Genomic DNA, 116,987 nt, shown 5'->3' on the forward strand with positions numbered 1-116,987 from the left:
CAGCCCAGTGCTGGTATTCCAGGTGAGGCCACCGAACCTGGCTTGTTGCATTTCTTCAGTAAATTCCAGAGCCGTTTGGAAGTGGGGACTGATGGGTTTTGTTCTTCTCTTCCCTAGCCGGGCCCCTCAGATGAGGGCTGCTCCCAGACAAGCACCTGCAGCTCATCCTCCAGCAGCAGCCGCCCCGTCTGCAGTTGGCTCACCTGCCGCCGCCCCCAGGCAGCCAGGCCTGATGGCCCAGATGGCCACCACTGCAGCTGGTGTGGCTTTGGGCTCCGCAGTGGGGCACACCCTGGGTCATGCCATCACCGGGGGCTTCAGTGGAGGTGGTAATGCTGAGCCCGCAAGGCCTGACATCACTTACCAGGTGAGATTGGGGCAGCTTTCCTCTCTGTGTTTTTCTCTTCTGAGAACACTTCTTTTATGTAGGACCCTGGGTTTAATTTTAGGATCCACAATACTTTAAGTACAAAGTGGTGTGCCTCTCCTCCCCACCTTTTTTTAAGTGTAGGTTGCTGGGGGTATGGCTTAGTGAATAAGCACTTATTATAAGTGAATAAGCTGTGGGGACCTGAGTTCAAATCCCATGAACCCACAAAAAGTCAGGCATAGCCATCCATATCTGTAAGTTCTGCATCGTGGAGGGGAGACAAGCAGATCCCACAGCCTGGCTGGGTGGCAGATGAAATGACCGTTTTCAGTGAGAGGCCCTGTCTCAAGGCAGTAGGATGGAGAGAGGCAGAGAGAAGACACCCCATGTCTTGGTTGGCCTCCCCATGGGCACACCTTCCCACACACTCATGTGTGAGCATCACACACAAAAGCCACATGGCATGGTTTGAGTTAGACCCTTAGGCGAGCATCAGCAAGTAGAACAGACTAGAATTAGAACAGTCTAGCCCAACCTACGATAAGATGGCCATTTTCCCCTTTAGATGATTTTTGTTTTGGAGAGGACCTCACTCAAGCTAGCCTTGAACTCATGGCAATCCTCCTGCCTTGGTTGTTAAAGGTTTTTCTTGACTACACTTATTCTGGATTCCTGTTAGTTCACTTGGAGACAAAGTCTTCAGTGTGGGACCCAAGCTGGCTTCAAGCTTGTAGCCTTCTTCTGGGTTGGCTTCTCAAGTGTTGGAGTTACAGCCATGGAGTTACTCAAAGGCCTGGCCTTTGAGTTCAGTCTCGGTGACATAATCACAAGTCCCTTTCATAGCTCTATGACCCCTTCCCTGCTATTTTTTTGCCCCCCTCCCCATATGTGGATTTTCCCTTCTAAGGAGCATATAATTTCTTGAAATCTGGTGTATCTGAAGTTTTCATCCATCTCTTTCCCATAATAGTCCTATGTTTCTTTAAGAATGGTTCACTTTCTCGTATATCTGTTTGTAGTACTGGGGATCAAACCCAGGGCCAAGTACACAGTCTTATATTGACTCCCTAGCCAGGTTAGTTGTGTTTTGTGTTTGTTTTTTGTTGTTGTTTTCCTGAGACAGGGTTTCTCTGTGTAGCCCTGGCTGTTCTGAAACTCACTCCTTAGACCAGGATGGCCCCAAACTCAGAGACTTGCCTGCCTCTACTTCCTGAGCGCTGGGATTAAAGGTGTGCACCACCACCACCACCACCACCACCACCACCGGCCAGATTTTAATGTTTTGATTTTGTATTTATAGTGTTAGGATCCAGCCCAGAGCCTGTGTTTCCTGAGCAAACACGTCATAGACCCGCCACCCTCCCATTCAGACTCTGGATGACCTTCGTTTGTTCTTTGGTTTTGAGTTGGAGGGTATCTTTCTCCTTAAACCTTAAAGGTTGTTTTGCCTTCTCTCTTTAAATGGTTTTCACTACCGTGTTCCTAGACAGAAAACTAAACGTGTGCCTTTTTCTAGTTGTTTCCCTGGCCTGCAGTCTGTAAATGCTGCCCTTGCTGTATACACCTACACTTTCTCAGGAGTACCTAATGTTATGTCTTGGCAGGAGCCCCAGGGAACCCAGCTGGTGAACCAGCAGTCTTTTGGGCCTTGCTCTCTTGATATCAAACAGTTTCTGGAGTGTGCCCAGAACCAGAGTGACGTCAAGCTCTGCGAGAGCTTCAGTGAGGTTTTGCAGCAGTACAGAATTGCAAATGGTAAGTGACCTGTCCGTCTGCTCAGAGTGATAGTCCTGAACCCCTTAGGGTGGCCGTTCTCAACTTATATGAGTTGTGACCTCTTTGGGGTCGAAAGACCTTTTCACTGGGGTTATCTAAGTTCATTGGAAAACGCATATTTGTGATGGTCTTAGGAACTGAGACTCTGCTTTACCATAGTCTTGGGTGGGTCTGCCTACATGCAGATAAGCCCACCTAGGAATAATCAGGGTGGTGGCATCATTGTGCCCACCCCATCACTTACACCCTGTACAAATACAGGTGTATGTGACAGGGTTGGTGCCAAAATGTAGTTATGCAGAGCAGTCACACATCTGTAGAAAGCAGCTACTGTGTTGAAAGCAGCAGTATTGGAGGTAAAAAATGACACCTCATGAATTATAATTACTGGGTTAATGTAAAATCATGTACCGTAATGTCATCAATTACTGTAGAAAAAAAAATCTGTACTATGGGAACTTAATCTGGATGCTGATTTGTTTGTTTGTTTGTCTGTTCATTTGTTGGGTTTTGGTGGTTTTTTATTTTTTGGTTTATTCAAGACAGGGTTTTTCTGTGTAGCCCTGACTGTTCTGGAACTCACTCTGTAGACCAGGTTGATCTAGGACTCTCAGAGATCCCCCTGCCTCTGCCTCCCAAGTGCTGGGATTAAAGGCATATGTCACCACCGCTCGGCGCCAATTGTTTCTTTATGTTCAGCTGTGGGTGATGTGAATGCTTCCCCCTTGTGATAGTAACAGGTACATTAAAAACAAACAAATAAACAATAACAAAAAAAACAAAGGAAGGGCTGGAGAGATGGCTCAGAGGTTAAGAGCACTGGCTGCTATTCCAAAGGTCCTGAGTTCAATTCCCAGCAACCACATGGTGGCTCACAACCATCTGTAACGAGATCTGGTGCCCTCTTCTGGCCTTCAGGGATACACGCAGACAGAGCATTGTATACATAACTAATAAAATTGTTAAAAAAAAAAAAAACAAAAAAAAAAAAACAAAGGAAAAAAACACACACAGAGAATGGTAAATCATAGGAAACTTTAATGTACTGTATTGCCTGAACTATGCCATCATCTTTTGTATCATTAAAGCTCTTGTTGTGTATTATTTTCATTAGAGGGCCATCCCCCAATAATGGATCGTGTAGAGAAGAAGGTTAAGAAAAGAAGATACAGTGAAGATTTTTTACAGTACGGTTTTACCTCAAAAGTTACAGCAGGGATTGAGAAGCCGCAGTGTGTTATTTGTGGTGATGTTCTCTCAGCGGAATCGATGAAGCCGAACAAATTAAAGCGCCATTTTGACAGCAAGCACCTGAGCTTTGCTGGCAAGGACGTCAGCTATTTTAGAAGCAGAGCTGATGAACTCAAGAGAGCCAGACCTGACACCGGTGGTGCCAAGTACCCCAGACAGAACGTAATAGCCGTCGAAGCTTCCTATTTGGTGGCACTCAGAATCGCCAGGACTATGAAACCTCACACCTTTGCGGAGGATTTACTGTTGCCAGCGGCCAAAGACGGTGTTCGAGTTATGATTGGAGATGAATTTGTTACGCAGCTGAGTACGGTTTCCTTATCTAACGACACTGTCCGCAGAAGAATAGACGACATGTCTGCCGACATCCTCAATCAGGTAATCGAGGAAATTAAAGCTGCTCCACTGCCAATATTTAGTATCCAGCTCGATGAATCGACCGACGTGGCAAACTGTTCACAGTTACTGGTTTACGTGAGGTACATTAATGACGGCGACTTTAAAGACGAGTTCCTCTTTTGCAAACCCCTTGAAACGACAGCTACTGCGCAGGATGTATTTGACAAAGTCGGTTCATTTCTGAAAGAGCACAAGCTCTCCTGGGAAATGATCGGTGGTGTTTGCACAGACGGTGCTCCGGCTCTGCTAGGATGTCAGTCTGGATTTCAACACTTGGTACTGAACGCGTCGCCCAGAGTCATCGGAACTCACTGTATGCTTCATCTGCAAACGTTGGCGGTGAAGACGCTGCCCCAAGAGTTACAGGAAGTCATGAAAAGAGTCGTAAGTTCGGTCAATTTTGTAAAGTCGAGCCCTTTAAACAGTCGACTGTTTTCCCAGCTGTGCTTGGATATGCCAGACAAAGCTCTGCTATTTCACACTGAAGGGAGATGGTTGTCCAGAGGAACCGTTTTAAAACATGTCTTTGAGCTTCGAGACGAACTCAGGATGTTTTTCAGTCAGAAAGCAAGACCACAGTTCGAAGCACTTTTCAGCAATAAAAGTGAATTGCAGAAAATAGCTTACTTGGTGGACATCTTTGCCATCCTCAATGAGCTCAGTTTATCACTGCGAGGCCCAAATGCAACCTGCCTCGATTTGTCCGAAAAGATCCAGTCCTTCCAAATGAAACTTCAGCTATGGCAAAAAAAGCTGGATGAAAATAAGATATACATGCTGCCTACCTTATCTGCTTTCTTTGAGGAGCATGACATTGAACCCCCCAAAAGGATCTCAATGATCATTTCTGTGAAAGAACACTTGCACATGCTTGCAGGAGAAATTTCCTGGTACTTTCCAAACCTACCTGACATCCCGTTTGCCCTTGCCAGGAGCCCATTCACAGTCAGAGTGGAAGATGTTCCCAAGACGGCCCAAGAGGAGTTCATTGACCTTCTGAACAGTGACGCAGCGAGGATTGATTTCTCGACACTTCCAGTTACCCAGTTCTGGATCAAGTGTTTGCAGCCCTACCCTGTTCTGTCCGAGACTGTGTTGCGCCTCCTCCTTCCATTTCCCACTACGCATCTCTGTGAAACGGGGTTTTCCAGCTTGTTAGTGATCAAGTCTAAATACAGAAGTAGACTCGCTGTGGAAAATGATCTTCGCTGTGCTCTGGCAAAGACCATCCCCAGAATTTCTGACCTAGTGAAAAAGAAGCAGTCTCAACCTTCACACTGATAATGGCTTTTATAGATACTGTCGCAAAATGTAGCAACTTGTGGGTTGTTTTTTTGTTTTTTGTTGTTTTGTTTTTTTGATTTTTGGATTTTGTTGTTGTTGTTTGAGACAGGGTTTCTCTGTGTAACCCTGGCTGTCATGGAACTCACTCTGTAGACCAAGCTCAGAGAGATTCACCTGTCTCTACCTCCCAAGTGCTGAGAGTAAAGGCCTTCATCGCCGCCACCACCCAGCTACTATTATTATATTAAGACTTACCCATGCTACACCATGCTTCAAGACAATTTTATTTATTTGTAATTAGAAATATTTCACAATATATACATACTGTTTTTTTTGGGATTAATCACTATGCTTTAATGCTACGCAATTTTTACCAGTGAAAATACATCCTACATATCAGATGTTTACATTACGATTCATAACAGTAGCAAATTTGCAGTTTTGAAGTAGAACGAAATAATTTTATGGTTGGGGGGGTCATCACAATATGAGGAATTGGGTTAAAGGTTCACCTCATTAGGAAGGTTGAGAAGACCTGATCTATAATTAACAGTTTCAGGGGATCCGATGTCCTCTTCTGACCATGCTCAGGCACCAGGTATGCATGTCACACGCAGACAAAACACTGATACACATAAATAACTAAATCTCATTTTTTAAATAAAAAAAAAATAAATGCCCTACGTACAGACTTTCCTACAGGCAATTTGATGGGAGCATTTTTGCAATTGTGTTTTTCTCTTCCAGATAATTCTAGTTTGTGTTAAGTTGACAAAAACTAGCCAGCATATCCTATTAACATTGATTATTTCTTGGGGTTGGGGATTTAGCACAGTGGTAGAGCACTTGCTAGAGGCCCTGGGTTTGGTCCTCAGCTCTGAAAAAAAAAAAAAAAAGACAAAGTAACATTATTTCTTGCATTAGGACAAACTGGGTAAAAGCCATATCCCATCAGGTGTAACCACACTGTTATTTAAACAGCTGGTTTTAAATTTTTTTATTCATTTATTTGGACCAGTTGTGGTGTCCCACAGGTTTAATCCCAGAACTTGGGAGGCTCAGGTAGATGGGCCTCTGAGTTCAAGGCTGGCCAGAGCCATACAGTGAGACCCTCTCTAGAAACAAACTGTATCGGTTGTCAGTTGCTGTGATAAAACACCATGACCAAGGCAACTTAGAGAAGAAAGAGGTTATTTGGACTTAGGGTTCCAGAAGGGTAGGGCGGTCATGGCATGGAAGCAGTAGGCAGAGTGGCTGGCCCAGAATACCATACTGAGAACTCACACCCTTTACTGTGAGCAGGAAGCAGAGACAGTAAGCTGGGAAATGACATGAATCAAGCCCACTGTCAGCACTAAATATGATGATGATACATGCCTTACAGAGTTCCAGACCAGCCAGGGGCTACATAGTGAGACCCTGTCTCAAACAACATATTAAAAACAAAACAAACAAACAAAAACTTCTATTCCAGGCAGTGGTGGCTCATGCCTTTAATCTCAGCACTCGGGAGTCAGAGGCAGGCAGCTCTGAGTTTGAGGCCAGCCAGGTCTAGAGAATGAGTTCCAGGACAGCTGAGGCTACACAGAGAAACCCTATCTTGAAAAAAAAAAAATAAGCCAGTTTCTAGTGATATAATTTCTCCAACAAGGCCATACTTCCTAAACCTCTCTAAGCATTGTTACCAACTATTCAAATACATGAGCCTAAAGAGGAAGAGCACATTCAAATCAAATTACCACTCACAATGAGAGAGTCTGTCCATGTCCATCTGTCCATCCTGCCACCTTGTGGGACTTGGGGATGGAACTCTGGTCATCAGATCTGTGTAGAAATGCTTCTATCTGTCGGGTGGTGGTGGCGAATGCCTTTAATCCCAGCACTTGGGAGGCAGAGCCAGGCGGATCTCTGAGTTGGAGGCCAGCCTGGACTACAGGGTGAGTTCCAGGAAAAGTGCAAAGCTACACAGAGAAACCCTGTCTCAAAAAATGCCATCATTGAGTCATCTTGCTAGCCCTTGAACAGCTACTTTTATTTTTGTTCTTGTTTGGTTCTGTATATATGTGTGTGCTTGAGAGCACATACATGCATGCATGCATGCTCTTATAGCCCATTCGTTCATACAGAGTGATGGAGGGTGTTGAGTGTTTTCCTCTATTGCTCTGCCTGTTCCCTGGAGATAGGGTCTCTCACTGAACCCGTGCTTTGACTAGGCTCAGTGATCCTCTTGTGCCTGCCTCTCTTGGTCCCTCTACAGGGATGAGGGGAAAGGCCTTTGCAGCCACACCTGGCTCTGTTTGTTTGTTTGATTGTTTGTTTTCAAGACAGGGTTTCTCTGTGTAGCTTTGGAGCCTTTCCTGGAACTCGCTCTGTAGTAGACCAGGCTGCCTTCGAACTCACAGAGATCAGTCTGACTCTCCCCTGAGTGCTGGGATTAAAGGCACGCACCACCACCGCCAGGCTCTTAAACTTTTTGTGCATGTTTTCACCTTAGCTCTTTCAGCATTCTTTTTATTTTTATTTTTTGGGTTTTTTTGAGACAGGGTTTCTCTGTGTAGCTTTGGAGCCTGTCCTGGAACTCGCTTTGTAGTCTTTCAGCATTCTTGGGATGTGATTATATGTGTGGAGGATTGTTTATTTTTTGAAACAAGGCCTCACATTGTAGCCCAGGCTAGCCTGGAACTTATGGTAATCCTCCTGTGTCAGCCAGCCATGGACCACCACCCACAGTCTAATCAACATACCATTTGTTTTGAGACATGGTCTCATTACGTAGTCCTTGCTGGTCTGGAGCTCACCATGTAAACAAAGCTGGCCTAGAGCTCACAGAGACCTGCCTGCCTTCGCTTCTGCCTCTGCCTTCGCTTCTGCTTCCTAAGTGTATACCAGTGAGCCTGGCTCGTTTTCATTGGCCTGAAGATTTTAGCAAATGGTAGTGCTTAGTATGTTTGAGACCCTGGGATTAAGCCCCCCAGTGCTTTCTCTCTTAAGTCCGATACCTGTGTTTCTTTAGGGGTGGTGTCTACTAATGATTGTTTTTCTTTAAAATGGTTATACGGCGGCCATTCAGATAGTTCATCAGGTAAAGGTATCTGCTGCCAAGCCTGATAATTTGAGTTCAGTTCCACAGGGTAGGAGGAGAGGAGACTTCCAAAACCTGCTCTCAGACATCCACATACACACACACACACACAAATTTTAAAATTTAGATGCATTTATTATTTGTGTGATTGAGTTTTGCCTGTATGTATTGGTGGCCAGAAGAGGGCTTCAGATCCCCCTGGGACTAGAATTATAGACTGTTGTGGGTTACCATGTGAGTGCTGGGAATAGAACCCAGGTCCTCTGGAAGGGCAGTCTTAATCACTAAGAACTCTATCCAGCCCCTCCATTCTAAAATGCTACTTGGGATGGTCAGTCAGTCAGTCTTTTCAATTTATGAGACACGCTTTTGGGTGTATCATTTGAGGGAGTTTCCAGAGAGTATAGATTGAGGAGGGACAACCCACCCTGAATGTGGGCAGCATTATCCAGTGGGCTGGGGACTTGAATAAAAATGGAGGGGTGGGAGGAAAAAAAAGCAAGCAAGACGCTAGAATTCCCCTTTCTTTGCTTTCCGATTGACCAATGCAGGTATGAACAAGTAGCCTCAGGATCCTGCCCACCGCGCCTTCCCATCTGATTCCTGCCACGTATTTGGTTAAAGCAATGAAAAAGTAAATGTTGAAGAGAATAATCATGTCACACAAAGAAACACAGGAACAAAGCAAAAGTAATTCAACAAGCCTATTTTCTTTTGCAAAAATGAGTTAGCCAATACATTCGGCCCAAAGGGCCTCCATCTTTTATCCCTGTGGTGGGATTACAGGTGTGCACAACCACATCAATGCTGGGGGCGGAACCCAGGGCTTCGTGCATGCTAGCTCAGGACTCTACCCACTGAGCCACGTTCCCTTGCTCGCTCCCTTCAGGTTTGTGACCAACGGAACCAGTAGGTTTACAGTTAACAATGCCCCTCCGCCGGGATACTCAGAATTCCCAATCTGGAACAAAGAAGCCTCGCCTAGAAGCCACGCCTCTCTGTGAGGTCACAGAGGGTTCGCCCGTATAGCGGAGCCAATAGGAACCCTGGGCGGGGCCTTTGGGGCGGAGTAGCCAGCGGCGGCGGCGGCGGCGGGCGCAGCGCAGCGGCGCGATGGACCCGCCAGCTCGTCCTCCCGTCTCCCGCCCACGGGCTCGTGGTCGCCCGCCGCCGCCGGAGACGCTGCCCACTGCGGGCTTCGACGACGAGCTGTACGACTGCCTGGACTACTACTACCTGCGTGACTTCCCGGCCTCTGGAGCTGGCCGCAGCAAGGGCCGGACGCGGCGCGAGCAGCAGCTGCGCACCAACCACACGGTGCCCGGCGGCCACGAGCGCAAGGTGGCGCAGACCCTGATCAACGGGCAGCGCAAGCGGCGCCAGCGCCAGCTGCAACCGCGGCCCCGCACGCGCCTCACCTGAGCGGGTATGGGCAGGCAGAGCCCCTCGTTGGGGGCTAGGAAATAGAAGCTCCTGTATCTCAGGCGGGTCTCGAACTCACTAGGGTAGGATGACCGTGGAACTCCAGATCGTCCTGTGTCCAGCTTCCAAGAGCTGGGATGATAAGACATGGGCCACAATGGCTAGCTCTTTTTCTTTCATTCTTTTTAATAGTTTTATTTTTATTTTTTGGTTTTTCGAGACAGGGTTTCTCTGTGTAGCCTTGGCTGTCTTGGAACTCACTCTGTAGCCCAGGCTGGCCTCGAACTCACAGAGATCCTCCTGCCTCTGCCTCCCGAGTGCTGAGATTAAAGGCGTGCCACGACTGCCGGGCCTTTATTTTTTATTTTTTGACACAGTCTCACGTTGCCTAAACTGACCTCAAACTCTTCATCCTCCAGCGTTCACCTCTAATTTCAAGCAAGGGCCATGATCACATGCTGTGTTGTTTTGTTTTATTGATAGGGCCCAGAGTAGCCCAGGGTGGCATGGAATTTGGAGCAATCCTCAACCTCTCTAGCCTTGAGATTACAGGTCTGTGCCACCATGTTCCCCTCTCACACTCTTCTGAAACTTCCGAGCATTAGTCATAACTGTACTCGACCCTTCCCAGGGGTTTCCTGGCTGCTAATGCAAGTCTATGCTTTGGAAGTTTGCAATTAGATGAGAAAGGCCTAGGTCAGAAGTGCCAGAATATGTCTCAAGAAATACATCCCAGCAGGTCGGTTTACACCTGTAATCCATCTCAGTGCTCTGGAGACTGAGACAGATGTACTGCTTGAGTTTGAGGCCAACCACAGATACAGTGTGTGGCGCTGTCTCAAAACAAAACAATCCCTTATTGTTTGCTTTCTGTCGCTGTGATAAATACCATGACCAAAAGCAACTTGGGTAGGAAAAGGTTTATTTCATTTTTTTTTTTTTTTTTTTTCGGAGACACAGTTTATTTCTTTTTCTTTTTTTTTTTCTTTTCGAGACACAGTTTCGATGTGCAGCTTTGGAGCCTGTCCTGGAACTCTCTGTAGACCAGGCTGGCCTCAAACTCACAGTGATCCTGGCTCCGCCTCCCAAGTGCTGGGATTAAAGGCATGTGCCACCACCACCCCCATCCCCACACCCACCCCACCCCCACCCTCCAGCAGGCTTATTTCATTTTAAAGCTTACAGTCCGTCATGAAGGGAAGTCACAGCAGGAGCCCAGAGGCAGGAACTGAAGCCCAGTCCACAGACTTGATGTTCATTTACCTCTCCTACACCTCCCAGGATGACCTGCCCTGGGTCATTCTGCCCACAGTGGGCTGGGCTCTCCTACATCAATCATTCATTGAGAAAATGGCCCCATAGACTTGTCTACAGGCCAGTCTGCTACCTCTCTCTCTTCTCAGATGACCCTAGTTTGTGTCAAGTTGACAAAATACAAGACAGACAAACAAAATAGGAGACAAAAGCTAGGTATGATGGTGCATACCTATACACCTATAATACACCTATACACCTGTACACCTATAATACACCTATACATCTGTACACCTGTACACCTATAATACACCTATACACCTATAATACACCTATACACCTGTACACCTATAATACACCTATACACCTATAATACACCTATACACCTGTACACCTATAATACACCTATACATCTGTACACCTGTACACCTATAATACATCTATACACCTATAATACACCTATACACCTATAATACACCTATACACCTATAATACACCTATATACCTATAATACACCTATACACCTATAATACATCTATACACATAATACATCTATACACCTATAATATACCTATACACTTATACTACACCTATACACCTATAATACACCTATACATCTATACACCTCTACACCTATAATACACCTCTACACCTATAATACATCTATACACCTATAATACACCTATACACTTATACTACACCTATACACCTATAATACACCTATACATCTATACACCTCTACACCTATAATACACCTCTACACCTATAATACATCTATACACCTATAATACACCTATACACCTATAATACACTTTACACCTATAATATACTTATACACCTATAATACACCTATACACCTATAGTACACTTATACACCTATAGTACACTTATACAACTATAATACACTTATATACCTATAATACATCATACACCTATAATACACCTATACACCTATAATACATCTGTACACCTGTACACCTGTAATACACCTATACACCTCTTAGCCCTAGGAAAGTGAAGGTGGGGTCAGAGGTTCAAGGTCAGAGACTGCAGTTGGCTCAGCTGTTGAAGCACTTGTTCTCGCAGGGGACCTAGGATTGGTTCCCACCCCCCACCTCCATCAGGTGCCTCATTACCATCTGTAGCTCCAGTTCGAGGGGATCCATCACCCTCTTCTGGCCACTGAGGATACTGCATGCATGTCATACACCTATATTTGAGCAAACACGTACACATAATTTTTTTTTTTAATGAAAAAGTTTTTAAAAAAAGGTCAAGATCATTGGCTCCATAGTCAGTTTGAGGCCTCCATGAGACAGAAACAGGGAGGCTGAGAACCAGCTCAGTTGAGAGTTGTTCACTCAGTGTGCGTAAGATTCCAGGATCAATCACCAGCACTGTCTACATGGGACCCATATGAAGGACCTTAGCATTAGGGAGGTAGAGGCAGGAGGACCGAAAGTTTATGTTATCCTTGGTTACACAGTTGGAGGCCAGCCTGGGCTACTTGTGACCCTGTCTAAAACAAATAACAACAACCCACTAGTGGCTCTGATCTGTTACGCTGGCACTCAGGAAGCAGAGGCAGGAGGATCATGAGTTGGAGTCGAGCCCGGGCTTTATTTTGAGTTTCCGATCACCATGGGCTAGAGTAACATCTCATCTCAAAGGAAAAACAAAAAACTAATAACTTCTAATGCTCTTTGTGAGACGTGGGGGAATGACTGACTTTTGTTTCTTTCTTATTTTTTACAGGAAACCTGAAAGACCTGTTAAAAGTATTTTCAACTGTAACTGAGTTCCTCCATGTTGGTCAACAGGACTTTTTTTTGATAGTGTTTAAGTTTCCTGCTTCAGTCTTTTCCTCACTAATTAGTTATTAAGTAAGTAGTTTCCAAGTAGGGATGTCTTTTTAGGGCTTCCAATTAAAAGAGAACAGCAAGAATGCATTTTAACTCTTCTGGGTTTTTCTCCCTCCCCACCCCCATCCCCCCACCCCATTATCATGGTGGTAACTGGTTTCTGGTTCGCAAGTATTTGGTCTCTATAAAGTGTAAAGAAGGAATCACGAGGCTAAAGTGATTGTAGCAACAGCCTAAGGACCTGAGTTTGATCTTTCAAAGTCATGGTTTTGAAAAAGCTGGGTGTAGTGGCCCACACCTAAAATCCCATCATTTGGGAGGTAGAGACAGATTTCTGGGGCTCACCGGCCAGCTAACATAACCTACAATATATGTTCCAGGCCAGCTCACCGGCCAGCTAACATAACCTACAATATATGTTCCAGGCCAATGAGCAACACTGCCTTAAAAAAAAAAAAAGGAAGAATCCTACCTGATATTGAATAATTGCCTCTACATGTACATACCCATGCTCATGCACGCGCACTCACACATACACACATGCACACACACACACCAACAGTGAACTGGGGAGACCCAGGACAGGATATTTTACAAGAAAAAATTCTACCCATATGTCATCTCTGAAAGTTTGGTTTTGGTTTTGATTTTGGGGAGTGATTGAGATGGGGTCTCTCTATGTAGCCTTGGCCGTCCTGGAACTTGCTGTGTAAACCAGGCTAGCCAGGAACTCACAAGTTCTGCCTGCCTCTGCCTCCTGAGTGTTGAAATTAAATACATGCACCACCACTTCAGGCTGAAGGTTTTTGTTTGTTTGTTTTCAAGACAGGGTTTCTCTGTATAGTCCTGGCTGTCCTGGAGCTCCCTCTGAAGACTAGGCTGGCCTAGAACTCAAAAATCTGCCTGCCTCTGCCTCCGGAGTGCTGGGATTAAAAACCTATACCACCACTGTCAGGCATCTGGCTGAAGTTTTTTGTTTGTTTGTTTTAATTTATTTAATTTTATTTTATGTGCATTGGTGTGAGGGTGTCAGATTCCCCTGGAACTGGAGTCACAGACAGTTGTGAGCTGCCATGTGGGTGCTAGGAATTGAACACCGGTCTTCTGGAAGAGCAGCCAGTGCTCTTAACCTCTGAGCCATCTCTCCAGCCCCCAGGCTGAAGGTTTAATGTGCATTAGAGTAGGCTATTGTGGGGACTGGAGATATAGCTCAGTTGGTAGAGTGTTTGCCTAGCATGCATGAAGCTATGGATTTAAGCCATAGAGCCTGCATTAATTGGGTGTGTGGTAGGTAGCACGTGCCTGTAATCCCAGCACTTGGGAGTTACAGGTCCAAAGATCAGAAGTTTGAGGTCATTCTTTGTGAGTTCGGGGCAAGCCTGGGGTTTGTGAGACCCTGTGCCAACAATAACACTAGGCCATATTCAACAGTTCTCATCACTTGTTTCACAACATCTCTTTGACATGGGTGCTGCTGTCCTCATTTTAGAAAAGAGATTCGAATCATGTCCTAGTTAGCTTTTTTAAAAAAATTATGTAGGGGCTAGAGAGATGGCTCAGATGTTAAGAGCACTGGCTGCACTTCCAGAGGTCCCGAATTCAATCCCAGCAACCACATGGTGGCTCATAACCATCTATAATGAGATCTGATGCCTTCTTCTGGCCTGCAGGCATACATTCAGACAGAACACTGTATACATAATAAATAAATAAATACGTCTTTAAAAAATGTTATGTGTCTGTATGTGTGTATGTCATGTGTATTCTGGTAACCCCAGAGGCCAGAAGAGAGTGGGATTCATACAGGCATTTGATACACCATCTGCTGTGGATTCGAGAAAGCAAAGGCAGGTCATCTGGAAGTGCAATCACACACACACCCCTAACCACTATGCTGTCTCTCCAGTCCCATTCTGGTACAGTCTAGAGTCTGAGGACAGCCTCCATTAAGGAATTCCCTAGATAAGATTGTCACACCAACAAGGCAGTAGGGAGTTGTCTGGATAACTGAGTGGGAAGAACCCAGCCCACTATGGGTGGCACCATCCCCTGGGAAGGAGGCATTGGACTGTAGAAACTAGCTGAACCTATTTTGGTGTCTTTAATACCTTTCATCCAGCATCCTCCTCTGGAGGCAGAGGCAGGCAGATTTCTATGGGTTCGAGGCTAGCCTGGTCTACATAGTTCCAGGCCAGCCAATGCTACACAGTGAAACCCTGTCTCAAACATAACAAAAAGGTAGCTGAAGTGATTCAGCAAGCAGCACGTTCCTCTGTGGCTTCTGCCTCACACTCCTGCTTGAGATCTTGCCCTGACTTTCCTCAGTGATGGACTGTGCCCTGTAAGCGTAACCCAAATAAACCCTTTTCTCCCCTCAGTTGCTTTTTTGTCAGACTATTTTCACAACAGAAAGGAAACTGGAACAAATGCAGTGAAGTAAGCGGGGCATAGTTTCACATGCCTTTGGTCCCAGCACTCAGGAGACAGAGGCAGGTGCATCTCTGAGTTCAAGGCCAGGCTGGTCTACAGAGGGAGTTCCGGGACAGCCAGGGCTAGGTAGAGAGGCTCTGCCTCAAAACAAAACAAAAACTCTATTTAGTGAGGCAGTGGTAGTGGTGGTGGTGGTGGCGGCGGCGGCGGCGGCGGCGGCGGCGGCGGCGGCGGCGGCGGCGGCGGCGGCGGCGGCGGCGGCGGCGGCGCACGCCTTTAATCCCAGCACTTGGGAGGCAGAGGCAGGTGGATGTCTGTGAGTTCAAGGCCAGGCTGGTCTACAGAGTGAGTTCCAGGACAGCTAAGGCTACACGGAGAAACTCTGTCTTGAAAAATAAACAACAAAGCCGGGCGGTGGTGGCGCACGCCTTTAATCCCAGCACTCGGGAGGCAGAGCCAGGCGGATCTCTGTGAGTTCGAGGCCAGCCTGGTCTCCAAAGCGAGTTCCAGGAAAGGCGCAAAGCTACACAGAGAAACCCTGTCTCGAAAAACAAAAACAAAAACAAAAAAAAAAAAAGAAAAATAAACAACAAACCAGTGAAGTAACATGCAGAGATTACACAGAAGTAAACCAAGAACTTGGTCCTAGTAAGCATGCTCTTGTTGTATAGCAAGTACAACAGTGACAGTTTCACATTCAGTTATACCTAGGGTTTATCTTTGGGTATGATAATGATTATGCATAAGCCGGTCCATATTTTAATAACCTTTTCTTGTTTTTGTTTTTGTTTTGCGGGGGTGGGGGGGAAGATGTTTCTTTTTGCTTTGTCTCTTCTCTTCTCTCTCTCTCTCTCTCTCTCTCTCTCTCTCTCTCTCTCTCTCTCGTCTTTCACACACACACACACACACACACACACACACATCCCTTTCCTTGGTAAGGCCTATGTAGCCCTGGTCGGCTTCAAAGTTGACTCATAGACCAAGCTGGCCTCAAACTCACAGAGATCCACCTGTCTCTACTGTATATTGGAATTAAAGGCGTGCACCACCAGGCTGGGCTCATTTTCTTCATGCCAACTGATGAGTGGTGTGCCTCTTTTCTTCTTTCCTTCCTTCCTTTCTTTTCTTCTTCGTTCTTCTTTCTTCTTTTTTGTTTGTTTGTTTGTATTTGTTTTTTGAGACAGGGTTTCTCTGTGTAGTCCTGGCTGTCCTGGATCTCACGCTGTAGACCAGGCTGGCCTCAAACTCACAGAGATCTACCTGCCTCTGCCTCTTGAGTGCTGGGATTAAAGGCATGCACCACTACTGCCCTACTGATGTGCCTCTTTTCAATTTTGTTTTTTGTTTGTTTTTTCAAGACAGGGTTTCTCTGTGTAGCTTTGGCGCTTTGCCTGGATCTCACTCTGTAGACCAGGATGGCCTCGAACTCACAGAGATCCGCCTGGCTCTACCTCCCATGTGCTGGTATTAAAGGCGTGTGCCACCACCGCCCGGCTTGCACAGTGCTATTTAATACGTGCATAGTCCCCAATGTTCAATTCCCAACGCCACGAAACCAAAACAAGCATTTCATCCCAATTATCACTAAAGCACAGGCCTTGGAGTCTTTATAACTGCTGCGTTCCCTCCTGAAATGCTCGCACCCTTAATAAAGACATGGCTTGCTTCCCCGATTCATCAATGACTCTATTCCAATGTTCCTGTTCCAGTCCTGCCCTGGGGTGGCAAAGACAGTTCAGTGGGTAAAGGTGCCTGCTTCTAAACCTGATGACCTGAGGTCAATCCCTGGAACCCACATGATCAAAGGAGAGAACTGACTCCCAAAATTTGTCCTCTGACTTCCATAAGCACCACCCACACACACATTTACATCAATGAACATGCACAGACACACAGATAACTTTTTTTTGTTGGTTTGTTTTTTTGAGACAGGATTTCTCTGTGTAGCTTTGCGCCTTTCCTGGAACTTACTCTATAGCCCAGGCTGGCCTCGAACTCACAGAGATCCACCTGCCTTTGCCTCCTGAGTGCTGGGATTAAAGGCATGTGCCACCACTGCCCCGCTCCACAGATAACATTTTAAGAGCCCTGTCTCTCTCTCTCTCTCTCTCTCTCTCTCTCTCTCTCTCTCTCTCTCTCTCTCTCCCTCTCCCCCCTCTCCTCTCCTCTCTCTCCTTTCTCTCCTCTCATTTTTTTTTTTTTTTTGAGACAGGGTTTCTTTGTGTAGCCTTGGCTGTCCTAGAATTAGCTCTGTAGACCAGAGATCTGCCTGCCTCTGGCTCCCGAGTGCTGGGATCAAAGTTGTGTGCCAACAGCACCTGGCTCCATTCTACTTCCAAAATACTTTCTGAGTGAAAACTAAAATGCCTGCCATGTAGAGCAGCCTGCTCTAGAGAGCGAGTTCCAGGACAGCCAAGGCGACACAGAGAAACTCTGTCTCAAAAAACCAAAATAATAAAGTTTTTCATTTATTTTATTTTTAATAATAGCACTCATTCAGCTGTGGCTAATGCTCAGATAGGAGCATTGCATAGAAGGTTTCAGTAATATCCACCCCTTAGGCTTATGCATTCCACATATGTTGTCATTCTCCAATCTCTTTCGAGTCCCCATCCAAAGTTACACTTTGAATAATTTAAACAGAGATAAGAGACTTCAAGTCTGGCTGCTTGGGCAGATGGGAGATTTATACAGCAAAGAAATGGCCAGACTTATCTCTTAAGTATAGCAGAGTTGTTCTTTTTAAATAGTCGTTACCTGGGCTCGCCTTGCACACCTGGCTGAATTATGCCTTTCCTAAGAAGAGCACTGGGGACTTAGTGGCATGCCAGGATCTAGTGGAAGTTGTGACTCTAAGCTCCCCACTTAAGAGGATCTTTATTTAGAGCAGTGGTTCTCAACCTTCCTAATGCTGTGTGTGACCCTTTGATACAGTCTGGGTGCTATGTGGGCATATCAGCATGTGGACAGACCTGCCTGGAGAGAGATAGAGGAGTGGTGTCTCAGTTCCTTAGATCATCAGAAATATGTCGGTTTTTTAAAAAGATTTATTTATTATATATACAGTGTTTTATATGCATGTATATCTGCACACCAGAAGAGGGGACCAGATCTCATTATAGGTGGTTGTGAGCCACCATGTAGTTGCTGGGAATTGAGCTCAGGACCTCTGGAAGAGCAGCCAGTGCTCTTAACCGCTGAGCCATCTCTCCAGCCCCAGAAACATGTGTTTTCTTTTTTTAAACTGTTTTGTTTTGTTTTGTTTTCATGAGACAGGGTTTCTCTGTGTAGCTTTGTGCCTTTCCTGGATCTCGCTCTGTAGACCAGGCTGGCCTTGAACTCACAAAGATCCACCTGCCTCTGCCTCCTGAGTGCTGGGATTAAAGGCGTGCGCCACCACCGCCGGCGAAACGTGTTTTCTGATGGATGTCCTGTGAAAGGGTCGTTTGATCCTCAAGGGATGGTTGAGAACCACTGCTCATACACAAAAAATAAAAATAAGTCTTAAAAAAGAGCCTGGGACCAGGCGGTGGTGGCACATGCCTTTAATCCCACCACTCGGAGGCAAAGGCAGGTGGATCTCTGTGAGTTTGAGGCCAGCCTTGTCTACAAAGCGAGATCCAGGACAGCCAGAGCTATTACACAGAAACCCTGTTTGAAAAAAATAAACAAAACTTAAAAAAAAAAAAAAGTCTGGGAAGCCAGGCGATAGTAAATGCAGGCCTTTAATCTTAGCACTCAGGAGGCAGAGGCAGGCATGCGGATCTTTGTGAGTTCCAGGCTCCAGGACAGCCAGGGCTACACAAAGAAACTCTGTCTTGAAAAAACCAAAACCCAAAAACCAAACAAAATAGTCTGGGAAATGCTATACAAAAGAAGAAAAAAAGAGGTGGGATAGGGGGAGGACGTATGCATGATTAGAGTATGAGGGTGTTCAGTATGCATGATTAGGGTATGGGGGTGCTCAGTATGATGATTAGGGTATGAGGGTGCTCAGTATGATGATTAGGGTATGAGGGTGCTCAGTATGATGATTAGGGTATGAGGGTGTTCAGTATGATGATTAGGGTATGATGGTGCTCAGTATGATGATTAGGGTATGAGGGTGCTCAGTATGCATGATTAGGGTATGAGGGTGCTCAGTATGATGATTAGGGTATGAGGGTGCTCAGTATGCATGATTAGGGTATGAGGGTGCTCAGTATGATGATTAGGGTATGAGGGTGCTCAGTATGCATGATTAGGGTATGATGGTGCTCAGTATGATGATTAGAGTATGAGGGTGCTCAGTATGCATGATTAGGGTATGAGGGTGCTCAGTATGATGATTAGGGTATGAGGGGGTTCAGTATGCATGATTAGGGTATGAGGGTGTTCAGTATGATGATTAGAGTATGAGGGTGCTCAGTATGATGATTAGGGTATGAGGGTGTTCAGTATGCATGATTAGGGTATGAGGGTGCTCAGTATGATGATTAGGGTATGAGGGTGCTCAGTACGCATGATTAGGGTGTGAGGGTGCTCAGTATGCATGATTAGGGTATGATGGTGCTCAGTATGATGATTAGGGTATGGGGGTGCTCAGTATGATGATTAGGGTATGAGGGTGCTCAGTATGCATGATTAGGGTATGAGGGTGCTCAGTATGCATGATTAGGGCATGAGGGTGCTCAGTATGATGATTAGGGTATGATGGTGCTCAGTATGATGATTAGGGTATGAGGGTGCTCAGTATGATGATTAGGGTATGAGGGTGCTCAGTATGATGATTAGGGTATGAGGGTGCTCAGTATGATGATTAGAGTATGAGGGTGCTCAGTATGATGATTAGGGTATGAGGGTGCTCAGTATGATGATTAGGGTATGAGGGTGCTCAGTATGCATGACAAGGGTATGAGGGTGCTCATGTGCAGTCTCAGTACTCTGCTGGTACAAGCAGGAGGACCCAGAGTTCAAGGACATCCTCAGCTACACAGTGATCTGGAGGCCAGCCTGTGCTACAGGAGACCCTGTCTACAGGGAAGATAGAAAAAGGAAGAGTTCTGTTAAAAAAAAAATCATTTCCAAACTGGGCATAATGGCTTGTGTCTATAATCGCAGTATTTAGGAGGCTGAGTGAAGCAGGAGAATTGCCACAAGCTTTAGTCCAGCCTGGGCTACAGAATAAACAAACAAACAAACAGAAAAGAAGGAGAGATGGAAGAAGTAAGGAAGGAGGGAGCTAGGCTCCCTAGATCCCTGACTTTTGCTGGGAGCATGAAAACCTGTAGTCCTGGGACCCATAACAACACAGGCCACGTTCCATATTGTGGAGGTCACCAAGGCATAGCTCTCACACAGGCTCTGCCAAAGTACCAGCGTCCTGCCTCCTTGGTGCATCCCACACGTTTATGGCTCCTGTTGTCTGGGCCGGGGTCTATCCCAGCTTTCCCTTTTATGAGGAGTCCGCTTTCATCTACTGCACATCCGACCTGGGATTCCATCGGGGAAGTTTGTGTTTGAGAAACAGTTGGCAGAGAGGAGATCCAGCCTAGCCTTGACCTCTACAGCAGCCTGAAGATGAGCATTCCTCAGGAGTACATACATACACTGCCTTGGATTTTCAGAGACTGCCTTTGCTCACAGGATTCTTCAAGTGAAATTCAGTTTTCCCAAGGAACCCTCCGAAAACATTCTGGAGTCAATGTTGCCTATGTTTGTTTGGTTTTGTTGGCTTGGGGTTAGTCAGAATGGTATCCCAGGCTACCCTCAAAATCGCAACAATCCTCCTGCCCCAGCCTCTTCAGATGCTACGATTATAAATGTGACCCACCACAAACAGGAGCTCAAGGGTCAAAGGCTCTTTATTTTTTATTTATTTTTATTTAACCTTTTTTTCCCATTTATTTTACATACCAACCACAATGTCCCCTCCCTCCTCTCCTCCCGTTTGTCCCCCCCCCCCCCCCCCCGACTCCCCCACCCCACCCCCAACCCCTCTCATCCCACCTCCCCGGGTCAAAGGTTCTTAAACCCTGTGCTAGTGAAGCCACACTAAGGACCAGGAGGCCCAGTTGGCTACCACAGTCACCGAGAGGTTTTTTTGAGCTACAGTCTATAATATAATCTTTAAAGTGCGTTCACTATAATATATATGACATAATATATATTGCAATACAAGCTATAAAGGCATTCTCCCACCTAGCATCCGACAATTTGCCTTTCAAATCCACCTGCTTCCACTCATGTCCGCGTGCTCTGCTCACAGGACACAGGTTTGGTCTTTTTTTTCCCAGACAGGGTTTCTCTGTGTAGTTTTAGTGCCTGTCCTGGATCTTGCTCTGTAGACCAGGCTGGCCTCGAACTCACAGAGATCAGCCTGGTTCTGCCTCCTGAGTACTGGGAATAAAGGTGTGCGCCACCGCTACCACACTGTTACCGTCTTTTTTCTCTGTGTTTATTTCTCCTCACAAACATTGAGCCCTTACTCTAGCAGCATCAGAAAGTGCTGCATATTTGTAATGTCACTACTAGGCGGGTACAAGCAGGACAGGTGTCCTCCTGTGTAGCCCAGGCTGGCCTCCAGCTCATGATCATCCTGCCTAAGTCTCTCCCAGGGGGTGGGGTTGCAGAAGCACACCCCCCTGGAAGTCCCGCCTATTCTCTCTTGTCTAGCTATTGGCCATCTAGCTCTTCATTAAACCAATCAGAAGGCACCTTAGGCAGAGCTGCATTTTTACAGTGTTAACAAATATTCCGCAACAACCATGGCCAGATACAAATGTGGTTTTTATTCAAATCACAGGCACTTTTTTTTTTAAATGTCTGCACTGCAAATACTGCAAAAGTAGAGGGTTTTTTTTCCTTTTATAGTTTTCATTTTCCTTTTGATTAAAAGTTATGTTGGTCTCAAAAATATAGAAAGGAACTTAAATTTTAAAAATACCGAAAAAAAGGAAAGAATGAAATCAAAGAGCCAGACATATTGTCATAGTGATCTGATGCTACATGACTGTAATCCCAGCACTTCAGAGGTGGAGGCAGGAGGATCAAGAATTCAGCGTTGTTCTTGACTATATAACTAGTTCCAAGCTACCCTGGGCTCTGTGAGATCCTGCCCTCCCCCCAAGTCCCTTGCCAGGTGGTGGTGGCACACACCTTTGATCCCAGCACTAAAGAGGCAGGGGCAGGTAGATCTCTGAGTTCGAGACCAGCCTACAGCGTGAGTTCCAGGGCAGCCAGGGCTACAGAAAGCAACCTCGTCTCAAAAAAACAAAACAAACAAAAAACAAACAAACACAAAAAAACAACTGAAGCTGCAGCCATGGGGGAACCCTGGTTACTGGCTTGCTCTTCGTGGCTTGCTCAATCTGCTTTCTTACAGCACCCACTCATGAGTGGCACTTCCCTCAGTGGGCTGGGCCCTCTCACATCAATCTTTCTCTACTGGGGCTAGACAGATTTCCCAGTGGTTAAGATCACTTGCTGCTCTTACAGAAGACCTGGGTTTGGTTCCCAGCACCCACATAGTGAATCATAGCTATCCATATTAGGCCCTACCTGATCTCAGCTTTCATGTACATGTGTCTGTCTGTCTGTCCTTTCTTTATTCCCTCACCATCCCTATCAGGTCAAGTCCCAAGAAACACAGGATGCGGCATGAACTCTTTGTGAGTGTGTGAGTATGTGTGTGTGTTTCTTGTATGTATGTTTTGGGATCTGTGAGCATGTGAAGGCTAGAGGTCCATGTCAGACGTATTCTATCTTATTTTTTGGAATAGTGGTTTCTCATTGAACATGTGGCTCATCAATTAAGAAGCTGCAAGGATCTTCCTGTCTCTGCCTTTCCAGCTGTGGGATAACAGGCACAAGTTGCCATGCCCAGATTTATTTATTTATTTATTTATATCTATCTATCTATCTATCTATCTATCTATCTATCTAATGCTTTCTTTTTTAAATGTTTTTTGTATTTATTTTTATTTTATCATTGTTCTGTCTACATGTGTGTCTGTATACCATGTGTATTGGACATCCTGGGCCGGAAGTTACAGTTATGAGCTGCCATGTGGGTGCTTGAAATTGAACCCATGTCCTTTGGAAGAGCAACCAGTGCTCTGAACCTTTGAACCATCTCTCCAGCCTCATCCCATCCTCACGCCCAGCTTTTTTTTTTTTTGGTTTTTCGAGACAGGGTTTCTCTGTGTAGCTTTGCGCCTTTCCTGGAACTCACTTGGTAGTCCAGGCTGGCCTCGAACTCACAGAGATCCGCCTGGCTCTGCCTCCCGAGTGCTGGGATTAAAGGTGTGCGCCACCACCGCCCGGCACGCCCAGCTTTTTAATGTAGGTTTTGAAAAATCAAATTCAAGTTCTTTTTTTTTTTTTTTTTTTTTTTTTTTTTTTTTTTGGTTTTTTTGAGACAGGGTTTCTCTGTGTAGCTTTGCGCCTTTCATGGAACTCACTTGGTAGTCCAGGCTGGCCTCGAACTCACAGAGATCCGCCTGGCTCTGCCTCCCGAGTGCTGGGATTAAAGGCGTGCGCCACCACCGCCCGGCATAAATTCAAGTTCTTTAAAAAAAAATTATAATTTATTTATGTGTATGTATGTGTGTCTGTGTATGTGCCCAAGGAGGTGAGAGAGGTCGGCTCCCTGAAGCTGGAGTTCTGGGTAGTTCTGAGCTGCCTGATGTGGGTGCTGGGAATTGAACTTGGGTCCTCTGCAAGAACAACATGTGCTCTTACCATTGAGCCATTTCTCCAGCCCAAACAAATCAGTAGATTTTTGTTTTGTTTTGTTTTAGTTTTTCAAGATGGAGAAAAGACTCTATTGACATATGGTGCCCCATGTAGGGTACCAGACGAAGCACAACCCTAATAGTCTTAATAACAAAAACCAGGAGTCAAAACCGGCCATGGTGGCACATGCCTTTAATCCCGGCACTCAGGAGGCAGAGATAGATGGATCTCTGTGAGTTCAAGGCCAGCTTGGTCTATAGAGTGAGTTCCAGGACAGCCCAGGTACACAGAGAAACCCTGTCTCAAAAAACCAAATATATATTCCCTCATAGGCAAATCCAAAGGCTCTTTCCCCAGAAGATTCTAGAGTTTTTCAAGCTGACAATAAACACTATCACAACTACCCAGCCTCCAACCACGTAAGCCAATTCTATATCTCCCCCCCTCCCCCATCTTAGTTAGGGTTTCTATTGCTGTGATGAAATACCACAACCAAAAGCAATTTGGGAAAAGAAGAGTTATCACTGAGGGAAATCAGGACAGGATCCTGGAAGCAGGAGTTGATGCAGAGGCCATAAAAGTTGAGGGGCTGCTTACTGGCTTGCTCAGCCTGCTTTCTTATAGAACCCAGGACCACCAGCCCAGGGATGGCACCAATCATAATGGCCAGCCCCGCCCCCACCATTAATCACTACTCAAGGAAAATGCCTGGCGGCCAGATCTTATGGAGGAATTTTCTCAGTTGAGGTTCCTTCCTTTCAGATACCTCTAGCTTTCATCAAGTTGATGTAAAGTTAGCCAGCATACTCCTTATATAATATATTACACAAATATCCTATTCTTTCTGTTACTCTCAAGAACCCTGACTAATAAACCACAAGATACATGTAACTAGTAATCTAAGCTAAAATAGAAGACCAAACAGAGGGCATTTTTATTACTACTGTATTTATTATTATTTTATTTGGTTTTTTGAGACAGAGTTTTTCTGTATAACAGCCCTGGCTGTCCTGGAACTCGCTCTGTGGACCAGGCTGGCCTTGAACTCACAGAGATCCACCTGCTTCTGCTTCCTGGCATCACCACTGCCCAGGACAGATTTGTTTTATTTTGTGTATATAGCATTTTGCTTGCATGTACGGCTGTGCATTACATTCATGCAGTGCCTGTGGTGGCCAGAAGAGGGCGTCAGATGCTCCAGGGTTTACAGAGGGTTGTGAGCGACCCTGTGGATGCCGGGCCTTGAACCTAGGTCCTCTAGAAGAGCAGCCAGTGCTCTTAACCGCTCAGCCATCTCTCTAGACCTAAGATTTATTGTTATTTTTAATTCATGTGTATATGTGTGTCTAGTCAAGTGTGTAAGAGTTCCCGAGGAAGTCAGAAGACGGCATTGGCTCCCCCAGAGGTAGAGTTACAGGCCATTATGAGCAACCCAATGTGGATGCTACTATCTGAACTCCCATCCTCTTCAAGAGCAGCAAGTGCTCTGAACGGCTGGGCCATCTCTCCAGCCCTCTCACATGCTCTTGTGAAGACAGGGCAGAGTGGGGATGGTTAAGGCGGTCTTCCCTCTTTGCTATTTAAATAAGCAGCAATACGATCACACTCATCATTCAGGCTATATCCGAAAGCCATCAGGAGCAGATGGCTCAGTGTGTGTGCTGGAGACCTACACCAGGGAATACTCTGGGATTAGGAAAGGCTTTTTAAAGTTAAATGAGAGTGGTTTAAATGCCGGCAAGAAATAACTATGGGGCGGGAGTGATTATGCAGTGCAGATAGGGAGAGAGGAGATCCCCTGGGGGAGGAAGTGTATTCCCCCCAGACTCCCACCCCCACTCTGGTGCTGGCAACAGGTCTTTTTTTTTTTTTTTTTTGGTTTTTCCCGACAGGGTTTCTCTGTGTAGCTTTGCGCCTTTCCTGGAACTCACTCTGTAGCCCAGCCTGGCCTCGAACTCACAGAGATCTGCCTGGCTCTACCAGGCTGAGATTAAAGGCGTGTGCCACCACTGCCCGACCGCAGCAGCAGTCAGTGCTCTTAACCTCTGAGCCATCTCTCCAGCCCCTATTTATTTTTTTAATAACAGAATTCTTTATTGATTCATTGGAAATTTCACATCATGCATCCCAATCCTGCTCACCTCCCAGTCCCTCCATATCTACTCCCTACTCCTGCAGCAGCTCCCTCCAAAAGAACCTCCTCAAATTAAGTAAAAACAAAACAAAACAAAAACCACCTCAGCCCTCCATCTTTCTCGCTTCCCCAGGAACTCGTCATTTGTCCTGGTTTATTTCTTTTCATTTTATGTGTATGAGTGTTTTGCATGTATGTCTGTGCGCCACGTGTGGCCGCGCTTGCAGAGGCCAGAAGAGATTATTGGGTCCCCTTGAACCAGGTGCAGATGATTGGAAGCCACTCAGTGGGTGCTGGGAATCGAACCCAGATCCTTTGGGAGAGCAGCTGGTGCTCTTTATCACTCTCCGGCTACCCAACTCCGTGGGATCTTACTCCCGCCCTTCACACATAGGGCCTTTTCCTCTTTCCTCAGGACCTTCCCTAAAATATTTCTTCTGCGGGTGGCAGCTGTTGTTAAGACTTCGTCCACAGCGGGTATGGGAGAGGTGTGTGAGAACCGGGCTTACCTTTTATGCCGGGCAGGCCCCCTGCCGTGTGTAGGTTGGTAGTCCCTAGCCCCAGCTTTCCAGCACTCATCCGCTCTTCTAGAGACATTCCTTATCGACACAATGTTTCAAATTTACGCTACTTAATCTAGCGTCTTGGGTGGCAGACTTGTGATCAATTCCACAGGGTGGACTTCTAGCATGTTCCACTTAGGGACTCTTCTCTGGCCATTCAATCTTAGGACTGTGACCTCTCCAAGAAGGCGTGGACCTCCTCTTGAAATGAATCTCTTCTTGGGCGTTCTTTCTCAGCCTAGGTAGCTTGCTTCTCATGTCAGTGTATGTATATGCTGGTGTGGTGTTTCTTGTTTTTTTTTTTTTTTTTTTTTTTTTGGTTTTTCGAGACAGGGTTTCTCTGTGTAGCTTTGCGCCTTTCCTGGAACTCACTTGGTAGCCCAGGCTGGCCTCGAACTCACAGAGATCCGCCTGGCTCTGCCTCCCGAGTGCTGGGATTAAAGGCGTGCGCCACCACCGCCCGGCCCGGTGTTTCTTGTTTTGTTTTGGGTTTTTTTGTTTTGTTTTTGCTGATTTATTTTTATTTTTATTTTTTTATTTTTATTTTATTTTTTTTTGTGGTGCTAGGGACTGAATCCAGGGTCTCACGCTTGAGTGCTCTCTCTCAGAGGTACACCCCCAGCCAAACTTTCTCAGCCTCCTAAATGCTGAGATTATAGGCATGTGTTACCATACCTACTTTACAGTTATATACTCTCCCTCCCTCCCTCTCCTCTCCTCCTCCCTCCCTCCCTTTATTCTCTCCCTTCTTCCTCTTTCTCCCTCCCTCCCTCCCTCCCTCCCTCCCTCCCTCCCCCTCTGCCTTCCCATGTAAGCGCTGGCTCTGGCCTGGAGCTCACAATGTAGACCAAGCTAGCCTTAAACTCACAGAGAGCCACCTTCCTGTGCCTCCAGAGCACTAGGACCCCCACACATGCCGTGATGTGTGCATCCCTTACAAAAGTAAATAAGTTAAAATAGAATTTAAAAGAACTGCTGTATCTGAGGAAGATCCAGTTGGGGACAGCAGAGAGCCTGTGTGACTCATGCCCTTGGGAGTTTCCAGAAGGAAAATACAAAAGAGACAGGACCAGTGACATTCCTTTATGATTATGATTGTGTCCTCATTTTTCACTTCTGACCTAGCACTGGCGTTTCTGGAAGACACGGGTTACACCTCTACTATCATTTGATTTTTGCAGATTATTGGTGGCTAAAGCTTTTACTAGTAATAGTGCAAACATGTGCCTCTCTTTATCTTCATTTTGCACCTGTCAGTTGAACTAAAGAGGGATCAAAAATAATCTGGAAAAGGGCCAGAGAGGTGGCTCAATGGTTAAGAGCACTTACTACTCTTGGAGTGGACCAGAGTTCAATTCTCTGCACCTCAAACATACCCTTGCCTCTAGCTCTAGGGTATCCGGTGCCCTCTCCTGGCCTCCTCAGGCACCTACACTGGCACACACACACACACACACACACACACACACACACACACACAGGTAAACAAATAATAAAATTTTACTGATATTTGGGAAGGAGCTGGAGAGGTGGTTCAGCAGTTAAGAGCACTTGCTACTCTTGCAGAGGACCTGGATCTAGTTCCTAGTACCCACCTGGTGGCTCACAGCCGTCTGCGACTTCAGTTACGAAGGATCTTTTTTGTTTGTTTTTCAAGACAGGGTTTCTCTGTGTAGTTTTGGTGCCTTTCCTGGCTCTCGCTCTGTAGATCAGGCTGGCTTCGAACTCACAGAGATCCACCTGGCTCTGCCTCCCCAGTGCTGGGATCAAAGGTGTGTGCCACCACCGCCTGGCTCAGTTCCAAAGGATCTTATGCCCTCTTCTGGCCTCTGCAAGCATACATATGATGTACACACATATATGTAATCAAACACATAGAGAGACTGATACATTTCCTTGGGATTCTGAAATCACCATCAGCAAACATTAAGAACAGACACCCGTGATCTCAGCACTTGGGAGGCTGAGACAGGACTGCAATTAATCTGAGGTCAATCTGGGTTCTATAATGGGTCCCAAGCTGGCCTTGCCAAAAAAAAATAATAATAATAAAGAAAGAAAGAAAACAACCCTCTGAAGAAGTACAAAGTACTGTTACTAATGAAAGTGAGGTTACTGAAGGAAGTCATGAGTCAACAGGACTTTGCTCATTAGTCACCTTCCAGCAGAGCGTGGCAAAGGGCTGGAATGTCTGAACGTCATCATCATATCCCTTCCACCCAGAGCTGGAGGCTTTGCAGTTATTACTTCATTTAAGACCGTCGTCAGCGAAATCAACAGCTATTTCCCAAACACAGAGCTATTGAGTTAACAGCCTTGGTCAGGAAACGGGTATTGTATTTGTTTGGCCAGAAGTAGGTCCTGCCCTGGGCAAATGGCATAGCGTGGATATGTAGGCGAACCACGTGAATGCACAAAGCATACACTTGAGGGTTGAACTTGACAAAGCTGGAAGAAGGTGCAATTGTTTTGGCACCCGGCACAGTTTGAACTCTGCCCCTACTTCCTGTGTGATCAGAGAATTAAGAAATCCTCATGAGCGGCTGGAGGCATGGAACAGCGGTTAAGAGCACTGGCTACTAGTTCAGAGAACCAATTCCCAGCACTCACATGATGGCTTGCAACTGTCTAGAACCCCAATGCTAGAGGGATCCAACACCCTCTTCTGGCTTAAAGGGAGGGCCACTATACACCCAAGGTGCACAGATAAACATGGAGACAAAGCATACACACAAAATAATAAAATAATTTAAAATAATAATAAAATAATAAAATAATTTAAAATTTTAAAAAGAAATACTCGTGAACCCCAGTTTCCTATTCTGGGAAATGATTAGGAGTGCTGCTTACTGGCTTGCTCTCTGTAACTTGCCCAGTTCCTTTGTTTTACACCCAGGACCACCTGCCCAGGGACTGCCCACAAAGGGCAGGACCCTTCCACATCAATCACTAGTCAAGAAAATGCCCCCCAAACTTTTCTAAAACCAATCTGGTGAAGGCATTTCTTCAATTAAGAGTTATTCTTTGGGGTTGGAGAGATGGCTCAGAGGTTAAGAACACTGGCTGCTCTTCCAGAGGTCCTGAGTTCAATTCCCAGCAACCACATGGTGGCTCACAACCATCTGTAATGAGATCTGGTGCCCTCTTCTGGTGTGCAGGCATACATGAAGACAGAACACTATATATATAATAAATAAATGAATCTTTAAAAAAAAGAAGTTTAAAAAAATTATTTATTTACCTTGGTGCTTTGCCTGTATGTCTCTCTGAAGGTGTCAGACCCCTTGGAACTTGAGTTACAGACAGCTATGAGCTTCCAGATGGGTGCTGGAAATTGAACACAGGTCTCCTGGAAGAGCAGACAGTGCTCTTAACCACTGAGTCATCTCCGCAGCCCCTAAAAATAACTTTTTAAACCTCCAAACAATTAATAAAATAAAAATGTTTTAGAACTAGTATAAGCATGATTGGGATGTAGTTCAGTTGACGGAGCGCTTGCCTGGCATGTAGGAAGCCCTGGGTTTGATCCCCAGCATCACATTAAATGAGTATGGCCTTTAATCCCAGCACTCTGGAGGCAGAGGCAGGTGGATCTCTGTGACTTTGAGGCCAGCCCGGTCTACAAAGTGAGATCCAGGACAGTCAGAGCTGTTACACAGAGAAACCCTGTTTCAAAAAAACAAAAAAACAGCAACAACAATATATAATTTAGAATATTATATATATGTATATATGGTTGGGGCTAAAGAGATGGCTCAGTGATTAAGAGCACTTGCTATCCTTTGTTGTTGTTGTTGTTGATGTTGTTGTTGTTTTTCGAGACAGGGTTTCTCTGTGTAGCTTTGGAGCCTGTCCTGGAACTCACTATGTAGCCCAGGCTGGCCTCGAACTCACAGAGATCTGCCTCCAGAGCGCTGGGATTAAAGGCATGCGCCACCACCGCCCGGCGAGCACTTGGTATTCTTGCAGAGGACTAGGATTTGATTACCAGCACCCCAAGATGGCTCAGAGCTGTAATCCAGTTCCAGAGACTCTGACACCCTCTTCTGGCTTCCACAGGAACCAGGCACTCGAGTAGTTCACAGACATGCGTGTGAGTAAAATACCTACGCATATCAAATCAAATCAAATTCCATGATTCTTTTTAATCTACAATTTCTATTTTGGCTCACAGCTGCTGTATTTCTTGACTTGGCACATTTGAGAGTTTCCGTTTAATGATTTTTATACCGCATGACATCTTCATGGAAGATTCTTTTTTTTTTTTTGGAAGAGTTTAAAAAAAAAAAAGATGTATTTTATGCCTGTGTGTGGGTCTGTGCAGATGAATGCTAGTGCCTACAGAGACCAGAGTGTCAGACCCCCCCAGAGCTGGTCACAGACAGTTGTGGACTGTCTAGTGTGGGTGCTGGGAATGGAACTTAGGTCTTCTGGAAGATCACTGGATGTTCTCTTATTTTTGAGACAGGGCCTCACTATGTAGCTCTGGATGTCCTGAAATGCATAGAGAGAGATCCACATGCTTCTGCTTCCCGAGTGCTGGCATTAAAGGCATGTGCCTCCATGCCTGGCATGACTCAGTCACTATCTGTCTGTCTATCTATCTATCTATCTATCTATCTATCTATCTATCTATCTATCTATTTATTTGTTTATGTTTTTGGAGACAGGGTTTCTCTGTGTATCTTTGGCTGTTCTGGAACTTCCTCTGTAGACCAGGCTGGCCTACAATTTAGAGATCCACCTGCCTCTATCTACGAAGTTCTGGGATTAAAGATGTGCCTTGGCTGGGCAGTGGTGGCACATGCCTTTATTCCCAGCACTCGGAAGGCAGAGCCAGGTGGATCTCTGTGAGTTCTAGGCCAGCCTGGTCTACAGAGTGAGATCCAGGACAGGCACCAAAACTACACAGAGAAACCCTGTCTCGAAAAAAACAAAATTAATAAATAAAATAAAATAGAGGTGTGCCCTGTCACTACCCGTACATTCTTTACTGCTGAGCCATTTCTCCAGTCCCCACAGAATATTCCAGATGCCCCTTCCTTAGCTGTTAGCGTAGAATCATCTAGCTGTGGCAGAGACTATGGAAAAGTCTGTGGCTGGCCAAAGGGTCTTGTCATAGGTAGATCATCCTCTCCTGCCCAAAGGTTTGTGGAATGCTACCTTAATTTTTAAGGTTGAAAAACTTAGCAGTCACCGGGCCTAAGCCAATTCTATATTAATTTTTACAGGCATATGATACGTCCTTTGATGAAGGACTGCATACTTTTTTTGTTTTTGTTTTTCCAGACAGGGTATTTCTGTGTAACAGCCCTGGAACTCGCTCTGTAGACCAGGCTGGCCTCGAACTCACAGAGATCCGCCTGGCTCTGCCCCCCGAGTGCTGGGATTAAAGGCGTGCGCCACCAAAAAATAATTTATTTATTTTTGTTTTATGTGCATTGGTGTTTTGCCCACATATATATCTGGTGTTTTGCCTGAATATATGTCTTTATGAAGGTGTCAGATCCCCTGTAACTGGAGTTACAGACAGTAACTCTGAGCCACCATGTGGATGTTGGGAATTGAACCCGGGTCCATCTGGAAGAACAGTCAGTGCTCTTAACCGCTGAGCCATCTCTCCAGCCTCATCATTTTTCTTTTTCATGTTAAATCTGTTCCTCGGACTCTCTCTCTCTTTTTCTGCCTTTTCGAGACAGAATTTCTTTGGGTAGCCCTGGCTGTCCTGGAACGTGCTCTGTAGACCAAGCTGGCCTTGAACTCATAGAGATCCTCCTGCCTCACTGCCTGGCTACCTCTCCTTTTCTTTCTTGTCTCTTCTCCTCTCCCCTTCCTTCTTTTTATTTTATTTTCGAGGCAGGTTCTCAAAAATGTATCCCATCTCAAAAAATGTACCCCACAAAAATGTGTCCGGAAAAAAATGTACCCAGTCTAACTTTGTATTCATAATGTAGCCCAAGCTAGCTATGAATCCATAATAATCCCACCTCTGCCTCTTGGATGCTGAGATGATAGGCATCTGCCACTATGCCTGGCTCTGATATTGGATTCTTCTTCTTCTCCTTCTTCTTCTTTTGGTTTTTCGAGACAGGATTTTTCTGTGTAGTTTTGGTGCCTGTCCTGGCTCTCGCTCTGTAGACCAGGCTGGCCTCGAACTCACAGAGATCTGCCTGCCTCTGCCTCCCGAGTGCTGGCATCAAAGGCATACACCACCATCACCCGGCCGGTTATTGGATTCCTTTTTTTTTTTTTTTAAGATTTATTTATTTATTATGTATACAGAAGAGGGTGCCAGATCTCATTACAGATGGTTGTGAGCCATCATGTGGGTGCTGGGAATTGAACTCAGGACCTCTGGAAGAGTAGTCGGTGCTCTTAACCTCTGAGCCATCTCCAGATGGCTTATTGGATTCTCCAGCCCAGTTATTGGATTCTTAAAGCAAAAGGAAAATAAATTTTGATTTGATTTTTAATTTTTATTCTTTTTTAAAAAAACTCTATTTTTAATTTTTTTAGATTTATTTTTTCTTCTGTGTGTGCGAGTGTTTTGCCTACATGTATGTCTGTGTACCACGTGCGTGATGTATCTGTGGCTGTGAGAAGAGGGCATTATATCCCTTGGAACTGGAATTACAGACGGTTGTGAATTGCCATGTGGGTGCTAGGACCTGAACCCGGGTCCACTGGTAGAGCCCTGGAGGACTTAACTGCTGAGACTTCCCTCCAGCTAGATTTAATTTCTAAATTGTGAAGATAGACAGCAAGTGTGGATGAGTTGTTCAGAATTGGGCAGGAGAACACACTGTGCCTCGGTCTTTGTTACTATGTGTTGACTAGACTGACTGACTGATGGTACACAATACTGTGGAATAATCCTTCTGTACACTATGTGAATATATGTTGCTATGATTGGTTTAATAAACAAGCTGACTGGCCAGTAGCTGAACAGGATAAAGCTAGGTGGGAAAACCGAACTGAGAATGATGGGATGAGGAAGGGCAGAGTCAGAGGAGACGTCAGCCATCCACTGAGGAAGCAGGACATGTAGAAAATGAGGTAACAAGCTACGAGTCACATGGCAAAGCATAGATAAGAAATATGGGTTCATTTAAATGTAAGAGTTAGCTAGTAACAATCCTGAGCAATTGGCCAAGCATTTATAAGTAATATTAAGTCTCCATGTCTGTTATTTGGGAACTGGTGGGCAGGACAGAAACTTGCATCAAAAACACATTCCTCCACCATGTACCAGCTAGGGAATGGGCAATGCTCCTGTACAGTATCCTTCCGTCTTACTTAGAGGTTTCCCTTCACCCTCAACTCTAGTACCACCTGCTCTCCAAGTTCTTCTTGGTTATGCCTCATCTTCTCTCCTGTCTACTTCCTCCTCCTCTGATTCATTCTGTCCCTCCCTCTCCCTTTCCATCCTCTTCCTTCTTCTCTTCCCCTCTTCTTTCTTCCCACTTCCTTCCTTTCTTCTATCTTTTGTTTGTTTGTTTGTTTGTTTGAGGCAAGGTCTCTCATCATAGCCCTGGCTGTCCTGGAACTCGCTCTGTAGACTAGGCTGGCCTCAAACTCACAGAGGTCCACCTGCCTCTGCCTCTCAAGTGCTGGGATTCAAGGCATGTGCCACCGTGTGTAGCCATGCTTAATATTTTTTTTTAATGTTTGTTTTGACACTGAGTCTCACTATGTAGCTTTGAACTGTGAGTGTCCTGCCTCAGCCACGGAAGAACTGTGCTACTACATCCATAAATGTTTGTACCTAAACTGAATGAAAACTAGAAAATCAGGCAACATATTTGTGTCTCCACTAGTGCAATCGTTTTGGGTTACAACTTTTCCTATCTGTCGCCTGTCAGCTGACCATTTGTGTGTTCTTTTTTTTCCCCCCTTTGTGCATACGTGTGTGTATGAGCACACACCACAATGCGTGTGTGGTGGTCAGAGGACAACCTTCAGGAGTCAGTCTAGTTCTCTCCTTCCGCTGTGGAAGGCTTGATTTGGGGTTGACCGCTGAGCCATTTCCCCAGCCCTCCATCTTCTCTTTTTGAGACAGGGTCTCTCACTGAACCTGGAGCTCACTGATTGGCTAGACTGACTAGCCGGTGAGCCCTCCTGTCTCTGTCCCCATAAGCACTGAAGTACAGGCACATCCTTCTGTGCCAGAGTTCTTGCCCTGGCAAGTAGGGATCGGGTGTTTCTGTTTGTGTGGCAAGCATTTTACCAACTGAGCCATCTCCTCACTCCCTATTAGCATATTCTTAATCAATTGCCCCTTCCTGCCCCGCCCCCCCGCCCCCCCCCCCCCCCCCCCCCCCCCCCCCGCCCGAATGTTTCTTAGACATTAAGAGTAAGATAATTTGGAGGTTGGTCATTTAGTTGAATTGGGAGAATGCTTGCCTGGTGTGTATGAAGTCTTGGGTCTCGTCCTCAGCACTGTATATACCGGGCATGATGGTACCCTGCTGTGATCCTAGCATTCAGGAGGTGACACGGGATGATTCAGGGGGGATGATCAAGGTTCAAGGTCATCCTGAGCTATGTAACAAGTCCGAGAGAGAACAGCCTCACTGTATGAAACCCTGTCTCAAAACATCAGAGAGAGAGGGAGGGAGGGACACACACACACACACACACACACACACGCACGCACGCACGCACGCACGCACGCACGCACGCACGCACGTGCGACAGAGAGGCAGAATGGCAGATAGAGAAGCTAAAATGAGTAAAGCAAATTGATCTCTACTTGATGAACCTAGCTTCCACTCACAATGCACACACACACACAAAATAATAAATACTTCTTTTCCGTTCACCTCAGGCCTCCGGGGAAGGCATCTGGAGAGTGGCCAACCCATTCCAGCCTTTGGCCTTCTTTACAAACCAAGCAGGGTCTTTCCATTCGGGCACGAGTGCTGTTCAAGAGCTTGCACAAACAGAGGTTGAGAAATAGCACTTTTGGAAAGGTTGTAAAAGAGGCAAAGGACATGGTGACTTGTCCTCGGAGGTGGAAGCCCTTCAGAGTGGCCTTGGGCGGTTTCCCACTGAACTCCGGAAATGGAGGCAGGATCCTGTCTCACTAGGCTTCCAGTGAGAGAGTCACTGTGGGAACAGCGGACCTAAGAACTGTCCTTCTCTACTTGGCATGTTAGACCTTCTGCTGCTCTGAGCAATGCCTAATAGAAGCCATTTGAAAGGGGGAGGGCAGCGGGCAGTGGTGGCGCATGCCTTAAATCCCAGCACTTGGGAAGCAGAGTTCTAAGCCAGCCTGGTCTGCAGAGTGTGTTCCAGGACAGCCAAGCACACACAGATAAACCTTGTCTCAAACAAACAAACAAACAAGCAGAATTGTTTAATCTCTTTGCTGTTTATTTACTTTTGAAACAGGGTGCCAGGGTTCAAACCTAGATCCAGATCTTTGTGCTAGGTAAGCATTCTACCAACTAAGTCCCATTAAGTCCCAGCCAAACTCAGTCTCTTCGGTACCCAGTTTTCTCATCTTGACAATCAGGGTGTGGTGTGGTGGGATGTAGTCTGTACTCCCAGCTCCTTGGGAGGGTCAAACAAGAGTGACATTTGAAGCTAGATGTTCAGAGCCAGCCTGGGCAGCCTAATAAACCCCTGTCTCAAGAAATAAAACAAAATAAGATGGAAACAAAGGGTAAAGTAAAGTTAGAGGATGAAACCACATGTTCCCTAAAGGTAATTTTTTTTCTTATTTTTTCAAGGCAGAATTTCTCTGTGTGTGCCTGCCTGTCCTGGAACTCGCTCTGTAGACCAGGCTGGTCTCAAACTCAGAGATCCACCTGACTCTGCCTCCCGAGTGTGCTACCATGCCAGCCCTATAACTCTACATTTCTATGGCCCGCATTGTGCTGATTTTCTATCACTCTAACTTGAAGAAATCAGCTTAAGGAAGGAAGGTTCATTTTGGCTCATGATTTCAGAGGTCTCAGGCCATGGTTGGATGGCTCTCTTGCTTTGGACCGTCGAGATTGCTGAACACTGTAGCTGGATTTCCTTTTTGGGCTGCCAGCTCACAAAAATGGCACAGAGACTTATTACTCATTATGAAAGCTTGGCCTGTAGCTTAGGCTTGTTTTTAACTAGCTCTTATAACTTAAATGAACCCATTTCTATTCATCTACAAGTTGCAATGTGACTCATGGCTTTTACCTCTCCTCCTGCATGTCTGTTCCCTCTGCATCTGCTGGTGACTCTGCCTTTCTTCCCCAAGACCTTTCTGTCCTCCGAAGTCCCGCCTAACTTTTTCCTGTCTGACTATTGACCATTAAGTTCCTTATTAAACCAATCATAGTGACGCATCTTCACAGAGTGTCAAGGAATATTCTGCAACAGAACACCCTGGTGGAAAGCCATGGCGGAACAAAGTCGGTCACCACAGGGCAGCCAGGAAGAAGAGAGGGACAGGCAGGAGGGGATCAGGGCGAGGTATACTCTTCAAACCCACTCCTCCAGGGACTTGCTTCCTCCAACCGGGCCCTACCTCCTCATAGCCCAGTTAGTATGAGTTTATCAATGGGTTAACCCATTATTAAATCAGTACCCTCGTTACAGCCAATCATCTTTCAACAGTGCTAGCATCAGGAGACCCAGCCTCCTCGAGGAACAGTTCGTATCCAAACCGTAGCACTGGTGTCTTCCTTTTCTTCTGTACACAATCTGTAGTTGTCACCTTCTGACATGGATCCCAGTAATCTCTACCTCATGGTAGTTGCTGTTGATTGTGATCTTTCCCTCATTAGTGTAGGTAGGTCAGACCTGCTTGCCTGCTTGCTTCTAAGCAACATAATAAACAAAATTGACAGAAGGTCATTTTGATGATTTGATTACAACAGACTGAGGCTTCTGTCTGGCTCTCTGTCTTTCTCTCTCCCCAACCCCTGCTTGCTTGTTCACATTGAGGAGACAAGCTCTCATGTTGGGAGGACCAGATGACTAGGAACCGAGGGTAATTTCACAGCCACTGCTATTGCCCCACGGAGACCTACAACTGTCCAATCAATGAAGAGGTAGGTTGTACCGAGAGTGTATGAGCTGGCTTTGAACCTGGTTCTTCTGCAGGTGGACCTTAGAATCATGGTGTTAGCCGGGCAGTGGTGGCGTATGCCTTTAATCCCAGTACTCAGGAGGCAGAGGCAGGAGGATCTCTGAGTTTGAGACCAGCCTGGTCTACAGAGCAAGTTCCAGGACAGCCAGGGCTACCCAGAGAAAACCTGTCTTGGAAAACAAAAACAAAACAATGAAAAGAGCATGGTGTTGGGAGGAAGCCCTGACACAGAGGGCACAGGTAATTTGTTGGTTCCTGAGAGCTTGGTCCCCATCTAGTGGATCTGGGGGTGTGCCTTTGAAGAGAATGCCAATAACTTAGTCTGTCTTCTCTCTTTGCTTCTATCCACCAAGAAGTCAAGAATCTCTTCTACCATGTGCTCCCACTGCCATGATCCGAGTGTATGAGGCTAAGCGACCATGCACTAAGCCTCTGAAACCATTTGCTTGATAAATGCATTCTTCCTTAAGTTAGTAAGTCAGGCATTTTGAGCACACTGAGGAAAAGTCAGTGTAGGAGACATTGCCCCTGACTCTCCAGCTCTGCCACCTCCCGACACTCGATATAGATGCTGCCATCTTCCTTCCCTGACACAGTGTCCAGGAGTCTCCCCACGTTCTCCCTCCTGTGGAACTGATGCCAGCAAAATGTCTGGGGTTTTCATCTTTTTTGTTTGTTTATTTGTTTGTTTGTTACATTTGGTTTGAATTTTTGAGATAGGGTTTCTCTGTGTAACAGCTATGGCTGTCCTGGAAGTCCCTTTGTGGATCAGGCTGGCCTTGAACTCACAGAGATCCACCTGCCTCCTGAGTGATGGGTTAAAGGTATGCTCCACTACTGTCCGGCTGTTTTTATCTTTTAAGGGAGATGAACTGTGCCTTCTCCGCAACCTTGAAGAGTTGAGATTCTGGGTAGCTGGGAGAGACCAATGTCCATAGATCATTATATTATTGTTTTTTATTTATTTATTTTTTTATTTGACACACAGTCTTATGTAGCCCAGGCTGGCCTCAAATTCACCGTGAAGTTCAGAATGACCTCAAACTTCTCATCCTCCTGCTTCTCCCTCTTGAGTGCTGAGATTACAAATATGTGCCACCACAGCTGGCCAAAGGACTAAGTTTTGAACACATGATTTTGAGGCTGACACATCGGAAACCTAGAGAAGGGAACATACTCTTGTATTATCACGTGCCTTTCTATGACAGTTAAGTATAATGTTAATATGGTCATATTTGAGTCTAGATTTAACCAAGGCTAACTTTCAAATGACAAAGCAAACACAGACTTTTTTTTTTGAGATGGGGTTTCTCTGTGTAGCCCTGGCTGTCCTGGAACTCACTCTGTAGACCAGGCTGGCCTTGAATTTACAGAGATCCTCCTGCCTCTGCCTGCCGAGCGACTGGGACTAAAGGCGGGCACCATCACTGCCTGGTTATATATATATATATATATATATATATATATATATATATATATATATATATATATATATATATATTTTGGTTTTTCGAGACAGGGTTTCTCTGTGTGTAGCTTTGCGCCTGTCCTGGAACTCACTTGGTAGTCCAGGCTGGCCTCGAACTCACAGAGATCCTCCTGGCTCTGCCTCCCGAGTGCTGGGATTAAAGGCGTGCGCCACCACCGCCCGGCTAGATATTTTTTTTTTTTTTTTTTTTAAAGATTTATTTATTTATTATGTATACAGTATTCTGCCTGCATGTGTCCCTGCAGGCTAGAAGAGGGCACCAGATTTCATTACATGTGGTTGTGAGCCACCATGTGGTTGCTGGGAATTGAACTCAGGACCTCTGGAAGAGCAGTTGGTGCTCTTAACCGCTGAGCCATCTCTCCAGCCCTAGATATTTTTTAAAATTACTTTTATTTATTATTTATTTTGTGTGTGTGCATGCATCTATGTGTGGGTGTGAATGTGCGTGGTACAAATGAGAGTCACTTCCAGCTACCCTGATGAGCCGTCTTGCCTGTCCTTCGGGAAATTTTTGTTGTTATTTCTGTTTATTGTAGTTTTTCTTTTACTTTTTTTTTTTCAATTTTTATTTATTATGTATAGTGTTCTGTCTAGAGGTCCGGCGCCAGATCTCATTACAGATGGTTGTGAACCACCCCGTGGCTGCTGGGAATTGAACTCAGGACCTCTGGAAGAGCAGCCAGTGCTCTCAACCTCTGAGCCATCTCTCCAGTCCTTTCTTTTACTTTTGTTGTTTTTGAGAGACGGTGTCATGTAGCCCATGTTGACCTCACTCTGTGGTGAAGATGACCTTGAACTCCTCCTACTACTTCCTACTCCATTCATCTCTCAAATCCTGGGATTTCAGGTGAGAACTACCATACCCAGCTGAGAATATCCTGTAATCCTAGCTACTTGGGAGGCTAAGACTGAAGGATCATGGATTTGAGACCACTCTAGGCTACTTAGGGAGACCCTGTCTTAAACCAAGCAAGCAAGCAAGCAAGCAAGCAAGCATGCATGCAGATCTCATCATAAAGACTACCTAGAGCACACGGGCATGGTGGTGCATGCCTTTTAATCCCAGCATTTGGGAGGCAGAGACAGGTGGAACTTTGCAAGTTCGAGGCCAGCCTGGTCTACAGAGCGAGTTTCAGGACAGTCAAGGCTATTACACAGAGAAACTCTGTCTCTAACAACCAAAACAAAAACCAAACAAACAGGGCTGGAGAGACGTCTCAGCGGTTAAGGGCACTGGCTGCTCTTCCAGAGGACCTGAGTTCAATTCCCACAACCACATGGTGGCTCACAACCATCTATAATGAGATCTGGCACGCAGGCAGAACACTGTATACATATAAATAAATAAACTAAACAAACAAACAACACACACACACACACACACACACACACACACACACACACACACACACTACCTAGAGAACTTTGCTAAAAAACACACATTCCTAGGCCTCTCCCTTAGGAATTACTTTTTTTTTTTTGGTTTTTCGAGACAGGGTTTCTCTGTGTAGCTTTGCGCCTTTCCTGGGATTCACTTGGTAGCCCAGGCTGGCCTCGAACTCACAGAGATCCGCCTGGCTCTGCCTCCCGAGTGCTGGGATTAAAGGCGTGCACCACCACCGCCCGGCAGGAATTATGTTTTAAACTATATATTTCATAGTTGTTGAAATACAGATCAGTTAAGTTTTGAGTGTTTATTTTAGGCCATTGGTTCTGGAAGATTTTTAATCTCACCCAGTGCTGTGTTTCATTTTCACCCATGGAGAGGATTAAGGTAACAATAGGGAGCATTTACTGAACACTCCCACGTGCCAGGTGCCATGCACCTAATCCTCCTTAAGCCCTCTAGGTCGGTGGTACAGCCCTCCTAATTTATTGATGAAGACAATGGGTAGAGGGAGCAAGAACCCTGCCAGACACACAGCTAGTGAAATGTAGGGATCCCAATCCATGCTCTTAAGCAATAGGACACTCTCTGGGATTACAGTGGTGAACCACTGTATTCAGTTCTTCAACTATTATGTGCACAGAAGCTAACCTTTTAAAGGAACCATTCATTTAATCATTCATTCATTCAAAATCTACTTACTAGGTCCCTACCCTTTGGCCAGATCCTGTCTTACTGACCTATATAGTAATTAATGAAATAGAGAAAGAATGCCCATCTGGGGGACTTAAAATATAGGGGGAGATATAGGAGAAAAAAAATCCAAGATAAATAAGTATAATAGGTATTTGGTTATATTATTTATTCATTCTGTCTTTTTTTTTTTTTTTTTTTTTTTTGAGACAGGGTTTCTGTGTGTAGCCTAGGCTGTCCTGGAACTTGCTCTGTAGACCAGGCTGGCCTTAAACTCACAGAGATCCGCCTGCCTCTGCCTCTTGAGTGCTGGGATCAAAGGCATTCGCCACCACCACCACCCAGCCTAATTCTCTATGTATATTAGATCATGGCACAGGAGTTTCAAGGTTTGTTTGAGAAACAGAGTCTCTTAGTGTAGCCCAGGCTGGCACTGAAATTGAAAGCTTCCTGTTTTATCTCTCTTGAGTTTAACTATGACTTATGGACTGTATTCACATCAATGAAATAATAACAGAACCCATTATCTCTCAAAGAAAATAACACTGGTTTCCTATCCATAGGCTGTTTCCTGATGGGACCTGGGAGGCCTTGGACATTCAGACTCTAGCCTAGCTATTGTTACATTCAAGACTCTAGCCCATTCTAGAGCTTTCTAGCCCAGCTACTGTTACACTTCAGGGTTCCTGCTCAATCCTTGCTGGGGTTATCTCCAAAGCTTTGAGGGAAAAGCACGGAATTCTAATTCAGCAAATCAAGTCTGAGGTCACTGAAGAAGCATGCAGGAAACTTTCTGGAGCAGGGAGTTGAGCCGGCAGCAATCTCTTTCTTTGTACAAACACAGGGATATTGGATAGAGTATTTTAAGGAAAAGAAGACAACTCAAATACAAAGCTGAGTTTGTCAGAAAATACCGCACATCTCCCAGCGTCAGCGAAACAGGGAACCGGGGGCTTGGAATGAGGCTGTTTGTAGAATGCTTTCTTAGCATGCAGGAAGCCCTTGCTTCAATCCCCAGCGTTATATAAACTGGGTACAGAAGTGCATATCTGTAAGCCCAGCACTAGAGAGGTGGAGGCGGACAGTCAGAGGTTCAAGGTCATCATCAGCTATATGGTGAGTTCGAGGCCAGACTTAGGACACATGAGACCTGACTTTAAAAGAAAAGGAAGAAGAAGAAGAAGAAGAAGAAGAAGAAGAAGAAGAAGAAGAAGAAGAAGAAGAAGAAGAAGAAGAAGAAGAAGAAGAAAGAAGAGCGGAGGGACCTTGGAAGAAGTAGCGAGTCAGGTGTGGTGGTGCATACCTGTAATTCTACCCTTCTGCCTGCTAGTTAAGCACTTTACTGCTGTCTGCCCCCCCCCCCCCCCAAGGTCTCCTGCTTTGTCTCTTTGGCTGTCCCTGCTTTTGAAATGGCACTTTCTTGATCTGTAGAGGAACTGGCCGGTCCTTCATAGAATGTAACCTGTCGAAAAGCAGCGTCTCTGCCTAAAGCTTCTCCAGATGGCATGGAGTGGGAGAGTGCCCAGCAAGAAGGACACCCCACTATCTTGTAGCTTTTCTGCCCCCTGACCTTTCCCCTCCTCTTCGCGTACCTGAGTCCCTTCAGATGGTATTTTCAGGGGGACGGCGACTTCTTATCTTCTGCTCTTTTTTGTTGTTGTTATGTTGGTTGGTTTTTCAAGACAGGGGTTCTCTGCATAGCCCTGGCCGTCCAGGAACTCGATCTGTAGACCAGTATGTTTATCCTCTGCTCTTAAACCTGACTTCTTTCAACCAATTTCCTTTTAAGTATTGGCTTTCAAGTAGCAAGCAGATGAACTTAAGTCCTATGATACTCTCTCCTTTATTCCAAATATTTCCTCCTATATATATATATATATGGTTTGTGTGTGTGTGAGAGAGACAGACAGACAGAGACAGAGAGACTGTTTACATACATACATATCTGAGTAAACATACTTATTGTTCACGGAGGTCAGAAGAGGGCATTGGATTCCTCAAAGCTGGAGTCACAGGCATTTGCAGGTGCTCGGCTTGAGGCACACACTCCAACACCTAGCGAGACTACCTTGTTTCTAAGTCACAATGTATGAAAGTGACAGGATCTCGTTTCTCAGATCATGTCACAACAAAAGACTCAGGGTGGAGAGATGGCTCGGTTGGTAAAAAAATGCTTGCTGCCCAAGCTTGAGGACCTGAGTTCAAACCTCTGGCACCTCTCTAATGTGGTTGTATATGGCTGCACCGACTTGTAACCCTGGCACTGGAGGTGGGGACTGGCAGAGACAGATGGATCCTCAGAGCTTTTGGCCAGCCACAGATTCCAGATTCAGTGGGAGACTCTGCCTCATGGAAGTAAGTTGGAGAGCCTTTCATAGCAGATTACACTCAATGATCTTCTTCGTACCCACGCATATGTGAACACACACACCAATCAATCGTATCATTTTTAAAGAGTCTCATCTCAGCCGGGAGGCAGTGGTGCATGCCTTTAATCTCAGCACTCAAGAGGCAGAGCCAGTCAGATCTCTGTGAGTTTGAGACCAGCCTGGTCTAAAAAAAAAAAAAAAGTCTCATCTCGTCCCTTCCCTCTCTCCCTGTTTGCTGGAGGTTCAACCCAGAGGCTCACGCATACACTCTGAAAGTGCTCGAATGTTAAAAACTATGGCTCCCTTCTCTTTAACCCCTTACTATGTGGGAGGAAGCCAGCTGCATTTTCTGGAGGTGCAAATTGGAACTGTTGCTACTGCCCAGCAGCCAGAGAGGGCCTGCAGCCTGCTAACTGCCATGGAGTAAACCTGAAAGAGGACTCTCAGGGTTTGAGATAACTACAGCCCTGCCTCATATCTTCATTTGATCCAAGGCAGAGGAGGAGAGGAAGAAAAAGAAGAGAGGGAAAGGTCTCTCCGCTGGAGGATCGCGCTAAATTGCATCCAGATTCCTGAAGCAGAGAAACTGGGGGGAAAAAAAGTTTATTGCTTGCTTAAAGCTGCAAAAGATTGGTGTGATTTGTTACCTAACGTATAATTAATTGAAAAAGATTGCTTATTCATCAAAATCACTTTGTAAACCCCCCCCCCCCCAAAGCCTGAGAGCAGCACTGGGGTTTCTCCAGAAACAGCTTGTTTCTTCATAGACACAGATGCCCTTATATGTTGTTTTTCCTTTCCAGTTTTGGCTACCAGGAAACTCAGAGTCAGTTATGGCTCAATTTTAACAATTGTGCAAGCCCCTATGACCTGCTTATCTGTCTTCTCACATCTCCCCTTTCGTTTTCTTCTGATTTGCCCTTTTCCGTGTCTTGATTTTTTTGTTTATTTTTATCCTTTTTGTATGAATTATGTTAAAGCTATATCAAATCCAAATTATAGAGAAGTATTCATGAACCCATTTAAAAATAGTTTTTTTTAAATGTAAAAATAGTTTCGCATATTTAAGAAAAAAGTTTTTCACATGTTGAACGCAAGATGACTGGAGGTGGTGCCTGGGGAAGATCATGTCATGCAAACGTGTCTCTGGAGCCTGAAGCCATTGGTCAGGGATAATTTGGATTGGATAAGAAATATCAAGTGATAACGACGAAAAAGAGGGGGAAAAGGGCAACCGACTGCTACCAGGGGCCAAGGGCTTGCCCAGTCATGCACAGTAAGAGCATCTTTGAAATCGATCCCTTGCAACAGCCTCCTAAGGCTAAGCCAAGCCACCTCGCGCCTCACCCCTTCCCCCGGCCACACCCCTCAACTCCCCTGGTCGCGTCTCTGCCCGCTTCCAACAACACATCAGAGGTTTTGCGCTCCGCCCCTCCCCTCCGCTCCCGCCTTCTCCGCCCTTCTATACTCCGCCTCTTCTTTGACCGCTCCCTCCAGTCTGATGAACCCTGTCTCAGTCCCGCCCTCCACTTGCGCCACGCGGCCCTGGCTGGTTGAGACCTCCGCCTCTTCCCCGCCCGCGCGCTTCCGCCCCACACCGCCCCTTTTACATTTAAACCACGCCCACCGCCCCAGCCACGCCCCCTCGCCTGCGCCGCACCGCCTCCCAGCTGTGGCGCGCTCCGCCTCCTCCCTCCACACTTAGGTGCGCTTTCCTCGCCCCGCCCCAATGCCGGCCAAGCCCCGCCCCTCCCCATGCCCTTCCCTCCCCCTCAGACCCCGCCCTCCGCATGCGCCGCACCGCCTCCCTGGCGGTTGCGCGCTCCGCCCCTCCCTCCGTGCCCGCGCGCGCGCCCTCCCCGCCCAGTCCGCCTCACTCCTCTCGGGGCGGTTGGGCCGCGCGCCTGTGGGGGCGGGGCCCGGAGGAGGCGACCGAGCCAATGGGGCGCGGCGGTGGCGGCGGCGGCGGCGGCGGCGGCGGAGGCGGTGGCGGCAGCGGCGGCGGCTGGGTCGGGCCCCGACGGGCGGCGGCGTCTGAGGTGGAGGCGGAGGGAGGCGGCGGCGGCGGCGGCGGCGGCGGCGGCGGCGGAGGGGGGAAGATGGCGGCGCCCGTCCTGCTGAGAGTGTCGGTGCCGCGGTGGGAACGGGTGGCCCGGTATGCAGTGTGCGCCGCCGGGATCCTGCTCTCCATCTACGCCTACCACGTGGAGCGGGAGAAGGAGAGGGACCCGGAGTACCGGGCCCTTTGCGACCTGGGGCCCTGGGTGAAGTGCTCCGCCGCCCTGGCCTCCAGGTAGCCCGGCTTGAGTGAGGGGAGCGCGACGCGGGCGGCGGCGGGGGGCGGGGAGCGCGCGGGGAGCTCCGGCCTGAGGGAGCAGGGCCCGGGCCGCGACACGGACGGCGGCCACCGGGGCGGGCGGGGGTGGGGGGGGCGGCGGCGGCCGAGGGCAGGCCGCCGGGATGAGGTGGCACGGTGCAGCCGGGAGGGCGCGGGCGCGTCCTGGCCGGCGTGACTTGTCTCCCCGTTGTCGCCGTGCGAGGCGCGTGAAGACCCCGGTGCAGGGATCGGCGAAGCCAGTGTCCATCCCCGGGGTCCTCGGACCTCTGCTGCCCCGGGGCAGTGTGGCCGGATGTACGCTCTCGGGGATGGCTTTCCCTACCACCCTCCGGTTGTTCAGGACAGGTGTTTTCGGTGCTCAGGCCTCTTTGTACTCCGTAGAGTTACAGAGAATTGGCAGCCTTCTGGAGGCGACAGTGACATTTGCGGGTAGACACGCATTTGACCCTACTCTGGAAGAGGAAGGTACCAGCACTTAACCTATCTGATTTCTTGGGTTTTTCTCCCTCGTGGATTTGATGAAGTGTGCCCAGCAGGGGGAAAAATGGCCAGAGTTTGGTTCTACTTTAAGTTTTGTGTAAAAGATGAGTATGTTGTGTGTAGTGAAGATGTTTGAGGCACCTACTACGATGACTTTTCTTTTATTTTGAGATGCACATTGTCCTGGAACTTGTCTGACTGTAACCACCGAAGCTATTCTCCTGCCTCAGTCTCATGAATGTCGGGAAATACAAGCATGCACCACCCACCATTCGTGACTTAGAATGACTTTTAAGTGTTGCTGATTAGTATTAACGGGATAATCCGCAGAAGATTAAATAAGCACAATTTTGCCAGGCTGGTTTGTTTGAACAGTTTTTGTTTCTTGAAAATACAATTGATATTTTTTTTCTGTTACATTTTATTTAGTGCGTTATTTTTTTTTTCCTAGTATATTTCCAAGTAAATGACTTGGGAACATTATTTTACACTTTTTTTAAAAACAAGCTTTTTTTTTTTAAAGGGTAACAGTCATCAAAAACAGCAAAAGTTAAAAGAATTATTGCAAAATTGATAATTTGTAATTTTAGTAGAGACTTCCTACCCCTAGTATTTGATTGTTGTTAAGAGTGCTTACATTTCACTACACTTCTTTCTCTCCTTTTGATAAATTGCTAGGGAGACAGAAATATACAGCTTACAAGTTTATTTTGCCCTTCATATTGGTGGAGGAGTATTTGAACAAGCTATGGTTGGAGTTTCTCTTGTATTTGTTTGCAAACTTAAGGCTGTTTATCTTTTCCACTTAGCCCTTTTCACGAACCAGGTAGGCTGTCTCATTTGCTCTTAAATGGAATTCCTGTACCTTTTTGCTTGAAAAATGGTTGTCATTATGGCCTCATTAAACTTTTGGTTTTTTTTTTTTTTTTTGTGTGTGTGTGTGTGTGTGTGTGTGTGTGTGTGTGTGTGTGTGTGTGTGTAGACAGGGTTTCTCTGTGTAGCCCTGGAGATCCTGGAACTCACTTTGTAGATCAGGCTGGCCTTGAATTCGGAGATCCTCCTGCCTCTGCTAGGATTAAAGGGGTGCATCATCATGCCCAGCTCTTTAAACATTTAAAAAATGCATTGAGGATGTAGCCACCAGTTTACATTATAGAATATATCAGTGTGACAAAGAGCTCACAGGAGTTTATTTTCATTCAGGTTAAGTCTTCTTAGACTTATTTCAGACACTTTGAGAACCACTGAGTATATCTTGTTTTATTGCCTGTATTTATGTTGAGCGGGAGCACACCCAGTTGTGGAGGTTGGTGGACAACATGTAGGAGTCAGTTTTCATCATATGGGTCCTAGGGATTGAACTCAGAACATCAGGCTTGGTGGCAAGCATCTTTACCAGCTGAGCCATCTCACTGGTCCCACTGAGTATATTTTATGCACACATTTTTTTTTTTTTATGTTCTTTGAACTTTTGGAAAGGGTTTTTAAACTTAAATAACACCCAAAATTTGTTGAATGGATAAATACAGAATACAAATATACAGCAGCATATTTCCAGTACTTACAAACCATGAAATAAAAGTGACTGGATAATAGGCTAATATGAAATTTAGTTATAATTATACCAACTTTTTTTTTTATAAGTCTATATAAAACTTTCTGGGCCTTTTATTATTTGGTCATATAAAAAGTAGTTTACTGTATGCTTGAGTTCTTAAAATGGGCTTTTCTTTAAGAGACTGTCTGAACCATTTAATAACTATACACTAGATATTCTTATAGTTAATAATGCACCACAAGAAAAAAATTTTCATACTTTTTGTTTTTTGAGACAGGATCTTGCTTTGTAGTTCTGGCCAACCTTGAACCGAGAGCTGTCCTGTCTCAGCCTCCTGAGTACTGGGATTATAGCCTTGCATAAACATTTGTCCTGTCCTTGTTTTGTTTTTCAATAAGACATGATTAAATGATATTTAGTAACATCAGTTAATGAATGAACATTATTTTAAAGCATATTAGACTAAAGATCTCTCTATGTCTATCTCAGAGGTACTAGAGATTGAACACAGGGCCTGACCAATATTAGGCAAATTCTTAATTACTGAGTTTCATCCTAGGCTCACTTATTTATTTTAATTTTTGTCAGAGCCTTACTATGTAACGTTGACTGGCTTGGAATTCAGAGATCTGCTTGCCTCTGCATCCTAAGTGCTGAGATTAAAGCTTTATGCCACCATGCCCAGCATTGTTTCTAAAGATGGGTTTCATGTAACCCAAGTTAGCCTCAAACTTGCTATGTTGCAGCACAAGTTGAAGCTGGCTTTGAACTGAGATCCTCCACTACTAATAATCTGAGATTACAGGTATGCATCATCATGCCTAGCTTCTGTATTTCTATAATATACAAACTGTGACTATAGTATGTTGTGGCTGATGTTTTGTTATATAGTGATGTATTTAATTATCTTAAACTTGCGTTGGAGAGATGGCTTACTAGTTAAGAGCATATACTGCTCTTCCAGAGGATGAATCCATTTCCCAGCACCCATAGTGAGTGGTTCATAACCACCTGTAACTGCAGCTCTGGGGAATTCAGTGTCCTCTTTTTTTCTTTTCTTCTTTATCTTTTCTTTTCTTTCTTTCTTTTTTTTTAAATGAGTCTTTTGCCTGTATATACATATATACACTACATGTATGCCTGGTATCTACGAGGTCAGAAGAGAGTGTTTGGTCCCTGGACTGGAGTTACAGGCATTTTTGAGCAGCTCATGTGGGTGCTGGGAATGAAACCAAAGTCTTTGCAAAAATATGTGCTCTTAATCGCTGAGCCAACTTCAGACCCTCTTCTGGCCTCTGAGGACACCTGCACATATGTGTACATACCACATAAACACATATACATAATTAAAAGTAAAGACTTTAATATTTTTAAATTTGATGCTTACCAAAGGATAGGTAAGAAGGCATTCTAATAGGACTAAATATATCCCATATATAAAGCTATTTTCAAGAATTAGCCTTTTGACTATCTTGAGGGGTGTGTGCGCGCGTTCGTGCGAGTGTAAGTGTTTAATGAAGATAAGAGAATTTAGACTGTTTGCTTTAGAGACTGATTTTCTTTTGGAATTGGGAAGTATAAACATCTACAAGATGCTCTTGACAGTATGGGAAAGCCCTTAAATGAGGTACTATTAGAGACTTCATATTAGTTCCTTTGGTTTGAAAACTGAGTGCCAGATAGCAGTAGTATTAAAAGACAATGTTATTTTAGCAGACAAAAGCTTGAGCCCAAGAGTTAGTAGAATGGATGGTAAAGGAAGTTAACAGAAGAGAAAATTCCTGAGCAGAGTTATTCCTAGGACCATGTTAACTCATATGAATTGCTTAAATCCACTTTATTCTCATTTCTCAATTTCTTAACTGAAATAGAATAAAGTAGGCATTAATATTAGACAGTCTTGAGGTCTCTGTGTCTAAGGCCTCTAGTGTTTTGAGAAGTATAATTACATAACAGAGTAGTGCCAAGCTTTTGGATTTCAAAAGAGACATTGCCCCCAAAGTTCAGAGACAGCAGAATTGCCAATAACAGCAATAGCAATGGAACCAGGCATAGTGGCACACACTTTTAGTTTCAGCATTCATGAGGTCGAGGCAGGGGGAATCTCTGTGAGTTCAAGGCCAGCCTGGTCTATATAGCAAGCTCCAGGACAGCGAAGGTTACCTAGAAAGATCTTGTCTCAATAAACAAAAAATAGTTATGCTACTGTCTGTCATCATCATTGGTTTGTTTTCCGCTATTTATGCCTTTTGAAAGAGTAGAATCTTAAAGTAACAGATCTTTACGTTGAATTATTTACCTTTTATTGAAATGTGTACATTAAGCATTTAATCTCCAGTACCACAGAGAAAGGACATAGAAATGTTGTGTTTCTTTGTCAGAGTTTTAGACATGATGAGGATCACGGAGATAGTGGTAGGTTAAGATCAGAAGCATGGCTTCTAGAGTACCAGTTTAGAGCCTCCCACTGCACCCTTTTCTTCTGGAGACAGGTTCTCACTATGGCCCAGACTGGCCATGAACTCTATCATTGATCTCCTGCCTCTGTTTCCCTAGCAGTGGCTGTGTACCAGCATGCCCAGTCCAACTACTTAACAAATTTAAACAAGTTTTCATCATATGTTCTGACCCACCTCTAGTTTTTCGCTAAGCGTTATTTCTACCACTCTGTACTTTAAGTGTTTGTATTTATATCAGCGAAACATGAGTAACTGCTAGTATGTGAGAAAACTTCCTAATTTAATGAATTCGGATGAATTTAAGAAACAGATTGCTGTGTTGCCATTGTGTCTTGTAACAAATCTCAGAAGGAGCTTAAGCAAAAAGAGGAATAGAAAGACTCACAGAGTGAATGTGGGTGGCCACCATGTAGTGAAGATGTCAGTATTTGCAGGGCGTGCTTGCTCTCTGCTGGGCAGTATCTAAACTTTACATATATTATCCTTGTAACAGTCTTTTGAGTTCAGTAACTCATCATTGCTTTACAGATGAGAAACTGAGGCACACGGTGTGAATGAAACTCATTCCAGAGAGTGGAATAGCAGAGGCCTGACTAATGCAGGCAGCCTGGCTCAGGACTCCAAGCACTTTACTATTTTAAATCCTTTATTATTATTTATGTGGAGGCTAGAGGGCAACTTTGTGGCAGCTTTTCTCTTTCCACCTTTACAGTTCTAGGGATCAAGCCCAGGTTGTGAGGCTTGTTCAGCAACAGCTTTTATCCATCTCACTGGCCAGGTTATTGCTTTTACCTCTGTTTATTTTTATTTTCTGAGATAGGGTCTCACTATATAACCTTGACTGACCTAACCTTACAATCTTCCTGCTTCATTCTCAGGGTACTGGGTTTACAGGGGTGTGCCACTATGCCTAGCCTTTTACTATGACTTTAAATTCCATGTGGATGGGATACTGATTTATAGTGGCGCCCATATTAGCAAAACTAAAAACATTTATGGGAAGTGTTGACATTTTGTCATAGAAACGCATGGAGAAATGCCTGGGGTTTTAGTATAGCTTTTTACCTGTCTACAGCAGTCTTTTTGGAAAAACAAGGACATTACTAAGAAGGTGTGGTGTTCAAGAAGTAAGTTCCTGGAGTGTTTGCCCTCTCAGCCTAGATCTGTGAAGGCCTGCCATTTGTCACACCCAGTGGTTAACGATACTCCTGAGGACTTAGGAGGTTAACCTAGTGAAGAGAGAGAAAGGAATCAAGGCACCTGCAGGGAAGGGGAAGGTTTGAATCTGTGTTGGGGTAATCCAGTAGTTCTCAACCTTCCTAATGCTGTGACCCTTTAATACAGTTCCTCATGTTGTGGTGACCCCCAACCATAAAATTATATTCATTGCTACTTCATAACTGTGATTTTGCTACTGTTATGAATTGTAGTGTGAATATCTGTTTTCTGATAGTCTTTGGGGGTTTCGACCCCTACGTTGAGAACTACTTTCTCAGGGATGAGTCTTGTGAACACAGAGAAAGGATTGGGCCTTGGTTGAGCAGGCTAAATCACTAGGTAGAACTAAGACTTCACATGCAGTTGTTTCTGTGTGATTAGAAACAACTCCAGAAAATGGCATTGGGAAACTGGCCATTAAAGAATAAACAGCATGTGTTGTCTTTGAATTGACAGACCTACTTCAGTTAGGTAAGGACTGAGATCTAGAGCTCCAAAAACCAGACATTTTTTCTACTGTGTTCTTGTAACAAACTTGAGCACTGAGCCTTCAGATTTTCTCTTATAAAATACTTGGGCAAGACTGCTAGACCGATATCTATCTAAAATTCATTCCTCAGAGTCCTTGTTCAGTGTCAGAATTTCACAAGTGTTTGATTCCAGTTTTAGTGTTTTAACCTTAAACACTGTAGGCATTTATATAGGCTCAAATGCATTATCATGCTAGCCTTTTGACGTATTGGGAACCACCGATTTGTACTGCCAGGTTATCTCAATAGACTTATACCAAGTTGGGGATAGCACCGGTCTTCAGAGAGTGCATGTCATGTCTTATGAAAGCATTTATGTAACACTGAAATGACAAAACTAGAGATGAAGGAGGGTTAGTTGCTGCAAGGAGTTTGTAATGGAAGCCAAGAGGTGGTGTGGGTCTGAAGTAGCATGAAGGGTCTTGAGGGGCAGAACTAGCTCTTGTATCAGCTGTGATTGCACAAAGGTATAACTGTGATAAGAGTTGCACCTGATGTGAGGTCTGAATGAACACTGCATCACATCAAGGTCAAGTGCCTGGTTGTGATAGTGAACTACTTACATCATCAAGGAGCTTGGCTGAAGAGTGCTTCCAGAATTTTTCTTCTTTTTCACAAGTTCCTGTAGTCTATAATTACAAAATTTTGAAAAAGTAATGCAATATATTTAGAATATTTGGAGGGAAAATAAAAATAAGCAAAAGGAAGAAATTTAAATTATCTGTAATGCCACTGCTCGGGATAGGCATCTTAGGAATAGTTTGTAAGTTAGTTCATATCCTAGGATTAGTTTTTGCTGTAAGGACTGGCTTTATGGTAGTAGTTTAACAATTTGGGCCGGACAGGAGCGGTGGCACAGCCTTATAATACCAGCATTTGGGGATGTTGGGGCAAGAGGATCATAAGGCCAGCCTGAACCACCTAGGGAGACTCTTATCTCTTTGTCACACACAGAAGAGTCGTGCTTGTAGTTGTTTGTTCATGTTAAGTTACATAAGTCAATTCAGGACTAATTCAGTCATTGATTGTGCAATGACATGAACATATAACTACCTTATACGTATGTCTTTTTATCATGATTAGTACAAACATATTTGTTTGTACTAAAACATTTGCAATTAACAAGTATTCATATTTTAAATAATGTTCACATTTAACTTGGAGATGTATTTTATAGTCTTTTAAATAAATTTAGCCTTAATGCACTGTTTTTGTTTTTTAAAAAAGAACAGAATACTTACCATTTGTGGCCATTTGTCCCTGGTGAATTATTTATTTATTTATTTTTTCGAGACAGGGTTTCTCTTTGTAGCCCTGGCTGTTCTGGAACTCTTTCTGTAGACTAGGCTAACTTCAGACTCACAGAGATCTGTCTGCCTCTGCCTCCCCAGTGCTGAGACTAAAGGTGTGGGCCACCCCGCCTGGTTGAATCAGATTTGTCTTCATTCGGTATGATTAAAACAGATTTGACATAGACTGCCTCAATCATCATAATTTAGGTGTTTTTTTTTTTTCCATCAGGAGAACTTTTTTGCTCTCATTGTAAATGCTACAGATTTGGACTTATCAAGTATACTGATTTTAAAAAAAGATAAAAGATAGGGCCAGCAAGATGGCTTATGGATTAAGGAACTTGCTATCAAACCTGATGACCTGGGTTTGGTCCTTGGGACCTACATGGTGCAATTAGAGAACGGATTCATTGGTGGTGTCCTCTGATCTCTACACACATACATATACCCCTCCACACAAATAAATAAGTGTATTTTAAAATTTAAGATGAAATTAAAATAAAATCTGCTTTGTTTCTCATAGATTCACAATACATAAAATTTCATTTAGAAATTTTTTGTTTCATTTTTGTGTTTGTTTTTTGTTTTTTTTGTTTTTTTTTTGGTTTTTCGAGACAGGGTTTCTCTGTGTAGCTTTGTGCCTTTCCTGGAACTCACTTTGTAGACCAGGCTGGCCTCGAACTCACAGAGATATGCCTGCCTCTGCCTCCCGAGTGCTGGGATTAAAGGCGTGCGCCACCACCACCCGGCTTTGTGTTTGTTTTTATTTTGAGACAGGAGCCTAGCCCAGGTTAGCCTTAATCTCCACCATTCTGCCTCAGTCTCCCTATGCAAGGACTAACAGGTGAGCTCCACCATTCCTGACCTGTAAACTTCCTTTTGTATTAGTTTCTCTACTGGAATTCCAGGAACACATTGTTGCTGTCTTGTGGGTTTTGTTTGTTTGTTTGTTTGTTTGTTTTTTTTTGTCAACCAAAACATTATTGTATTTGAGAAGTAAAATAGTAGAAAATCTATGACAAAATAATTAAGTTGGATAGTAAGTCAATATCACTGTGTTTAGAATTTGATTTATTTCTAGTGGGGCATAGTGGTGCATGCCTTTAATCCCAGCACTCAGGAGGCATAGGCAGGTGGATCTCTGAGCTCTGAGGCCAGCCTGGTCTACAGAGAGAGTTCTGGTACAGTCAGAGCTACATAGTGAGACCCTGTCTCAAAAAACAAACAAAAATAATTTGATTTATTTCTGTACATTGTGCATGTAATAGAGTGTCAGTACAAGTCAACCAGGGTTGAATTCTTGGCTTTATCATTTCCTCACCGTGTTTCTGTTTCCTCCTTTACCCCATGAGGGAAATGAGAGTGTTATCTCATGGAATTGTTGGGACTGTGAAGGGCACTAGTTAGTATATGTAAACTGTCTAAGGACAATGCCTGCATAAAGCTCTCGTTATAATTATTTTAGAGCATTGTTGAATCGTATGTGTATTTAATGGTTTTCCTCTCACTAACACACCACAGCTATTTTCCCTTGTCAAGAAAAATCACACCCGTAATGTAAGAGACTGTCAGGAACCTTGTACTCTTGCCAGTATTGGGCAGTCTCACTTTTCAGTTCTTTGCCAATTTGATGCATGAAAAATGTTATCTTATTGTTTTGATTGGCATTTCTCCCTCCCCAAAGATCTATAATGCTTAATGATGTTTTTAAGTCTATTTTTTAATTTTATGTATATGTTTTGCTTTCTAGTATGCATATCCAACTGTGTGGTGCCAGAAGAGGGTGCCGGATTTTCTGGAACTGCAGTAACTGATGGTTGTGAGCTGCCTTGGGTGGCTAAGAACTGAGCATGGGTCCTATGACAAATTGTCATATTGTACAGGCTGGCCTGGAACTTGATATGTTCTTGAGGATAACCTTGATAGTCCTTCTGCTTCTAACTCCTGAATGCTGTGGTACAGCTTATACTAGCAGGCCATTTTAGGCTGTACTGGGGATGGAGTCCATGCTTAGGCAAGTACTCTGCCACATGAGCCCAGCTTAACGAGTTTTGTTTTTTTTGTTTGTTTGTTTGTTTGTTTGTTTTTTTGGTTTTTTCGAGACAGGGTTTCTCTGTGTAGCTTTGCGCCTTTTCCTGGAACTCACTTGGTAGTCCAGGCTGGCCTCGAACTCACAGAACGAGTTTTGTTTTTTGAGACAGTTTCTCTGTGTAACAAGCTCTGGCTGTCCTGGAACTCACTTTGTAGACCATGCTGGCCTCAAACTCACAGAGATCTACCTGCCTCTGCCTCCAACTTGATGACTTTTTTAAAAAAACATTTTTATTAATTGTATTTTAAAGGTTTTATAGTTTTTTGTTTGTTTGTGAATATGGCTTGTTTAGATCTTAGAATTTTTGTATTAATTTGGACCTCATGTAGATATTTAAAGGGTTTGAATGTTTCACTGTTTTTGTAGTTCATTTTTAAGGTATCATTGTAGTTAATTTTTTATTTTTATTTTATTATATTTTATTTTTTAATGACATGGCCCCACTATGTAGCTTTAGCTGGACTGGAACTTACTGTGTAGACCAGGCTGGTCTTGAACTCACCTGAGTACTAGGATTAAATGCTTATGCCACTACACCCAGTAACTATATGGATTTGTTGTGGTAGCACACCCTTTTAATCCCAGCACAGGGGAGGCAGAGACAAGCAGATGTCTGAGTTTGAGGCCAGCCTGATCTACAGGTCAAGTTCCAAGACATCCAGGGCTACACAGAGAAAACTGTCTCGAAAAACCAAAAGAGAAAAAAAATGTTCATAATTTTATCTTGTGTGGAATTTAATTTTGTGTTTAGTGTTAAGTAGAGATCTGGCTTATTTTCTTCTAAATAGATAGGCTTTTGCCTAACTCCCATTTATTTTCTCTCTGTCTCTCTGTCTCTGTCTCTCTGTCTCTCTCTCAAGACAGAGTCTTTCTGTGTGGTCCAGATTGACCTCAAGCCAGAGATTCTCTCCTTAACTTGCCAAGTGTTGGGATTATAGGCACATACCACCATACTGTACAGATTTGCCTGTGTTTGACATGGCACAGACTTTCCTTGATAAGACCTCTTGTTCCAGAAAAAATGTTTTATGTGTATTTATTCAATTTTCACAGTTTCTTGGACCCATGTGACTGTACATAGTCAATTTGGTATCTAATAGTGTAATTTGTTTTCAGTATTTTCTGAGCTATTTGCATGCATATATTGTCATGGGAATCTTAGTTCTGGGTTCTAAAAATGTCCCTTTGGGGATTTTGGTTAGAAATGTACTGGCTTTTTAGATGACTTTGGAAGGAGTCAATTTTCTCCTTTTTTTCCAACCAATCCTTCCTTAGAGTGCATCTTCCTATTCTTACGTTGCTCATTTGATGCCTTTTTAATCTAGATTCCCTTTATGGTTTTACTTCATTCTTAAGTAAATGTATTAAAAAGATAGCTATTGCCGGGCGGCGGGGGGGGGGGGGGGGGGTAGGGGTAGGGGTGCCTTTAATCCTGGTGCTCAGGAGGCAGAGGCAGGCGATCTCTGAGTTTGAGGCCAGCCTGGTCTACAGAGCGAGTTCCAGAACATTAAAGGTGTGCACCACCTGTGATCTTTCTTAATGTCATTTATATAATGATTACGACTATTTCATCAAGTTGATAACTGAACTCATACCTTTTTTTGTTGGATATTGAGGATACTTCCAAGTTTTTGTGTATGTTTTTGCATGTGTATGTGTGGGATACGTGCATGTAATGTGTGTTCACATATGTGGGTGGAGGCCCAAAGTTCATGTTGTTTCTTTCTTAATTGCTCTCTACTTTATTTATTCAGGCAGGACAACCGAGTCTGGAGCCTGCCACTCTGGCTAGACTAGTCCCAACAGACTCCTGCTGCTGGGATTGCAGGGACCACCATCCTTGCCCAGCTTTACCTGTGTTCTAGGAATCCAGACTTAGCAGATAAAGCACTGCAAGTCCTCTGTCTACTGACCCATCATCTCCATAGCCTCACTTCCAGTTTTGACAGTGTAAAGTAATATTGCGCTTTCAAACTGGACTTTATTTTAAACTGTCCTAGAAGAGAAAACATCTCAAAAAACAGAAAAGAAAGAAGAGTCTTTAGGTAACCTGTGATGTGAGCAGTGCACACTGTGGCAGAATGTAAGGAAGAGGGTGCCACTGCTGAAGAGGTGATGTCGATTTCCAAATTCAGCCCCCCACGCCTCCTCTCGTACTCCTTTCCATGTGTTTCGATCATCTGTACTATTTGTGAAGTTTTGTAAAAGTTTACTGAAGAAGTGCCAGGGCAGGTGTGGTGGTGTGTGACTTTAGTTCCACTTACTTGTGCTGAGGCCGGAAGGTCTTAGAACTTGCAGGACTCTGTTTTAAAAAAGAAAAGCTGAGCAGTGATGGCACATGGCTTTAATCCCAGCACTCAGGATGCAGAAGCAGGTGGATCTCTTGAGTTTGAGGCTTGATCTACAGAGTGAGTTCCAGTTCCGGGACTATATAGAGAAACCCCATCTCAAGAAAGAGAGAGAGAGAGAGAGAGAGAGAGAGAGAGAGAGAGAGAGAGAGAGAGAGAGAGAGAAGCTCCCCAAACTCATGTCATTAAGAATTATGAATTCGGGCTGGAGAGGTGGCTCAGAGGTTAAGAGCACCGACTGCTCTTCCAGAGGTCTTGAGTTCAATTCCCAGCACCCACATGGTGGCTCACAACCATCTGTAATGAGATCCGGCACCCTCTTCTGTATGTGTAATAAATAAATAAATCTTAAAAAAAAAGAATTATGAATTCTGCTGGGCGTGGTAATCCCAGCACTAGGGAGGCAGAGGCAGGGAAATCCGGGTTCAAGTCCAGCCTGGTCCACAGACAGTTCCAGGACAACCAGGGCTACACAGAGAAACCCTGTCTCTAAAAACAAAAGCAACAACAACAAAAATTATGAATTCTTGTGCTGATGGATCAGTTGTGTTTTGTGATGTTATTATATTTTGAGACAGGGTTTTTTTTGCTTTATAGCTCAGGGTAGCCTGGAACTTGCTGTATAGCCCAGGCTGGTCTCAGATTTATAATCCCCCTGCCATCTCACTAATCCTGCTTTGTTTGATTTTTAAAAATTTTATGTATATAAATATTTTGCTTGCATGTGTATATGTGAATCATGTACATGCCCTGCTCCCTTCGAGGCCAGGAAAGGGTCAGATCTCCTAGAGCTGGAGTTACAGATATTTTGAACCACTGTGTAGGTGCTGGGTACTGAATCTGTGTTCTGTACTAGAGCAGCAAGTACTCTAAACTGCTGAGCTATCTCTCCAGCTTCCCCCATTCCCGCCCTGCCCCCAGCCCCACCCCCTGTTTTATTCTTAACTAAGACTTTGGCACAAACTTTAGGACAGAAGACTGGCATGAGCTCAGCTGGTACATGAAGAAATGGTATTTTTTAGACTCTAAGTTAAACTTAAATTATTCAAACTACTAAAATACCGTGAGGTGAACTATCTCTAATTTTCAAATATAACTAGATCTTCCCTGGAGATCTGAGCAAAGCCTGATTTCACTAGGTCCTGTCACCTACCCTGGGGCATGTAACCAGAGGAGCCCATTTGCCTTGGCTGACTGCTGACCTGTGTTGGCCACCTGCCCCCAGCCTATTTTGCATAAGTCATAGCCTTGGCCCTGGGTGTCCCCCGGAGAAGAGTGTGGGGGGTGGGTGTTGAACCTTCTCCTGCCAGTTCAGACACATGGAAGGAGCAGAAAGGTGAGCCCTTCCCTGCATGCTGACCTTTTAATGGTGACACTGCCCAGTGGCACAGACTTGGTGCTCAGAAGGCTGCCCTCTCCCTCCTTGACAGTCAGAGCAGAGCAACTCAGAACTTCTTGTATCCATTCTCAGAAGCAGCTGTTTCCTGGTGGGATGCTGCTTGTCTTGAGTCAACCAGAAAGGGTGGAGTAGAAACTGGCTTGCTGAATATTATCTGTAATCTGCATCCTCTTTAAGTAAGCATCAACCTGAAGAGTGGCTTTCTCTTGCCATGTTATCTTTGCTTAATGGTTCATGATGTGCTCCTTAATTTTCTCCTGCCACTTGGTCCCTTCCCTTCTTTTCTTATTGGCCTGCTCTGGCTCTGGCCATTAAATGTTGGTGTGAATTAGTTCTGGGCCCTCCAGTGACTGTTTTTTCTTGACAGTCATCTCTCTATGGGTTTGTTTCTAACAGGTTCACTTAGAGAGGAATCCGAAGGTTGTGTCTCCACCTGTGGCCTCTCCTCTGAGCACCAATCTGCATGTCCATTTTCTTACTGGACATTTCTGCCTGTTTTTTTAAAAGGTACTTTAAATTCAGCATGCCCAAGATTAGTTCATATTCTTCTTCTGAAAATGCTATCAGTGAAGGGCGTCACTTCTCAGGCTGTTGCACAAGTCAGAAGCCTTTTTGCTTGTCTGTGACTCTTTCCCTCCCATAGCGAGTGTATTGAGTCAGCAGGCCCAATAGATTGTAAAAGTCATTGAGCTGTGCATCTTTTCCTATATTCATAAAGCATAATTATCCTATAACCAACAGTCAGATCAGTAAGTGCAAGGCTATCTTCTGATCAACTGACCTCTGGCTCAAAATGGTATCTGTCTTAATTTTCATGAGAACTACTTTCTTTTTAGCCAAGGGTCATCTGAACTTGAAAATCTGGTGCTTTTTTCTGCTGTTGTTTTTTGTTTACTTGCTTTTTGTTTTGTTGTTTTTTTGTTTTATTGGGATAGATCCTCTCTACTCTAGCTGTCCTGGAACTCAAAATGTAGACCAGGCTGACCTTGAATTCACAGAGATCGCCTGCCTCTGCCTCCTGATCTATGTGCACCACCACTGCCCTGTTGGTTTGTTTGTTTTTATTTTTGTTTTTCGGGACAAGGTTTCTCGGAGTAACGGTCCTGACTGTTCTGGAACTCCTTTTGTAGACCAGGCTGGCCTCGAACTCACAGAGATCCTCCTGCCTCTGCCTCCCTGGTGCTGTGATTAAAGGAGTGTGCTACCACACTCAGCTTCTGTTGATTGTTTTTTCACAGCCTAGGTCTTTTATTTCTTTTTGTACATTAAGCCATGAATTCATAGGTAATGGCCCCAGCATTTAGGCTATTTTCCACTGGTTCTCACAAAATGCTTTTCTGGGTGGAGAGCCTGGTGCTTCAGTTGAACCTGGTGCCTTTTTCTTTAACCCCTCCCCCCTTTTTTCTCCGAGATCATTTCCTCATTTTCTTTGACCTGTCAGAAAGCTGTCCCTGCCCTCAGAGTGCTTTATTTGCTCAGTCCACACATGAAGTCTCTTGACAAGAATTGTGCCCTTGGGGGCTGGAGAGATGGCTCAGTGCTTAAGAGAGCACTGCTTGCTCTTGCAGAGGACCTGGGTTCAATTCCCAGCACCCACATGGCAGCTCACAACTATCTGTAACTCAAGTTCCATGGGATCCAACACCCTCACACAGACATACATGCAGGCAAAACACTAATCAATGCACATCCAAAAAAAAAGAATTGTGCCCTTAACTTGCGTGCCCACAGCATGGTGAGGGACACTGTTGACTCTGTTTGTATGTGAACAGTTAGGGAGCATTCCTTTTGAACAACACCCATTCCCTGGATGTGTATAGCATTACTCTTGTGTGTTCAGATACATGTGGCCAAAGGAGCACCTCCAGGTTTCCTGAAGGCCTAGAGAACATCGAATAGGTGACTGTCCTCTTTCTCTACGTGTTTGTCATTCTGGTGCATTTCTGGAAGATGGCTGCTCGGCTGAAGGGCAAAAGTTTAATTTCTGAGATGGTCTCACAGAGGAGCCCAGGTTTGTCTTGAACATGAAGTCTTCCCTCTTCATCTTGAGGCTCTCAAAGTTCCAGGGTTATAGGTGTGTATCACCACGCCTCGATCATTTGAATTTTATTAATGGAAACTTTAATTTTGTTTTTTTTATTCTCTGCCTTCCCTCAGTGACTTTTTTTAAGAGAGAGAGAGAATGTTAGACAACAGACAGACAGACAGACATGGTCTCACTATGTAGCCCTGGCTGGCCTGAAACACTATGTAGACCAGGCTGGCTTTGAACTCAGATCTGCTGAGGGCTGAGATGTAAGTTGTTTATCACCATGCTCGGCTCACTCAGTCAGTCTTTGTGAGATTTTGTGTTTACATACTTGTTCATTAGTCGTTGCTGGATAAAATTCTGTACCCTGTCTCGAAAAACCAAAAAAAAAAAAAAAAAAAATTCTGTTAATTTTTTGTTTTATGTGTATAGGTATTTTATTTCCATGTATGTCTGTGCACCACATGCATGCTTGGTTCCCACAGAGGCTGGAAGAGAGTGGTGACTCCTAGGACCAAAGTTACACACAGTTGTGAGTCACCAAGTAGGTGCTGGGACTCAAACTTAGGTCCTCCAAAAGAGCAGCCAGTGCTCTTAACTGCTGAGCGCTCTCTCTCTCTCTCTCTCTCTCTCTTTTCTTTTTTTTGAGACAGGATTTCTCTGTGTAGCTTTGGAGCCTGTCCTGGAACTCACTCTGTAGCCCAGCCTGTCCTGGAACTCACAGAGATCCGCCTGGCTCTACCTCCCGAGTGCTGGGATTAAAGGCGTGTGCCACCACCGCCCGGCTGAGCCATCTCTCTAGTCCCTCATCTATTATTTATTTATTTTGATGGATAGTTCAGTTGCTCCCATTTCACAGCAGTTATGAACACTGCTTGTATGAACATTTTTGTGTATGTTCACTGTTAGTTGGTAACGTCAGACCAAGTAACCAAGTGGTTGCTTTCAATAGATTTCTACCAATAATATGTTGGAGGGAACTCCTGTTTGTTCTTACAAACCCTTGAAACTGTTGCATTTTTAAAGATGTATTTCATTTTATAAAATTTAGGTGTGTGTTCATGTGGGCATGCATGCATGCTTGTATCCTCACATGATCTCTTGTGAATGCAGTGCCCTCAGAGGCCACAAGTGTCAGATCCCTCTGGAGCTGAAGTTACAGAGATTGTGAGCCACCCAGTGTGGGTGCTGGGAAGCAAACTCAGATCATCCACAAGAGCAGTATGTGTTCTTAACCTCTAAGCCATCTTTCCAGGCCCAGGCAAACTTCAACACTGTTAATTCATTCTGTATTTTGAACTTCTTATGAATGGGGTCATACTGCATTTACTCTTCACTGTTTGGCATTGTTCACCCAGTATGACTTTTCTAATTCATTGAACTTGTTCGCTGTATCAGTTTTAAAAATCATTATTACTAGTGCTGAGTTGAGTTCTCTTGTCTAATTATACTTCCTTTTTATTGAGTGCTGGCTCTAAGAGTTTGGCTGTTGTGAACTAAGCTGCTGTTAACAATCACATGCAAATCTTTTTACATACCTTCTCATTTCTCTTGGGTATGTCTTTAGGAGTGGTTTTCTGGGTCAGAGAGTGAGTGTTCGTGAGAAACTATAGAACAATTTCCCAAAGTGATTGTACTATTTAGCACTTTTTTTTGGTTTTAATTTGCGTTTCCCTGATTACTAAAGAAATTGAGCAGCCTTCCACATGGGCTTTGGCTCTTTGGATAACTTCTTTTTGAAAGACTCATTAAAATCTTTTGCTTATTTTTCTAGCGGGTATTCTCTCATTGTTGCACTTCCGTGTAGGAGATACACAGACATGCATATAAGTACCCACACATTCACATACTCACTCCCCATATATGGCTTTGCTTTTTCTTTATTCTTGAAGATAACCTTCTGAAAAAGACACCCACTCCCTGCATCTCTAGAGATTGAACCTAGGGCTTCACCCAGTGCTAAGCAAGTGCTTTACAACTGAACTACATTCCCAGCCCTCTTTTTACTTTGAGATGAGCTCAGACTGGTTTGGAACTTACTGTAGCCCAGGCTGGCCTTGAATTTGCAGTCCTCCTCCCAAGTGACTGGGATTATAGGCTTGTGCCACCAGGTCTTTTTAGAAGAGGATCTCATTTAGCCCAGGTTGGCTTTGAAGCTGCTATTTAGTAGAGGATGACTTTGTTTTTGATTTCCTGCCTCCCCCGCCATGTGCTGGAATGACAGCTTTGCTTTTGTGTGTGCCTGTGTATTTGTGTATGTTGCCACTGTGTACTTGTAGAGGTTAGAGGACAACTCTGGGAGTCACTTCTCTTGAGTTACCTTTTAGGACTCAGGGATCCAGCCAAAGTTGTCTGGTCTGTTTGCATATGCCTTTCTATCTACTGAGCCGTCTTGCTGGTCCCCAGCTAGAAATTCTATTTTTTTTTTTTTCTTTTTTTGAGACAGAGTTTCTCTGTGTAGCTTTGTGCTTTTCCTGGAACTCACTTGGTAGCCCAGGCTGGCCTCGAACTCACAGAGATCCGCCTGGCTCTGCCTCCCGAGTGCTGGGATTAAAGGCGTGCGCCACCACCGCCCGGCTTAGAAATTCTTAATATTGTAAGATGGCTTATTTTTGATTGTTTTTGAGATAGTCTTACTATATAGCTTAGGCTTCTGAATACTGAAATTGCAGGACTGGGCTGTCACATCCAACGAATTAATTCTTGTATTATCAACATTTCCCTTTGAAATGAAGAGTTTTTAGCTTCTAATGTGAAGATACTCCATATTATTTTCTGTCTTACTGTTTGCATCTAGGTAACAATTTATAGGATTTATTTCCCCTTTTAAAAAGACTTTTTTTTTTTAAGAGAATTTAAAAAAATTTTTTAATTATGTGTAGATGTGCATATGTCTGCTTGTGGGTATGGGTATGTGCACATGAGTGCAGGTGCCAAGGAGGCCAAGGTGTTAGATCCCCTGGAGGTAGAGTTACAGATGGTTGTGAGCCAATAATGTGGGTGCGGGAACCAAACATGGGTCATCTAGAAGAGCAGTAAGTGCTCTTAACCTTTGAACTATCTCAATAGCCTTCCTCCTGCCCCCTTTTTAAAGATGCCTCTTACTGTATGGCTCAGGTTAACCCTAAACTCACAGTCCTCCTTGGTGGCCTCCTGAGTTCAGTGCCAGGATTACATGTGTGTTCTTGGCTTCTTTTTATTTATTGTTTATTTTGAGACAGGGTCTCTCTGTCTACATAGCCCCACTGTTCTGGAACTCAGAATGTACACAAGGTTGGCCTTGAACTCACAGAGATCTGCTTGCCTCTGCCTCCTGACTACTAGGATTAAGGGCATGTGCCACCACACCTGACTTTTCTTTTCCTTTTCTTTTTTTTCCCCCTTTTAAGACAAGTGGAAATCTTTTTATTGGTGTGAGATAGTCAACTGTTTTTTCTATATTGTCATTATTGATATTGTACAGTTTATTAAGAAAATCATCAGTCTTGCTCTGTAGAGCCATTTTTGTCATAAATCAGGTAAATTTATAACCAAGGATATATCTGGACATTTATTCTTTTTGTAATTTCATTCTTTTTTAAATTGGGCCTATGTTTTATGTTCTTAAGTACTCTATTTAAAGAGTTCTCAAAGTGTGAGACAGGGTTCCTGAGACCATTTCAGAATCTTCCAAGTCAAAGTAATATACATAGGGTCCTAGTTTGTTTCTTTACTGTGATAAAGACCATGACCATGGTACCAGATATTAAACCTAAGGCCTCATAATGTGCTAGGCAAGTGTACTAATTAAGCCTCATCTTCAGCCCTCTTTTTTTAGCTTTTATTTTGAAGCAGAGTCTCATTAAGTTGCCTGGGGCCATGAACTAATTTGTGGCCCAGGCAGGCCTTGATCTTGTGATCCTCCTGCTTCAGTCTTCCAAGGATCTAGGATTATAGCCACTTAAAGATGATTAAGCCCCCCAACCCCCTTTTTTTTTTCCTGAGTGTTTCATCCACAGTTGATGCAGATGCTGAACTTATAAGGGCCACCTATACACCAGTAAAAATTATATTTGAAAAATGCTGCTCAAGAATACAATAACATGAATACATCTACTTTTTGTTTCAGTAATTCCATTGTAGGCACATGTACAATGTTTGTAGGGGTTAGATAGTATTCAGATATTTAATGCTGCATTGATAATCATAAAAGTTGGGACAAAACCTAATTCCTGTCAGTAAAACACCAAGAAAATGATATAGTCATATGCTGAATTAGCTTTTAGAATGAGGGTGATAATCCTATATGAATTAATTCAGAAGTCTCTAAGATACATTAAATGAAAAGATGAAAGTATATGAGCAATATGTACATATATATGCTATTAATAAGCCATATACTACTATGTAGATTTATTTAAAAGACATGAGGTATTCTTTTTCTCCTGTGGGACCTCATACTCATGGGAGTTCTTACTTTTTCTTAAATTACATTCACTCGTCTTTGAAAATGTTTGTAAGCATATCTAGATGATCTTTGAGGGAGTAGAATGTATTATAGAAAGGTTTCTGGAACTGGCTGGAAGGCATAATTGAAAGATACTTTCTCTGTATAGTATTTTTGTTGTTGTTTTGTTTTTTGAGACAGGGTTTCTCTGTGTGGCCTTACCTTGTAGACCAGGCTGGCCTGGAACTCACAGAGATCTGCCTGCCTATGCTTCCCCAGTGCTGGGATTAAAGATGTATGCCACCATGACAGACTTAATGTATAGTATTTTGTGGCTTTAAAACTTTGTTGCAGCTCATGCCTTTAATCCCGGCACTCAAGAGGCTGAGGCAGGAGAATCATTACATATTTGAGGCCAGTCTGTGTTGTGGAATTATGCCCTGTTTCAAAAAGACAAACAGAAGGGGGAAAAAAGACAAAATTAATGAGAATAAAGCTTTAAGTTGGATATAGAGTCTACTTGGATTTGGGAGGTAAATGTTGGAGAATCAGGATTTCACATAGTTAAAATCAGGATTGCTACATAGTTAAAGGACGACCTGGGATACTTGTGGCTGTCTAAAAAAACCAAGTTTAAAAAAAAAACAACTTAAGTAATAAAATGAAACATGAAAAATTGAATTGTGAAAAAGTTAAAAACAGAGGTAAAATATATACAGCAAAGCTTACTTAGTAATTGCCTTTCTTTTGGGGTGGGGATTTGAGACAGGGTTTGTCTGTGTAGTCCTGGCTGTCCTGGAACTCGCTCACTAGACCTTGCACTCAAAAAGATCCACCTGCTTCAGCCTTCTGAGTGCTGGGATTAAAGGCATTCGCCACTACCGACCAGTTTGTCTTTTTGTGAGTAGTTTTTGTTTTGTTGTGTTTTGAAAGAAGGTCTCATGCAGCCCGCTAGCCTCTGTCTCCTGATCTTCCTGCCTTTGGAGTGCTGAGATTATATGCATGTGTACCACATCCGGCTGAATAGTTTACTTTACACAGTGCCTCAGACTTCATCCATACTATTTCACAATGTTTGAATTCTGTACTTTGTTCGTTTATTACTTTTTAAAATAACATAAAAAGACATCATCATTCAGAGCTGGGCCAACCATGAGGTAAAAAGTTGGTAACTAGTGTTCATTATTCAGCTCAACTAATATTAATTGTCAAGATGTTTGTCAAAATAGCTTTGTGTCAGAATGCTGTTTTAAGCCTGATTTCATTGTGCATTTTTCCTTTATCAGTAGGCACCACACAGAAATGCAGGCTTGTGTGCCCAGCCTCTCAACCCTGCTCAATAGTTTTTCCTCTGGGCTTATTCAGCATTGGCACTGTCCTCAATATCTACTACCTCTTTCTCCCCACACAGTCTTGTACACCAGGGTCATTGCTTCATATATGATGATTTCTCTTGAATCTCTGACCTGGAAAAAGTGGCTTTTCAGTGCTACTCTGAGACCACTCTTCTAGCCCTCTCTGCAGTATTTACTCTTTCCTGGGAATTGTTAATGGGAAGTTTGGGCTTTTGTTACCTTTTTAATTTTTTCCTTTCATGAGATACAGTTCTCACTATGTAGTCCCCTCTGGCCTCAAATTATGATCTTCCTGCCTCAGCCACCAAACCTGGCTACAGTAGGATTTTTGAGTTGATGTGGGAACAAAGGAGAGAGTTGAAATGATTGAGGCTTATTGGAGGGCTGTGCATCATTAGAATGGAGGAGAGCATGAAGGCTGTAGGTTGAAGGTAGGTGACGGTTTCAAAAATGTCAGTTAGAGAGAATGGTTTGCAAAACCAGCTACAACTGTGAGCTGTGGTTGATGTCTACACACTGTGCTCAGGAGGCTGAGGTAGGGAGATCCTGCTGCAGATTTAGACCAGCCTGGTCTTCGTGGTTTCCACATTAACACACACTCTCTCTCTCTCTCTCTCTCTCTCTCTCTCTCTCTCTCTCTCTCTCTCTCTCTCTCCAACATATACATCTCATTTTCTTTGTGTTACGTTTGTATTATAAGAATATGGAAGAAAGATTGCCATTAAAAAATACCCAGAGCAGGTATTTTTTTGTCTTGTTTTTTCAAGACAGGGTTTCCCTGTGTACCCAGGCTGTCCTGTAGACCAGGCTGCCCTGGAACTCAGATCCTCCTGAATGCTGGAATTAAAGGTGTAAGCCACTACCTCCCGGCTGGGTCGTCTTTCTTAACATTGGAATGGAATTAACGTCTGGGTTTTTTTTTTTTTTTTTATGTTTATACATGCATAAAAAAGGATAGACTGATTTTAAAACATAGTAGATTACATTCTAAAGTTTTTCGCCTCTGGGTTGTTGCTAAGTGAAGAAATCCAAGGCACTATGACTATGGCACTATAAAGGAGAGGCAGGAGAAATGTCAAGGAAAAAGGAGGGAAGTCATGGGTTAGAGATTACAAAGAGGAGGTGTTGAGTAAGACAAAGGCTTTAGACGTGAAATGAAGGCATTGCTATTTGGTTTACAGTAGTCTGTCCAGCAATAGTATGAAAACAAGGGCTGGATTTAATCCCTTGTTGCTGTGACAAAATAACCTGACAAAGGTGACTTAAGTGAGAAAGGATTTATTTTGCTTTAGTCTGCAGGGGCTTGAAGCAGCTGGCCCTGTTTTATCTGCAGTCAGAGAACAATGGATGCCTGTGCTCAGCTTAGTCTTTCCATTCCATGTAGCCCAGGGACTGATCCCACCTACAATTAAGATGGATCTTCTCACACCAGTCAGCATAGTCAAGATGATCCTCACAGGCATGCCCAGAGGGTCATCTTCCAGGTGATTCTAAATCCTGTGACATTGACCATACTAATAATCAGACATTTATTATTATCATGGCTCGGTGGGTGAAGATTCCTGATGACCTAAGTTCAATTCCTGGGACCCAGATGGTCAGAGTAGAGAACTGACTTCTGCAAATTGTTCTCTGACCTCCCTACCTGTGCCCCTCCCCCATAAATAAATAGTAAATAGGAAAGAAATGAAACCAGAAGACTGGCTGGGCATAGTGGCCTTCTGTAATGCCAGCACTTGGAAGGGTAAGAGAGGAAGAGCCTCTCAAATTGGAGACTATCTCAAAGAACAAGTCAGGTGTTGTGGTAAACAGTTCTGAGGGTGAGGCCGGAGCATCACCACACCTTTGAATCCAGCAGGGTTTAATGTCCTGAGTTCCCATCAGGCCAGAGCCACATAGCAAGACCCTGTCTCAAAAACACAATCTCCAGAAAACTAGCTCAGTGGTACAGTGTGCTGCCTGGCCACTGCAAAGACCTTAGTCCTGTCCTCAGCATTAAAAGAAAAAGAAACTGGAAAGCTGTTAAACATCTTGTAAGATAGCAGTTTGTAGGTACTGGGAGTACCTACATTGGCCAGTGATCTCTTAGAGAAAGGAGGCAAACCTGAGCTCTCTGGTTACCCCAGTTCATATAGAAGTTTGCAGGCTGCAGAATAGAGAGTAAGGAGCTCAAATAAAGTTTGGTGGCCTTTCATTGTTTTTTGAGACAGGGTTTCTTTGTGTAGCCCTGGCTGTCCTGGAACTTGCTTTGTAAACCAGGCTGGCCTCGAACTCAGAGATCTGCCTGCCTCTGTCTCCAGGGTGCTGGGATTAAAGGTGTGTGCCACCACACTCGGCAGGTTTGGTGGTCTTAACTTGGTTGAGAAGCTAGACATAAAAGTTGGATAGAGTAGAAGAGGAGGAGGAAAAATTTGGAGGCAGATTACATTGGGGGAAGATAAAGAGAACTCTAGACAGGCAGAGTGTCACTGTTAGTCTGGTGAGCACTGATCTGCACTTTGGTGAGAGTGATCCAGGCACTGTGCTGGATGGAGTCTGTTCCTATTAGCCAGAGTCTTTGCAGGCCATCAAAGGGTATGGTCCTAGAAATAAGGCTAAATCTGCTCTAATTAAAGGCTCCGTTACACCCACCCTCTCAGTGCAGAAGTAATTTTTGAGGCTAATCCCAAGAAACTTAACACTGCCAAAACAAAAACCTGGCATTCAAAAGAAAAAACAGTGTCTTATCGTTAAAAAAACTACCAAGCATGGAAAGAACCAGGAAAATGTGCCTTAAAATCAGAAGGAAAATCAGTCTCAGAGATAACACATTGGAATTAAGAAAGACATTGAAACAAATACTGATTTTTTGTTTGTTTGCTTGCTTGTTTGTTTGAGAAGGTAAAAGAAGTGTATAACACAGTGGAGATAAAAATATGTATTTTATTCAAATAAAACATTTAGCCGGGTGGTGGTGGCTCACGCTTTAAATCCCATCACTTGGGAGGCAGAGGCAGGTGGATCTCTACGAGTTTGAGGCTAGCCTGGTCTACAGAGCAAGTTATAGGACAGTCAGGGCTACACAGAGAAATCCTGTCTCGAAAAACAAACAAAACAAACACCAAACCATTTAGAAGTGGAAAAGAAAAGTACACACAGATGAGGCACCTATAACTCAGCGAACTCGAAAATGTAACAATTTAAGCAGAAATAAAATGTAAAAAAAAATGGAGAGATTAATAAGTCATCAGTCACTATACTAGGGGCAACAGTTTAAAAAAACAGAACGTGAGAGGAAGATGCAAACATGTGTAAGTGATGCCAAGAAAATTAGAAATGCACAGATTGCAAGAGGCTCAGCAGAGAGGTGACCACACCAAGACGAAGCCAGCAAGCACTGCACTACGGGGCATTCATTTCTTTAGGTTTTTATTTGCTCTTTACTGATTCTGTTGCCGTTCTAAATTTCACAAGATGTGCTGTCTTCTTTTCTTTTCAAGACAGGGTTTCTCTGCATAGCCCTGACTAACCTGGAACTCACTCTGGAGACCAGGCTCGCCTCCAACTCACAGAGATCTTCCTGCCTCTGCCTCCTGAGTGCTGGGATTAAAGGTGTGTGCCACTGCTGCCCAACTGGCAAGATTTGCTTTTTATGTCTGATGTTTTTTAAAGAGATTTCACTTTGTGTTTCCTAAACTGGCCTTGAATTTGTTGGCTCAATCCCTGATCCCACCTCAGCCTCCCAAATGCCTAGGACTATAGACATAGTTGAAATTCTTTCATCTCTAAAGTCTTTTCTCAGATTACTCAGTTACTGTCTCACTTCATGATGATCTACAGATAGGAAAATGTCCTAAAATCATTCATTTCATTTTCTGAGACTTATTAAAACATTTTTCAAGTATAAATGTTTTTTCTGTGTAAATATATGTGAATACCTGGTGCCTGCAGAGGCCAGAAGAAGGTATCAGATCCCCTAAAACTGCAGTATAGGCAGTTGTAAGCCACCTGACATAGGTATTGGAAATCAAACTTGGATCCTCTGCAAGAACAATATGCACTCTTTTATTTTTTTATTTTTCCAGACAGGGTTTCTCTGTGTAGTTTTGGTGCCTGTCCTGGATCTCACTTGGTAGCCCAGGCTGGCCTCACAAGAGATCCACCTGGCTCTGCCTCCCGAGTGCTGGGAATAAAGGCATGTGCCACCACCACTGCCCGGCTCAGAATGCACTCTTAACTACATCTTTCCAGCCCCATAGCCTGAATTTTTCTGGTAAGGAGCTAGAAGGAATTTTATAAAAAATGGAAATTTAGGATTTTGTTTTGGAGTAATAGGGAATTTTCATTCATGAGTAAAAATAAATTAGAACTGGGTTGGGTGGCACACACTTGTAATCCCAACTGTAGAGAGGCTGAAGCAGGAGGACTGCTGTGAGAGTTTAAGGGCAAATTGCACCACATTATTAGTTTGAGCCCGACTGGACTAGCAAGGCCCCGCCTCAGCCTCCTACCCCCAAGAGGAAGATTACCAAGAAGTGCTTAATGTAAGATAGAAGACTTGGTACGAAGTACATTCTCATTCATATTCATACCCCAACACCTCCAGTAATGCTTAGTAGAGTTCCTATGTAGGTGTGAGTGTAAAATTGAACTGATGTGTTTACTCACAGTAAATGCTTTGAAGGAGAGTGGGAGTAACAGAGAAGTGCTCCACCCTAAGTCTCAGTCTAGGTAGATGACTTTCTGAGGTCTCAATGTTCCCTACCTTAAACGTAAAATTCATCATTCAAGCCAGCTTTTGATTTCCTTCCTCATGCCTGAAAACTTACTCATAGTGGCAATATTTCTGATAGCCTTTTCCTGGTAGTTAGTTTGGAAGAGCCTGTAGACCTGCTTTCTCTCTCAGCAGAGGCCTCAGTAGACCTCCTGGCATTTAATTACTTGCAAATGCCACCAAATAAACACTACTATTGTTTTGTCTTACTCTCTAAGAAAAAGATTTTGTTATTTTCTATTTATCTATCTGTCTGTCTGTCTGTCTATCCGAGACAGGGTTTCTCTTTGTAGACCTGGCTGTTCTGGAACTCACTCTGTAGATCAGGCTGGCCTCAAACTCAGAGATCTGCCTGCCTCTGCTTCCCGAGTGCAGGGATTACACGCTTACACCACTGGGGCAGGAGAGATGGCTGAGCAGTTAAGAGAACTGGCTGCTCTTCCAGAGAACCCAGGTTCAGTTCCCAGCACCCACATGGCAGTTCACAACTGTAACTTTAGTTCCAGGGGATCTGATAACCTTCACACCAATGCACATAAAATAAAGTTAAAAAACAAACAAACAAATAAATAACAAACAAAAACCATCACCACCACACGGCTGGAAGATCTCATATTTTCACTGTTGCTAGCTGGGCTAACCATCCTCAGACCTTTGAGCTGGATGTTTAATTGTTGTTTGAATTAAAATGTACTTAAACTGTGGGGAGTCTAGGCTTAACAGAACATTCTGGTATTTCTAAAGACAGTTTGTTATTTCTTAGTCTGACATAGTTAGGTTTTGTTTAGGGGAGGATTGGGAAGGTGGCTCCATTTGCAAAGTGCTTGCTACAGAAGTGGCTGGGTGAGGCATGTCTATAAACCCAGCACTGGGAAGGATTCCTGGGACTTGCTAGTCATCCAGTCTAGCCAATCTGAGCTCCAGGTTCAGTGAAAGACTCTGTCTCCAAAAAATAAAGGTAGAGAAGTCATGGAGGAAGACAACTCACATCAACCTCTAGCCTCCACATGCACATAAAGGTTTCAGTTATTTCAGAGTTTTCTACCAGTCTCTTCTTAACAATCTCTGGACAGGATGCTAGATTAACAGGAACCACCATGCCCTGGTTCTGGCTTTTATTACTTAGCTGTGGAAACAGGGAAGCTGTGTGTGAGATCCGATAATTTGTTGGTTTGTGAAAGCTGAACTACTTACTCCACATGTTAATATTGACGTGGTTAAAAATATCTTCCTATGTACTTCAAATTTCTTTTAAGTATTAAAATTTTAAATTACTTGAAGTATTAACAGAATCTCAAAGCAACAGTAACTTTGCTCAAAGTAACAGTAACTTCAAAGCAACTTGTAACTTCCTAAGGCTAGCCTAGTTTTCCCAGTGGTGAAGACTTTGTAAAATTCCCAATTAAGGGGCTGAAGAAATGGCTCAGCAGTTAAGAGCAGAGGACACAGGTCCAGTTCCCAGCACTCACTTGTGGTTCACAGTCATCTAACTGCAGTTTTAGGGGATCCAGCACCCTCTTCTGATCCTCTCTGGCACCAGGCACACAGGTGGTGCACAGACATACATACAGGCAAAACACTCATGTACAAAAAATTAATTAAAAATTTTAATTTCCAGTCCAGAGGCTGGGTGGGGTTGGGGATGGCTCAGATGGTGTAGTGCTTGCCAGGCAAGGGTGAATTCCTGAGTTCAGTTCCCCAGCACCCACATAAAAAGGCTGCTGTAGTGGTGAGCTTTGTGATCTCAGTGCTAGGAAGTCAAAGACCAGAGAATTCCTGTGATTCTCTGACTAGCCAGCCTAACATAATCAGTGTCAGGTTCTAGTGAGATGTAGTTGGTTGTTTTTTACTCTTTACTTTTTGTTCTTTGCTCATTTGGGGGGCCCACCACCCAGCTTTCAAATAAATACACACTGAAGACTTACTCTTTCTTATGAATGTCTGGCCTTAGCTTGGCTTGTTTCTAGGCAAATTTTATTAACTTAAATTATCCCGTCTACCTTTTGCCTCTGGGCTTTTATCTTTCTCTATTCTATCTACCTTATTTTACTGCTTGCTCCGTGACTTGCTGTGTAGCTGGGTGGCTGGCCCCTGGTGTCCTCCTCCTTTTCTCATTCCGTCTTCCTTTTTGCTCTTTTTCTCCTCCTATTTATTCTCTCTGCCTGCCAGCTCCGCCTATCCTTTCTCCTGCCTTGCTATTGGCCATTCAGCGCTTTGTTAGACCAATCAGGTGATTTAGACAGGCAAAGTAACACAGCTTCACAGAGTTAAACAAATGCAACATAAAAGAATGCAACACATCTTTGTATCACTAAACAAATGTTTCACCTTATAAACAAATGGAACATATCTTAAACTAATATTTTACATCAGTGAGAGACTGCAAAAGCAAGGTGGACAGCTTTTGAGGAGTAAAATCTGATGTTGACCTCTGACCTACACACACAAGCGCATGTGTGTGCGCCTCTCAGTGTGGACACACACGAACCCACACACAAATACTAATTTCCAATCCGTTGTGAACTGATATGTTTGTAAAATGTATCACTAAAACAATGAAATCAGACATACAAAATACAAGTTCAAATAGTTTAATCAACTGACATTTCAATACTTAAGTAGAACAGGATAAGGAATTATAAAAACTGGACATAGAGTCAGATGCATAGTTATTTTGCAGTTGAAATAATAAAAAAAACTACAGGAGAGCAGTACTTTGTACTAACAAATACTATTTCATCAACAGTTAAAAGCTTTTTAAAAATAGTTTATTTTTGCGACTATAATTATATCATTTGTCCCTTCCCTTTTCTCCCTCCAAAAGTTCCCATATAGTCCTCTGGTTGATTACCTCAGAGAGGTACCACTCTTGGATGACTCCTGAACTTTGCAATGCATTAAGAATCCCCCAAAGTACAAAATCACTGTTCCAATGTTCTGTTTATAGGATTAGAAAAGACCTTGAACAGTTTGATCCTATTCAGAGCATTCATGCTGAATTTTATACAAAATGAAGTAATATATAGCTTCCAGTGCATCTTCATCTTTATATAGTAGCCAATTCATAGATTTTATGTTGAGTAATTAAAATAACTTTACATGAAAGGATTAGATTTAGTTCTGTTATATGTTCTTTAAGTAGGTCTCATTTGGTTGGAAAGTCAAGTTTAAATTTTTTGTTAAGTTTATAAGGTCAAGATAATCAATGAAAAGCATTTCTCAAAGCTGTTTTCTCTCCCCCTTGAAGTTCCCAACTTTTGTTTTCAATATTTAAAAACATTTTTCCCCTTACCTTTTTATTTTATATTGGGGGGGTGTGTGTGTTAGGAGGCACCGTGTGCCATGGCATTCATGTGGAGGTAGAAGAAGTCTTAACTTTCTGGAGTCAGTTCTCTTTCACCATGTGTGTCCTGGGAATCAAACTCAAGTTATCTGGATGGGTGGCAGTTGCCTTTACTTGTTTTGTTTATGATTCTCTAGAGGACTGTTGGATTAAATGGGATGAATATATATTACATATGTACATATGTATGTATTAAGAATTTAAGTCAGCTTGCATTAAAACAACAACCATTGACTCACACCCCAGAGGCTGAGAACCTGTTAGTTGCTCAGGTTTTTTGTTTGTTTTTATTTTGTTTTGTTGAGACCAGATCTCTCCACAGTCCTGGCTGTCCTGGAACTCATTGTTCCAGGCTGACCTCCAACTCACAGAGATCATCTGCCTCTGCCTCCTGAGTGCTGGCCTTAAGAGCGTGGACCACCACACCGGGCTTGTTCATTTTTGAGGTTGAGTGACTCAGCACCCAGAGCAGTCCTGCAGGAGCTGTCTCACACCTCAGGCTGACAGCCAAGTGGTTGCCTAGTCCACAAGGCTAGGTGCCTGAGGAGTTACAGTTTGCTGTGGGAAATCTGAAAGGTTCCTGGAGAGCCACTGGCCTTTAGTCCACGAGGGAAGCCTGGAAATACTGGTTCTGATATCAGCGAAGGAATCAGCAGCAGCAACACGGCAAATCAACTGCTTGGCAAGAGAGAAGGTCAAGCGAGCAAAAGGTGAGCAGTCACCTTCGGCCACTCCCTTTGGATCTGCACTGTTATCGTTGGGACATCTCTCAGGAGAGGCTTCCTACTCAGCTCATGATTTCTGGCCAGTTGACATCAAAACCAGCCATAATACTTGCTGAGCCATTGTGAAGGTTCCTTGTTTTCACTCTTTAAACTTGTCTGCCACTGACAAGAAAGTATTATGATCTCACTGGGTGGTGGTGGTGCAGGCCTTTAATCCCAGCACTAGGGAGGTAGAGGATGGCAGATCTCTGTGAATTTGAGGCCAGCCTGGTCTACAGAATGAGCCCAGAATAGCCAGGACAAGAAGAGAAACCCTGTCTCAAAAAACCAACCTCCTCCCACCAAAAAAAAAAAAAACCCTCAAAACACAATTCTTTTAAAGAGTATTAGGGTGCTGGAGAGATGGCTCAGCGGTTAAAGAGCACTAACTACTCTTCCATAGGCCCTGAGTTCAATTCCCAGCAACTACATGATGGCTCACAACCACCTGTAATGAGTCTAGTGCCATTCTCTGGCCAGCAAAGACACATACAGGTAGAACACTACATGAAAAATAAATATTAAAAATAAATAAATAAAGAGTATTAGGTAAAGAAAGTTAGGAGTGGAGCTCAGAAATTGAGCACTCTGAGTTCTGTCCCTAGCCCTTCCATTAAAAAAATGTGTGTGTGTGTGTTGTTTGTGCGCGTGTGTGCGATGGAGAGATGGCTCAAATGTTCTTCCCATTCCCTGAGTTCAGTTCCCAATACCAATCACATGGTGGCTAACTCCAGTTCTGAGGAATACAATGCCCTCTTCTGGCCTCCACAGGCACTGCATGTATGTGATACACAGATCAAAATACTCAAATACACATAAAATAACAAAAGATTAAAAATAAATAAATGGTGCTTACCACTGCACCTGGTAGAACTGACTTTTTAAAAATTCAGCCTCAGTGACAACCTTGGCTGTTCTGGCACAATCCGCTTTATTTTTTGAGACAGGCCTGAATTGACCAAGAAGGTTAGGGTAGCCAGCCAACAAATCCCAGGGATTTTCTTGTGCCTCCCCAGTGCTGGGATTGCAGGTTTCTGACACCATTCCCGGCTCTTTGCAGGGGTGCTGATGAACCAAACCCAGGTCCTTGTGCTTGCATAGCGAGCGCTTTACCAATTGAACTATCCCCCCTATGTACACACACATTTCAGTTTTGCTGCCTCAGCAGGCAGCACACTCTATTGTCAGCCTTCCGCCATCAGTCTTGGCACTGAGGCTGAATTTTTCTGACGATGACACTTCTTGGTCTTAATTGCTAGGATGCTTCTTCCAGCCTCCTTTGGTTTGCTGGTGTAGTATACCAGTGCTTGTTTGTCCATATGTAGATTTTATTTCTCTAGCTTAACTAGTGTTAAGTTATAAATTAAGTTGGGCATAATGGCACATGCCTGTAATCCTACCACTCAAGAGGTTGATGCAAGAAAGATTGCCATTAGTATAACAAGTACCAGGCTAGCCAAGGCTACGTAGCAAGATCCTGTCTTTGAAAAATGTATACAATTGCTAAAAAACATAAATCTGCTGGATGTGGTGATGCACTGCTTTAATCCCAGCACTTGGGAGGCAGAGGCAGGCAGAGCTCTTGAGTTTGAACTCAGTCTAGTCCACATAAAGAGTTTATGGCCAGCAAGGGCTACATAGTGAGCCCCTGTCTCAAAAACCAAACAAAAAGTACATGGTGAGGTCTTTTACTCCCAATTTGTTTTATTTCCTATATTTTTGACATCAAGAATTCCAGTAGGGCTGGGGATAGCTTAGTGAGCAGCGGGCTTGCTGTGCGAATGTGAGGAGCTGAGTTCAGATCCTTTGCACCCACATAAAGTGTTAGAGGTGAGGGATCCCTGAGAGACCTTGTCTCAAAAGATCAAATGGTGGGCCATGGTGGTGTGTGCCTGGAATCCCAGGAATCTGCCTACAAGCCTTCTAGAGGAAACTATAGTTGGGTTCTCTCCCTCTAGCACTATAATTTTGCTTTTTATGAAGACAGTAAAAACATAGAATCAAACCGTATATACCTTATATACTCACCTTAGACTTTATGCTCTGCCTCACTTCTGGAGTGTTGGGATTATAGGCTTGCTTCACCATGCTTAGCTGACTTGCTACCTGAAAAGAAAATATTAAAGCTAGGTGAGGTACCGTGCCGGTAGTCCTAGTACTTGAGTGGCTGAGGCAGGAGATTACCACTAGTTCAAAGCTATCCTAAGTGAGTTGATGCTAGTTGATGCTAGACCTCTTTTTAAAAATGAGGGCAAAGCCGTCTCTCTCCATCAGTTATTAATCTCCTTTAAAGTGTAACATAAAAATATATAGCTGTAGGTGTTTGGCAACATTCCTTTAGCAAATGAAGTATTCATAAGCATGTTCCCTTTAGTAGTTGTTAAGACATGATATCAACATTAAATTCCAAGGAAGCAGTTGTATGTAAAAGACAGTGCAGCTGGGTGGTGGCGCATGCCTTTAATTCCTGCACTTGGGAGGCAGAGGCAGGTAAATCTTTTGAGTTTGAGGCCAGCCTGGTCTACAGAGTGAGTTCCAGGACAGCTAGGGCTACACAGAGAAACCCTGTCTTGAAAAACAAACAAGACAGTGTTGTCCAAAGACAGCTTTCTGGTGGTTACGGCTGAGTAAAACTCAGCCAGGAATAGTGGCTCACACCTGCAATCATGCTTGGGAGGCTGAGGCAGAAAGATTGTCACATGTTAGGCCAGCCTGAGCTGGTTACAGAATGAGAGATCTGGTATCAAAACCTTAAAGAAAAAAAGGTAAAGTCCATAGAAATGAGTGGAATGACCTCAGATGAGTCCACAGAATGTTTCTCAGCCAGATGGTCTGTGTCTCTGTGTGTGTGTGTGTGTGTGTGTGTGTGTGTGTGTGTGTGTGTACCCAGTGCATGTGGAGGCAGGTCAGTGTTGAATGACTTCCTTGATTTCCTTTCCCTTCTTATTATTTTTTTAGTTTTTTTATTTATTTATGCGTGTTTTTGTATATACACCACAGAATTATTTGGAGGTTGGGGACAACTTGCGGTAACCATTTCTCTCCATCCACCATGTATGTGGGTTTTGAAGATTGAACTCAGGTTGTCAGGCTTGGCAGCAAGGGCCTTTACCCACTGAGCATCTGGATAGACAAGGTCTCTCACTGGTCGGGGACATCCTGATCTGGCTAGGCTGGCTAGCCAGCAAATCCCAGGTATTCACTTGCCTGTTCCCCATCCCCTGGCTGGGATTACAGATGCCATCACACCTAACATTTTACATAAGTTCTGGGGCTTGAACTTGGATCTCCTTGCTTATATAGCAAACACTTTACCAAATCAGCCATCTCCTCATCCCTTCAGCCACATTTTGATGAGACATCTCTGGCCTCCATTTCAAGGACATTAAAGGGAAAGCCACCAAATCTGGAATTAGTTGAGGAAACTTAAGAGTGTTTTAATGTTGGCCGGGTGGTGTTTTACTGAACTGTAGCATCTGAGACTATCTGAAGGCACAGGATTGACAACTGAAACAGGAACAGTTGTGCTTTGTGTAAACACAAGCATAAGTCACCAAAGTCCTCAGCCACATGTTCACCCTTCCATCTCTGATGCCATTAATTTATCAAAGGTTGTTGTTGATGTCATTATACCCTGACTGCCTCCAAATTTATCTCTAGCTTACACTGCAAGTTCATACATCTCGTTGCTTATCTGTCACCTTATGTAGATGCATAAAGGCAGTATAAACCTGGGTCCAAAGCTCAGTTTCTGATCATAGCCTTCCTAGCTCAGAAGACTTGAGCAGCTTCTCTTCCCAACTGCTCAAGTCAAAGTCCTCAGTGTTGCATCATTTCTTTGTATCATACTTCATGTATGTTCTGTGTGTGTGCACAAGCTCTGGGAGCTGCACCCTCCAAATAGCCTGGATCTAGCATATCTCAGCATTTGGCCAACATGGCTAAAATGCCTTTTTATTTTTATTATTTATTTTTGTTTGTTTGTTTATTTTGTTTTGTGTTTGGAGACAAGGTTTCTCTGTGTAACAGTCCTGGCTGTCCTGGAACTCACTTTTGTACACCAGGCTGGTCTCCAAATCACAGAGATCCGCCTGCCTCTGCCTTTCCAGTGCTGGGATTGAAGTCATGCACCACCACTCCTCGGCTTAGAATGCCTTTTTAAACAATTTTTTAAAATACTTTATTTATCTATTTATTTACTTATTTTTTTTTTTAAAACAGGTTTCCCTATTGTAGTTCTGTCTGTCTTCATGATTGCTATGTAGACCAGGCTGGCCTCAAACTCACAGAGATCTACCTGCCTCTGCCACCTGAGTGCTAGTATTAAGGACATGCATCACTATTCCTGGCTTATTTTTATTTTATTTAAAAAATTTTTTATTTTATGTGTTTTTGTGTGTATGGGTATTTTGCCTACCTGTATGTCTGTGAACTACATGCATACCTGGTGTTTGAGGAGGCCAGAAGAGGGAGTTGAGTCAGATCCTCTGACTGGAGCCATAGACAGTTGTGAGATGCTGTGTTTCACTGCAACACAAACCAGGTCCTCTGGAAGAGCAGCCAGCACTCCTAACCACTGAGCCATTTCTTCTGCCCCCAGCTTATTTTTATTTTAGTGTGTGTGTGTGTGTGTGTGTGTGTGTGTGTAGGTGTGTGTGTAGGTGTGTGTGTAGGTGTTCATGTTAGTTCAACGCTCAAGGAGGCCAGAGAAGGTGTCAGATCACCTGGAGTTTTAGTTACAAACAGTTGTGAGCCACCAGACATGGGTCTGGGATCTGAACACAGGTCCTCTTCAAGAGCAGTGTGTGCTCTTAACTGCTGAGTCGTCTTTCAGCCCTCTAGAACGATTTTGTTTTTGTTTTTTTGGACACAGAATATCGCTTTGTAGCCCAGGCTGGCCTCAGTTTCTCATCCTCCTCCTGCCTCAGCCTCTCAAGTCCTGAGATTATAGAGATGTACAACCATACCTATTTCTTTTTTTTTCACTCAATAATTATATTTATGATATTCATTAATTGAATTGATTTATTACATTCATGATATTATGTCCTGATACTACTGTCCATTTGTGGGGTTTTTCCATCACACAAAACAGAGATTCTTTACTTAGGATAATCATTGCTCTATATTCCTTTATTCTCTGTCTTGAGATAACATCTAATCTTTCTGTCTCTATAAATTTGTATATTCCATATATTTCATGTAATACAATTCTATAGTATTCATCCTTTTTTTTTTTTTTTTGGTTTTTCGAGACAGGGTTTCTCTGTGTAGCTTTGCGCCTTTCCTGGAACTCACTTGGCAGTCCAGGCTGGCCTCGAACTCACAGAGATCCACCTGCCTCTGCCTCCCTAGAGTGCTGGGATTAAAGGCGTGCGCCACCACCACCCAGCCCAATAAGCCCCTTTTAAGCCAAATGATAGCTGAGTTATACATATAAATATTGATTAGATTCTGGGATACAGAAGAGACCTATCTATTCAGAGAGCTATGTTTTACTTAAGTTCCATATCCATTTCAAAATAATCTTTTTATAATATACACTGGGGTAAAGCCAAGCATGGTATCGCACGCCTTTAATCCCAGCACTAAGGAGGCAGAGGCAAATCTTTGAGTTCAAGGCCAGCTTGGTTTATATAATGAGTTCGAGGATAGTCAGGGTTACACAGTGAGACCTTAAAAAATGTTTTAAATTATTTTCTCAGTATGTTCTATCCATACTGACTCCTTGGCTGTTCTTCACACAAGATTACTAATGGGTGTGTGTGTGTGTGCATTTTAATGGCGTGCATATACCAGTCAGAAGACAACTTGTGGGGTTGGTTCTGTCCATCATAGTAAGTCCTGAGAATTGAACTCAGGTTATCAGGCTTGGTGACAAAGGCCTTTACTCCCTGAGCTATCTCACTGGCCCTACATTTTAAAAAATGTATTATTATTATATATAGATGTGCATACATGATGTGGACAGGGATGGTGGTGGATGGCCACGGCACACATGTGGAAGTCAAAGGACAACATTGTGGAGTCAGTTCTCTCCTTCCACTTTTATGTGAGTTCCAGGGGTTGAACTCAATATCCACAACATGCAGGAAACATCGATGTGCAAGCTTGCAGCCATTCTCATTAATAACTAGGAATGGTACAGCTGGGTCCAATGGGAGGTCTATTTCTAGTTGATTATTTTTGTTGTTGTTTTGACACAGGGTCTTATTTTGTAACCCAGGCTGCCCTAGGACTCACTGTGTAGCTCAGGTTAGCCTCACACTCATGATAATTCTTCTGCTTCAGCCTCCAGAGTGCTGGAATTACAGAATGTACCCAGCCTCAGCTCCTTTTGTTGATTGCAGTCTTAGCCCCACTGCCAACCTACTGAAGCAAAATCTGCATTTTGACAAGTCCCCACGAGGTGACTTCATTTTACCAAGTGCTGACCTGGAATGTTCCACCCCATTCTTATGTGTATTTTTATTTTTATTTTTGTGGCCGTAACTAGAATGTACGTCCCATGAGGGCAGTGCTGTCTGTTGAGTGCTGTCCTTCAGTGCCCGGACTACTCAGTAAGCAGTTGATGAATGAAGAGAATACATGTGTGTAACAGGACTGGCTTTGTGGTTTGAAATGTGTAAGTCTGTGTAATAAAAATCCTCGGTAGTTCCCAGTTCCAAGATTGGGGTGGTTACTGTTTTGACATCAGTGTGAAGGGGTTTTGTTCTCTTGCTTGGGCATGAATTCCTTTAAATTAGTGTGACTCGATCGTTCATTCTCATTTTCAGATGTTTGTCTTTACAGCAAAGTTGAAGTGGTGGTTCTAGTGTACCCCACTAAACTCCGGTTATTTCCTTTTTGTGTTCAGAAAGACTGTCCTTCTGAGTTCAAGCTGAAGTCTCTTAAGGTTTTTATCCAGTTGTTAGTCTGTTTGTATTATCTTATTCAATCGTGATTTTAATAATGATTTTTTTTTTTAAAATAAGGATTCTAGGGTGGGTAATAGAGGTGGGAAAGATATTAAAGGAGATGGACAGAATGAACTCTTATACATGTATAAAATTGTCAAAGAACAAACTCAATAAAAGTTATTTTTAAGAGCTTCTGAAAATGTGAAGTCACATACAAATTTTAAAGTTAAACTTTAAATAAACAGATAAAGGAATGTGAAGTATCAGTTTTTTACTTTGGAAGCAGGATTCTAGAAGAGACCTATGTTTCCGGTATTGCTCTGCATTCAAAGATCTGTTTCCCGAGGTATCTATCCCTCAGGCTTACCTTGGTGAAATTTCCAGTAAGCAATTCTCACTGTTGATTTTGAGTACAGCTGTTGAATGGACCACATCCAGTTTTCATCTGGGGGCACTTAGCAGTGGCTGAAGGCTTTGGTTAATGGTCACAGCTGAGAGTGGGAAATGGAGTGCGTGGAGGCCAGGGATCTTGTTAAACACTGGAATGCAAGAACAGCCCACACGTCAAAGAATTAGCTAGTTGGAAAGGTCTGAGAGGGTGACTTGAATTGAGAGAGCCTTTCTCTTGAGTTCTGTCAGTAAAGAAATCTTTGCCTACCTAAGGAAAAGGGAAAGTGGTGTGGAGAGTCTTAGATGGAGATACAGAGCTTTTAGGGTTGTTTGTATTAAACCATCATTTTAAATCAGACACAATACAGGAATTTAGTGATCGGCCTTCCTTCCCCTGTGCGTGCGTAAATCACCCTTGGAACAAAAGATATTTAAGTGTTTTGTCAACGTAGTTGATTTTGGAATTGGATAACATTCTCAAATAATTTTACATTTTAAAATTTAGGGAATCTCAAATATAGGGTTACTGGTTTTCCTTATTTTACAGATGGGGTCGAGGATTTGGTCTTTTGGGTTCCATTTTTGGAAAAGATGGTGTATTAAACCAGCCAAACAGTGTCTTTGGACTTATATTTTATATACTACAGTTATTACTTGGTAAGTATTTATACAGAGATACAGAAATAAGCTTGTTACCCCATTCAGTGCTTGTGTCTTCGCCCTAAAGTGTATCTTCATAGTGAAAAGCACGTGCTAATAATAGAACACCACTAGGGGGCAGCACATTTTTGTCCTGTGAAAATGTGATTCACTGCTTTTTATGATGTGCTGACCTTGGTATCAGTGGACCTTTAGTCATGCTAGCAGTGTGTCATGATGTCCAGAAACCCAACCCCATCCATGGAAATTATTACTCCAGTCTTCCTTGTGAGCTTGTTTTTTAAAATTATATTATAGACTCTGGCTATCTTAAAATAGCACATATTAAGTAAACAGTAGCAGGAAGCTGCCATAACTTCATTGCTTTTATGTATCTACTGTTTCCCTGTCTTGTGGGTCTTTTGTTTGTCCCCCGTGGTGCTGGGATCAAACCCAGAATTATATAATTGAGCTACATCCCTAGCCCTGCCTTTTGCTTTTAAGAAAAAAGTCTTATGGCCTTGTATTTTCAATATCATTGTCCTAAGTGTCTGTGGACATCTCAGTTTCACATTTTTATATGATGTGAATAATGCCATGGGGATCCATTTTCTTTAAAGTACTGCCTCCCTTGAATTATTTCCCTGAAATAAATTTCCGGGTATGAGGTTAATAAGTCAAAAAATACTTTTTAATGGATTTTAACAGTTATGCCAAATTGTTGTTCCCCTCCCCCAGTCGTCTGGTCTCCATCTAATCTTCATTTTAAAAGGGTGTCCTTTTTATTGTCAGATTTTCTAGTTATCAAGTATCAGTAGCCATCTTTGTAATTTTACTGTATTTTAATGTCCTTTTACTGCCCACTAAGCTTATTTGTGATAATTCTTTTATCCTTTGAAATGTTGGTTTTGTGGTTATGCTTGGGGTCTAGTGCTTTGCGGTTCAACTTCTAATGTTTTATTCATTGTTTGTCAGCTCTTCTGTGCAGTGACTGGTTAAGTCTGCAGTTGACTTGCTGTGATTCACATTTGGAATATGATTTTTTTTCTAAAAAGTTTGATCAGGTTTGCCCAATTCTGAATGTACATACTTATCCTGCAGAAATAGGAAGGTGTAGACAAAATGATAGTGCAGTTTAAAATAGCAGAGCTATCACGGGAGGTTCAGCTGTCAGTAACGGCTGAACCGACAAGGGCGTGTCCACATTGGAAAGTTCTGTGTAGCCATTAAAGCAGAAGTGAGTGGGAAAAGATTAGGATGCTGTCCAGAAGAACAAGCAAAATGGGGCTTAAAGTCTAGGGTGGTCATGTTTGTATGTGCGTGGGAAAGCGTAGCGAGGGGTCTGTGGTTGGAGGGGAAGGCTCATCTCGAGTGTATTGGTTCTGTGGGATTTCTAAAGTACAAACTCCAACTCAGGAGCAGCTCCTTCCCCTTCATAGAAAAGTGCTTAGGGAAAAGTCATCCATGTTTATGTGGGAAATCGAGGTGAGACAGGTTTCCATTTATAATATTAATGTGCTGGTTCCATTTCATGTGCATAATTTCATCGTGTGTATTATTTCCACTCACATTTCCTGACTTGTTAGTTTCCACATGCTTTTGTAATGTCAGTTCTTTTGAATCAGCTAACACATCCAGAGCTTGTCACCTCATTCCCTCGGTAGACTCTGTGACCGTCATCATTTTAAATGATAGTTCAAATGATAGTTCATTTTAAACATAGTTCAAATGTTAAAAAAAACAAGCTACTGTGTGATGAAAAGCAATCCCACCTCAGTTCCAGTTCGTTTTATCTTCTTTGCCCCACCCCCACCAGCTCATGGTTCTGGTGTGTTTTTGCATATATAAAAAATACAAACAAATGGTCTATTCTTTTCTTTTAAAACACAAAAAGTAAATGCTGTGTTCCCTGTGCTACAGCTTTCTTTTCTCCCCCTTTTATTCTTTTTTATTTATTTTTTATTTATCTTAATTATCTATCTATCTATCTATCTATCTATCTATATGTTTTTATTTGTTTTGTTTTATTTTGCTTTTCAAGACAGGATTTCTCTATGTAACAGCCCTGGCCTTCCTGGAACTCTCTTTGTAGACCAGGCTGGCCTTGAACTCACAGAGATCTGCCTGCCTCTGCCGGGATTAAAGGCATGCACCACCACTGCCTGGCTCTTTTTTATTTTTTTATGTGGATACATTGTTTTTATTTTATTTTTTTTCATAGCTATAAAATATTTTATTGTTAGAGTTATGGCCCATTATAAAGTCCACAGTTTTCCCACCAATCACAAGTACCTGCATACACCACCGTTAATACAGTAGCAGCACTTCCAGGGCACTCTGAGCACCTTACTGTAGCTCAGATAGTCCAGCTTTAGCTGAGCTCACTTAATCCTCACAACAGACTGAGGAGGTAGCTTGTGTACTGTCTGCTACTGAAATCTGAGAGGAGAAAAGCACAGTAGATAGTTTACATATCATTTTATTTTTCTGGTTGTTTGCTTGCAGCGCTGGGGATTGAACCCATGCATCTAGAACCCTTGTGCATCTAGATGACAAGAGAGCTACTACGGAGATTCCTCTCTAGCCTACCAGTATCATTTCTCAAAATATTTATTTATTTATATACATATCTCAGACCAGGCTGGAACTCAGCCTTGGCTGTCCTTAGATGCACAGACGACCACCACCTGCCTTAGCCTCCTGGGTGCTGGGATTCTGGAGTGGCCCCGCGATGCCTGGTTCTTGCATCGTTTTTAACTGTCTGTGAGGAGGTTAAGGTGTCAGTACTCATTATTCAGGCTTAGATTTTCAGCATAGGTGGGTAGCACGGTGAGGGCAGTGCTAGTTGACTACATTGAGCACAGTCTAGGCTTTGCTGGCCCACTAGCCATTGGGTAGGCAGAGAGTTGAAGAAGCTCTGCCCTTTTCTGACCTTGAAAACGAGTGTATATAGTCTTTGTGTCAGTGGCATTGGGGAATCACAGAACAGTCCATGGGAAGGCAGTCAAGACTCCAGACACACTTTTGCCCTAAGCCCTGCCTTCTAATACCTGACTACTTTCCCCCACCTTGGGACAGGGTCTTACTGTAACCCAGACAGGTTCAGTCTTTAGTCTTTCTGCCTCAGCCCCAGAGTGCTGGATTATGGACATGTTGCCACCACACCTGGCCCAGACTGCCTGTTTTCCTCATCTGTTTTGCTGCACATGTGGCTACTGGCCTGCTATAGTTGCCCTTATCCACCAGTTAGCCATCCTAAAGTGTTTCAACGTTTTGTTTTGTTTTTTCCTCTTCAGCACAGTGTTGGCGAGGGCATCACCAGGTTTGGGTTTTTGGTAAATTTGATCTAACCATGAAAACATTCTCCCCAGATAGGGAACCCATAGTGAAACACCAGGGGGAGGGTCTTACCCCAGGAGGTGTGGTTTGGAAGGAAAGCTGCAGCCCTCATTCCTCTGCACATTAGGAGACTGTCAGCATCTTTGCTTAAAATGATTGTAAGCTTGCATAGTCGTGTGCACACATCCTCATGAAATAGTAACATGTCAGAAACCTGGCAGCTCTGAACCCGTCCAGTAAAACTCAGCCTGCTTAGTGTTAAACAGACGGGTGGCTTTTGCACTGTTTTCAGAGTCAAGAAGGTAAGGTCATTATTGATCCACACTGCTTTTAGCTACAGCCTGTCACTTGTCAGTTGAGAGGTTCTGTCCAGGCCAGGCCCTGACCCAGCCATGTCTCTCTCTTGCAGGCATGACGGCCAGTGCAGTTGCGGCCCTTGTCCTCATGACCTCCTCCATCGTGTCCGTGGTGGGCTCTTTGTACCTGGCCTACATTCTGTACTTTGTGCTGAAGGAGTTCTGCATCATCTGCGTCATCACATACGTGCTGAACTTCATTCTCCTCATCATCAATTACAAACGACTAGTTTACTTGAATGAGGCCTGGAAGCGACAGCTGCAGCCTAAGGAAGACTGACGGCTGGTGGATTCCCACCCAACTGTCTCAGACACTTCTTTCATTAAGTTTATTTTGCAAGTTTTTTTTTTTAATTCACAACAGACATTTTCCCTGAGAATCTTAAACTGATTTTTTAAAATACTGTAAATTAGAAGGGGCCCTAGCTATTTTCTGTGTCAATCTTCATTTTAAATCCGGATACAAAAAAGGATACGCCGAGCCAATCAAAGACAAGCTTTAACTTTACCTTGAAGATGTTTCTGAGATAATAAAATGTAGCCCTAGCCCCCGGTCCTCAACCATAAAGTGAGCAGCCATTGCTAGTAATTCTTTAATGTGTATAAATTCAATTTCAGGTATAACAAATGTGATCATGAACATGAAAATATTTTAGAATAGATACTGTATTAAATATTGCCATGTTTACAATATGTAATATGTTTTTAGCTGATGGATTTAAATCTGTAGATTCAATTAGAGTCCATTCGTGTGATATTTGTAAATAAAGGTAGAAACATTGGATCCACCCCTGCAGAACTTACTGTACAGTTTAGTTGAAGTGTAGCGATGAAGAGTTGTCAGCTCAGTGTGACTGATAAGTAGTGGAGAGAGCAGACAGCAACAGATCATCTTGGGAAACGTGCTGACGGTCCTGGTGAGGGTTGACAGCAGAAACAGTAGGGGGCTTGGTTCCCTTCCACCTCCACTCTGAGAGGAAGAAGCGAGATCTGAACATCCCAGTCAAGTTTGACTAGTCATAAAACTGGATGGATCCTAACGGTTTAGGATGTCATGTGACCAGACCTGTAATTCCAAGGCTCTTGGGACACTGATGGTAGGAAATGGATGTAGTCTTTGGAGTAAACATACCACTATGGCATTTTTTGGCAAAGCCTCTTAACCAGTAGCTGACCTTTCAATACAGATGTGTTCCCTTGATCCTGGTGCCAGTCAACTTGACAGTATTAGGACTGAAATCTGCACAAGCCTGTGCTCCGAGGTCGGTCCATGGTGTTTCCTTTCTCGTTTCTTCTTGCACTAAGGATTGTCAGTAAGTGTTTCACAATTACATATTGAATTTGTAAACCTTAGGGCTGACACGAGGACCAGTTTGCTGACTCAGAAGAAACACAACACATAGAAAGACTTGGAAGTGAAACATGGAAACTTTGTCCCACTCCAGTAGCCACACAGAAGCAGTGAGAAGAAACCCAGAGGTGATCTGAATAAACCCGATGGCATGGTTTACTGTGTTTCTCTGGTTAGCATCTTACAGGAGATGTTCAAAGTGCCTTCTGTCTTCAATCTCAAACCAAATCATTCTGTGTGTTGAACCGGGGCAGAAGTATCCCTCCTTTCATTCCTTACCACGAAGCAGAGAATTTGCTTTCTACCAGAAGGGGCTTTGCAGCCATTTTATTCCTTGGGTTGAGAAGTAGTGGCAATGTTCTGATTTACGATTTGATTAATGATTATGTTAAAAATAGGCAACTAGATGGCAAATTCTGAGAGCTTTTATTTGCCTTCTTTTGGAGGGAGGAAACAGGCTTTGCTTTGTAAAGAACGTGTATGGTCAGCAATCGTTGAGTGGTTTAGGACCTTCAGTCACAACTTATGCACCATAGGATTTCTGGCCCAGGGCAGGTATAAAATAGGAATTGTAATGCCCTGTTAGTAGGTTCTAACCAGTTTCTTTCTTTTTTTTCTCTCACCAGTTTCTTAAAAAAAGCTTAATTCTGATTTCATCAAAGGTTGTGTTTGCCCCACAAATGTGAACATTTCCATGACTGTCTTACTATGTATGCATTGTTGTTGTCTTCTGAAGTAGTTAAAGAACTTCTAGAAAGTACTGAATGGTATTTAGGAGAACCAACTCCTCATGAGAGAACTGTACAGTGAGGTCATCTCGTAGCCCTTCGTCCGGGTCTCCCGAAGCAGTGGAAATGGCTAATAGCCAAGACTTCTGCTACTTACATATCAAGGGTGTGCTAAACAAGTCCCTTGGATCCCAATTCCAAATGAACTTTTGTCTTTTATCACTCAACAGAGTGGCGTTAAAGCGTGTCTTGACAGTACAGCTGTCTTCAACACTTACCCAGGAAAAGGTGAGAGTATTCATCCACCAGACCCTTCATAGCTTCCCTAAGTCTTGGGAGTACCACCATTATAGATTGTATGGATTTTTTGTTTATTACATTCCTGTGACCCAATAGAGTGAATACCCCTTTCTCACTGAGAGTTAACAGGTGCTGTCTGAAATAAGAGTGTCTGTGCTCACACTTGCCTGTGGTCCCCTCACTTGGGAGGTAGGAGGAAGAGGATCAGGAATTCAAGGTCATCCTTGACTACATAGCAAATTGGAGACCAGCCTTAGCTACAGGAGACCCTGTCTTTAAAAGAAAAAAGAAAAAAGAAAGAAAAGAAAAAAAGCATTTGCTAAAATATATGTTCTCAGTAAGCGACCCTGTTGTGTTTTATTTGGTAGTTTTTGCCCTGAGGAAATTCTATTAAACCTAGTAGAATGGGGGAGAAAAATACTGTGTTATAAAACTGCTAATACTGTTATGACTGTTTCAGACTGAATATTTAAACACTGAAGAAGCAGGGTTTGGCTGGGCATGGTGACACACACCTTGAATCCCAGCACTTGGGAGGCAGGGGCAGGTGGATCTCTTGAGTTGGAGGCCAGCCTGGTCTAAATAGTGAGCTCCAGGCCAACCAGGGTTATATAGTGAAATAAATATAAATATATATGTCTTAAAAAGCCCACCCACAAAATAACAGCAAACACTGAACGTGACTAACAGTAACTGTGGACGGGCAGACTAGGGGGAAATGACTCCTACAGTAATTCTGTGAAGCCTTTCACTTGGTAGTGAGGAGATTTGAAGGAGTAAGAAGTTCGGGCAAGGCGTGCTCCAGGGACTGTGGTCGGCCTGTGCGAGCGAGTTCCCTTGGTCCTCCTTCCCGCAGCTGGTTTCTACCAGGGAGGCTAAACTGGGACAACTCAGGGTTGACAAGTTGCACTAGCTGCATTCCAGGAATTGTTTTGCTTCATATATGTAACCTCTCCTTCAACTCTTTTGTTGTTGTTCTTTTGTTTTTGTTTTTTTTTTTTTAAGAGACAGATGATCTCATTCTGTAGGCTAGGCTATCCTAGAACTCAGTACATAGCCCAGGCTGGCTTCAAAGTTGGCATTCCTCCTGCCTTAGCCTCCCAAGTGCTAGAATGAGTGGTTCAAATTCATTATACGGAAGGATGTTGAAAGACATTGACTTTTTTCATATAAAGAGACAGCCCACTCGTCACTCTTGGAGAGGACCTGGGTTCAGCTCCTATCACCCACATGTCAGCTTAACAACATCTGTAACTCCAGTTCAGGGGATCCGATGCCCTCTTCTGGCTTCCAAGGGCACTGCATATGGTGCATAGACATACATGCAGGCAAAACACCCATGCACATATAAAAGTATTTCATTTGGTACAAAGTACCCTTTACCTATGAGGTAAGATAGAGAACAATAAATTAATATTGCTGCTTTTTTTGTTTTTATTTATAATTATTTTCAAAAGACTACGGTAAAGTGCAGCCAAGCATGGTAGCACACACCTAGAATCCCAGCACTTGGGAGGTGGAGGCAGGAGGACCAGAAGTTCAAGGCCAACCTCGGCTATATGAGACCTTGTCTCAAAAGCAAAATTAAAAACACAAAAACTCCTCAGCAATGACTTCCTAAGCTATAGTTGGCACTAGCAGTTGGTTCTGATGACTACTGACAGGTGGTGGCTTTACCTTAAAAGTCAGAGAAATGTCAGCAAAGCTCCCCACTGTCATTTCCAGGAACCACCCCTGTGTTTTTCCTTCGGCATCCATCAGTGAACCTGCCCCTCTACCCCTTTTAGCATTTTAGGCAGCACATTTATGAATCCTAATGTGTGAGAACAACCCTACAATCAAAGGGGCAGAGTAGGATCCCAGGCAACTTGATCAAACACCCCCCCTACCCCCTTTTTAAACTAATTGGCCCGGAAGAGGTGAAATGTTATGAAGCTGTATTGAGCATGGCCTAAATAATAGGTGTCTATGACCTGTGAAGTCTGTTCCATCTAAAATATTACTCATGCTTCAAAAGCTCCTGAGTAAACATTCATGTAAAAAGGAGTTCACTGGGAAGATTCCCTCTTTAATATAGATAGAAATATTCTTTATCAGAGATTTAGGATACCATTTTGCTAACTGGTAAATAAAAACCGATGTAAATATGTAAGAATGTTTATTTGTTGCACATAACTTTTTTGGTATAAAATAAATGTAGACGTTACCTGTGGACATTGTGCTGCCATTGTTCTTACTTCAGTGTGGAGTCTTCAGACGAATGTGGATGAGATGAAGTCTAGAGTCAGGAAGAACGTGCGTATCCGTGGTACTGTAACTTTGTCCCTACAGGCACTAATCTGGAACCTTTTCTCTTAAATCTCAGGTAACTTAGAGAGGATACAGATTCCTTAGGGGTGATGTTCTTGGGTTCCTGTGGGTTTGTTACATATGTGATTGTCGAGAATCCATGGCAGGGCTGGGTGCTGTAGTAGCTTAGACCTTTAATCACAGCAGAGGCAGACAATTCTGTGAGTTCTAGGCCAGCCTGGTTTACATAATGAATTTCTAGGACAGCCAGAGTTACTTGGTGAGACCTTGTCTTTAAAAAAAAAAAAAAGACAGGGGCTAGAGAGATGGCTCAGTAGTTAAGAGCACTTGCTGCTCTTGCAGAGGACCTAGGTTCAGATCCTATCACCCACATGGTGGCTCACAACCATCTGTAACTCCAGTTGTAGGGGATCTGATGCTCTAGGAACCAGGCAGGCATGCAAATACAGTGGTGTGGAGGCAAACATCCATACACCTAAAAAGGGAGGGGAGGACTGACCATAGATGTTACATAGAGTATCTTTTTTTTTTTTTTTTGGTTTTTCGAGACAGGGTTTCTCTGTGTAGCTTTGCGCCTTTCCTGGGACTCACTTGGTAGCCCAGGCTGGCCTCGAACTCACAGATATCTGCCTGGCTCTGCCTCCCGAGTGCTGGGATTAAAGGCGTGCGCCACCACCGCCCGGCTGAAACAGTGGTTTTTTGTTTTTTGGTTTTTTTGGTTTTTTTTTAAGACAGGGTTTCTCTGTGTAGCTTTGCGCCTTTCCTGGAACTCACTTGGCAGTCCAGGCTGGCCTCGAACTCACAGAGATCCACCTGCCTCTGCCTTCCGAGTGCTGGGATTAAAGGCGTGAGCCACCACCGCCCGGCTAGAGTATCTTAAGATGTCTTTCCATAGCTTTCTTTGAATTGTCCATTCCTACAACCCTCTAAAGACTAAAATGGACTAATCTATAAACAGATTAGTCTGTTTGAAATCTAACCATCCTTCACTGACTAAAACATGTTTTACATGAAACTTTAGGACTTGGGTTGGGGATATAGTCCTGTTGATAGCTTGCATGGGTGGATGTATAAGGCCCCAGGTTGGTATAAACTGGGACTGATAATGAGAACCTGTAATCCCAGCACTTGGGAAGTGGAGGCAGGAGGCGCAAAGCATTCAAGGTCGGACCAGTGACAGGCTCAGTGAGTTAGGGCATTTGCCATATCCTGGCAGCCTGAGATTTATCCACAGGACCCACACAGTTGAAGAAGAACATACATTACCTACCTCAAGTTGTCCTCTGACATCCACACGTGGACTGTGTTAATTTTAAAAGTTTAAGGTCATTCTCTGCTGAATACTAACTTAAAAGACTAGCCCAGCCAGGTGTGGTGGTGCACTCCTTTAATCCCTGCAGAGGCATGCAGATCTCTTCAGTTCGAGGCCAGCCTGGTCTACGTATTGAGTTCCAGAACAGCTAGGATTACAGAGAGACCCTGTCTCAAAACCACAAAAAAAGAGAGACTAGCCTGGAATACATGAGATCCTGTTTCAAAAAACAAAGCAAAAAGACCATTTTCGGACTTAGGAATCATACCTCATCTCTAATTTGTAAAACATTTGCATATCTTCCATTTAGCATATTGTCACCTAAGAAACTTTATTTAAACTAGGGGATGACTGGAGAGATGACTTATTGGTTAATAACATTAGCTGTTCTTCCAAAGGACTGGGGTTCAATTCCCAGCATCCACATGGTGGCTCACAACTACCTATAACTCCAGTTCCAGGGGATCTGATGTATTCTGGCCTCCACCAGCACCAGGCCAGGCATGCACATGGTACCCAAACACTCATACACAGAAAGTAAATTATTAAAATATTAATAAAATTTATAATAAGACACAAAACTAGATTATTTTGAAATTTTTAAGAGGTCCATGGTGACATGAAATATAGCTCTCCTAAAATCCCTTCCCACTTGAACAAATAACAGTGGTTTTTTTTTTAATTTTTATTTTTTAAAATTTATTTATTTTTCTATTATCAGCTTGATACAGTTTAAATTCTTATCCTAATAGTGAAACGTTTGATTGAGGCTTGCCCAGTAGTTGAGTAAACCCAAAACTTATTATAAGCCACAGTCATCCTACGGTCCCCCAAGAGTCTGTCTTAAATTATCTCAAGCTAGCAGGAGGAGGCGCTCTCTTCTTTCCGTGGGTCTAGGGAAGGAAGACTGGAAAGGGATGTGTGTAGAGGCATGCACCTGACCCTGAGACGAGGCCACTCATTTCCAGCACGGCACATGGCTCCTTGTCTTCCACCTGACTGGACAGCTCAGAAGCTCTTTTCGGGACATCATCCCTACACCAGTGTTGATCTTCAGAAGAATACCGGGCTGTATATACCCTTGCTTCAATGGAGTGTCTGGACCAGGGATCCAGGGACAAATCCCCAGGGAAAGACTTAGCAAGACAATAGGTCATCACTCTGGAGGTACCAGCCACAGAACACTAGTTTATATAGGCCCTGTTTAAAGAGGCAGGTCCTAGTCAGTGGCACTGCTGAGAACCATTAGGCTTTTACACAAAACTATCCTGTCAAGTTTGAACTATAGAAGTGCTTGTGGTACATGCATAAGGACCCTGGGTTCAGTCCTCAGAACTCATGCTTAAGAGCTGGCCTGGGACTGATAGCATGTGCTTATAATGTCAACACTGGGAAAGTAGAGACAGGCAGAGACAACCAGCCTAAACTGGGTGAATTCTCCCCTAATCTGAAACCCTGTCTCAAAAACAAAGGCAGATAGCTGCCGAGGTGGTTCTCTGGCCTCCACAAGCATGCATATAAACCCAAAGACTAGGCTGGAGTTGGGAGTTCACAATTCAGAGACTCGGTATTTGAACCTTAACTTGTCATCTCAACCATGGAAAGTGGTCTGTCAGCCGCTGTACTATATAGGACTTCTCTATGTATGTGAATCCCCATGGGTCTGTGGCTAATCTGTAGGGGGTTTGTTTTGAGACAGCTCTGCCTCCTGAGTACGGGATTAAAGTCATGTGCCATGTGCCACTACACCCAGCTCCTCTGTGGGGTTTAATGAGTGAATCTTTCACTCTTTTTGTTTTGTTTTGTTTTTCCAGACAGCCTTGACTGTCCTGGACTCTCTTTGTAGACCAGGCTGGCTTCGAACTCACAGAGATCCTCCTGCCTCTGCCTCCCGAGTGCTGGGATTACGGGCGTGCTATGCTACCACCGCCCACCTGAGTCTTTTGACTCTTACTGGGTCAAGATTAGCCAGTTTTGATGCCCAAGCGTGGGTCTCTTGGGGCAGTGAGCAGTCTGTCGCCTGTAGCACTTTAAAACAAAATTAGCTGGGTGGGTGGTAGCGTACACCTTTGATCCTAGCACTCAGGAGGTAGAGGCAGGAGGATCTCTATTGAGTCTGAGGCCAGCCTGGTCTACAGAGTGAGTTCCAGGACAGCCAGGGCTGCACAGAGAAACCCTGTCTCGAAAAACTAATAATAAATAAATAAAACAATTTGAATTTTTATTATTTTACATGTATGGCTATTTTCCCCACGTGTGTCTGTCTGTCTGTACACCACGTGCATGTGGTGCCTGCAGAGGCCAAATGAGGGCATTGGTATCACCTAGGAAATGGTGATTCTGATGGCAGTTGGTCAAGTCGGTACTGGGACTTGAACTTGGAATCTCTAGAAGAGCAGTCAGTGCTCTTAACCTCGGAGCCATTTCTCCAGCCCTTCACCTGTATCCCTTAAGGAAGTGTGAGTGTCCACACACAGGTTTTCAAGAGTGCACAAAGCTAGGCCAAAAACTGAGGAGGCAGAAATGACCTCAAACACTTCTCAGCACGACATGTTACTGAGCTTAAGCTCAGATATTGATAGCAAGTCATTATTCCCATACAAGAAAAACTTTATTGTCACTTTTAGTGTCCCCTTCTAGCAGATCACAAAATCCAAAGTCAAAAAACTCTGGTGCCAGGAACTGTCTGGGGGACACCTGCTCTGTTGAGAACGTCTTTCATTTCATCAGAGGTCGCGTCTGCAGTGAGGTAGTTCTAGCTTTAGAATGTGAATGGTCTGCTTCCCAAACACTGGGTTCTTGGCACTGAATGGTGATGCTGCCTGGTTTCGTTGGCAATCCTCCAGTATCTCTCTCGCAAAATAAATGCCGCACTTTTGGGGCGTCTCTGACGAGTGAAGATCCCTTTTTTGTTCCCCACTACTCTCAGTGGTGCTTTAAAAAAACAAACAAGGGGGGCTGATAAGATGGCTCACAAAGGAAAGGAACTTGCCGTTAAACCAAATCACCCCAAGTTCAATCACAGGCACCCTCACAGTGGAAGGAACAAGCAGACTTCCCAAAGCTGTCTACCCTTTACCTATGTGTTATGGCATGCACACACACCCCACTCTCCCACACAATAAAAATGTAGTAAAGTTTAAAATACTATGGAGGAGCACACCTTTAATCCAAGCACCCAGGAGGCAGAGGCAGTCTGGATCACTGTGAGTGCTAGGTCAGCCTGGTCTACAGGCCAGCCAGAGTTGCATAGTGAGACCCTATCAAAAGTTGAGGGTGTGAACTGACCCAATTTTAACTGTTGTAAAATAGACCAAAGCAAATATTACCTAAGCCATCTCCCTAGCCCCGTTTCGTATTCTTACAAAAGCCCAGAACTGGAAAAGCCAACCTGAGAAAAATCCATACGCCTAACAGACACTCACTCTGGCTGGTCATAAAGTCAGCAAAATTCCAGATGAGTTCTCCAATCACATATTCCTTTCGTTTCTGATCGAAAACCGAATGATAATTCTCCAGGAGAGCTTTCTGGTACTCCTCACTGAACATAAGAGGTGGGTCCTAGGATTCAAGGCAAAGGGAATGTCAGAGTTGGGACTGAAGTGTTAGATAAAAATAAGAGATCCAGCCGGATGACCATGATGCATGCCTTTAATCCCAGCACTCGGGAGGCAGAGTTTAGTGGATCTCTGAGTTCAAGGCCAGCCTGGTCTACAGATCGAGTTTCAGGACAGCCAAGGCTACACAGAGAAACATTGACTCACAAAAACAAAACAATCCAATTTTGAGACAGAGTCTCTCTAAACTGCTCAGGCTGGCCTTGAGCTTGCTACCCTGCCTCAGCTTCCCAAACATCTGGGCTGTTACCACCCTGACTGCTCAGGTTAACTGAGCAGTGTGTATGCATTCTCTCCAATTTGGCATGTGTTGGGAGACAGGTGATCCTTCATTGTATTTTACCTTAGATAATCGAGTCAGGGTCTCTTGCATTCCAGGTAGTCTGGTTAGGCATCTTGCTCTGGGAATCTCATCTCTACCACTGGAGTACCAGGATTCCAGGAAGCCTGCCACCCCAGCCTGGGTGGTGGGGATCTGAATTTTGCTCCTTACAGAACAAGCACTTTCCCTGCTGAAGCCACCTCCACCATCCCCATCTCTAGCTGTTCTTTAAGCCAAAGGACTTAGGAAGTAAAAAATATGTTTACCTCAACTCTAAAAAATTTGTTGTGGATTTTGTTTTTGTTTTCAAGGTAGGGCCTTACCACACAGCCTGGCTGGGGCCTAGACTACTAGTCACCCTGCCTTAGCAACTCCTTCATGTGAAACTGACCTTTGTTGTTGTTATTTTAAAGTATATGTATAAGGGGCTAGAGAGATGGCATGGTGGTTAAGAGTGTGCTGTTACTGCAGAGGACCCAAGTTCAGTCCTGTATCAGGTGGCTGACAATCACCTGTGACTCCAGCTCCAGGGGACTCTGACACCTCTGGCCTCCGTGGGTACCCTGACACACAGACATGCGCATAATTAAAAAAAATTTTTTTTTTTAAATCTTGTATATGGAGCTGGAGAGATGGCTCAGAGGTTAAGAGCACTGGCTGCTCTTTCAGAGGATCCTGGTTCAATTCCCAGCACCCACATGGGAGCTCCCAACTGTCTGTGACTCCAGTTTCAGAGGACCTGATATCCTCACACAGACATACATGCAAGCAAAAACACCAATGCACATAAAAAAAATAAGGAGGAATCATCAAAAAAATTTTTTTTAAATCTTGTGTATGATGTAGGTATATGTATGTGTATGTGCATGGGTGCATGCATGTAGAGTTCAGAGGACAGCTTGTCATCCTTGCCTTCCACCTTGTTTGAGACAAGGTCTCTTGTTCCCCACCGTATACACCAGTAGCTGGCCTGATAGCAGGGTCCTGCTTCTGAGTCCTGGCTTGCAGTAGGAGAACTAGGATTACAGATGTGTGCCACCACACCTGGCATTATGTGGGTTCCTTGGATTTGAACTCTGGTCATCACACTTGTGTAGTAAGCACTTTATCTGAGTCATCTCATGTAGCCCAGGCTGGCCTGCAACTCAATATATAGCTGAGGCTAGCCTTGAACTCGTTCTGCCTTCACTCAAGTGGTGGAACAGACTTGGGCCACCTTGCCCACCATGACTTTAATGGAAACAGACCCACACTAATACAGCAGCTCCAGCCATGTGTGGCCATTTAAATTAGGATAACACCAAACCAACGGAGTCTACTACCCACATCTCAATCTCAGTAGCTGTTACATGGCTAGTTGCTATCAACACCGGTCTCGACAGGAGAATTTTTAGTTGTTTGAGACAGGGTTTTCTGTATCCTAAACTAGCCTCACACTCCTTATGTAGGCAAGGATGACCCTGAACTTCAGATTCTTTGGCCCTTGCTTCCCAGTGCAAGTATTACAGGCATGCATTGCTACACCTGCTCTGTCTGGTGCAGGGATAGCATGTGGAGCTTTATGCGTGCTGGACAAGCACTGTGCCAGCTGAGTTACCTTTCCCAGGCTGAAAGTTACTTTTTTTGTTTGTTTGTTTGTTTTTTGGTTTTTCGAGACAGGGTTTCTCTGTCCTGGAACTCACTCGGTAGACCAGGCTGGCCTCGAACTCATAGTGATCCACCTGCCTCTGCCTTCTGAACGGTGGGATTAAAGGCATGTGTCACCACTGCCCGGTCTGAAAATTACCTTTTAGAAAAGAATTGTTCATTTTTTGAATTGTGTCTGTTTAGTACGGGCACGCAGGTTCGTGTGGAGGCCTAAAGAGGCTATCATATCCTCTGGAACTGGAGTTACAGGCACTTGTAAACTACTGATGTGGGTGCTGGGAACCAAACAGGTCCTCTGGAAGGGCAGCAAATGCATGCTTTTAACTACTAAGCCATCTCTCCAGCCCAGAGGCTGAGAATTTTAAAAAGCCTTTAACCCCAACACTTGAGAGGCAGAGACAAGTAGATCTCTGTGAGTTTGAGGGTGGCTGCCTAGTCTACAGAGTGAGTTCCAGGACAACCAAATCTACACAGAGAAATCCTTTCTTAAAAAGCGTAAAAAAAAAAAAGGGGGCCAGGTGTAGAGGCACACACCTGTCATCCCAGCACTCAAGAGGCTAAGGGAGACTGTGAGTATGAGGACAGCCTGGGCATCAAAGATCTTCTTTGGAAAAACAAAAAACAATGTGGATAGCAGGTTGGGGGAGATGGGGGGATGGGACAACAAAAGTGGGGCTGCCTTTGGGACCCACACAAGCCGAGCAGAGGCCTGTGTGCAGGGGCCACAGTGTGTGTAGGGTTGGGCAGGTGCCTGAGAGCTAAGGCTGGGTTCACTGGTGGTCCAGCTGAGGGCAGGGAAAGCCCAGAGAGACAAGTAATGTCACCACTGTGGTAAGTGACGATAAAACATTCTACACTGTGTACCTCGTGAAGCCCCGTGATTGTGTCTGCTCCATATTCACTCTGGATAATTGGCTTCTGGTGAGTCTTATACCAGTTCTCAAACTGGCTCTTGAGCTGCGGCTGAATGACCTCCAGATGCCCATAGTCATGGTACCAGGAGAAGTAGCTGTTCACACAGATCACGTCCACGTAGGGGGCCTAAGACAAGAGCGGTAAAGTGAGTTTACCCCCGACACTGAGGGCCTCTTCTTCAAGGTCAGAAGAGAAGGCAGATGACGTAGACTACCCCACCCAACATGTAGGGAAAGAAAGCCAAGAACAGACCCAAGTGGGACTAGTCTGTAACGCTAGGCAGAGGCTCCCAACTGGGTCATGGCTGGAAGCAAAGTAGGCTGCCATCAGTTCCTGACCTTGTTGGACTTCACTCCTTTCTATTCCTGTCACTGGTCTCCTGTGGCCTTGCCTGGAGATAGGACCCAACCTGAAGAGCGGATGTTTTTTCTCTCCACAGTTCAGTTTTTGAGACAGACTTACATAGCCCAAGCTGGCTTCAAGCTCCCAATGTAGCCAAGACTGACCTTGAACTGATGATCCTCCTGCCTTCACCTCCCAAGTGCTGGGATCGCAGGTATACTTATACCTAGTTTTCTGCCTTGCTGGGGATCAAGTCCAGGGTTTCAGGAATTTGAGGCAAACACTCTTATTATTAAGCTACACTTCCTGCTCATTTTTTGGTGAGGGGAGGTGCTAGGAATGCAACCCAAGGGCTTGTATGTGCTAAGCATAGGCTATACCACTGAGCCACGTCACCAGCCCCTCACAGGGTCTCCTCTGATCCACAACTGGGAAGGCACAATTGCTGTGAGTGATGGACTGGCTAGATTTCTTCCTAGGCAGTGATGAGGTGTCCACGGAGCAGGGGTAGGAATGCGTCTAACCAACAGGAAAGAGTTCTGCGTCTAGCTGGCTAGCCTCCAGTATCACACAGGCATGTCTCTTTCTAGCCACACTGCTCGGCTCCAAAGCTGCCCTTGGAATGATGAGGTCTTTCCCAAGGGACCCCAGACCCTCTCCAGGCTGTGGTGGCGGGAAGGTGCAAGCTGCAGGAAGCTGTGAAGGGTCACGTAGTGTCACTTCATAAAGCACACTCCAGGTAAAGAGGCTAGGCATGGGGCACCCAGCAAAGCCTTCCCTGTCCTCACAGAAGATAGGGCAAGCATTGGAATGGCCCGTACCTGGGCCTCCCTGGGCCTCAGTGCAAACTCCGTTTTTTTGTTTTTTTTTTAAAGGTGGGCTCTAGAGATATAGAGAAGCCAGGGCTAAGAAGACTTTTGTTGTTAATTATTTTTAGGTATTTAATTTATAAATGAGTGTTTTTCCTCTATATTTGTATATGCATCAGGAGGTATCAGATCCCCTGGAACAAGATGGTTATGAGCCACCACCATGTGGATACCGGGAACCTAACTCTGGTCCTCTGTAAGAGCAACAAGTGCTCTTAACCAATAAACCATCTCTCCAGTCCCTTGATGAGGCTTTCTTATAAATGAGGACTGTCTTAACAAGACCCTGTCTCAAAATACAAGAGGGGGAGATATATGCTGAAGAGATGGCTCTGGCTAGGAGCTCATACTGTGGTGGTTTGAATAAGAATAGCTTCCATAGGCTCATATGTCGGAATTCTTGGTCTACAGTTGGTGGAACAGTTTGGGAAGGATAAGGGGGTATGGCCTTGCGGGGGAGGTGTGTCATTGGGGGTGGATTTTTAAATTTCATTCCAAGTAGCTGAATCACCTCCAAATGCCCATAGTCATGATACTAAGAGAAGTAGCTGTTCACACAGATCAGTCCACATACTGGGCCCGGGACAAGAGTAGCCAACTGAGTTTGCCTCTCACACTGAGGGCCTCCTCAAGGTCAGAACAGAATGCAGATGTGGTTGTGTCTCAAGATGTGAGCTCTCAGCTACTGCTCCAGTACCATGCCTGCCTGCTGATATGTACTGAAGGCATACAATTTACAAAAAAAAAAAGGGGGGGGGGCGGAGAGGCTGAGTCTGTCCAGCATGATGGCTCACACCTGTAATCCTAGGGCTCAGGAGGATTTTTGAGTTCTAGGCCAGCTTGGGCTACAGGCTACATTAGTGGGATCCTGTCTAAAAACAAACAAGCAGATAAAAACCATGAAAGTCGAAGGGAGACTTGTTGGGAAAAGCGGGAGTGTGAGATGGGCAAGGAGGGAAATGGGTATGACTATGATCAAAATACACTATACATAGGAAAATATAGTAACATAAAGCTATTTTATATATATTATATATATATATATATAATATGAATGATGCTAATAAAAATCATCTTTAGAAAAGCCCAAGTCTACAATGAAACAGGTACATTGTCCTGACTATAGCCCAGCCTTCTTGGGGTTAGAAGCCACACTGCCTAGGGGATAAGCAGGAAGTTAGTCATTTTAACCACTCGTGAAAATGGCCCCGGACTGGCCACTGCTGGTTCATGTGAGCAAACACAAGACTAAAGGCCAAGCACAGGCGAGCAGAGGCAGTGTAGGGACCACCCGGCCCCCAGGCTCACCCCCAGGTCTGCATCGTATTTGGTGTTGGTCACAAAGGTCACGGGACGGGTGGGGTCCAGGGCTTTGGTGTGGGAGATCAGCGTCCTGTCCGTGGAAGGCAGAAGGGAGGCAGGCTGTCAGGTGGGGAGGGACTCTCAGACACCTCTCTCTCCCTTTCCTTCCCAGCTCCCCCATCAGTGGTGGCGGCTCCCAGCTAAGGCCACGGCTGCCCGGAGCCACGAGAGCAGAGGTGAGTACAAACTGAAATGCCAAGAGGCGGCAGAAATGAAGGGGAGTGTAGCACCCTGGGAGGCGGCTGGGGGGAGGGGGGCGGGCATGATTTAAATTTAAGTAATGACTGTCGTGATGAGTTAATTCCATTGACTCATGAGGAATGGAGAGGAGAGAACTGAACGGAAAGACTAGTTTTGGGCCTAGATTTTGTTACCTGGGACCTATTCCTGACCTCCACAGCACAGATCACTATCATTCACCATTGAAGACTTTTTTCTTTTACATCTTTTTTTTTTAAAGCAATTTTTTTAAAAGGTTTATTCATTTATTATGTATACAGTGTTCTGTCTGCATGCCAGAAGAGGGCACCAGATCTCATTACGGATGGTTGTGAGCCACCATGTGGTTGCTGGGAATTGAACTCAGGACCTCCAGAAGAGCAGCCAGTGCTCTTAACAGCTGAGCTACCCCTACATCTTCTTGAGCATCACTCTTCTTGTATGAAGGCTGTGTGTTGCCCCTTGGACAGACTCCAAACCAGCAAAGCCAGTCTGGGCTACTCCACCCTAGCCAGTCTTGGCCTCATCCATGCTGCCCCCTAACACATGCATCTCCCTCGTCACCTCCTGAAAAAGTCTGGGAGCCTCAGAAAGCTACATGCTTCCCCTTCAAGACAAAAGTCCTATCCACCCAGTCCTGGTCCCAAAGCCCCCTGTACACCATGAGCTCTAAAGAGCTTTGAGTGTCTAGAGTTGTCTGGCCCGGCTTCTACATACTCAGAGGAGCTCAAACTACTATGTGGAGCTGGGATGTAGCGTCAGAAGGTACCATTACCTCTCTGTGATGAGCAGTATAATTCACCCTAAAGACTAAGTGACAGTCTCATGACAGATAAAGGAATGGGCCTGGAGATAGAGCTCAGTGGTAGAGCACTTGCCTAGCATGCATAGATAAGGCCCAGGATTGGATCCCCAACACTGGAAAGTACATTTAACATCTTTCGGTGTCATTAAAAAAAAAAAAAAATCCCCTTTTATGGTGCTGGAGAGCGAGCCCAGTGGTTGCTGTCTTCCAGAGGACTGGAGTTCAATTCCCAGTACCCATATGGTGGCTTACACCAGCTGTAACTCCAGTTATTATTGGGGATCTGATGCCTTCTGGCCTCTGAAGGCAGCAAATACACACACATGCAGGCAAAATACCCAGACACACAAAACAATTTAAAATCCCATTTATATTCACATGCCTGTGTAAACTGGCTTTATAAAGATGAACCCAAAACATCACAAAGTGGTTTTCTAGGGTTTTCACATATGTTTCTGTCTAGAACATATGAATGAGTGAATGAATGCCAGGTGTGATGGAGCACACCTGTAATCCTTGCCCCAAGAAGGAAGTAGAGACAGAAGGATTGGCTACATAACAAATCTGAGGTTGGCCTACACTATTTGGGACCTTGTTTTAAAAAAAAAAAAAAAAAAAAAATCAGAAAAGCGTCTGGAGAATGACTCCGTGGTTAAAAGTACCTATTGCCAAGCCCAGTGACTCGAGTTCGAGCCCTGGGACTTCCAGGGTGGAAAGAGAGAACCAATTCCTACAAGCTGTCCTCTGACCTCCATGTGTATGCCACAGCACACACAGAAATAAACCAATTAAAAAGAAATCTAAAACCAAAAAATTGTCAGGCTTGGTGGATCATGCCTATAATCCCAGCACTCAGAAGGCAGGGTCAAGAGGATCAGTGCCAGTTTGATGCCGGCCAGGGATACATAGCAAGACTCTGCCTTAGGATGGATGGATGGATGACCCTGCCTCAAAATAGATAGATAGATAGATAGATAGATAGATAGATAGATAGATAGATAGACAGATAATGTGATATAAAAATCTGAAGTTCTATGTATCAAAGGGAACTCTGGATTTCCTTTCAGGTATGACTAGAAGGATCTCAATGGGTGGAAAAACCACCATTTGAGTGGGCTGATTTGGGTTCCCAGAAGTGATGGACCAGGAGGGAACAGTGGCATTCAGATCGTACGTCCACCCCCTCGAGGCTGACCTCCACACTCCTGGCTGCCTACAGAGGTTGAGGCAGGCCAAAGGGCTAAAGGCCACAGGTCTGACTCAGCCCAGGGGAGGAAGGGTAGTACTCACTTGAAGTAATAACCAGCAGGTTTCAGAGCAGAAGACGGCTCATTGGCCACAGACCACATCACAACCGCTGGGTGATTTTTGTCCCTACGCACCAGCTCCTCCATCACCTCGAGGTGGTGCCGGAGAGACTCGTTGCCAAAACTCTGGCTGCGGAGCCAGGAAGGAAAGGGTCACCAAAGGTTCCGAGAAGAGCTGGGCAAGTTGGGCAGTGCGGGCGGCGAGGGCACTCACGGCAGTACGATGCCCACACCAGGGCACTCATCGATGACCACAATTCCGTAGCGATCGCAGAGCTGCAGCACCTCCTCCGAGTAGGGGTAGTGGCTGGTACGGAAGGAGTTGGCACCAAGCCAGTAGAGCAGGTTGAAATCCTTCATCAGCAGTGGCCAGTCGAAGCCCTTCCCTCGGATCTAGGGGACAGCTGGGCTGTGTGGCCTCTGCCCTTGTCGCTGGAGAACACTCACTTTCTTCTGAAGCCCCAGCCCCTACAGAGCCACCCCCTCCCCCCCTCCCCACCTAGGCTTGACTCACAAACCCCAGCCCACGATGGCCTCTTCAGAGCACCCAGGAAGGGGAAGGAGAGACCAGTGAGTCCCAACATCCTCCCCCTACCCCTGGGGATACCACGGCCACAGCTCACATCCGAGTCCTCGTGCTTGTTCACGCCGTGGAAATAGAAAGGCTTCCCGTTTATGAGGAACTTGCTCTCGGTGACAGCCACTGTTCGAATCCCAACAGGGAGGGTGTAGAAGTCGGACACGGGCCCAGCTGTTGTCATCCTCACCTAGGAGACCAATATGCCAGGAAAGAGCACCCAGGTAGACTGAGCCCCGCCCATGTCACCAGTCACCCAACAGGAAGGAGCTTTTTTTTTTTTTTTTTTTTTTTTTCCCCCAAGACAGGGTTTCTCTGTGTAGCCCTGGCTGTCCTGAAACTTGCTCTGTAGACCAGGCTGGCCTCAAACTCAGAGGTCCACCTGCCTCTGCCTTCTGAGTGCTGAGGTGCACCACCGCCGCCCAGCTTTTCTTTTTAAGTCAGATCTCATGTATCCTAGGCTGGCCTCAAACTCACTTGTAGCTAAGGGTGGCCTTGAACTCCTGATTCTCCTGCCTAGACCTCCCAAGTGCTAAGATTGCAGGTGTGCACCTCCATGCCTCGCTAGCTGGGTTTTTGTTTTTTGTTTTGTTTTTGTTTGTTTTTTGTAGCTCTGGTTGTCCTGCAATTCAGTAGGTAGACCAGGCTGACATCAACTTCTATACTTATTTGATCCTATTATCCCAATACCCCTGGGCCTGACTAAAAAGGACCTGTGTATCTCATAAGGCTTCAGCGGAGATGCCAAAATTACAGTCTCTGTCTTTAGGAAGAACATACGCTCAGGACTTTTCCACCAAGGGACAGAAAAGCCGGAATCTAGGACAGTGCCCGCCAAGCCACCTGTCCTGGAATGCCTGCTGAGACTACAGTCACCAGGTGGCAGCAAAGGACCTTCCTTGGCACCAGCTCAAGTTCCCCATTACCTCCAAGGAGTACAGGTAGGCTGGATGCTCATGCATCAGGTAAGGCCACCAGAGGTTGGCCCCGGGCACCTTAAGTTGACCCAGGTGCCCTGTTTCCTGGGCCACGACTTTGCCATCCTCATCCAAAAGACGCACTTCTAGCTCAAAATGATCATTGCCGTGGACGGAAATCCAGTAATTCACCAGCCCTGTGGGAAACCGAGAGATGGGGACAGAAACAGACAGAGGACTTTATCATAGCACTCCCTCGGAAGTCCTCTCAGGCTCCAAGACCCTAGCAAACAGCTGCTTGATTTTTTTTTTTTTCAGCTTATTGTTCAGGGAGGAGAGATTGGGGGTGGGACAATAGGGGAAGAGCCATGTGACTCAATATCTTGAGCTATGTCACTTTAGCCAAGATCCCACTTCCCACTTCCTCGAAAAGTGAGGTCCACCAGATGGGTGAGTTCTGAAGCCCTTGTTGGCTCCGGCAGTCTGGGTCTTGTCTTCTGAGGGTGATCAAGCAGGTGACAGTTACAAGGTGCCCGAAGCCTTTTGCCTTCGGGATTATTTCCTCTTGGGAACTGAGATTAAACTGGGCCCAGCCTAGCACAGAACCTCCCGCCAGGAGCCCTCACCGATGTCTTGCTCCACACCAGTGGTCACAGTGATATCGTCGATGTAGGTGGTGGGGGTGGTGTAGAGGACCACGGACCGATGCAGTCCCGCATAGTTGAAGAAGTCAAAGCTTGTGTCCTGGACAAAGTAACCCTTGGGATACCTAGGAAAAACGAGGGTCGATTGTTCCTGTGTCTTTTTTTTTTTAAATTGTGCGTGCATGAGTGTGTGTGTGTGTGTGTGTGTGTGTGTGTGTGTGTGTGTGTGTGTACACCACAGTGCACATGTGGAGATCATAGGACAACCTTGGGTACTGGTTCCTGTCTTCTACCTCCAGACAGGGTCCCTTGTTCTAGCTGGCGTGAGAACTTCCAGGAATCCCGTCTCCACCTCTTATCTCGACACAGTAGCACTCAAGAACACTGGGATTTCAGATCCAGCCTATCGCATCCATCCTTACATGGGAGCCTGGACTTCAAATTCATGACTTCATGCTTACACATTTTACCCACTGAGCCGTCTGCCCGGCCCTCTGCCTCCTCTGAGGTGTAACTAGCATGTGTCCCCTGGTCTCCCCAGATCCGGGGCTAAAGTCACTCTGCCTGTGCGGAAATTCGCTGGACAGGGGAAGGGAAGAGGAAGGATGCTGCTCACATGGAGGTATCGGCCTTGTAGATGATGGACCCTGGTGGCAGGGTATGAGGCGTCAGTGTGTTGTTGATGGCGATCGTGATCCGGCAGGTGGTCAGCGGCCCAGTCTGGACCAGCTTGCTGATGTCAGCTTCAAAGGGGAGGTGACCCCCTTCATGCTCCATCACGTGAATCCCATTCACCCACTGCAGACACAGGAAATATGAGCGGAGGGCAACGGGTCAAAGGGAACCCCCTTCCAGAAGCGGGTCCTGCCATAAGCCTGATGGAAGAATGGTGTTCTAATGGAGCCCATGAAGCGACCCTTTCTCTGACCCATGGCACAGACCCCTTCTCAACAGCCCAGACTGCTTTCCCCCGGGCCAGCCACTCCCTACACTGACCACAACAGCATAGTAATGGGCACTGTTGATCCTCAACACCACTCTCATCTCGGGGTCTTGGGTCCATCGCTGTGGCAGGATCGCCTCCCGTTCATACCACACCCAGCCAATGAAGTTCCGAAGCCGCGCCTCTTGGGTGATGTCATTGAAGCTGGAAGGGACCGGCATGTCCAAGGTTGGGCCCGACTGGGGAAAGAAGAGCTGGAGTCACGGGCTGGGGATGTAGCTCGGCTGGTAGCATGCTGGCCTACCATGCATGGGACCTCTGGTTCCAACTCCAGCACGGCATAAACCAATGGGGGTGTGCACCAGTAAGCCCAGCACCTGGGAGGTGCAGCCAGGAAGATCAGAGTTCAAGGTCACACCCTGGCTAAATCCTCTGCTCCACAGCATATCTGGGGATACAGGAGACTCTATCCAAAGGACAAGAATCGGGGCTGAGCTTCATGCCTGCACCCCACCCGCCAGCGCCTCACAGAAGCACAGGGACACAGAGGAGGGACTCGGTAAACACTGGCTGCATGGGCAGTTTGTACAAAAGACTGTTGAAACCCAATTCTTCCACAGGACAGATGGCACCAGGATCCAGATTTCCATGGAAAGGGTGAGCCAAGGGCCACAGCCCAGCCCGCCTAAGACGGAAGAACCAGAGCCTGACAAAGAGGCCGATGGCCACTGCCACAGGGGTTAGGCCAACAGCAGCGCCCAGGGGCCCCTGAACTGAGGAAACGGAGAAGACATGTGAGGCGCTGTCTCCTCCTCACTTCCTCTTGGGCTGAATGCTGGGCAGTGCGGCTGAAAGCTGAGCGGCTAAACCAGGTGCGGTGGCCCATAGCTTGTAACCCTGGTACCTGTGAGGTTAAGGGAGCAGGATTGTTACGGGGTGGAGGCCAGTGTGGGCCCGAGTGAGAAGCTGTCTGTCTGTCTGTCTGTCTGTCTGTCTGTCTCTCTCTCTCTCTCTCTCTCTCTCTCTCTCTCTCTCTCTCTCACACACACACACACACACACACACACACACACACACACACACACACACACACGGCTGCTGAGATGACTCTGGGTTTAAGGCACTACATAGTCACCAAACCTGATGACCCGAGTTAGATCCCTGGGACCGAGGAGAGACCAGCAAGGTGCCCTCTGACCTCTACGTGCACTGGGTGGCACACGGGTGCTCACACTCATGCACACACAAATGAATGTTAGAAACGTTAAACAAAGAAGGGAGAAAGAGGGGAAGAGGAAGTGAGGGACAATGGATGGATGGATGAATGAATGAATGAATCCGGGCGAGGCGGAGGCTGTGAGCACACAGGTTTTCTTCACCCTGCTACTGCACCAACCCTACCCAGTTAGGAAGGGAGAGCGGAGATGGAGACCTCCGCTAGCTGTCATGTCCTTTATCTGAATCTTACAACCCCAAGGCCCTTCTCTTGGTTGAGCCGAACCCCGCATGGTCCCCTCCTCTACTCCCACGCCGAAATCTTTGTGGTGGGCAGCATCCCCTCTGTACACTGCTAGGGTTCTGCTGCTCGCTAGATGTGACTGAGCATGCAGGAGGCAATGTGCACAAACATTCACTCTAGCTCGGGAAAACTGGAGCAAGAGGTTCACCGGGACAGGCTGATAGCACTGGGGGTGGGGGTGGGGTGGGGGGAGGCAGAGGCAAGAGGATCTCTGTGAGTTCGAGGCCATCCTGGTCTACAGAGCGAGATCCAGGACAGGCACCAAAACTACACAGAGAAACCCTGTCTCGAAAAACCAAAAAAAAAAAAAGTTCACCGGGATATCCAGGCCAGCCTGGGTTACAGAATTTTGTTTTCGTTTCAAAACAAAAACAAAAGGCTCAGTACTGACATGCACGCACAGGGTCCTGGGTTCAACCCCCAGCACTTTGAAATAAAATGGAAAGTTAAAAAAAAAAAAAAAACATTGCCTGGGGCAGCGCTCGCCTGGCAGAAGCCCTGGAGTTCAAGTGGTTCTCGGGCATGCAAGGTCCCCCCACTTCCTGCTCCGGCCGCTCCCCACCCCAGCCTGCAAACCCATATTAACCTCTTCTAGACCCGCGCAAGGGAAGGGGATCTCCAGGTACAGGCACCCCTCCACCCATGCCCTGGCTTCCAGAAACTTCCAGACCTGGGGTTCCCCCTCATCCCACCCCCGGGAGCGCGCACCTCCCGCAGCGGCTGCCGGTACCACTGCTGTTCGAATCCCTGCAGCCGGTTGTCGGAGAAGTCCGCGCGGAAGCGCCACAGTCCGTCCAGCGCCTTGAGCTCCCGAGACGGGCTCTCCTGGGGGAAGAGCATCCCGCCCTGCAGCGCCAGCGCCCAGCTGCACAGCAGCGGACCCAGCGCCACCCAGCACGCGCTCAGCCTTGGGGACATGCTGGCCTGGCGGCCCACCGCCCAGCGGCTGGGCTTTAAGCCTGGCCTTCCCGGAGAGGGCGGGGGCGGGCTCTGGGAGCGTCACATGGTCCCGCGTGAAGCCGCCGGCGCCAACTTGGTTGAGGGCAAGTAAGTGCCTGTCCAGGGGTTGGGGCAGGGCCATCCAGAGGTCCCCGGGCTAGGATCTCTGGAAAGAGAGAGAGAAAACTCTCATATTCCCCAAAGGCATGAAGTCCCGAGTCGTCCTCCCCTAGGAAGGCCAGAGGGCCCCGCCAGTCTCACAGTCATTGGCAGCCCCCCACTCTCTGGGGCTGTGCCTCCCAGGACCACTAGGCTAAGTTCTGGGAGACCCCTTGAAGTCCTGGTCCCCAGCATTTCTTCACCACTCCTGTGAAAGGTCGCGGATGAAGGGCTCAAGAGAGACACTTAGAAGGACTGTTGGGGGTTAGGATTTTATGAAAGGGGTGTCTTAAGACCTGGAAAGGACACATAGACAACCTCCCTAGGCAGGGACTCCCAAGAGAGTTCGGGTCCCAGTGCCAGAAACGAGAGTCCCTTCTTGTAGGTCCCTGAGGAAGTGGGGTGGTCTCACTGCACAAGCTTGCAGCCAAGCTCTCCTGATGCCCAGGCAGAAGGCAGGGAAGGGGTGGGCGAGGGGAGGGGAATAAGATGTGTGGCCATCAATACCTGCTGAGATGTATATTCATTCGCCCAAGTGAGAAATCTGAGGACTTGAAAATCTGTTAGCTCCTGGAGTGTGGATGGGGGTGGGGCGGTGTGAAGACCACTGAGGACCCGGGTGAGAGGGGAACAGCTTCCTGCAGGTCATGTGACCTGCGGAACACCCATCGCAACCTGCACCTTTCACTCGATGACACACACGGCACAGGCACAGAAGACATTTCTTTCATGCCCGATGGTGTCAGTTCTACAAGCGTCTGGAACTTCGGTGTGGATACTCCAACTCTGCCCGGAAACCTAAAGTTCCCTTTTTGCCTCGCAGGCGCCAGTAATCTGGAGGATTACTCAGAATTCCAGGTCCACCTAGGCTACAAAGCGTGTTCTAGGCCATGGGTACCATGAGACCCTGTCTCAAGAAGCAACCAAACAACAAAACAATTTTAAAAAGTATATATAGTATGTACAAATATACAAAAAAATTACATGACTGCAGTTAGAGATTGCTGTCATTTTGCTACTCATATTTTTTGAATTTTCCTAATGAAAAATGCATTATAAAAATAATTATAATCACGACCAAGCCATTAATTAATTTTTAAAAAACAAAGGGGTGAAAGGAGTATCTATGTGCTCTTATAGATGAATTTTTTTCTTTTTATGCTTTTTTTTTTTTTGGTTTTTCGAGACAGGGTTTCTCTGTGTAGCTTTGCGCCTTTCCTGGATCTCGCTCTGAAGACCAGGCTGGCCTCGAACTCATAGAGATCCGCCTGCCTCTGCCTCCCGAGTGCTGGGATTAAAGGCGTGAGCCACCACCACCTGGCTCTTTTTATGCTTTTTAAAATGTATTTTATGTGTGTGCATAGATATGCTTAAATGCATCTGCAAAGCCAGAGGAGGACATCAGGAGTGTCCTCTGTCACTTTGCTGGTTGGCTTTTTGTTGACTTGAGACAAGCTAGAATCTTCTGGGAAGACACATCCATCAGGTTGACCTGTAGGCAAGAAAGATTGTTCTGTGGCAAGTTCTCGTTCTCTCTCTCTCTCTCTCTCTCTCTCTCTCTCTCTCTCTCTCTCTCTCAGTTTTTTGAGGCAGGTTTTCTTTGTGTAGCCCTGGCTGTCCTGGAACTCACTCTGTAGACCAGGCTTGCCTCGAACTCAGAGATTCATTTGCCTCTGCCTCCTGAGTGCTAGGATGAAAGGCATGTGATATATTGTGCACCCTAATAAACTTGCCTGAAGATCAAAGAACAGAACAAGCTCCTAGATTAGCCATAGAGGTCAGGCAGTGGTGGCACACACACCTTTAATCCTATCACTCAGGAGGCAGAGATCCATCTGGATCTCTGTGAGTTCAAGGCCACACTGGGCTACATGAGATTGATCCAGTATAGGGAGAAATAGACCTAGGCAGTGGTAGCACACACTTTTAATTCCAGCACTTGAGATCTCATGCCTTTGCCTGGGAAGCACACATGTCTTTAATCTCAGGAAATAATATGGCAGGGCAGAGAAAGGTATATAAGGCATGAGGAAACAGGAACTCCCTCTCTTTAGGCTGAGGATTTTGTAGCGGTAAGAACTAGTGGCTGGCTGTTCTGCTTCTCTGATCTTTCAATTTTCACCCTGATGCCTAGCTCTGGTTTTTTTTTTTTTAATTAAAAGACCATCTATATTCGAACAACAGGCATATGCCACCACTGCCCAGCTAGTTCCCAGTTCTTAAAATGGAGGTGAATATCATTAGGTTTCAACATCAATCTTTGAACTGGACTTCAGATACACCCACCCCAAGATGTGCATTAGGACTTTCCGACTGAGCTGAAAGGGAGTTCCTTAAAGTGTAATGAAAACCTGCCAACTTCAACACAATGGATGGTTTCCCAACCACCCTGCAAGTGCTCCTAATTGTTTTTGTTACAAAATACCTGCCCTTTCCTTACAATTGTCAGGATAATGGTTAATGAGTTGGGGGTGTAGCTGAGCAGGTAGGAGTGGTTCTTAGCCCGGGGAGACCTTGCCAAACACAACTACTCTAGTTCCTAATCCACTTGTTTATGTTTGTGTACTTAGGTTTCTTGTGCCCGCCTTGATGTGTACATATGCAGGAGCATGCAATGTGGAGGTTAGAGGTCAATCACCTTCTACCTTATTTGATTTTTTTTTAGATTTATTTATTTATTACGGAGGGCTGGAGAGATGGCTCAGTGGTTAAAAGCACTGGCTGCTCTTCCAGAGGACAGGGTTGATTCCCAGCACCCACATGGCAGCTCACAACCATTTTTAACCCCAGTCCCAGGGGATCTGCTGACCTCTTTTAGCCTCAGCAGGTACCGCACCCATGGGGTACGCAGACATGCATGCTGATAAAACAACCGTACACAGAACATAAACTAAATAAACTCTAAAAATAGCAGCAGCAACAAAAAAACTTCCTTAGAATTGGATGTGGTGGTTCACACCTGTGATCTAGCTCTCAGGATGTTGAGGCAGAAGGATAAAGAGAGCCAGTCAGCTTGGGCTACATAGCAAAACTGTCTCTAATATGTGTGTGTGTGTGTGTGTGTGTGTGTGTATGTGTGTGTGATACACATATATAATATATTTGTAATTACTATATATATAAATAAAATGTGTATGGATGTTTTGCCTACTGCAATGTATGTGTACCAGGTGTGTGAAGTACTTATGGAGACCAGAGGAGGGTGCCAGAGTTACAGATAGTTGTGAGTCAACACGTGGATGCTGAGAACGGAACCCAGGTCCTCTGAAAAGAGCAGCCAGTGCGCTTAAACACTGAGCCGTTCTGCAGTTCCATTCACCTTATTCTATTTTAATGTTTTCCATTTATAGATTTATTTGCATGTGCCCATGCTTAGGTGTGAAGGTCATATGACAGCTTGCTGGAGCTGGCTTTTTCTCTCTACCCTGTAGGTCCCAGGTATTGAACTTAAGCCATCAGACTTAGTGGCAGACACCTTTATCCACTAAGCCATCTCGGTAGCCCTCCTCGGCCTTATGTTTTGAGACCGAGCTCACTGACCCCATTAAGCTGGCTGATCAGAGAGCAGCAAAGATTCACCTTTCTCTGCCTCCCCAGCTCAAGGGGTTAGAGGTGCATTGTGCCTGGCTTTTTATGTGGATGCTGGGGATTCAAACTCAGGTCCTTATGTTTGCCCGGCAACGGCCTTACCAACTGAGCCATCTCCCCATTCCAGTCCCCTTATTTAAAGCTATAAATATGAAGGCTGGCTGGGCGGTGGTGGCGCACGCCTTTAATCCCAGCACTCAAGAGGCAGAGCCAGGCGGATCTCTGTGAGTTCGAGGCCAGCCTGGGCTACAGAGCGAGATCCAGGACAGGCACCAAAACTATACAGAGAAAACCTGTCTCAGAAAACAAAAACAAAAATATGAAGGTTGTTTTGAAAAACCTGAACCGACTACTATCATAACTAAATCTGTATTTTCTCACATTGGAATCCCAATTAGCACCGTATGAACATTACCTGTGCTTAACTGAATTTATTTCATTCTGGGCCTTCCGTTTCTCCTCTACTGGAAACCTTTCTCCTTATCCCAATGAGTAAACTCTCCTAAACTCAACTATCCTCTCTCTCTCTCCCTCACCTCTTCCCCCAGGCTGGCCTTGAACTGCTGGTGATCCTCCTGCCTCAACTTTCCCAATGCTAAGGTTACAGGTGTGTACCACCACACTCAACTCAGTTAAGACATCTTTACTCTTGCCATATGTCCCTTGATCCAGGTCATTCTCCTGCTCCTTGTACGTAATTTCACTGAGGCGTTTAGATCCTTGGCGCCTGCAGGTTCTCACCATCCCAGAATTCCTGTCCTGGCAGTGGCCTTTTCACTCAGGGCCTGGTCCCTGCACCCTCTTAACATTGGTTAACTTTCCCTTGAGGCGATTCTTCATAACTGTGACCCCCCCAAAAATGAGCAATTAATTTAAAGAGCGGTAAATGTCTCTCGCAATGGTTTTGGATAGCTGTCTGTGGTCATAGGACCTGCTTGGCTCAGGACACACCTATTGGAAGGCAGAGGATCATGACAGAGGAAAGCAACTCACCTCACAGCAGTCAGGAAGCAGAGGGGGAAAAAAAGGAAGAGGAAAGGTCTGGGGATAAGATAGAACCATAAGACCGCAGTGACACGCTTCTACCTAGATCTCGCCTCGTTATGGTTCAATCTGTGTCAATCGTGAATAGGCTAATCCACTGCTGTGGTCCAGTCATCTTTCTAAAACCCACCAACTGGGCAACTGAGCCCTTGACACATGAGCCTTTGGAGGACATTTTATTTTATTTTGAGACAGGTTTTCACTTTTCAGCCCTGGCTAGCCTGGAACTCAGAGCGCAACCTGCCTCTGCATCCCGAGGGCTGGGATTAATGGTGTGCACAACCACATCTGGCTGGAGGCCATTTGTATTGTTATTTTGAGACAGATTCTCACGTAGGCCAGGAAGTGGGTGAGGCCAAGATGACCTTGAACTCCCATTCTTCCTGTTTCCTTCTCCGGAGTGTTGGGATACAGACCCATGTTCCAATATTCTGGTTTAAGGCAGGTGAGGGCACAGATTCAGTTGACTCAGGTTCAAGTACGTAGAGGGTCACAACTGTCTGTAACTCCAGTTCCAGGGGATCTGACACCCTCTTCTGGCCACTGTGGGCACCTGACATGCATGTGGCGCATAGACCTACATGCAGGCAAAATGTCCCATACATACAAAAAATGCTTTTAATTAAAAATAAGTGTGTCGGGCATTGGTGGCGCACACCTTGAATTCCAATATTCAGAAGGCAGAGGCAGGTGGATTTCTGTAAGATCAAGGTCAGCCTGGTCTATAGAACTAGTTGCAGGACAGTCAGGGCTACACAGAGAAACTCTGTCTTGAAACACTTCCCCCAAAAAATTTAAAAATAAGTAACAGGGGCTGGAGAGATGGCTCAGAGGTTAAGAGCACTGGTTGCTCTTCCAGAGGTCCTGAGTTCAATTCCCAGCAACCACATGGTGGCTTACAACCACCTGTAATGAGACCTGGTGCCCTCTTCTGGTGTGCAGGGATACATGCAGGCAGAACACTGTATACATAATAATAAATGAATAAATCTTTATAAAAAAATAAAATAAAATAAGTAAAATATAGTTATTTATTTGGAAAAATCAACAAAATGAAAAGACAGCAGGTTAGCTCCCTCGGAAAACAGTCTCGAGCTGCGTTTCCTGCTGTTCTGACCAGGCAATTTCTATGTAATCCCGGCCTAATTGTGTGTGGTCTTGGAGGACTATCTATGTAGACTGGGCTAGCCTCACACAGTGATCCTCCTGCCTCAGCCTTTCAAGTATTGGGAATACAGGCCAGAGCAATCATGACAGGCTTTGTTTATGTTTCTGATTCATTAACCTACTGCCTCAGTTTCCCTGTACTTCAAAGAAATTGAGAAATGGAAGTTGGTAAAAGGGAAATGGGTTGTTGTTTAGTTTGGTGATAACAAGGGAAAAAGAAGTCTAACGTCTTCCCCATTGCAAAGAACAGAGCACACGAAAATTTAACTAGGATTTCAGGTCCCCTCCAGCCTGTGTTAGAGACAAACATTTTTTTTTTATCCATATATTTTTTTATTTTTAAAAATTGAAATATTGGGGGTATTTTTTTTTTTTTTGAGACAGGGTTTCTCTGTGTAGCCCTGGCTGTCCCGGAACTCACTCTATAGACCAGGCTGGCCTCGATCTCACAGAGATCCGCCTGTCATCTGCCTCCCAAGTGCTGGGGCTAATGGGATGCACCACCACACTTGGTCCC

General features: G+C 44.7%; 4 protein-coding genes across 7 annotated transcripts in view; 3 read left to right on the top strand and 1 right to left on the bottom strand.

The window, feature by feature from the left end:
- Positions 1 to 5,487, top strand: part of LOC128121101 (protein ZBED8-like) — a 9,284-nt gene extending 3,797 nt beyond the window's left edge. The window contains exons 1-4 of one of the 2 annotated variants that reach the window (XM_052755559.1): positions 1 to 22; positions 118 to 367; positions 1,975 to 2,125; positions 3,261 to 5,487. The exon at positions 1 to 22 is cut by the window's left edge and continues 641 nt beyond it. In XM_052755559.1, the coding sequence (XP_052611519.1) occupies positions 131 to 367; positions 1,975 to 2,125; positions 3,261 to 5,077 (2,205 nt within the window). In that variant the 5' untranslated portion in view covers positions 1 to 22; positions 118 to 130 and the 3' untranslated portion in view covers positions 5,078 to 5,487. The remainder of the gene's footprint in view (positions 23 to 117; positions 368 to 1,974; positions 2,126 to 3,260) is intronic. The other variant, XM_052755558.1, reaches the window with a different exon arrangement.
- A 3,472-nt stretch (positions 5,488 to 8,959) lies between these two features.
- On the top strand, positions 8,960 to 12,676 carry Nupr2 (nuclear protein 2, transcriptional regulator). The gene is made up of 2 exons (XM_052754757.1): positions 8,960 to 9,588; positions 12,594 to 12,676. The coding sequence occupies exon 1, from the start codon at positions 9,276 to 9,278 to the stop codon at positions 9,582 to 9,584; it is 309 nt and encodes a 102-aa protein (XP_052610717.1). The 5' UTR covers positions 8,960 to 9,275; the 3' UTR covers positions 9,585 to 9,588; positions 12,594 to 12,676.
- A 32,941-nt stretch (positions 12,677 to 45,617) lies between these two features.
- Vkorc1l1 (vitamin K epoxide reductase complex subunit 1 like 1) lies at positions 45,618 to 92,160 on the top strand. 3 transcript variants are annotated; one of them, XM_052755561.1, is made up of 3 exons: positions 45,625 to 45,715; positions 83,781 to 83,890; positions 87,621 to 92,160. In XM_052755561.1, the coding sequence occupies exons 1-3, from the start codon at positions 45,660 to 45,662 to the stop codon at positions 87,845 to 87,847; spliced, it is 393 nt and encodes a 130-aa protein (XP_052611521.1). In that variant the 5' UTR covers positions 45,625 to 45,659; the 3' UTR covers positions 87,848 to 92,160. The 3 variants fall into 3 exon arrangements, with proteins under 3 accessions (XP_052611522.1, XP_052611521.1, XP_052611520.1); XM_052755560.1 differs by having other exon boundaries at positions 45,626 to 45,853; XM_052755562.1 differs by lacking the exon at positions 83,781 to 83,890 and having other exon boundaries at positions 45,618 to 45,853.
- A 3,612-nt stretch (positions 92,161 to 95,772) lies between these two features.
- Positions 95,773 to 110,568, bottom strand: Gusb (glucuronidase beta). The gene is made up of 12 exons (XM_052755563.1): positions 110,282 to 110,568; positions 108,108 to 108,293; positions 107,728 to 107,909; positions 107,094 to 107,236; positions 106,477 to 106,664; positions 105,597 to 105,740; positions 105,188 to 105,366; positions 104,957 to 105,103; positions 102,589 to 102,673; positions 100,019 to 100,195; positions 96,994 to 97,129; positions 95,773 to 96,502 (listed from the first exon to the last, which is right to left on the bottom strand). Exons 1-12 carry the CDS (start codon positions 110,489 to 110,491, stop codon positions 96,330 to 96,332), a joined length of 1,950 nt encoding a protein of 649 aa, XP_052611523.1. The 5' UTR covers positions 110,492 to 110,568; the 3' UTR covers positions 95,773 to 96,329.
- Positions 110,569 to 116,987: the final 6,419 nt, after the last annotated feature.

This window comes from Peromyscus californicus, unplaced genomic scaffold (genome assembly GCF_007827085.1).
Source record: "Peromyscus californicus insignis strain IS unplaced genomic scaffold, ASM782708v3 Scaffold_2__1_contigs__length_46816999, whole genome shotgun sequence".
NCBI lineage: Eukaryota > Metazoa > Chordata > Mammalia > Rodentia > Cricetidae > Peromyscus > Peromyscus californicus.

What these genes read in the sequence shown, in the direction of transcription:
- Vkorc1l1 (XM_052755560.1), top strand. Translation starts at nt 45,660, where the DNA reads ATGGCGGCGCCCGTCCTGCTGAGAGTGTCGGTGCCGCGGTGGGAACGG. An exon ending in TCCGCCGCCCTGGCCTCCAG is followed by an intron (nt 45,854 to 83,780) that starts GTAGCCCGGCTT and finishes CTTATTTTACAG; the next exon opens with ATGGGGTCGAGGATTTGGTC. An exon ending in TATACTACAGTTATTACTTG is followed by an intron (nt 83,891 to 87,620) that starts GTAAGTATTTAT and finishes TCTCTCTTGCAG; the next exon opens with GCATGACGGCCAGTGCAGTT.
- Nupr2 (XM_052754757.1), top strand. Translation starts at nt 9,276, where the DNA reads ATGGACCCGCCAGCTCGTCCTCCCGTCTCCCGCCCACGGGCTCGTGGT.
- Gusb (XM_052755563.1), bottom strand. Translation starts at nt 110,491, where the DNA reads ATGTCCCCAAGGCTGAGCGCGTGCTGGGTGGCGCTGGGTCCGCTGCTG. An exon ending in CCCATTACTATGCTGTTGTG is followed by an intron (nt 107,910 to 108,107) that starts GTCAGTGTAGGG and finishes CTGTGTCTGCAG; the next exon opens with TGGGTGAATGGGATTCACGT. An exon ending in CAATCACGGGGCTTCACGAG is followed by an intron (nt 97,130 to 100,018) that starts GTACACAGTGTA and finishes CTTGAATCCTAG; the next exon opens with GACCCACCTCTTATGTTCAG.